General features: G+C 37.0%; 14 protein-coding genes, 1 long non-coding RNA gene and 2 pseudogenes across 16 annotated transcripts in view; 5 read left to right on the top strand and 12 right to left on the bottom strand.

Moving 5' to 3' along the window:
• Window positions 1–9,096: 9,096 nt before the first annotated feature.
• Window positions 9,097–13,922, top strand: LOC103954128 (protein phosphatase 2C 70). The gene is made up of 13 exons (XM_009365930.3): window positions 9,097–9,317; window positions 10,286–10,475; window positions 10,588–10,761; window positions 10,865–11,040; window positions 11,136–11,294; window positions 12,222–12,365; window positions 12,458–12,519; window positions 12,603–12,738; window positions 12,916–13,010; window positions 13,119–13,234; window positions 13,313–13,442; window positions 13,564–13,618; window positions 13,731–13,922. Exons 1-13 carry the CDS (start codon window positions 9,186–9,188, stop codon window positions 13,884–13,886), a joined length of 1,725 nt encoding a protein of 574 aa, XP_009364205.2. The 5' UTR covers window positions 9,097–9,185; the 3' UTR covers window positions 13,887–13,922.
• Window positions 13,923–21,955: 8,033 nt separating this feature from the next.
• LOC103954184 (protein FANTASTIC FOUR 1-like) lies at window positions 21,956–23,525 on the top strand. The gene has a single exon (XM_009365989.3). The coding sequence runs from the start codon at window positions 22,341–22,343 to the stop codon at window positions 23,394–23,396; it is 1,056 nt and encodes a 351-aa protein (XP_009364264.2). The 5' UTR covers window positions 21,956–22,340; the 3' UTR covers window positions 23,397–23,525.
• A 22,122-nt stretch (window positions 23,526–45,647) lies between these two features.
• LOC103954127 (mitogen-activated protein kinase kinase kinase NPK1) lies at window positions 45,648–50,624 on the bottom strand. Its single transcript, XM_009365929.3, has 17 exons — window positions 50,047–50,624; window positions 49,922–49,963; window positions 49,546–49,611; window positions 49,350–49,460; window positions 49,187–49,267; window positions 48,989–49,066; window positions 48,819–48,901; window positions 48,246–48,327; window positions 48,017–48,117; window positions 47,824–47,863; window positions 47,505–47,564; window positions 47,376–47,422; window positions 47,076–47,307; window positions 46,756–46,992; window positions 46,317–46,630; window positions 46,166–46,233; window positions 45,648–46,054 (listed from the first exon to the last, which is right to left on the bottom strand). The coding sequence occupies exons 1-17, from the start codon at window positions 50,392–50,394 to the stop codon at window positions 45,954–45,956; spliced, it is 2,091 nt and encodes a 696-aa protein (XP_009364204.2). The 5' UTR covers window positions 50,395–50,624; the 3' UTR covers window positions 45,648–45,953.
• A 12,766-nt stretch (window positions 50,625–63,390) lies between these two features.
• LOC103954125 (peroxisomal adenine nucleotide carrier 1-like) lies at window positions 63,391–66,384 on the top strand. Its single transcript, XM_009365927.3, has 5 exons — window positions 63,391–63,666; window positions 64,823–65,054; window positions 65,239–65,385; window positions 65,491–65,651; window positions 65,793–66,384. The coding sequence occupies exons 1-5, from the start codon at window positions 63,524–63,526 to the stop codon at window positions 66,079–66,081; spliced, it is 972 nt and encodes a 323-aa protein (XP_009364202.2). The 5' UTR covers window positions 63,391–63,523; the 3' UTR covers window positions 66,082–66,384.
• A 414-nt stretch (window positions 66,385–66,798) lies between these two features.
• LOC103954126 (uncharacterized GPI-anchored protein At3g06035-like) lies at window positions 66,799–68,759 on the bottom strand. The gene is made up of 2 exons (XM_009365928.3): window positions 68,491–68,759; window positions 66,799–67,640 (listed from the first exon to the last, which is right to left on the bottom strand). The coding sequence occupies exons 1-2, from the start codon at window positions 68,573–68,575 to the stop codon at window positions 67,114–67,116; spliced, it is 612 nt and encodes a 203-aa protein (XP_009364203.2). The 5' UTR covers window positions 68,576–68,759; the 3' UTR covers window positions 66,799–67,113.
• On the bottom strand, window positions 66,799–84,938 carry LOC125471463. Its single transcript, XR_007253638.1, has 3 exons — window positions 84,625–84,938; window positions 83,796–83,798; window positions 66,799–66,895 (listed from the first exon to the last, which is right to left on the bottom strand). It is a non-coding gene; the product is annotated as an uncharacterized LOC125471463 (long non-coding RNA).
• On the top strand, window positions 71,114–76,721 carry LOC103936905 (glucose-1-phosphate adenylyltransferase large subunit 3, chloroplastic/amyloplastic). The gene is made up of 15 exons (XM_048571857.1): window positions 71,114–71,446; window positions 72,232–72,345; window positions 72,777–72,950; window positions 73,117–73,209; window positions 74,612–74,695; window positions 74,788–74,843; window positions 74,938–75,031; window positions 75,123–75,235; window positions 75,338–75,410; window positions 75,527–75,607; window positions 75,714–75,800; window positions 75,898–76,002; window positions 76,083–76,189; window positions 76,281–76,341; window positions 76,452–76,721. Exons 1-15 carry the CDS (start codon window positions 71,219–71,221, stop codon window positions 76,551–76,553), a joined length of 1,572 nt encoding a protein of 523 aa, XP_048427814.1. The 5' UTR covers window positions 71,114–71,218; the 3' UTR covers window positions 76,554–76,721.
• On the bottom strand, window positions 79,653–81,366 carry LOC103940544 (protein ANTAGONIST OF LIKE HETEROCHROMATIN PROTEIN 1-like). Its single transcript, XM_048571858.1, has 3 exons — window positions 80,683–81,366; window positions 80,381–80,606; window positions 79,653–80,304 (listed from the first exon to the last, which is right to left on the bottom strand). The coding sequence occupies exons 1-3, from the start codon at window positions 81,241–81,243 to the stop codon at window positions 79,838–79,840; spliced, it is 1,254 nt and encodes a 417-aa protein (XP_048427815.1). The 5' UTR covers window positions 81,244–81,366; the 3' UTR covers window positions 79,653–79,837.
• Window positions 84,939–85,100: 162 nt separating the features above from the next.
• On the bottom strand, window positions 85,101–118,458 carry LOC103936897 (annotated as a pseudogene).
• LOC125471659 (geraniol 8-hydroxylase-like) lies at window positions 94,931–97,188 on the bottom strand. The gene is made up of 2 exons (XM_048572344.1): window positions 96,226–97,188; window positions 94,931–95,750 (listed from the first exon to the last, which is right to left on the bottom strand). The coding sequence occupies exons 1-2, from the start codon at window positions 97,171–97,173 to the stop codon at window positions 95,145–95,147; spliced, it is 1,554 nt and encodes a 517-aa protein (XP_048428301.1). The 5' UTR covers window positions 97,174–97,188; the 3' UTR covers window positions 94,931–95,144.
• LOC125471660 (U-box domain-containing protein 6-like) lies at window positions 101,472–102,978 on the bottom strand. The gene is made up of 2 exons (XM_048572345.1): window positions 102,850–102,978; window positions 101,472–102,685 (listed from the first exon to the last, which is right to left on the bottom strand). Exon 2 carries the CDS (start codon window positions 102,358–102,360, stop codon window positions 101,638–101,640), a length of 723 nt encoding a protein of 240 aa, XP_048428302.1. The 5' UTR covers window positions 102,361–102,685; window positions 102,850–102,978; the 3' UTR covers window positions 101,472–101,637.
• Window positions 104,957–106,785, bottom strand: LOC125471658 (annotated as a pseudogene).
• A 2,527-nt stretch (window positions 118,459–120,985) lies between the features above and the next one.
• Window positions 120,986–124,185, top strand: LOC103954123 (E3 ubiquitin-protein ligase RHF1A). 2 transcript variants are annotated; one of them, XM_018649133.2, is made up of 8 exons: window positions 121,077–121,342; window positions 121,959–122,005; window positions 122,142–122,204; window positions 122,290–122,398; window positions 122,484–122,770; window positions 123,080–123,187; window positions 123,267–123,624; window positions 123,844–124,185. In XM_018649133.2, exons 1-8 carry the CDS (start codon window positions 121,199–121,201, stop codon window positions 123,853–123,855), a joined length of 1,128 nt encoding a protein of 375 aa, XP_018504649.2. In that variant the 5' UTR covers window positions 121,077–121,198; the 3' UTR covers window positions 123,856–124,185. The 2 variants fall into 2 exon arrangements, with proteins under 2 accessions (XP_048427948.1, XP_018504649.2); XM_048571991.1 differs by lacking the exon at window positions 121,959–122,005 and having other exon boundaries at window positions 120,986–121,342.
• A 321-nt stretch (window positions 124,186–124,506) lies between these two features.
• On the bottom strand, window positions 124,507–126,211 carry LOC103954122 (peroxiredoxin-2F, mitochondrial). Its single transcript, XM_048571992.1, has 5 exons — window positions 125,906–126,211; window positions 125,771–125,800; window positions 125,423–125,581; window positions 124,938–125,032; window positions 124,507–124,871 (listed from the first exon to the last, which is right to left on the bottom strand). Exons 1-5 carry the CDS (start codon window positions 126,119–126,121, stop codon window positions 124,766–124,768), a joined length of 606 nt encoding a protein of 201 aa, XP_048427949.1. The 5' UTR covers window positions 126,122–126,211; the 3' UTR covers window positions 124,507–124,765.
• Window positions 126,212–128,298: 2,087 nt separating this feature from the next.
• Window positions 128,299–130,515, bottom strand: LOC103954121 (3-dehydrosphinganine reductase TSC10A-like). Its single transcript, XM_048572088.1, has 3 exons — window positions 129,779–130,515; window positions 129,236–129,526; window positions 128,299–128,565 (listed from the first exon to the last, which is right to left on the bottom strand). The coding sequence occupies exons 1-3, from the start codon at window positions 130,461–130,463 to the stop codon at window positions 128,558–128,560; spliced, it is 984 nt and encodes a 327-aa protein (XP_048428045.1). The 5' UTR covers window positions 130,464–130,515; the 3' UTR covers window positions 128,299–128,557.
• Window positions 130,516–135,141: 4,626 nt separating this feature from the next.
• LOC103954119 lies at window positions 135,142–136,650 on the bottom strand. The gene is made up of 2 exons (XM_009365923.3): window positions 136,108–136,650; window positions 135,142–135,726 (listed from the first exon to the last, which is right to left on the bottom strand). Exons 1-2 carry the CDS (start codon window positions 136,231–136,233, stop codon window positions 135,484–135,486), a joined length of 369 nt encoding a protein of 122 aa, XP_009364198.2. The 5' UTR covers window positions 136,234–136,650; the 3' UTR covers window positions 135,142–135,483.
• Window positions 136,651–139,328: 2,678 nt separating this feature from the next.
• LOC103954118 (NEDD8-activating enzyme E1 catalytic subunit) overlaps window positions 139,329–141,804 on the bottom strand; it is a 4,006-nt gene continuing 1,530 nt past the window's right edge. The window contains exons 4-9 of the mRNA XM_009365922.3: window positions 141,340–141,572; window positions 141,163–141,225; window positions 141,018–141,074; window positions 140,779–140,900; window positions 140,267–140,384; window positions 139,329–139,898 (exon numbers count right to left, since the gene is read on the bottom strand). Of these exons, the coding sequence (XP_009364197.2) occupies window positions 139,611–139,898; window positions 140,267–140,384; window positions 140,779–140,900; window positions 141,018–141,074; window positions 141,163–141,225; window positions 141,340–141,572 (881 nt within the window). The 3' untranslated portion in view covers window positions 139,329–139,610. The remainder of the gene's footprint in view (window positions 139,899–140,266; window positions 140,385–140,778; window positions 140,901–141,017; window positions 141,075–141,162; window positions 141,226–141,339; window positions 141,573–141,804) is intronic.

Below are 141,804 nucleotides of genomic sequence, written 5' to 3'. Positions count from 1 at the left end.
CGATTCGTGGACGAGTTTTGCGACAAATACAAGTTCAAGCAGCACAAGTCTTCCATGTATCATGCTCCGGCCAACAGCTTCGCGGAAGCATTCAACAAGACACTGTGCAACCTTTTGAAAAAGGTAATCGGCCGAACAAAGATAGACTGGCATGAAAGAATAAGTGAAGCACTTTGGGCATATAGGACTACACATAGGACTCCTACCCAAGCTACACCTTATTCTCTCATATATGGCGTAGAAGCTGTTCTACCGCTCGAAAGTCAAATCCCCTCACTAAGGATGACTATACAAGAAGGCTTGACTGATGAAGAAAATGCAAAGTTGCGCCTTCAAGAGTTGGAAGCGCTGGATGAAAGAAGGCTCGAAGCTCAACAACACTTGGAATGTTACCAAGCACGGTTATCCAAGGCATTCAACAAGAAAGTCCGCCCAAGGTCTTTCCAAGCCGGAGATCTCGTGCTGGCATTGCGTAGGCCTATCATTACAACTCACAAGACAAAAAGCAAGTTCACATCAAAGTGGGATGGACCCTACGTATTACAAGAGGTCTACACCAATGGCGCCTACTTAATCATGGCAGAAGACGGGTTGAAGATCAGCCCCATCAACGGCAGATTTTTGAAGCGCTACTACCCCTAAAGCAAACGCACCACGCTCCTGGCCCGCAAGAGCATAAACTGTGTACGGAAAAATCATCATCAAAACCATCACTCATTTGAACTACGTCATGACTTGATCCCTCCTCAACCAAGGGTACGTAGGCAACTTGAAACTTCAAAACTTCAAGTACAGTCACATCATTAAAAAAAAAAAAAAAAACACAAACACTTTGAAGAATAAAGAGCAAATTTAAGAATGCAAACATTTTATTTCTTTAAAGGAAAAAGTCTGATTACAAAAGAAAAAGGGCAGAAGACACTACTCGAAAACTATGTCCCTAAAACTACAGAGGCGGTCTTCAAGCAAGCCTTCCAAAGCCTTCAAAGTCTCTACCTCGGTGAGAGACAGGATGGGCAACTCCATAGCCATGTCTTTCTCTTGTTCTAGGCGTGAAATCTCTTCTTGGCATTGAGAAAGTGTAGCTCCCTGCTCCCCGAGAACACTTTCAAGTTTTGATGCCTCAATGCCCAGCTGTTCTTGCTCTCGCATCAACGTATCTAGACGTACCCGAACAGAAGCTAAAGAAGTCTCTGTAGATTGATAATCTCCCGAAGCAACTTGCTGAGAAGACCGGGCTTGGGTTAGTGACAAGTCTATTGTAGCAAGTTGGTGAGCTCTAACATCTGGACTCAACTTCTTCGAGGAAATAACACGCAAGGAAGAATATTCAGTTGAGGCGACCATAAGTTCGGCAATCTTGATCTTCAAGGATGAAGAATCAATGTTAAGATTGTCAATTGCATAAACAAGTTTCGACAAGTCCTCCTTAAGCAACGCAAGGTCCTCCGACGGGCATTTTGAAATCCTCCCATCAATATGGCTCTTGATATCCATTGCCGCACGAAGATTGATGCGATGAATTAGCTGCTCAGTACCACTAAGGTTTGGCCCTCTTAGAGAGATCTCAGAGCTAGCTGGCAAAGGTATAGAACGCATGACAGGATCTTGCATGCCTCCACCTACACACGGCAAACTCGGGAAACTTGACGAACTTGGGACAAGCTTTGTACCGGGTGGATCCCCAATCTCCTCGCCTGTAGGTAGGTCGCCTCCAAATAGCATCTCCGTATAAGAATAAATACCTGTGGTCGCCAAGTCAAAAGAACAAGAAGGCCCAACCTAAAGAAAACAAATAAAGCTGTTAGAAACAAAAGCTATAACAATGAAAGTAGAAGAAGTCATAAGAGAGAAGAAGAGGCATACGTCTTTCTCAAACGACACACTGCCATCGAGTTGAGGGAGCCTAAACACTTATTTCTTCTTATGACGAAAATTGACATCACTATCGGCCTGAGCGCCTTCAAGACGTCGCTTGTTTAAAACTTGTTGACGATGCCGCAAAACAAGTCCATCTTCGTGCGAATCAACTTCATCACCAACCTCTTCAGATACATCCAGATGTTGAGAAAACAAGCGTGGGCATTGAGGGACTAAAACCACTGGTCTATCTTGCAAAGTAGCAGCACCCGCCCAATCAAAAGATATCAGTTGTGTAGGAACCACAGAACACCCCCTTCAATACATTAAGGTGTGAATGAGAAGAATTGGTACCACTTGCCAACCCCAAATTCTCATAATGTACCTTTGACCACCAACTTACGTAAGCACGGGTCATTGGACTACTCTTGAACTCGTCTTTGGCCGGCAGGGTGATAGAAGCATTTGTACATGCACGGGTACAAGACTCCCAATGCATATACACGGCTTGCAATGAGTCTAATTGGTTTTTTTCCTTCAGCTTGCCTGGCACATTTTGGACAAAACGAAATTGCCTGCTGAAACGGTGGGGACTATACGGCTGAACAATGCATCGATCTTCTTGCCGCAAAGAAACATACCCCGAGCGAAGACTTATAAGGTAAGATAAGTCTGAGAAGCGAAGATGCGAATCATCCATGATGCCTCGCCGCACCGAGCCAACTCTCGCCAGATAGTCCATCTTCAAGCCTTCGCAGCTTCTAAACAGTGTTTGCGCCTGGGAATCATCGAGGCTCTTCGAAGCAAGCATGCCAGAATACTTCGTCATCAAAGGCCCTGACTTGTTTAGAGTTGAAGAAAAAAAATGAGTGCCGAAGTACTCACCCAACCAACCATACACATAGTGGTAGGGAAGAACCGCAGCACAATCTTCAGTGTTTGCCGAGTTCGAAACAACACTCAAGCCGTTATAAATATTGGCCAAAACTGGGATAGCAAGACTGAAAGATTCACCTGCAGCCATCTTGCTAGCAACTTTGAATACCCCTGGACGAACAAAGTTGACGTCGCCGATTGGAAAAACAAACTTACAAAGCCAACAAGCTAAGAAAGCAGCTAGGTAAGATTCTTCCACATGCTCTGATGTTATGCCAAGGTCCTCAAACGCTCTCAACTCGGCAGGGGAATGACGCCTAGCTGAACCAATGGCACCAGACGGATATGGGTCTCCCTTTGGCTTAGTGGTTTTGTTGCAACTTCTTCTCTTCAAGGACTTCTTGTACCTTGTGTCCTCCCAATACCATAAGCGGATCCATGAAGAAATCTTCACGCCTGATTTACCTCGAGCATCTTGGGAAAGCTTGTGATATGCCCAAAATAAACAGCGACAACTCGCAGGCAATCCTCGGTTATTGCAGAGAGAAAGTTCCTCCGCACTAGGTTGAAGAAGTGGAGAGCAACTCGCCTTGGCAGTTCAAACCTATGCTCGCGACCACCTTTTATGGTTTAGCACCCAGTTCAACGAGCAGCAGACGTGGAAAACGCAGTGTAGCAAGGAAGCAGTGCATGCGGTTACCGACAACGTAGGGTTGCAGGACAGAGCAGTCGGGATGCAAGAAGGCAGACAATGCAGTAGTTGTGCAATGGTTGTGCGGTGACGATTCGATCCCATATAAATACATATATATATATATGTGCACATGAACCCAAAGAAGTGAATGAAGTGCAACGACTGTGCAAATAATGTTGCAGTGACTGTGCAGCCAGGGACCCAGCGGTGCCAAACTGTCATACTCATCATCAGAACAATGTACACGCACACAAAAAGAAATTGCAAGCTACTGTTAGCAAGTCAAAAAGGAAGAGGAAAAAGAGGTGGTGGTGACAGAATTATTGCAAAGAAGAAAATAAGGAAAGGATGGTGCACGGCACCACTTGCAAAAGTGTGACTATAAAAAAAAAAAAAAAAAAAAAAAACAACAGAATTATTGCAAAGAAGAAAATAAGGAAATGATGGTGCATGGTACCACTTGCAAAAGTGTGATTGAAAAAAAAAAAAAGAAAAAAAAGGAGGGCGACATAATTATTGCAAAGAAGAAAATAAGGAAAGGTTGGTGCACGGCACCACTTGCAAAAGTGTGATTGAAAAAAAAAAAGAAAAAAAAAAAAAGGAGGGCGACATAATTATTGCAAAGAAGAAAATAAGGAGAGGGTGGTGCACGACACTACTTGCAAAAGTGTGATTGAAAAAAAAAAAAGAAAAAAAAAAAAGGAGGGCGACATAATTATTGCAAAGAATAAAATAAGGAAAGGGTGGTGCACGGCACCACTTGCAAAAGTGTGATTAAAAAAAAAAAAAAATTTTAAGGTGACAGAATTGTTGCAAAGAAGAAAATAAGGGAAGGATGGTGGCCACTTGCAAAAGTGTGTTTATAAAAAAAAAAAAAAAATAAAAAAAAATAAAAAGGAAATAACACATCTTGGTGATATATATGTTTTATATGTATTTAGCACAATACACTGAATAAAATAAAGCATGTCCATTGATCTTCGAGAAATTACAAATGCGTACAAACAAAAAAAAAAAAAAAAAAAAAGATGGAGCTTTCACAAAGTTTGCTCACGTGAAGCCCCACTACTTGGCAAAACTCCAGGAGCGGGAGACATCGAAGATAGAACATTCGAGGCCTCCATACTTGGTTGAACGCTAGATGACGAAGGAAAAAGGTGCCTCTGGAAGAAAGCCGCAAGCCTTTGACGGTCACTTTGAATTCGATCTTCAGATTCTTGCAGCTGATCAAGCTTTCTCTTCATACTCGTCGAATAATTATTTGCAAGCACGTGCAAATCTCTATTCTCGCGCTTAAGATGTTTGATCTCTTGTTTAAGATTTTCCACCTCCGTCATCAATGATTCAACTTGACGGGATCGAGCGAGTAGGCGTTGGCCCATGTTGGACACAGAGCCCACACATTGAACACTGAGAGCTAGGGACTCTTGAACGGCCAACTCATCGGACCGTCTTGAAAGCAGCCTATTATCTCTAGGAGTGAGGAGGTTCCTAGCTACTACCGTAGCCGTTGTTGCATCCTGCATCACGGAGTCTTCACCTGTAAGAGGACCATTAGAAGATAAGAAAGACAGGCACCATATATTACCCTGACGCGGCGCACCTGTATCACCGGTGAGACTCAAATCTAAGCAAATGTTAGATAAGTTAGCCATTTTCAAAGATGTTAAAAGAAAAGGGTGGGACGAAGTAAAATCTAAAAAAAAATACACCGGAGATGATTTTCACAAGCAGGTAATCTTCAAAGTGTGCACGTTGGATGTAATCGATACCTCTATAAAAGGAGAGGCGACACAGCCACCGATTCAAAAAAAAATTGAAGAGACACCACTCTTCAAATCTTAAAAGCCAGATTTCCTGCGTAAAGTTCGTCAATGCTTTTCAGACGCAACCTCAGCTTTTCAGATAACACGTGCAACTTTGTCAAAAATCTCTAACAAAGTTGAAAACGCGTGAAGGTCATTATCCCAACCACCACACTTTTGCCGACAAGCGTGGGTGACAAAGCCGCACCCGCACTACTACTTGCCATTAAAATCCCTATATATGTCAACATTCATGGTAAGACATACATCCAAAAACGCATGACTCTTTTTCTCGGCCGAGAATGTAGTTGCAACCAAATCTCTCAATATGCTTAGTTTTCTTCTTCCTTGAGAACACCTATTCAACCAAGTCTTCGAGAGTAAACGTATCTCATATCATTAGGGTTGAAAGCAAGAGTATCTCATAGTATGCCTTTCCCCCGTCCTTTCCTTTGTTCTTGTTCTTCCCTGAAAGACAAAGAGAGAGAGAGATCAGTCGGCACTTGGAATCAAGCTTCCTGTTTGGAGCCGACTGCCTGGAATCCCTTCCCTGATTGCTTATCCAGCCCTGCTCTTAAGTACTCATCTTCAACCATTGATGTACCCCTAAAGAAGATACCAGATGCCTGGAGTACAGATGAGGCAGGAAGAAACGGTAGATCGAAGCATGTGGAGGCAAGCGCAACAAATATATGTGCTGATTCATTCGCTGCTTCTTCAAAAGCAAAAGTATCTCATATCATCAAGGGCGAAAACAAAGGTATCTCATATCATGCTTTTTCCCTATCTTTTCCTTTGCCCTTGCTCTTGCTTCCAAGACAAGGAGAAAAAAAACAATCAGTCGGAACCCGAAATCAAACTTCCGATCTAGAACTGATTGCCCAGAACCTTTGCCTGGTTGCTTACCTAGCGTTGCTCTCGAGTACTCATCTTTAATTGTTGGTGAGTCTCGAATTCCCTCAGCGCATACTTCAGGACAGGTGACGGAGTGTCGGCTCCTTACACTGAAGCTGCCAAGCATAGATGAATTACTGAGAAATGATGCCCTGAAAGACCATTTAAAGGCAAAGGGTTGCGTACCACCTCGGGCTATGTAAAAGAAACAAGCAGAAAAGAATGCGGTACAAGGAGCTGGAACAAATTGCTGGAGCGCGACACTTTCCCCTGCAGAACCATCCAGACAGATGAGTTTAAGTCAAATCCAAGCTCGACGTCATTGTTCTAATCAAAGAGCTCGAGAAGCCTCAACAACCCTCCGCTGGCGCCATCGCCAAAGAGCAAAGCCTCGCCCGCGCGACGCTGTTAAATCGTCAACACTTCTTCAAAAAGCAAAAGTATCTCAGATCATGTTTTCTCCATGTCCTTTCCTTTGTCCTTGTTCTTACTCGCAGGGCAAAGAGAAAGAGAGCAATCAGCCGGCACTCGGAATTAGTCTTCCGATCTGGAACCGACTGCCTGGAATCTATTCCCTGGTTGCTTACCTAGCGTTGCTCTCGAGTAGTCATCTTCAACGGTTGATACACTTCTAGAGAAGGGACCATATCTGCCTGGAGAACAGCTAAGACTAGTGACAATGAAACATCAATTTTGTGGATCGTCAGCAAACGCAACAACTGCATATGCTGAGTCATCCTCTAACCCTCTTCAATATGAATTGGAAAGATTGAACAAAGAAAAAAGTCATCACCTTCACCTCGTGCTTGCCTGCCCTGTGTCTGAATCCTGAAACCGCTCATGGTCCTATTTTCACTCAAGATCAAGCCTCAATGGCCCTTGAAGAAATCACAAGTCCGATTCAAAATCAAGTGTTCGCCACTCTTGAATCAAATTCAAACTCCAGATAAGAAGAGTAAGTTCAGACCTTCGGAGGAGACAAAAAAAAAAAAAAAAAAAAAAAAAACCTCCAGCCCAGTTCAAGATTAAGCTTGTGGAAAATCAACGATTGGAGGAAACCAGAAAATCTTCCAGTCGAATTCAAGTTCAAACCCCGACGGCCCTTGAAGAAATGTCTAGCCCAATTCAAGATCAAGCCTCGACGACCCTTGGGTTGACATCTACATTAAGGGACTTCAAAACGCATCTTCTACACATGATAAGCATGTGTTTACGACGCGCCTTGAAGTGGGGGCATTTGTAGACACCGAAATTTCAGTGAAATAAATGTTAACCAATGTATTAAAATTACAACATTTATTCATTTCACTTACATCACACATTCATTTCACTTACATCACACATTCATTTCACCTACATTACACATTTACTTCACCTACCAACTCCACTCATTTCACCAAAAAAAATGGATGGTGGTGATTCACTCTCTTGGCCTATAAATAGCCATTTCCATCAAGAGAAAAAAAAAGAAGGAATTTTAGAAACCTACACCAAAACCTTGAAGCCTTGAAACTCTAAAGCTCTCAAGAAAATCCCGAAGGATCAAGAAAACACTCTTCGTTCTTCGTCAAATCCTCCTTCAAGGTCAAGCCCCAACGGCCCTTGAAGAACTTTCACCGACTCAAGATCAAGCCCCGACGGCCCCTTGAAGAAAGTGTTCATCATTCATCATCCGTTCATCCTAAGATCAAGCCTCAACGGCCCTTTGGATCAATAATCTCAACAAACCTATACACCCATTCTTCAAGTTCAAGCCCAACGCCCCTTGAAGATCCATTCATCAACTGTTCATCCCTAGATCAAGCCCCGACGGCCCTTTGGATCAACAGCTCATCCACAAACCTACACCCTACGAAGATAGAATCAGAGGATCCAATTACAAAGAGATTGTAACCCTAAAAATCATTAATACAAAAATATTATTTTTGTACACGTACTCTTGTTTCTTGTTTCAGGAATTTTTCGTGTTTACAGTGTCATTTTATAATACTCCTCACTATGATTCTATGACATATATGCTTAATGTGTTTTTAAATTTTGGACTTGTTGGATACTCTTTTTGCATTTTATTATTCTTTTATTATCTTATCAATGAATTTCATACAAGTTTAATTTTTTGTAAGTGTCAATATACACTTATTTACAAGATATACAAGAAATTTACATAAATCCGATTAGACCCCCACCTAGACCCAGTCTAGCCGCCTAGCCGCTAGGCGCTATCCTGCAACCCGATTAATGCTTAGCGTTTTTTAGAACATTGCTCAATATTATGATATATTGGTATTTTTCTTTATTTGTAATTGAGAGGTTTTAAGTTCGAATCTCATAGATAATGAATTCAACATTAAATTAGATTACCCATTGTGTGGTATAGCCAAAATTCTTATTCCTTTAGTGTAAAACATATTGTTATCCTACAAATAAATAAATAAATAAAAACTATTATTTATTTATTTGTTAATTTGTTTTTGGATTGGATCGGTTTTCTGCACTTAGCTTTTGACTTTTTATTTTGTTAGCTTTTTTTTTATCATTAATTATATTCTAACAATAGTTTTTTTCAATTCAAAGCAATGCCTCCCGACATTTGAAGTAGGAGGGTAGAAGTGTGGAATTATAATGTTTGTTTAATAATCATCGATAATCGTTTAATTTACGCTTAATGATTGTTTAACTTATGATCATTTTGTCTAATGAAAACAAATCTAATTTAATAAATAAATAAAAAAACTACACTTATTATTATAAAGACTATTTTTTATAGTTAACGGTAACGTTAGTAAATTAGTAAGTTATATTGTTAATTGATAAAAAAAGGAAAGACATCAATAAAGATTAAACCAGCAAAAAAATTTAGAGAAATATAAATATTTTTCACTTATACGGTAAAGCGTCCTTTTGAAAAACCGAATACCTTTTTTATATGAACAAGTAAATAATAAAAAGAAAATGGAAAAGTGAAAAAAAAAAAAGTAAAAAATGTGCGACCATTTCAAAGCGAGCTTCTCGCAAACTCGAAGACAATCTCTATCTGGTGGAGAGGAGAGAGATCGATGACGATGACGATGCTAGTGAGCATTGTCGGTCTTCTTCTCCTTATGCTTCTTCTGATCCTCCTCCTCATCTTCCTCGCCTGCAAACCATGGCGCTTCTTTTCCTCCTCCTCTCGTTCTCGCACTATCAAGGTATTCTCGTCCTCCCCTCTTTTCTTTCAACTATTTCCCCCAATTTTTTTTTTTTTTTTCGATTGCGAAATTCTCAGAGGTTCGATTTCGATCCTCCTTTCCGTTCGAGAGAACGCCTACAGTGCAATGTTCTGTTTGGTTGCCGAGAAAACGTAGGAAAGACGGAAGGAAAATTTGAATGTTTTGACGCATCGGGTTTGACCTTGTTTGATCACTGGATTTTTAATGGGAATTTCTGGTGTGTTTCGGATTGCTAGTTAGCTTACAGCCTAAGACTTGTAGCTTTGTTCCACTTTGATCAGTTTAGCTCGGAATGTGCAAGTAGCATTTGTGGTGATTCGAGTGTGATCAATGATTTGATGCGCATAATTAGTTTCGTTTCGTGTTTCAATCGGTTCCCTCGAGTTTTTTCGGTTTTGATATTGTGTTTCGGGGTAAAGTTGAAGACTTTGAAGCTGGGAGTTCGAGCTTTTGTGGGTTAATGTTACAGCTTAGTTGTTGTTTTGTGTTTATGCTGATGTATGTATGTGACTCTGTTAAGCTGTTTCTTCATTTCACATTCGAGCGGGGGCTGATTTCTATTGTTGAAGATTCTATCATTATATGTTTTCTATTGTTTAGTTTTCTGCGTTGCGTTTGTTATCTCCGAGAAAGCAATGAAATCAGAAGCCTACATTGATAAAAGAGTAATTGAAACAGTGCCAAGGTGTGGTGCCCGAGTGCACGAGCTTTATACAAGAGACTACAAAGTAACAAAACTACACACTCTGACAAAGTGTGAAAAGGGCAGGCGTTATGTGACCATTCAAAAAGTCAAGCCATCTCACTAGATGATTGTTGTCTTGCATCTCTATTAATATTCTCAATGATTACGTGAATACCAAGTGCTTCCCTTTGGATATATGATTTATCATTTGGTTTACCCAGTAATTATTAAGCTGTTTCACACCTTGTGATTCTTCGTTTAGGTTGGTGAGCTTGAGAGACCCCTTGTTTCGGATGATGCTGATTTGGTCCGGAACCAGGGCAATGAGCTTCCAAGAGGTTATGATCTAGAGGGAGCATGCTTTCCAAGTGAAGGGAATTTTCGCTCACCCCGACCACAAGGACTTGTGCATAAGCCGAGGCTTCCCACTGCACCTCCCATTTTGACTCAAAGTAATTAAGTTCATCAAGTGGAATAACTTTTAAATAATTCTTGTACTAGTTGCATTTAAGTGCAATTTCAATCCTTAGCAAGATCAGACATTTATGCTTCACTTTATTTCAGGTGATAGCTTTGTCCTAGATGTGATTTCTGATGCTCCAGAGGATATTTTGGTTGGTCAGACCCTGAAGCGTCCATTGGCAATCCAGCAGTTACTGGAAGAGCAGAAGAACAGTAGACAGAGTTTAGAACAAGAGAGATTTCAAGAGTTTCTGCCCAAGGATACCTTGAATCAAAGTAATTTCTTATCCCTTTCACATGTTTGAAGTGTTTTTTCTTCTAATGGTTTTATACAGTTGACTGTAAAACACGTGATCATATTCTTCTTTTAGAAGTGCAGGAACCTGCCTCAACCTGGAGGTCATATCCGGTCCTTCCCATGGACTTCGTTGTTCAGTACAGTCAACAAATTCCTCCAGGCTTCCTATGACCCTGGGAAGGGTTCCTCCAAGTGATTTATTATTGAAGGACTCGGAGGTATCAGGAAAGCATGCATTGATAAACTGGAATTCAAACGTAAGCATAACAACTACTACCTCTTTGAATTTCTTGGCATTGCATCTGTGTGTTTGTGGTATAATAATAATGTTAATCCTGATCATTGGCTGCAGAAAATGAAATGGGAGCTGGTCGACATGGGCAGCCTGAATGGAACACTTCTGAACTCTCAACCAATCAATAATCCTGATTCTGGAGGTAGACATTGGGGTAACCCCGTGGAGCTTGCAAGTGGAGACGTAATAACACTCGGAACGACCTCAAAAGTGTTCGTAAGTCAATGTGCCTTTATATCCGAGTGAAGAAAAAAAAATGTACATATGCATTCAGTTGTAATATAACATTACTGTTTTTGCGTAATAGTAATCGTTTTCATGCTAGTTAAATTATATTTATGCAGAACATACACAAAATAGAGAAACGCTGGCATTCTGGCTGGGCGACATAGATACACTTTTAGGACTCTGAATTTCTCACATTAATCTGATTTTACTTTGGCTGTCTGTCGCTTCTGCTACTGAGAAGAATTTATATTAGACAATATACGTTTCAATGAATACAAGTACTTGGATTCATATGGTATACAAAATAGTTGCAAGACCCAAGTACTTGGATTCATATGGTATACAAAATAGTTGCAAGACCCAAGACTGATGTTCTAACCTGCCTGTGTAAATATAATAGGACAAACCTACCATTATACCATAATGTTCTATGATAAAGAGACTTAAATTATATGCTTCTTAGATGCCCCCTTTAATGATTCTATGTATATAGTACCCTTTTCCATGGTTGACTAAGCAAAGAGAAAAGGTGAAAAGAATAAACATATATGGTTCCAAAATAATTTGGGGTAGCATTGTAGTATTTATGACTAAGTACCTTTAATTTTTTGACAAAAAAAAAAAAGAAGGACCAAGTACCTTTAATTTTGTTGGTCTGCAGTTCCTTTTGTCTGTACAAGCGCCTCTCTTATTGAACATAACAAACAGATTTCTAATAGAAAACCGATCTAAAGTCTTGATGTTATACATTATGTTATGTTGTGGTAAGGCTTTGATTGATCATGGTAGTTGTTTATTCTATATTTATTATCCTGATTCACTTAGTTGTTGGCTTTATAGTGAGGATATCTAGTGTTCACAAATTGTATTGTATAGGTGACATAACATTTGCTAATTTCCTATCCTTTGTGGCAGGTTCATGTTGCATCTGAAACTGGGAGTCAGATCCCCTTTGGAGTTGGCATGGCTTCAGATCCCATGGCTCTGCGTCGTGGAGGGAAGAAGCTTCCAATGGAAGATGTGTGCTACTATCAATGGCCTCTTCCCGGGGTTGATCAGGTTTCAGAGCTTATGTCGTTGTGTTTGCTTCCATTGAAATACCTTTGCTAGTTTCTGAAAGAGCTAATATCACTTAAGTTCTTGCCTTTCAGTTTGGACTTTTTGGTATCTGTGATGGACATGGTGGAGCAGAGGCTGCCAGATCTGCTAGCAAGTTAGTATTTCTTTTACTATTTAAGTGTCCTATGTTTCTAATGGATGCTTTTGTAGTTATCTAATAGTCCTTTTATTTTACAGGCTTCTTCCTCAGATCGTTGCTAACATTTTATCGGATTCGCTGAAAAGGGAGAGGGTCTTGTCACTATGTGATGCTTCAGATGTTCTCAGGGATGCATTTTTTAAGACAGAAACATGCATGAATCACTACTACGAGGTTTTTCCTTTCACTCTATTTACCTTGGTCCATTAGTTGCACTTTTTGTGTTATTAGAAACTGAAGCAGTTGACTCGCACATCTAAAATTGATTCCTTTTCATATGCATTTCAGATGCTTCTGTTACTAGCAGTTAAAGTTTGTGGTTTGCATAATATGATGGACCATCTTTTGCAGGGCTGTACTGCCACTCTGCTTCTGGTTTGGACTGACGGTGGTGACAATTTCTTTGTGCAATGTGCAAATCTTGGAGATTCAGCTTGTGTTATGAAGTATGTTTTCATCAATTCGTCTTTCCATTAGGATAAAAGTAAACCTGCCTTTCCCTGTTTTAAACTGCCTATCCCTGTTTTAAACCAAGTATGATTTAATTGTGGAAGTGTTGATGGGAAGCTGATTAAGATGACCGAGGACCATAGAATTAGTAGTTATGGTGAAAGACTCCGAATCCAGGAAACAGGAGCCCCGTTGAAAGAGGGGGAAACACGCCTATGTGGTAATGATCACTTCCATTTGTTTGTGAATTACATGATTAGATGTTGGTAATCCCTCACGCTTTGCTCCAATTATTCAGGTTTGAACCTTGCTCGGATGCTTGGAGACAAATTTCTTAAACAGCAGGATTCCCGCTTCAGTTGTGAACCATACATTAGCCAAGTAGTTCATATCAATCGAACGAGCAATGCCTTTGCGATAATGGCCAGGTTATTGTGCCTTTTGATTTGACTTTGTTAAAATTTTACGTTCTGAACTTCAATACTGCACAAGAGAATAATTCAATGCTTATGCTTAATGGAAGATTAACTCTGGAATTTGGGTTTGCAGTGATGGCTTATGGGATGTAATTAGTGCGAAGAAGGCGATTCAGCTAGTTCTTCAGGTAGTATCTTTATTTCTTTTCCTTTACTTAATTTTCTGTGAGAAGGATCGATATTGTATAATTACTCGCTTAACGTTATTCTTTCTGGCTCTTTTGACTTGGTGTTGTATAGACGAAAGAGAGATACTCGATGGACGGGGAGACTTTGGCAGAGAAGATTGCTAATATTTTGTTGAGTGAGGCTAGAACAGTGCGAACAAAGGATAATACCTCTATAATTTTCTTAGATTTTGATGCTTCTAGGATCTCGTGTAAAGCTGAATCTTGATATGAATTTAGATATATAAGTTATAGTTTCAACACAGAAATAGGTTTCTCTTTTCTTTTTTTTTTTTTTTTTATTTTTTATTTTTAGTTCACTTCAGCAAACTCTCTCTCTCTCTCTCTCTCTCTCTCTCTCTCAGGTTTGAAAGCAAGTATGCTCCTTTGTCTCCTATATGCTGAGATTTTTAGCCACTATATCTCGATCATTGGATCCTAGGATGAGGATTTGATGTAAAAAATCTTGGTATATAGGAATGGGATACACCGGGACATATTAATCAGTACTAAATGTCGCATTAAGGGCTAGTTTGATACGTAGGATTGGATTGGAGTTGATAACTCTTTAAACTCAATGCATGTTGAGGAGAGTGATGACAGAATTATCAACTACAAGGTAGAAGATGGATTACTCATAAATGGAGCTTACCCGTTCCAATCCTTCCCAAAATGAAGGTTTCGATGGGATTAGTTTTCTCGATGTTTAATCCTCTTCTAATCACCTCTAAATAAAAAATCGTTCACTTCTACTTTCAATTTGACCAGAAAATGGATACCTATCCATTCCGATCCAGTTTTGCTTATCAAACTAGTCTAATGCAAGGCCTACATATTCTTCAAGTAAGACATGTTTATCAACAAGCAAAAATGAAGGATGATGATCTAACAACAATTGGCATGATAAATATCATACTTGTATTGGTTTTACTAATTTTGTAATTTTCCAGTGTCGATCTGTTTCCTTAAAGTTAATGTTTTATTTTTGTTTTTCGTTACGAAAATTATTTTCCATCCCTTGATACAGTTTTTTATGGACGGATAATTTTTTTTTTATAAAATTGTTCTCTTATTGACTCTTCAAAAATATCACACATTTCTTATACAAATTTTTTCTTATATTTTTATAAATTTACAATGCATGATAACATTTTTGAATCGTTCTAAATAACGTTTTCACCCTTTTGTGTACATGGCGAGACCAAGTCTCTTCAAGGGATTCTCAAGGATCTGTAGACAAGAAGTAGCACATCATACTATTTTGATTCTTTATGCAAGAGCCTATATTTGGCTAGATTCATTTTATCTGTTTTTTTTTGTTTTTTTTTTTTTTTTGGAAGAAAGAAAGAAACAGGGTTCGGAGTTTAGACCGCTCACTGTAGTTCTACCCATAAAAAATAGGGTTCTCATGGCGGGGACTTATTTGCTTTCTTATCATTGGCTTCGTTGTTCTTGAACTGAAAGTGAAATATATGCATCAGCAAACATGCAAAAGAAAAGAAAAATTGGAAAGTGAAATATTATTAATAATCAATTCTGCTGCATATAGTATTATGGTGTGTCGCATGCATGTTAACTGACTCATATTTGTTCTTTATAAAATTTAATTAATCACAGGTTTAATGGGACAACGATCTTTCTTTATCTTTATTAGGTTTAACCATAAAATCGACCAAAACAAAAGAACATGATGCAGCTACCATTTACATGTGTATGTGTGTGTGTGTGTGTGTATTATATGTTTGACTTTCTTAATGCTAGCTACGTGCAATCTTTACAATGATTTAATATGTTTAATTATGATCGATCATGATTGAATAACATATGTTTAACTAATCCTCCAAGTATAATTTTTGGATAACTCGATGAGGGAAATTTTCAAATATAGTGGACTGTGATTCCTCATTATCACTGTCAGCTAGGCATGTGATTACGAACCTTACTTTTGTTCTGCTATTTTTAAGGCCAAATGCAGAAACTCTAGCTCAACTTTGCTCATCGAGAAATACGTATTATATACGGATAATGATTTAGTTCAACGATTACTACTAAAATATGGTAGTGGAAGAGTAAGTGACAAATCACGCATGCAATCGACTTCTTTTTTTCTTTGATATTCATAATCGATCTAAAAGGGTGCATAAATTTAAATTGAATTCTCTAAATTTTTATCATAACCTCACATCAAACTTTCGTAAATTTCAAAATCATAATTCATGGACAATAATGAATTTCGATGCGATTCAAGTCATACAAAAAATGGAACAACATCAGATTGTGCTTATGCTCATTGGAGTTCGGATTTGGAAACATCAACTTATAATCTGCATTAAGTTTTTCGCTTGTGATATTTTTATCATTGTAACTTGGAATAACGATTTGTAAAATCCTTTAGAGATCTAACATCCGTAGCTTTTCAACATTACCATAAAGAATATAAGGTTTTCCTCCAACCACCAGCAACAGGGGCATTCAAATTGGCCCTTAAAGTTAGTAGCACGGTTAAACCTAAACTAAATAAGCTCTGTGAACACAAAACAAAGTTAAAAGCTAAATACTACAAGCTCTCACAAAGAGAGAAAGGCATACGAGTTGAGATTAAAAGTTAAAAGCTTATTTAGTCACCATCAATAAAGACAAACCTTCGACTGCGGTGCTTACATATGTGTATTGCGTGCTTCTAAGAGCTTTTTTCATGGAGCTCGATGGTGGTTTACTGTTAACTTTGTAATTAGACTAGCAATAAAATAAACTAATGGCCATTACTTGCATGACATGTTTGCATGGATTACCTAGGCTTTCATTGCTTAGTCCGGCTGTTATTTAATTACAATTAAGTTGAAGAAAGGAGATTAATTTAAACTAATAATTCAAAATGGAAGGGAAAGGTAAGGCACTAACATCACAACATGGGTCAAAATTCTAAAGGTAGGTGTGAGTGCTTTATTTATTTAGTTGCTTGTGTAAGCCATGAACTGGATCCTCTTGTCTTTCTCAGTAAAGTCTTAATTAAGAAACAAATGATGTTTATTGGAAAATAATTAAAGGCTTAACTTTAGGCTTTCATTTAAAGCTAAGGGGACATGACGTTTACTTTGTTAAAGATTCTCTCCAATACAAAATCTGTGATGGAATCTGATGCAGTCTCTCTCTCTCTCTCTCTCTCTCTCTGTGTCTCTGTTTTTCTCTCAACCAAAATGATTAGGAGGAAAAATACAGATTCTGATGCATGCTTGATGCTCCCCTTGTTATTCAATTAGTTTGCTGATGTAGAAGATTTTTGTACTAATAGAGAGTAATAAAAAAGTATGATCAATTAGAGGTGCCAAAAGGTTATTAATTAAATTTTCAGGTTTTTGCTTTGGCAGTGTTTACTTTGAGATCGAATTACTATGCCTACGCCCCCAAGCTAGAAATCTATGAAGTGCCATAAGATTCTTGTGAAATGTTGCACCACGATTGGAATTGTAGTATTCGACAATAAATTTTGTTGCTAATGAAATTAGTCAATTTGAGCCTATCTTTTACAAGACGGTCTCCGTCTATTTTGAGCAACTTTTTGTTATAAATAATCTTTAATGGTTAATTCTGTTGATATCTCTTGACCTTGAGTAATGTTATTCATACCATATTTTTATACTACATTTCTATATTAGTTTAGGTGTCATCTGATTGAACAGCCACATCATTTGAAAAATTTGCAAAATCCAAGGAAATGAAAGAGAAAAACTTCTCGTATACTACAATTATTATTTAATTAACTAGTTTTTCTTGATTATTAGTTTATTAAATAATGAACTAAATTTAAAAATCTGATTAATTCAAATGATATGGCTGTACACATCAAATGACACCTAAGATGGTATGAAAATGTGATACAAAAATATAATATGAATAACATTGCTCCTTGACCTTATGATATTGATTTGTAATTCTCTCTTTTTATGAGCTGTTAGTCCTATTGCGTAACAAAACAAGTAAGATAAAATTGAACGGACAGATGATAATAGACGGTCAAATTTTCCTTCTTGGATTAACAGCGTTCGAGGACCATAGTACATGGTATTTGACCTTAAATTGCCCTTTAGACGAAAATCCTGCACAAATGGCTCCGAGTTTTGTTCCAAAATATCTCAAAGATGATGAAAGCATCCATGAGTTCAATTTTTCTTTCTAAATTCTACTTGAACAGTAAATGCATGTTGTTATCGACAATTCGTTTAGTTGATTTTTTAGGGTGAGAATCTGCAACATATATGGTCACTTTTAGTCTGTATCATAATCATAGATTCATATGCTCATTTTCTTATCACTTTTAGTCTGTATCATAATCATAGATTCATATGCTCATTTTCTTATAAAATACGAGAAGAGATTGCTTTCATTACATCATGGACAATAGAGAAGAAGATATAAGTTTTTTTTTTTTTTCTTCTCATCTTTTGTATTTTTATTTATATTTTGCAGGCAATGAAGTGATTCTACACTGCGCTGTCACCAACGCAAATTGGAAATTAACATAAATTAGATGAGCAAAAATTAATTGGATAATGTGAAAAAAGAAAGATGATTGAAATTAACTTCATATAGAAAATGGAAATTATTAAAGACAAAAGCAAAACTAATGACGTTATAGAACATTTTCTTAGCAAAGAAACAAGACATTAAACAGATTGCATCATTGCATCTCTAGTGATTTAATTAATCCTCCCATTAGTAAATAAGGTTTATAAGCTTTACTTTAGTTTGGCGGAGTTCTCCATTTATCTGTCAACTGATAAGCCAGAAGAAAGTCACCCCGGCAACTCAGCATGCACTCTCATGCAAATTCTTGGCCTTTTCAGCCTCTTAAACCTCTATTAGTATTAACTTAAATGTAAAATAAAATTACGAGAATGCGTGTTTTAACAGCATGCACTCGATCGACCAAAAGAGGTCGGTGATATATTAATATGAAACAAAATATTGTTTAAAAACAGTACACTTTTGACGTCAATACGAATTAATTCTGCTAATATTATACATATTTTCATTGGTCAGCATAAATTATAAAAACACAAGGCAACGTGCAAATGATACAATATTGTCAGCAGGTACACATAAAAAGAATTTGATTGCCGGATGCTCCTGCAGGTCTCCTTTTTACTTTTTCCTCCAATTGCTCAACTTTCTGCTCTAAAATTTCTATACTGGGAAACCCACATCACTCACCACCACAAAACGCCCTCCAGTAGGAGCAACCAATACTCCTAAAAGCAACATTTGTAGGAGAGTGGTCCTAACTATTCTGGGCGTATGCTTTAGCATTTAGGGTACGTCACTTGTTGTCTTCGCACATGCTTTAGTATTTAGGGTGGGCATATGCTTTTAGCATTTAGCTTAAGCTGGTTTAATTTCCATTTTTATCAATAAGCAAGCCTTTGATAAAAATGATCTTTTAGCTAAAGAGAGATCAAAGAACTTTCTTGGGGAACTTTGATATAAAGAAATTTCATGATGTCAAGTGGATGCAATATTTCCTTTGTGTCAAAATATCTGCAGTGTTTAGTTTGAATATATATGCTATGGAATGTGAATTATAACAAAAAATTTGAAACATGTGTATGTTATGTTTTAACTATAGGCAGCACTGATCGCTCTTGCAGTCTTGCTGATATTTTCTTTTGATATAGTATTTGATAAATATGAATGATGAGATTTTAGAGAAAGAAAGAGAAAAGAATCAGCATGAGGACTTTCCTGTCACACGAAAAGATGAGTCACATGCATGCAATGTTCCGCTAAAATATATTTTGTTAAGAAGTTTGAATAAAAAAATAAAACTTAAAACATGCACATTATGTTTTAATTAGGTAGTACCAATCACTCTTGCTTAATTAGTGGCAAAGCTAGACTTCATGCTTAGGAGGGATGCTAGCTTGTGGCCTGTAAATAGCTCTGTCTCTCCTTATTTTTCCACTTGGCACAGAAGTCTTCACATGAATTTTTCTTTTGAGAGAGATAGATTGAGATTATGTTTGGGTGAGGAATTTCCCAAGTCTCAAAAAATTGAGTCCAATTTAGTACAAAATGGAACGTAGAATGTAGATATAGTGAATTAGCAACGCCCTCTATAAACATACACAGGCAGGCAAGAGATATTTACAAATTTCTATTTAGAATACGTCATTTATAATTCTCTCTCGCATGTCTTTATAATGCTCGGCATAGCCAATCTCCTCTAACTACATTTTTGGTCCATTATACCAATTTAGACTCAATACCTTAAAATTTAAAACTTTCTTAATCAAAGATATGGCCTTAATTAGGTTTGAATTAGTAAGGCACATAGCCGGCCGACATACAAAAGGGTAACCTAGTGGAGGATCACTTAGCTTTTAACATGTCTACCTAAGTGTCCGTACAATTAGTGCCGTGGCTCTACAGAGAATTAACAGTCATAAAAAAGTTTGCATGGCCTTATGGGATTGGTGCAAAGTGACGGCAGGAACATAAATAATAATTGTTACCACAAACCAAACGTACAACCCACCAAGCTGGAGGGAACCACATCCATCGCCTTTCCAACGCACAAAATTGAAGAGGAAAAAAAAAATAAATAAATAAAGGTCCTGCTATTTATATGCCAATTTTTATCTTTTAAACATTCTTATTAATTTTTGTATATTGATCTTCTTTATTCAACGTTTGAGAAAATTGAGAGAATAATGTATAAAAAGTAAAAATATGTGTGTAAATAACATCACCCAAACAAATTAAAGGCGTTACACGATTGAGAGATTCTTTCCAAGTTTCAAGTTTGTAATCAAAATTGAAAAATAATTTCCATGATTTCGAGTACTTGTGTTGAGAAATATTCCGAGCAGGCAGGCATGAGGCATTATTATGACTATATTTGAACAAGATAGGCTAGTTTTTGCTGGATCATTTATTGGGGTGGGACTCAGCACTCCATCACCCTTCCCTTGTTTCAAAGATCCATAGGAAAATATACCCATGGGATTCTGTCTCCCTGCTGAAGCTAACTAAGTTTTATTTCGCCGAACATAATTATTGATGCATGCTGCACGGACAGTCTCCCCCCCTATCCCCCTTCGATGCATGCAGCATGAATCTTCCCATCTTGGTCTGGTATATATAGAATAATACCTAGATTTCAATCTAGGTAATGTTTTTTTCGTTAGACTGATTGTTTAGAATTTTTTATATTTATCAAACGATAAATTTTGTTAAATTAGATGTTAGATTAATTATCAGCGATGTCTTAACCTACGTCATCATGCAAGGGTAACACATTTTATTACTGTGGTAAATGGCCACTTGCAATTGTTTAAAATTAACCAAACCAATAATCGAGCTTTACTTGTAGACATTGATAATAGTAATGTTCTGCGGTTAGATCATCTTTTCAAGAAGAATAAATGTAGTAGACTACCATCTCACAATAAGGGGAATGACTTACATATCTTCACCCCTTTTAAAATATTACAACGACATTTTAAGTCAATATTACAGTGACATGTAGTTTAACTATCCTGCACAACATTATATTATTGCTTTAGAACATGATGATGGCATCCCAGAGGTGTCTACAAGTGACCACTCTCCACCACAAGAGCATCCAAGAAGTCTGGTATTTTATGTCATTCAATTTGGACTACACATTCAAATAGAACATAAGGTGGTAATATATTCCCCTCTATTCCTATGTTTACTATATGGAGGCTAATTAGTCGATTGTGTGTATAAAGTCTGTGGTCAGCATAATATATAAATAAATATGTGCAAAATCAAGTAATTCCACTTAGAAATTTCAAAGGATGTGTGCTGATGTATTTGTTTTTCCTCTTTATATTATATAATGGATTGCCAGACTCGTGTGGCATATGGATCATACGCAAAAACACTGGTCTCTAGCTACACAGTGTTGTAGTATTTAATTGATAAATCTTATATTTCAGAAACAGAAAAAGCAATATCACTGTCAAGAAATATTTGGCGGAATCCTTTTCTTCCTTGCCCCTTGTCGGCTTTCATTTGGAAAGGAATAGGAAGGCTGGTAATTTTAAAGAAATGATAAATGCCATGTGTCTCTCTGTTTAACTACATTCATGCATGCCCATATAATGACATTTGGGACACAGAGAAAAAAAAAGAAATTATTTTGCTTAAAATTTCGAATTCCTTATATTAACACGACATTTAATGCTCTTTGAAGAGCTTACTGGTGAAGAGTATTCTTTATAACTCTTTTTCTTGTGTAGTTGTAGTGTGTAGCATACTAAGAATTGTATAATTCAAGTGGTGTAAAAAAGGCCTCCTGCCCGCCTGGGCCACCTCTCCTTCTATGATCTATACCTTCCAGGCTTCCACCTTGGAGGACTACAAATACCCTCCCCGCACCCTCTCTTTTCACCCATGCTCAATCCCCTCCTCCCTCTCTCCTCTCCTCCCTCTCTCCCCCTCTCTCTCTCTCTCCAAACAACACAAATACCTCCCTTCATTCTAATTTCCTAACACCAGAAAAACAGAGTCCTCTGCTTTTACCCTGTTTCTCAGACACCACAAAACAACAAAACCCCTCTATCTGAATCCTTTATTTTCCCTACACCCACCTTTTCATTTCGTTTTCCACCTCAAAATTTGATTGCCATTTTAAATTTCCTGGAAATTTCCAGCGTATATGGCGACAATCGTGTGCCAAGGTCTGCAGTCATGCCTGGAGTCTCCTCACCTTGTGGAGCCAAGAACCCTAAGGCTAAAGCTTTCTGCACCGGTAGCTCATCACTTTTCTCCAATTACCCCCCAAGAATTAGGAATCCAAGCTTGTTTCTCTGAAGAGAAATGCAATAATTATGAGGAAATCAACAGCAATAAGGCCACCTCCTGGAGTTTCCTCCAAGCTATCTCCAAACCCTCACTAGAAAACCCTACTGCTGAGGTGGACAAAGAAAATACTTACACCCCTCCTAGGGTTTATAGGAGCTCATCAGTTACTAAGCTAAATGAGAAGAGCTTGGAGTTGTGCACTGAAGACCTGGGCTGCGAGACCGGCGCCATTATCACAGAAAGCTTCAGCATTTTCTCACCAATGTCTGAATCAGAATCGAATGCAGCGCCAAGGGAGCATCAAAATAAGCATAAATTTTCGGGTGCAAAGAAGGTGAATAATGTTCACAATTTTCCACCTCCATTGACAACAATAGGCGGCGAGGATTCTCTACACTTTAGGCCTCACAGGGAAGATGGGAGGCTGATCATCAAAGCTGTCAAGGCCCCCTTAAGTCATTCATGCTTCCAAGCTGAAAGAAGCAATGGCCGCCTTCGATTGTGCTTTTCAAACACCTTTACTCCCAGTTTTAACTCAGAAGAAGAAGCAGCAGCCATTCAAGAATACAATGAAGGGTGTGAAAATGACATAATTGAGGAGGAAGCAGAAGAGCAAGATCAAGAAGTGGTGGGAGAAAATACAGAAGAAGAATTGGTAGAACAATTAGGAGGCGATAAGGAGGATGAGGAGGAGGAGGAGGAGGAAGAAGAAGAAGAAGAAGGAGGCGGAGGGAAGAGATCAAATGTGTGTTTGATGGAGGGTGAGGAGGTCGATGGGAATAGTTTGAATGCTAGGGGTGAAGAGGGAATAGAAAAGTTTGAAAGGCCAAGCAGGTGCAAAGAAGGTGGCGGTGAGTGTGAGAAGAAAGGATTGTTAAAGTATTGGGAGCCCTTTTGGGTGGCTACTTAAGTTGGATTATTAATAATTAAAAGTTTATTAAGTGTAATATTGGATCTCTCAGCCGTGTAATCAAATTTTCACAATTTTGTGTTTGTCTTTTCTCTCGTTCTATCTATAAATTTCCTTTTTTAGTGTCTATAATGTATCTTTGTGGTAGTTGGTAGTCTCTCTCTCTCTCTCTCTCAGAGACAACAGAAATGATCAGATTTTCTTCAAATGAATTTCAATGACATTTGAGTATTTTCAATTGAATAAAGAGGTAAAACACTCATAAATGGGAGGTGGTTCTTATATTATTGCAGTAATTAACTTACGATTTCATTAAAACGAAAAACAAAAGTTTATAGTTGCTCTCCACCAAGACAACTAAATGGAATGACATAACTCATCCATACATGCATGCAAAATAATTCTGGCTCGCTGCGTATCTCCTGCAGAAGGCATTTTGGCAATAATCAGGTGAGATCTAGGTGGACCCATTGGAAACTCTAATTAAGACACTATTTTTCTTATATGTAAGGAGTTTTTCATTCTTGACAAATACATGATGTTGTATCATTCTATCTCCGTACACACATTATACTACGAAGAATTATTCTCTTTAGGGTTTTTATCACTAATAGTTTCTGAAATTGACTAACACCATCAAGATGGTCCCTAAAATTAAAAATTGATCAATGTAATCCTGAAAATAGGTGTCACAAATCAATGTGGTCCTTCCATCATAATTTTTTCAAAAGTTCTATTATATACTGATGCGATACATACATGGGTCCAATAAGATTTAAGGGTTTATATCACAATAGTCCTTGAAAGTGGCCCATATTATCAAGATGGTTCATAAAATTGAAAATAAATTTATTCGTCTGAGAAATACGTGTCTTAAATTAATGTGGTTGTTCGGTCACAATTCCATAAAAAAGTTTGTTATGTGCTGATCTAACACATAAATTGGTCTCACAAGTCTAATTAAATTAGAAATAGGTTTGATAATTTAATAATTAATTAAAAAAGATGTCAACCCAGAAACCTAGTCTCGTAATCACCTCCGATCTCGACCCACAGTCCTCTAGCTCCATCTATGGTAGCCTTCACCGTCTTTTCTTTGAATAAAAAAAAAAAAAAAAAAAATCTTAAGACACTCATCTTTACAACCTTCAATACCCTTCACCAAATTGGATCAGGATTGATAGCACCTTTGGTGACGGATTGGATTGATGGCGACTTCTGTGACATCATTGTCAACATTTAGGCTCTCCCTCGATGATCTTAGTGACACGGAGAACGACGAGCTCTGACTTGAGATAATCTCACTATAGAAAAAGGTATTTTGACAAATTTTTTTAATTAGTTATTAAATCATTTAATCCACATCAGCACATAACATAATATTTGATAGAATTGTGATTGAATAACCATATTAATTTGCGACACCTATTTTCAGGGACTGCATTGATTGATTTTCAATTTCAGGGACTATTTTGATGGTGTAGATCAATTTCAGGGACTATTTGTGATAAAAACCTTCTCTTTATAATTACCTAAAGATCATATCTAAAAAATTATTCGATTTGAAGACCATTTAATCATTCATATGTATCAAACAAATTGACAATTTATCACGAGGAGTCACTTGTTACCATAACCGTCAATTTGTGCAGCACATATGGATGACTAAAAGGTATTTGAGTTGACAAAATTATTCTAGAAAGGTTCTTTAAATGATGATGATAAAGATAATGAACGATTCTGATTGGGAGGCTTGCAAAATAAAATGTTGTCATTTCAACCATTGGAAATGAGTCAAATCCATGACAATCTATGGTAACTAATTAATGATGTTAATATATTATTATGACAAACTCTCCAATCCACAAGACTTATTATATGACAAATAAACTACATTACTATCGCATGCAGTTTCAATGTTTTTTTATCTCTCTCGTCACATGGCCTATTGAATCCAAGATAGGGGAGTTATTCTCAAGCTGTCACAACTACATATATAGTGCAATACTGTTGGAAATGTGCCCTAAAACCAATCATATGATGATACTTTATGGACATTTCACATGTTAAACTAATCTAGTTTAATGTAAAGGGCAAAGATTATTGTTTGAGCCGTCTCATATAAATGTTATATGCTTAAACGATAAGTCCAAGGAATATGTGATTGGAAGAATGCGATCTAAAAGAAGTTAGATTCATGAGACCATTCTTTCGTTGACACATCCTAAACGTTCCTGATCATAGGATTGTCAATTGGGCATTGACAGTCCGTTAAGATCAGTACGTGCTATGTCTTCTCTCAGGGAGAGTGACTAGTCTCGAGTCATTGGTGTGTGTGACATCAAGACAAGTATGTAGGTGCTCAATAGAGAATGAGTTCACTGAACACGATCAACGAAGAGTTCTCATATTCATGTCACATGAGAACTCATGGTTGGGATAATGCAAATTAGTCTTTTGACCTGAGGCATCACAGTTGTCTTGTGGTTAGGTCCTTAATCTTTGATTATGTCAAAGTCACTCCATCAGGAGGGTGTCCATGGCATCGTTGGGGTTAAGCCACTTAGCCATGGAGGCAAGTGAATGCGCAACAAGGGATCTCTAACCTTCAAACTGTTTGAGGGAGAATACTCTATGATATGATTAAGAATCTTTGGCCAAAGTATGAATGAGATTTAGGAATGTGTTCCAAATCACATTCAAGGTAATCATATAAGCACAAGACTCACATTGGATAGTAGACATGAATAAACTATCAAACCAAACAATGTGGTCAAGAGTATTGTATTAGAGAAAGACCGTATTGCATTTGTAATCCTAAAACTGAATAGGTTCTCCACTTCTTCTGATTAGCTTGGGTAACCATGACATGCTGCTAGGCGTCAACCATGGTTTGTGGAAGCCCTAAAAGTGTATTATCACTAACGGGAGAATTGAAAGTAAGTTTCAATTCACAATCGATTAGAAAGAGTTTTAATCGCCCACTGCCTCGCTAAAAGGAACCTAATGGATCGTTCACCGAGTAAGGTAGAGTTTGAAGAAACAACGGAGATGAGTAAGAATAATTAAATGGTTTAATTATTTATTTAAGGCTATGATTAATTAATATGTTAATTAATCAAACGAATAAGTTCGTTAAAGACCTCGGGTTAGTTTTGGGCCGCAAGGCCCAATGAGATTTGAATGTCAAGCCCATTAACTCAAGTTGTATGACAACTTGAATAAACAAAGGGCTTGAAAGCCCAATAAACCCTATAGGCTTGCCATGTTAGAAGAATAGGGTTTTTTGGTCCATTAGGTCACTTATTTGAAGGGACTATATAAAGGACTTTATAGCCTAAAATTTAAGAATGGTAATTTTTGGGGAAAGGATGAGAACACAAGCTCTCCTTTCTCTCTAAAATTTAGGCCACCTTGGAGGGATCATCTAGCAATCAAACTCCTCCAAGGTCACTCATTTCTTCTTCATTATGCCTTGGTGATGAATCATTAGAGGTTCTCAATTTTGGGAACTTGGAGAAACCTTTTCATCCATCCAAATCCATGGATCTAAGATGCAAGGAATGAAGGCCCTCTCTTTGGGTGATTAGCCTTTGCTTATGCAAAGAGGAATCTACAAAGGTATTGATTTCTCAACTCACTTTGTTTTGAGTTGAGTCTTGGTTCACCTATCTACTAGGCTTTGAATTTCATGGGTAAATGTTTTGTTTTAAGTGCATACAAGCATGATTCCGCCTTTAATTGTTAATTGCATGCTATTGATGTTGCTTAAATGAACATGTTTTTCACAAATCTTCCTTCAAGTGGTATCAAGAGCCTAAGTCTAGTAGTTGGTGAATCCTTTTGGGTTTTGTAGTTCATAGTTTGTGATTTGAATGTTGTAATTGTTACAAGCTTTATTCTTGCTTCTTTGAATGTAAATTTTGTTAGAAAATTTGCCATCTCAAATGTTGTAGATGTAGTTCATATGAGCATGAATTTTGGAGCTAAAATTTGGTGCCATGTTTTTGGGGAAATTCGGCCAAATCCAAAGGGTGGATTTTTGGGTTCTTGTTTGACTTGTTAAAAGTGTTTTAAAGTGACTTTTGGAACCCCTATGTACCCTAGTATGGTTGTATGTTATTTCCCTTAAGTTTGAGTGGTTTTGGTATGTTTTTGGGTGAAGAATGTTCATGGAGTTCTTATGGGTTTTCATGGATGTTCTTCATTGTTCTTGATATGTTCTTGCCAAGAACAAAAGGTTTGGTGTTTTGATTCAAAGTTTTGATTTATTTCATAAAGTTTTTGTTTTGAAATATTTCTTATGTTTAAATATATTAGATATTTATTTTGAAAAATTAAAGAAATTTTAGTGGGTTGGTGTGTAATGATTTATTCCATTACACACACCCACTTACAAAAAACTTTGAAATTTTTATACACTTTGTTTCAAAGTGGCCACCATACTCAATTAGGGTCCTTGTGGGGCTTTTATGCAATTATATAAAGTTTTGATACTTTTGTGTATTTGCATTTTGACCCAAAAGTTTACGTTTTTACGTAAAGGTCCAAAATCACTAAAAGGACAAATTGTTTTGCTCCTTTAATGAAGTTTTATTTTTTGTGGAAATTTTTGGGTTCTAGTTGTAATTACATGAAGTAGTGGACTTTTGTGTTTTTACAAAGTGACCCCAAAAGTTTAAGTTTTTGCAAAATAGCCCAAAAGTTGAGGTTAATTGCACTATGGCCCAAACAAGTTGAGGTCATAGCATTTTGGCCCAAATTAGGTAGAGAACAAAAATTGTTTTGTCTCTTTAAATGAGAATTGGATTTTCATTTCATTTAGCTCCATCTAAATCAATTCTATGGATACAAAAACCAAATGAAAATGTTGCATTCAAGTTTAATTAGTTAAAGCGTTAATTAATTAAAGAAAGGGTGATTATGAACCTAAGCCTACGATAATTGAGCTATGTGAAAGGCCGTTTCAAATTTGTTTGAACCATGGGAATGTGTAGATTAAATTTTGGTTGTAATTTGATATGATCAATTGTTGTAAAAGAGCATAAGCTCTTCTTTACTTTAAAGTAATTTGATTTGATCAATTGTTGTAAAAGAGCATAAGCTCTTATTTACTTTGAAGTACTCCTTTCTTGTTTTATTTGATATACATGAAATTGGAGTAGTTGGGTCCAACGCCCAATAAGACAACACGCCTTAATGTGATTAAACGTGTAACTAAAATCAATCACCATCCCTAGACCGAGATTCAACACTAGGCTCGTGTTGAATCGAATCAAAGGTTCATAGTCATCCTAAGGCCCTAAGGCAACTATATAGTCCATCAATGAATGCAAATCTTATGTTAGTAGTACCATATAGTCTTGCTTTAAAAGCCGTTTTAAAAGCATAGTGAGAGTATTATATACTACTAAATCAATCATATGGACCAATAGTTGTAATAGGACCAAAATGTTTTAATTGGATTAAAATGTATGTTTATATGTGATGAGACCTAAAAACCCTTAACCAAATGATTATTAAGTTGATAAGCGAGAGATGCTTTGAATATCTCTTCGTAGGCCTTCCACCGTGGTGGGCTCCAATCGTTTGTGATTCATGCACCGGCTTCACCCTATAATGGGGAAGTACAAAGTATGTGCTTACATCCAGGAGGAGTCCATAAACATATGATGAGGTGAGTGTAGACAACGAGTATGACCAACATGATATAATTCTGAGGTTGTGCTTGAACCTCTACATAAACTAAGCATGGTGGGAATAACTTAACTAAGTGCAATGGTGCCAACATGATATAATTCTGAGGCATTCATTCTCTAGAGGCCAAACTAGATGGGTAATTACAAGAGTTGTAAATGACTAAAGTGTTATTCTCTCATCATTATTTTTGCTAACCAACATGATATAATTCTGAGGTGGGCTTGGTAATGGTGAGTCTCCCATACCCCGCTAAGAGTTCAACAAAACTCTCGAATTCCGATGAGGGATATGGAATTTGCTAAAAATAGTGGGTGGTGCTATTTTGATTTAAAGACCCGAATCAATTAGCTTAAAATCAATCAATTTATATTCGTTATGTATTTGTTTACCAATATATTTGCAAACGCTATCCAAAACTTGACAAAGAAAAACCGAACGCTTTAGTTTCCGAACTTGGTACCACAATCCCATAGATTGTCTTGAATGGATTGTAAAAGAACCTAAGTAGTCTCATCCTCACAATCTTCCTATTGATAATGTATCAATGGAACAACATGTTAGATAAGTCTACCATGAAGAGGACAATGCAAACTCTAGTGCTTGTTTCTTTGTTACACGAACAAGGAACTTGAGAAGTAAGCACAAGGGCATGGACACTTTATGTGCCATGATTTTTCACTTACAAATTGTTGTATGAAGAAATGAGAGTTGCCTTGAACAACTCTTAAAAGTTTGTTATTATGTTTAGAACATAATGGTTGGTTGACAAAAATAGTCCATCAACATGGACTTATGATGATTTTGAATCATTGACTGTTGAAGTGTCAAAACACTTAACGAGACGGAAACTAGGCAAGGACTTCACCTTTGTGTCCCTATCCTAATGGTTCACTAAGTTTATTGTAAACTATATAGTGAACAATAACCGCACGCTCTCCAAATCGTTTGATGTGTATAACACATTTAAAATAAGTTTCAAGAGAGATAGTGGGAGTTTAGGGACCATGACTATTGTAGTCAAAAGGGAAGTCAAATGAAGAAGGCAAAATAACTCCAAGGGAACAAACTTTCTTTATGAAAGGATGGACATTGAAAGGGGTATTTGCAAGAAATGTCTTGCAAGTGTCAAGAACACACCTTTCGAAGGTGTTGTAAAATGTTCTTGAATAATTCAAAACAGTTGGTTCTTCTACTTGAATACATGATTCTGTATTAGCAACTATGTTTTACAATTGTTGTAAAAGTGTGCTAATAAAAAGTAGAAGATTAATGAGAGAAGAGAAAGTACTTCACATTCGGAAAGTGAAGATCTCTGCGAAAGCGGATTGTACTTACTTCCTCATATGAACTACCAAAGAAATTGGAAAATACTAAAGATTGTCCTTACATTCCAATTTTAAGGAACTTAAATCCGTCACTATAGTAGAGATGGATAAATGTTTTGTTTGACAAAACATTGTTCTTTATTAATCAATAATTAGATTATTGTAATTTAATTGGTTGTCTCTATAGTAGAGATGATGTGGTAGTTTAACTGTTTAGAATACGATGATGCTTAAAACCCAAAAGGTTGCAAGGTAGTGACTAATCCCAACTGAGTTGTGATACCTCTAAAACATAAGTTACGAGTTGGTCATAGATGGATGCTTTGGATCGTTAGATCCGGATCCAATACCTTCTTGTTAAAATTGTATAGAGGCAAAATGTTCAAATCTTTATTCTTTTGGAAAGAAGAAAGAATCACAAAGTTGTTGAGGTTAATTCACTTAGATATTAGTGGCACTTGTCCACAACATAATACTACTCATGTTGTATGACATTCACCGAAGATCACTCTCGGTTGGACTATAGTTTATTTTGAATAAACACAAGTCCGAATACTTTGCAAAAGGTTTCAAAGAATTCAAGAAATGTAAGTAGATGAGTAAGACGTCTAAAGTATTTACCTCCTTAGATTTGATCCAAGGAAAAAGTAACACATTAGATTAATTTCCTTGAAAGATATCAAGGAAGGTAGCATCGTTAGATAATGAATTTCTCCATTAGGAGAAGAACGAACATGAATAAGATTTAGTTCGTTGGACATTATCAATTACCCATATATATATGATATATACTTCTAAGACAACCTAGTTCCTATACCACAAGTTCCAAGGTAGTCCAGAAGGATTTATAAACCGTCTCAGATGAATGGTTTGAACTTTATGACTATGTCATAGAGTTACACCTCTTAATTCGAAAGAAATAAGAATGAAAATCCTTATGACTACACTTAGTGGGAGCTATAAGCATTTTATGAGAAAAATGATCAAATCGTTTGATTTCTCATAAAGATGTAAATGAATCTTTTGTTTACTAGGTTTACAAAAGATTAGTGGGAGTTAATATATACATGATATATATTAATTTTGGAAATGAAAGGAATTCTTCATCGTTAAAGTTATAACTTTAAACATTCTATAATGATAGAATGTATATGGGAGATATAGTCTATGGGATGGAAATCTATAATGATATATTTCAAGATATAATTGGATTATATCAATCCCTAAAATAGACAAGAGATGCTAGGAAGTTTCTCATATGATGATAAACTTCAATTAGAATGACAATTCTAGTGAGACTAGGAAGTTGTTCTTCTCAAAGGGAATGTATCCTTTGACTCCCAAAGAAATAAATATAATCCTTTATTTATGTATTTCATATTGTATGAAAACATTGATATAAGTTGTACCTAGAACGGTACAAGATGATATCAGTGCAAGCCCAGGATCAGAACCATGGCAACTGTCAAGTGAATCCTTAGGTATTTAAGAAATACTAAGGATGGATTCCTCAAGAATGAGGAAGAATTAGAGTAACGTAATGGAAGCGTAAATGTATTAGATTATGAATCTAATCCATCATAGAATATCTCTTCATTATGAATGAAGTGATAATGAGATATCTCTTTATTATGACTAAAGAGATATTTGGGTGGAAACGTTAAAAGTAAATGACTTTAATGTGTTCCATCATGTATGCAAAATATATTGCCATATAGAAGCTTACAACATTGTTGTTTGGATGGGAAAGTTCATTTATGAACTCTCCATTCGATTCCAACCAGAAAGTGTATGACACTAATGGGGCGATAGCTCAAGCCAGGGAATCAAGGTCTCATCAAGGTCCGAACTCAAATGAGAGACTGAACCACATGATTGAGAATCATGTATAATGGTGACGTCGTTATTCTCAAGGTTGCTTCTATGGATAACATATAGATATCCATTGTCTAGGCCTACTACTCAGCCATTTATGAAATGACTACAGAAGAGGTATCATCACTGATGACTAAGCTGATTGGCTCTAGTGCAAGTGGGAGATTGTTGGAAATGTGCCCTAAAACCAATCATATGATGATACTTTATGGACATTTCACATGTTAAACTAATCTAGTTTAATGTAAAGGGCAAAGATTATTGTTTGAGCCGTCTCATATAAATGTTATATGCTTAAACGATAAGTCCAAGGAATATGTGATTGGAAGAATGCGATCTAAAAGAAGTTAGATTCATGAGACCATTCTTTCGTTGACACATCCTAAACGTTCCTGATCATAGGATTGTCAATTGGGCATTGACAGTCCGTTAAGATCAGTACGTGCTATGTCTTCTCTCAGGGAGAGTGACTAGTCTCGAGTCATTGGTGTGTGTGACATCAAGACAAGTATGTAGGTGCTCAATAGAGAGTTCACTGAACACGATCAACGAAGAGTTCTCATATTCATGTCACATGAGAACTCATGGTTGGGATAATGCAAATTAGTCTTTTGACCTGAGGCATCACAGTTGTCTTGTGGTTAGGTCCTTAATCTTTGATTATGTCAAAGTCACTCCATCAGGAGGGTGTCCATGGCATCGTTGGGGTTAAGCCACTTAGCCATGGAGGCAAGTGAATGCGCAACAAGGGATCTCTAACCTTCAAACTGTTTGAGGGAGAATACTCTATGATATGATTAAGAATCTTTGGCCAAAGTATGAATGAGATTTAGGAATGTGTTCCAAATCACATTCAAGGTAATCATATAAGCACAAGACTCACATTGGATAGTAGACATGAATAAACTATCAAACCAAACAATGTGGTCAAGAGTATTGTATTAGAGAAAGACCGTATTGCATTTGTAATCCTAAAACTGAATAGGTTCTCCACTTCTTCTGATTAGCTTGGGTAACCATGACATGCTGCTAGGCGTCAACCATGGTTTGTGGAAGCCCTAAAAGTGTATTATCACTAACGGGAGAATTGAAAGTAAGTTTCAATTCACAATCGATTAGAAAGAGTTTTAATCGCCCACTGCCTCGCTAAAAGGAACCTAATGGATCGTTCACCGAGTAAGGTAGAGTTTGAAGAAACAACGGAGATGAGTAAGAATAATTAAATGGTTTAATTATTTATTTAAGGCTATGATTAATTAATATGTTAATTAATCAAACGAATAAGTTCGTTAAAGACCTCGGGTTAGTTTTGGGCCGCAAGGCCCAATGAGATTTGAATGTCAAGCCCATTAACTCAAGTTGTATGACAACTTGAATAAACAAAGGGCTTGAAAGCCCAATAAACCCTATAGGCTTGCCATGTTAGAAGAATAGGGTTTTTTGGTCCATTAGGTCACTTATTTGAAGGGACTATATAAAGGACTTTATAGCCTAAAATTTAAGAATGGTAATTTTTGGGGAAAGGATGAGAACACAAGCTCTCCTTTCTCTCTAAAATTTAGGCCACCTTGGAGGGATCATCTAGCAATCAAACTCCTCCAAGGTCACTCATTTCTTCTTCATTATGCCTTGGTGATGAATCATTAGAGGTTCTCAATTTTGGGAACTTGGAGAAACCTTTTCATCCATCCAAATCCATGGATCTAAGATGCAAGGAATGAAGGCCCTCTCTTTGGGTGATTAGCCTTTGCTTATGCAAAGAGGAATCTACAAAGGTATTGATTTCTCAACTCACTTTGTTTTGAGTTGAGTCTTGGTTCACCTATCTACTAGGCTTTGAATTTCATGGGTAAATATTTTGTTTTAAGTGCATACAAGCATGATTCCGCCTTTAATTGTTAATTGCATGCTATTGATGTTGCTTAAATGAACATGTTTTTCACAAATCTTCCTTCAAATACAAGTATGTATGATTTAGCATACCGAACATATGTGCAATGGCAGAGCTAATATGAGGTCATTGGTTGCCTTTGACCCCAACAACTTAAAAAACTCCATGTATATTTGTTTGTGTATTATTTTTTATCCTTATAAACAGTTAAGGCAAACTAAATTACAATCTCCTTCTCCTACTTCTTCTATTTTCTTCTAACATCTTTGTCTTCCTTTTCTCTCTTCTTGTGTGAGATGAAATACCTTAGTTGACAAATCTTGACAGTCTTCAACATTACTCCATAGTATCCCTCCAACCATCCTCGACAAGCCCCTACAAGTAATAGTAGTTGTGGACATATGTTGGTATAAACTTTGGACATACGTTTACAGAAATTAGTAGGTGCCTACTAGGCGCTCAACGAAATAGTCGAATGAAACTTTTTGATCGATATCATGAACAATTATTTAAAATCTTGACTCTGCCTACTGCAGATGTGTGGGACACATATTATTATCTCTAAAATAAGATGGATTCTGCACGATCTTATGTACCGTTCAAGCTTTTGGGACCAAACATATCTGTGACTCAGAACCAAAATCTTCCCATAAGGGCATCAGAAACGTGATGTATAGCAGCTAAAAGCACAAAAGGGTAAAAGGTTCCCTCGTATAACTGCCAGCCTAATAGTTGCAAGTGGGCACTGCAGTGTAGGGCTGGTATAGGTACCTTACAGAGAACCCCTATTTATGGGGGGTCTCATGCTAACTATCCCTATATGCGTATCCACCTTACATTGCTTCATCTTGTTTGATCTTTATTTACGTACGGTGTGCTCTCACCACCATTAAAACATGTTATCAACTTATCATCAACTACCCTATAGCCATGCACACACAGAAGGACTAATCGTATCAGTTACCTCATCCTTTTGGAAACATTCTTCAGTGTTTGATGGTTCAAGTTGCACTACAAGAAAAATAAGGTGGGAAACTTTATCTACTCGGAACACTTTCATGTGGTGTACAACTTTACATATTATAATATAGTGGGTTGGAAACATGGTTTTTATGTCCTACTTTTACAGTATATTAATTAAAAATAAAAATAAATAAACACATTATAATTATAATAGAAGTTTCTAATACTAGAAACACATTATTGTCCACACATGTTATAACACATGTTTTGTTTATTTTGTTTATTAATACTAGAAAACTATGTGATGACAGTTACAAATAGTTAATAGCATAAAGAGAAATATAAGGTCGTGGGAGATGAAAAAAAAAAGAGTGCATTTTAAGTGATATTGTCCTTAAAAGTTAATTCTATTATTCAACTTCTAAACTTAGAAATGCCATGAAAGTAACTTAATCTTAGTTGATAAGGATGGTTCTCTTAATATGTAGTGCATAGTTTAAATTAAACCTAAAATATAAGCACATCACCCACCCATGTCATACAAGATGTGGGTTAGTAACATAGGCCGAGATGAATTAGGGCTGGTTTGGTATTGTTGTGCTTTGAAAAAAAACTGCTTCTGCTATGCTGTGAGAATAAACAGCTGTGAAATAAAGCAGCAAGAGTGTTTGGTAAACTTTTTTTGTAAAAGTGCTTTTGAAAAGAAAAAAAGCAGTATTATAGTGTTTGGTAAACTTTTATGTAAAATAGATGTGAAAAAAAACTAGTTTTTCAAAGCTAGGTTTTGCAGTTTCTTGTTTTTGGCTTTTTTTCATCCAAAACTGTGAAAAAAAGCTGAAGTTGAATGTTTACCAAACACAAAAACAGCTCCCAGCTTTTTTTTATACCAGCTTTTTTCAGAATCACCTCAGTACCAAACCAGGCCTTAATACCTGTTAATTTGCATGTTTTTCATAATAGCTAGTATTCATTGACGAGTTGCTTTCTATTTTCTTTTACAACAAGCGATTAACCAAACAAGAAAAATTTCAAGGGTTGTCACATGAATACATCTTTTACTAACTAATCCAATGATTTGGAGATAATTCAAACAAAAAAACATAAAAGTAATAGGACAGCACATCTAGTGGCATCTTTTGTGTTTAAGGAAGGTGGCCTTCATAGTTGGAATGAGTTTGAACCAGAGTGGTTGTACAACACTCTGGCATCTGATGTAAACGTTTCGATTCGAATTTAATCAAAGTTTCTACCATTTTGGAAAAAAAAAAAAAAAAAAAACAAAGCACTACCGGTACTAGTAAGCTTAAGCACCCCTCGGTTTAGGTCCATTACAAATAGCTTTCTCTACCATTTGCTATGGTCCTAATCAGTTAAGTCTTTCAACAAGAGTGCCGACCGTACCTATTAACAAGAGCTAGGGTTAGAGCTGTTTTAGGGTAATGTGCATGCATGAATCCTTAACCCTTATCATTTAAAAAAGCAACTGGAAATTGATTTGTATGCAAGTGTGTTATGTGTGGAGAATAACCCTCTAACTAGCCGATCACCCATCAATTAACCCAAATTCGTATCCCTTTACTGAGTTTTTGCAATTTGTTTGTTTAAGTTTTAAATTTGTCAAAAAACCCAATCCCCTTTACTTTGTTGTGTCAAATTAGTTAGAATCTATCCAAACTTGTGTTTTTAAGTGTTTTGAGTCAAGTTAAAATCAATTTTCGTCCAAATCAACATTTAGTGTCTAGTTTGAGTCTATTTGAATATTTTGTGATGTTTTAAGTCTTTTTAGTTTGTTTTGAGTTCTTTGTGTCTAATTAAGTGTTTTTAAGCCTAATTTTGTGTTTCTAATGATCAATCTGTTTGAATTAGAGTAACGCCGACAGTATCTTTTATCCTTTTGTTAGTCTAAAAGTATCACATGCAACAATGACAGTACATTCTATATGCATATACAAACCAGAGGAAGGCAGTGCCTCATCGTGGAGTTAGGGTATCCATTCATTGGGAATTTTCGATAGGATAGCTCATCGATTGTCTGCATGTATCATATATCTCTTGAATTTTCAAACTTTCACTTTGGTTGATGTATTCTTAACCATATTAACACTGATAATTAATTTACTTAACGCTTTCATAAGTTGAGGAATGAGCTAATTAAGCACAGAAATAGTTTAAAAAGCAATAAATCAATTGAAAAAAAAAAAAAAGTAATCAGTGAAGTGTTTGCTTATGGTGTCGACGAATTACTCTGAAAACAGTGTACATATAATGCTTCCAAATGGGAACCACGTGCGAGAAACAGAATTGTAGCGCAAAATCTTTCATATCCACATGAACTGGGGTCGTTGTGAAAAGGAAACCTAGTCCCCACTAAAAGGGACAGTGGAATTTGGAAGTTGGCCACATTACATTTTTGGTCTACGTAGATGTACGTTGTTAGGGGTTCCAATAGTTCTATAGTTCTTTTTTTGGTTGAACTCCCTCCCCATTTATAGTTAAGAATTCGAACTTATGCATCATTAGGTTTCAATAAGTCTCAATCCCTAACTGTCAATTGGTATGCACCAAAAATGGCATCTAAATTCTGAGTCACATTTTCTAGATAAAAACCTTTCGACCATTCTTGTTTTTTTGCAAGGGTAATATCAGGGAGACTAAATTTGTAGACAAAATTTTGAAAACTAAAGAACATGAAGGTTGATGATTGATTTATTACTTAAAAGTTGATAAACGTGTTCATCCGCTCCAGAAAGTTTTTCTCTCTTAAACTTGGGGCAATTTTCTTTTTCTTTTTAAAAGACATAGATGCTTACATTTCTTTTGTCGGTAAATCAGCTAGTATATATCACTTTACGCTCATGGAAGTAGGAGTATAGTTAGAACTAGAAGTTGGTAAAAATGGTTGACAAAGTGATCGTTTTCTTAAATAGTACCATGAGATGATAAAAATAAACTTATTGTATTACCTAATATCAAAATTTATCTAGGTAAAAAAGATGATCATTACCTAATGTAACGATTAGTAGTTACCAATCTGCACCATTTGTTTAGAGTAATTTTCTCTTGTTTAATGGTGAGCTAAGTTCATGTTATATGAAATTTTCCTTTTGAAAGTCGTTTGGGATTAGGAGTAGCCCTCCTTGTATGGTACAGTAGTGGATTAATTATTTTGCAAGTTTGATTTGATCTGATCAATAGATGACCAATAATACTGCTCCACGTGTAAAATTTAATGAGTGGACATTTGGTGAAACGCCAAAGGGGCATTTCGATTGGTTCTTAATTTGTTGGTACTCTTTAAGAAAGGGAGCTTTACTTAATTTATTGGTAGTTAAGGACTAGAAAGTCGTTTGTATCATTCATGCAAAGCCACGATATTATACAAGTTCCACTATCTTCTTTTGGTAGAGAGCAGATCGAGCTTCGAAAAGCCAATTGTGATAGTACACCTTCGATCGTAACAACTTTTAAAACTTTTTCATACATTACTTAGGTGGGTTGGTTTCATGCATAAGCACTCTTCGCAATTCAAATATTGCCATTTTTACATTTAGAAAGTTCACTCATGCATCTGCTTTTCAAATTAATTTGCGCAATCTTTTTAACTTTATATCAAGACTGTCCTTTTGTTATCCATGTGATGAGATCTAAAGCTCTAGAAATATATCATCGGTCTCATTTTCTTAGATTAGATGTCAAAGTGAATCGAAAATCAGATTGAAATGTGCATATTCAATAGTGAAGTTTTACATTACAAATTTTGGTTCGTGGTCCGTTATTTTGAAAAGAAAAAAAAATCGCCATCAATACTCAATGCTTGGTTGACATATACGCATTTTTAGCCGAATTCTAATGTTTATTAGCCCAAAGCATCATTCTAAGTTTAGAGGACATGTTTTGGTAGTTTGTTATTTTTTGTACTTTCTATTAGGATTCCTAGCAAGTTTAGGATTGTGATAGACTATAAATCTTTTTGTGGTGTTAGGGTTTCTTCTTTCATATTACTCAATAAACAACTTTAAAGTTTTCTCATATTCTCTTGTGAATTTTAATGTTATCGTTTAATTTCCTTCTCTTAATTTGTCACATTGTGCCATCCAGACAAGAGTTTGCCCTTTCTCTTCTGAATGAGTAACAAATGGTGGCGGATCAAGGATTGCAAGATTGGGGGTCCCAACATAAAAGTTATTAAAAAAAAATATTAGACTAATTTGATTCCATATCACTATTTTCTATTGAATTTGGTTCATTGAATAAATCAAGATTAATCTCAAAGGTAATAAAACTAACAAATTCTCATCAGCAACATAACGCAATTAGTGACTCTACAAAGTTAAAATTTGTTAATGTAACATATATATACATTATTAATTGGGAGTTGGGACTAGAGTCTAGGATTAAAAAATTTATATGAATTTGGAGAAAATAAAATTAGGCAGCTAAAGGTGGTAGAACGGCAAATGGTGGCGGGGAATAGGGTAACTTGGGTTTCAAGTTGGAAGGTTACGACGATTGGGGCTGAGAGTTCTTAAATATAATTTGGGGATACTGGAAAAGATCGAAGTTCTTAGGCTCTATAGAGAAATTAGAGATATTTTAGTTTTTAAAATTTTTATAATGACTTGGCTAAAAAACGTTGTCATTTGGGCTAGGTCTTTTAAAACAAAACTTAAAAACCTCTCATTCTTCTTTGTTATAAGCACTGCTGCCTGCACATCCATGAAGGCAACAAACCTCTCCACTACACTTGCCCAAATTGTTGGAGGGTCCCAAAGGCTGATCACAATTGTTTCTTCGGACTTTCGAAGGGTCCTTATGTGGATCCGCCAGTGGTAACAAATAACATTTATGCATCAAGGTTGAGATGAAATTCTATGTATTTGCCAGTGGATTTAATAAAGGGAACTTAAACGAAAAGTTTCGGTACTGTTCACTTTAACGAAAAACCACATTTTTACACTAAAAGTCAATTCTGTTACTATTCACTTTACCCTTAATTTTATCCTTATCGTTAAAACTCAAAGTTTTCAAGCCTTTTTCATTAGTTTTCCTTTTATTAAATCTTTGTTGGATAAGCATCAATATCCAAAACCCAAAACTCTATTTATAAGATTTTTTGTTCTTATAGATGAAATTTTTTTTATAACTAAATATTATATATTCAATAGTGCACTGTGTTAAGGATAGTATACCATTCCAACGTCCCATTTTCCTTAATTTCTCCTTTTCTTCTGAAAATATTCAATTTTAATCCTTGACACATCAATTCTCTTTCACTTTCATCATGTTTCACACCATCAACATATAATTTATAAGAGCAATATTCTAATATGAGTAAAATATTTATATGTAAAAGAAAGTCTCACTATTCATTGGTCCAAAGCCACCAGCCATGGCGTCACCAACAAAAGGAACCACCACTGGTTCGAAAAAGCTTCCCATCATCCTTCACACCCCCACCACCATATCCACCCTAGCTACATTGGACCCCAAATGTATGCCAAGGCAAATAAAGCATCCCAAAAGGAGAAGACCGCGCGAAAATTGACCACAATATATAGTCTTAATCTGCCTATGATAAAACCGTGTGTCCCCCCTCATCATAATAAACAATTCTAATGCAAATATATACAAGTTAAAGTATGCAGACTGATTTTTTACTAATAAAAAACGAATATAAAAAAGTGTCAGAGACCAATAGTCTACGTACATTCACAAACTAGGGATATAAACATCTTAATCCATTGCAAGATTTGACAATTGACTTGAAATATAGACTCGGAGACATCTTTTCCTCTCATACTCTTTAACTTTCCACGCATATACGGATAAGCATGAACTCGCAGCTGCAATTGCCACACAGAAAGGAGCACGTTATTCGCGCTAAAAAAAGAAAAAGAAAAAAAAGAGGGAATATGACATATATTCATAGTTTATTTACATTATAAATGCAGACGAAGTATGACCCTCTCACACATGATATCAGACCTGACAATTTCCGACACGACACAATACGAAATTAACAGGTGTTCGAGTCGATACGATAACGAATCTGGTCATTATCGAGTAACCCGATAAACACCTATTAAGATAACGGGTTGGTTCAGGTATACACGTGGGTAACACGATATACAATAAGCAAAATATTAATTTTATAATTTTATAATCCTAAAAAAATACTATAATAATTATATATATTAATTTAACAAATTTATACCCCCAAAAACTATAATAATTATATATATATTAAATTAAATATTAAAAATTGGTGACCATTGGATCGGCTTAAATATACATACCATTCAATTTCTTAAATGTTATACGTACAAAATAAATAAATTTAAATCTACTAAAAAAAAAAAAATATATATATATATATATCATTGAATTTGATGAGATACGAATTCTACGAAACTAATTTCAACAATCCAACCGTCAAAGTTGTTTGTATATGCTTCCAGATCGCATCAGCAAAAAATCGCAATAAAAAAAAAAAACATTCAGAGATCAAGTAAGGGGACAAAACGGTTCGACGGTTATCAAGTAACGGGACAAAACTGTTCGACGGTTATCAACGAAAAATCACGATTTAACCGTTATTTTAACTTTGATTTTGATGATTTTTTTATAGCTACACTCCTTGATCCTATATGAATACAATGAATGAACTCGATCTTTAATTTAAAATATTTACACTAATGGATACCACAAAATCTTATGTTATACTTAATAAAAGTATGAATAAACTCTTAAGTGTTAGTGAATCTATTGTTTTGATACGATAAGCATTCTACGAAACTAGTTTCAACGATCCAACCGCCAAAAAATTGCAAAAACAAACATTCAGAAATCAAGTAACGGAACAAAACTTTTCAATGGTTATCAACGGAAAATCACGATTTAACGGTTATTTTAACTCCAATTTTGATGGTTTTTTACAGCTACACTCCTTGACCCTATATGAATACAATGAATGAATTCGATCTTCAATTTAAAATACTTACACTAGTAGATACCATAAAATCTTATGTCATGATAATCGATGAAAATTGAGGATTTTGTAAAAGGAATAACATGCAAGCTTTGAGTTCCTTTGGTAAAGTTTAAACTTTTGAGAAAAGCTTCACAACCTTGAAAACAAAAACTTTTTCATTTTGCATATCCTTGCACATTTAATATTTTGTAATAGACTAATAGTGTATGGATGTTTGTTTATTAGACTCTTATTTTCGAATGTAGATGTAGTACTTAAATGACAAATGTGTTTTAATGTTTTGAAGTAATATTTTATGTGGCAATGTGTGGTATGTGCAAATTTAAGAAAAAAAAAAAAAAAAAATTCTTAACGGATCATAACGGGTCGGGTCACTTTACCCAATGTGTGGTATGTGCAAATTTAAGGAAAAAAAATATTTTTTTCTTAATAAGTCATAACAGGGGTAAAGTGATCCGACCTGTTAAGATAACAGGTGTGACACGACACGACCTGTTAAGATAACATATATTACACGAAAACGACACAAATACGATATACATGATCCGTTTGCCAGGCCTACGTGACACGACATAAATTTACTCACAAATTATGATAGAGCATATATGCCTTTGTATTTATAGTACTGATCAAACAAACAACAAACTCACACACACACACACACACACACACACACACACACATATATTCTCCACCTCATTAATTAGAGAAACTTGAAGATCATCAAGTTGTCATAATTCTTATTGTTTACAAAACATAATGCCAAATCTCTTACTTGGGTATGTGAGTTGCTAAGTTCCACAAATAACAATTTGAACCACTTCATACCCTTGGACAAAGCTTGGTGCAAGCCCCATTGTCTATTTCCCTTGTCCTTACAACTATTCCCACAACTATTCCCATGATAACAAGTGAGGGAGCTATCGTTTGGAGGTTGACGGGGACACCCACCCACCCACCTCACCTATAATCTTTAGACTTGCAGTATATTCCTGAGAATCATACGATATTCTCATAAAATATAAAATAGAGGCTGGTTGGTCCACCATTGTTCTTGTTAATAAAAACTATATGGTCCAAGTTCATCCATCGTAATTTGGGGGTACTTGGGGACATGACAAGTTTATTTTCCAATGGGTTTTTGACAATAAAAAAAGCAATTAACACCATTGTTTTCAATATAAAAGTTGATTGAATGTAACAAGTACCAAACTCTTTTTGGTTGGTTTCAGTCACTTAAAACTACAATTTGTTGGTGTTTTTCTTCATTAGTAAATAGTAGTTTTTAATTTCGACTCTCATGAATAATGAGTTCGACGTCAAATTATTATGACTGACTCGTGTTTTTTAGCCCAAATCTTTCACTTCTTGACGTAAATATATCTTTGTATTCGAAAGAATTTTGTTTTCTTTGCCGGCAAGAATATATGAGGTTATTTTCACATGATCTATGTAATCATCTTGTTGAGATCTCCAACAATCTTGGCCTTTCACAACCAAGAAGTCATCATTTTATTTACCAACAAAAGAAAGAAGAAAGAATGCCCACCTGACAACAATCTTTTTCATGCCTTCGTAATCATTCAAAAATTCAGCCACTTATTCAAGAATTTTGCTTTTCCGCCATACGCTCTTTCCGTGATCCATAAACTTTCTGCCATGCAATATTCAAAAGGTCGAAGAAAATGGAGACTTTCAAAAGCTTTCGTTTTTTGACTCACCTACTAAATTGCTCCATTTGCTGGATCACAGACTAAATTACTTGTCTGGGGAACAAAGGGAACTTTCAGAGATTTTTTTTATGATTTTTTGGGAGGGAAAATCATGGTGGGGGAGGGGTCCAATGGTCAATTTCATGCATAACTTGGGAAGCAATGGGGGACAATGCAGGGGATTAATTTTTTATGTTTCTATATTACCCACATTTATAATTTCTCATCAACCCATGCTTCTTTGTCATTTTCAATAACAGTAGTGCTGCTTTCTACCCACTTATATTTATTTTTCACACACTTCTCTTAATGTTTAGTCGTCGGCTTGAATGAATTGGATATCAATGATAAAAAATTAACAACGGTGTGTGAAAGATAAAAATGAATGTGTGAATATCACTATCCCTTCAATAAATAGGATGCAACGATTTTCATCTAAAATTGAAGTTAACATTTTTAAAACGAGGTAAAAATTTTTCCACTTGGAACACTTTTCATCATTTGAAGATATTTGAACAAATATAGGTAAAAGATCGTTCTCGTGTACTACTTTTGAGTGGCAACATGTTTTTCATTTTCGAAAGCTTACAAACATATTTATTCTTTCTCTAAGAAAAAAAATCAAGAAGGCTCCTTGGGACTAATAAAGCTCTTATATGTCGGTAGGGAGCATGGGGAAATTGCAATTCGGACACTTGCTATTATAGTCGGAAAGGGATTCTCTCTGGATCTTTTCCTCTTAATCCATCAAATTCGGGGATTCAGGACTTTGAAATTTGATCAAACAGCTAAAATGATTATAACTTTTAAAGTGGGTCCCTGTTTGTAGATGTTGGATTAAATTTTAACGGCTCGGATTCTCGAACTTGGTGGATTAGAAGAAAGGATCCCTTTCCATTATAGTCCCGCCATTACAAATTCTTCTTTTCCTACATTGAGATTTTTTGGGCATCTCACGTTGCAAGTTTGTCTCTCATTTTTGATATGTTGTTTTCTTTTATTTCCTAACCATTTGGATCCTTTGTTTTACATTTTAAGTTTTATTTTAGAGGAATTAGGTTCATACTTTGACGAGTGGAAAGACCGTCCGGCGTGCGCCTATATTTGTGAGTTATTGCATACGCGCACACACACATAGACAACCCTATGCATGATGAATTTATAACCAATCAAGTAATAGATTGTGAAAGTTTCTCTTGGGGCCGTACACTAACACACATTGACAACCCTCTGTATTTGGTCCCACCCATCCAAATGAGTACTTAAGTCTTAATGGGTACACAATAGGTTTAATGTGTTGGTGAGTGTATCAAAATTATAATGGTGGGTGAGATCAAATTAAATGTATCCCTTAAGAATCTAATGGGTTAATTTGACGGGTCTAGTGGACTTGGATCAAAAGGACATGTGCAATTAAATGACTAATTCATATTAAAAGAATGGACTTAAGCGTTGTTCTAAGCGAAATGATTTTCAATTTCATTTTCTCCGTCTGCACTCCTTTATTTGTTCTATTCACAGTTGGATCATAAACCAAAGCCAGTCAAACTTGGGCCAATGATTTGTTTTATAAAATGACCCAAGTTGAGGTTTGGGCTCAGTTTGTTATCTATACAAGCTGAGAACCTACATTCATTCCTTCTTTCTTCCCCTTTCATAATCAAGACACATGAAATTTGAAATGCTGTGGCTTCAGCGTCGCCGATTTGATCCAAGAAATTTGAATTTCGTAAACTGTTCTGAAAAAATCATCCCACAGAGAGAGAGAGAGAGAGAGAGAGAGAGAGAGACAGAGAGCAGAAAAGAATGCTGCATCAGCAGCATACAATATATTTCAAATTATATAATTCACACAAACTCAATACAAAGGCCACAAGAAATTAAATCAATACATATCACTGGTTACGTGACATTTTCTGGCTGAGCTGCTTGAGACATAATGCAGCAGGCAAGAGGCTGCACGGCCTGCTATGGGCAAGGTGACCAATGTAAAACTGGACAACACCCCTGCCAAGTGCATACTGAGCGCTCCCCGTCGAAAAGCATAACTTATTTCTATATCATGGTAAAATAGATACAAGTGAGGTACATACATACACTTCATTTTCCAGGAAAAACCATCCGTAGCGGCTCTCTTTGTCGACCTAGAATTTTGGTTGGGGATGGTATTTTCGTTCCTACACCAGCCTGCCACATCATCTCTGCATCCAGCCGGTTCCAGTAAGATAAGATCATACTAATCAAGACCAAAATTTCGTGCATAAATGCCATCCCCAAAATAAAACTTCTTGAAAATACAAAATAAAACTTGCCTCGCTTCCTCTTGAGCTCTTCATCAAGCTCCTGTTTCCACTTTCTTTGCATATCAGAAAAGCTTGCACTGAAATTAAACCCATCTCCATTGAGTTACAGCAGAAGAGTGGACATTAGCCAACAGAATGGCATCAAACATCAAAGACAAACCTTAGACTAAATGATTCTTTCTGATCATGAGGGAGCTCTTTCCATTCACCAAGCTGAGGTGGCTGAATTTCCTGCAAAACTCGGTCATATACACCACTGGCATTTGATACATCTCTTGTATGTTTCCCAGGGCCTGCAGCATCAAATGCAGTAGAGAATCTTCTACTAGATGCATGACTCGGTGACTTGCCTTTAGGAGGTAAGTTCAGATGCTTTGAAACATGTTCACAGTCTGCATTTCCAAAACCAGCTGCATTGAATGAGCTACGGAACTCTTCATATAGAGGTGTTTGCATCTTCTTCAGATCTAAGGCCTGATTAGGTTCAAGGTGCAAGTTTAAAACATTAGAATCCTGCCACACATTCTGACAAAACATAGCATCGTTGAATGATTTGACCACTACATCGCACAGGAAAGAACTTGGCAGACACATAGTACCTTTTCATCTAGGAAGGCTCTTATTTTTGACTCTGTAACTTCCTCATCATCCTCAACTGCTGATGGCCCGGAAGGAAATGTGAACTCTGTCTCCACCTTTTGAGATGCTCCAATGCTGCCCGAAGCCTCATGTATTGTTTGACAAGGGGAGAAGTTAATTCCATTTCTCTCCGGTTCCAGACTTTCATCAAACTTGCATGACCAGTCGTCAGTTGGTTCACACATGGGATTGAAACTCTATTTCAAACAAGCAAATCACTCATCATAATTAAAGTTTATTACTCTGAATGATCTAGAAGGACAAGAAAAAAGTTCATTACCTTGTTTAATTCGTCAGGTCCAACCACAGATCTCAATTTTGCAAATGAACCAAGGACAATGTCATTCGTATCATCAATCTGACACATGTCGTCATCATAGTTATTAGTAGCTCCCCAGCGGGAGCTCCCTCCTGAAAAATTCCCTGGATATACAGTTGAGCACCTTACAGTGCCCATATCACAAATATTCTTCAAGCCGGCACAGGTAGACCTTCTGATCGAAGGGTTCACACTGTAGTGGTGATAAAGTTAGAAAGGCAACCAGAAATAATTCCAAAACGATTAAATGAAAAGACTTACAAGTTCTTAAGATCTGTCCCAGGTGCTGCCTTCTCGTTTCCAGCTTCCTGATAAAACTAGTTATTAACTAATTGTATGGTTGTTATTAAGTAATAGTTGAGCCAGTAAATCTAAATCAATTATACCAACCATGAATGAAGAACGAACTACTGGACGAGGTTCCTGGTAATCCCCAGTGACAAATGGATGCTGCACATGACCAACAGATAGTATCTCATTAGTGAAAAAGAAGAAGGAAAAAAAAAAAAACAGGCATTCACATGCGACTGTACTTTTTGAAGAACAAGATTTCTTAATTTTACTGTCCAATTCTTGAGAAAACTAACTATGAAGTAAAATCTCTATTATTGAAAGCTATGACACGTCCGCATGTATGTAATGCAGCTAATGCCCCATGCCTAATTACACTCTGAAATAATATGCAACGTTATATAACATTAAAATTTACCTGCACCAACTCTGACGCAGAAGACCTTAGATAAGGTTCCCTGCCACCAAATTATGGAGTGTAAGAGTAAAGGAAAATATAAATAGATGACATTTGTAAAAATTTAATATCTGCTGTTCTATCTACAGACTTAAGTATGTTTAGCCCATAAATATGAAAAAAAATTAGGGAAAAGTAGAATTCATAGTTGTACTTCTCTAGGCATTTTAACAGAAAATCCTTTGCCTCAGCAGAGAGATGCTCAGGGATGGGTGGATGAGATTTTGTTGTTCCAATATGGAAAAGAGCAGCAACCTGAAAAGGGAAACTCGTAATCTCAGTCTGCTACCTCTTGGGTGAAACCACACTAAATTAGAAAAATTCTAGTCACGTTAGACACAATAATCAAACTATTTGTTGGCAAAAGCAGCTTGAAGTGTTACCTCTTGATACTGTTGGCTCCATGGAGGCTTTCCTGTAGCCATCTCAATCACAGTACATCCAACACTCCATATGTCAGCAGAGCTAAAAAAAACATATTCAAACCAATGAGGTCCAAGCATCAGAAATAGGGAGTAGCTAAATCCAACTGTTGTCCCTCACTAACAAAAAGGGGACAACTCATGCAATACATGAGAACATGCTTCTAATTGGAGATTAGGATGAAATGTTCCCAACAGGTTGTATTATTTTTTGTGTAAACGGACTGAATACAAAAAATCAACGCTAGTGAACCTCATCTAGTTAATATAACTGCTCAACTAGGAGAACTTCTAAGAGAGTATTCTTAAGGAGCATGTCCTGGAAGGAACACACAAGACTGCTAAAAAAAGTCTCAGAAAGACGTGAATTGTGATCCACCCTTGCCCCTTGACTGGTACTGGAAAAACCTTTGGCTAAAATTATAGGGTAATGCAGAGAGCATTAAAAGGTTGACAAACGATTACACAACCATTATAATAGCAATGAAATTATCAAAAATAGTCAACTCTCTAAAAGTGAGTAGTAGTTCTTACAAGCTATGGCCAGTCTGGAGAATAACTTCAGGAGCCATCCAATATGGAGTACCCTTCATTGACTTGGCACCATTTATAGTAGCCTGTATCAACAAATGAACTCACTATTGATGTGCATGAAAAAGATAATAAAGTCAGTTATCCATAGTACATAATAAAACTGTCATTACCAGTTCAACAACTTTCTTTGATGCACCAAAGTCAGCAAGTTTAATACACCCCTTATTATCCACGAGGATGTTTGCACCCTGTATGAAGCATGCCCGTTATTAAATGAGAGAGAGAGAGAGAGAGAGAGAGAGAGAGAGAGAGAGAGAGGTCAATTCATACTCTTAAGTGAACATTAAACAATTGAAATGGGGAGGTACCTTGATGTCCCTATGCATAATTTCATTCTTGTGAAGGTATTCAAGACCCAGTAACAGCTGCTTTGTGTACATTCTTATAACCTGCACATTCAACATTTTCAAGATGTAAAATTTATGTCCCCAAACACCCAAGGTCAATCACTTAGAAGTAACAAATACTTACAGACTCAGGAAAGGATCCAAATTTCCCCAAGAGGGACGATATGGATCCACCAGGCACAAACTCCAATAGAATATTCAAAGAATCCTCCTCTCTAGCGGTCCCTAAGTACCTCTAAAGAACAACATTGAAACAGTAAGAAAGTAAGTGATCACCTTCACCATCACTTCCATGAAATAACAAAGACAATCGTACTCACAACAATGTTTGGATGTGAAAGATTCTTAAGAAGCTTGACTTCCTCCTCCAACTCTCGAATGTGAGCCTGATTTAATTAAATTAGAAAAGGAAACTGCAGTCACTTAGTCTCAAACTGAAAATTAGTGTTCACAACTTAGTCTCAAACTGAAAAATAGTGTTCACCAGTGAAAACGCATCTCTAAAATACTTTTAACATTAGAATGAAGGTATTAATATGCAGTCAAACCAAGAATAAAAATTTATCGCTGAAATGCTTAGTTAATTCAATGAATCGCAACTTTTTGTGCTCAGGAATGCAAACTAAGCAATCCCCAAGAAAAATTAAAACTTTGATTAAAAAAAATAATGAAATGTATGCAAAATCAGAATCATGCCTGTGTCTTCTCCTTCGAAGCACTATTTGCCGCAATCAACACCTGTAACAAACACAAAAATGTCAAACTGCCAAATCCATTACTAAGAAACCAAATTCAATCTCGAAATTAAGAAGCAGGCAAACCTGTTTCACAGCGAAAAGCTCTCCGGAATCGAGGTTCATTCCCATGTAGACCCGGCCAAAGGCACCGGAACCAATCAACTCGCCTTTGCGCCACCGAATCGGCGGTGCGTCATCTCTCGAAGCAACCGGAGGAAGGGCACGAACAGGAGACTTGGATAACAGTCCGATTCGCGAATTACGGAGGCTGGAGCGGACCTTCCCCACCAGGCCCCCAAACCCTCCTCCTCCACCTCCTCCGTCGTCCCGGCGCGGGGGCAGAAGCGGTAGGGACTCGCGGATCAAGCCGACGAGGCCTTGCATCGGTGTTGAGGTTTTCTTTTTAGGTCGGTCGTTGGGGCTCATCGCCATCGGCGGTGGAGCTGTACGGACAAGGCTAGGGTTTTGTGAGGTTCATTCGTTTCTTGAAATCTGGTGGTGGGGCCGCGGAGGGGTTGCTCTGCGAGCGAGGGGGAAGGAGAGAGGAGAGTTAAAAATTTTGAATGGAGGGAAAAGGTGTTAAGGGGATCTGTTTCTGTACAATTCAAAAAATGTAAAAATAGATAACCTAACGGTCACCTTGGAACTGAACTTTGGCGGCGCTTCCGGTCTTGAACTATATAATATGTGAGTATTTTTTTATTATTATTATTATTGATAACTCTGTTGAAACTTTCGTTTAGGATAAAAGATTTTGCAGGAAATATATAGGACGTGTTGTAGGCTTATTTGATTGAACGATCTAGAGTTTAGAGAGAGAGAGGGGACCGGCCATAATTAGGGAGAATAAGAGAGAGATGTGTAATTGTGAGGTGTGTTTGATTCACCCATTTGTGCCTTTATTTATAGTAGTAGGATAGGTAAAAACATTTCTCTTTATGATTACAACATTTAATAGGTAATAAATTCCTAATAAGAATATAAGATACATTCGCATATCTATTAGGATTTACACAATCACATTCCTATTCTAAATATGACTGCAACACTCTCCCTTGAGTATGTAAATACTCAACAAACCATCGCATCAGATCTTCAGCAGATAAAGTAGAATAGTTGATGAAGTCATCGGCACAACGAGTGATTGCGAGTCTCAAATTTAAGTGAAGTATGCATTTATAGTAAAACTCACAAAACCTCGGTATAGTAAAACCTAAGGTAAGGGGAAAACCCATAGACTAAGGAGAAAAATGAGAAGTATGTATAATGTCTAAAACAAACGTCAAACAGGACGAAAGTAGTGAACTCAACGGACTATGATTATCCCAGGATGGGTGCCTTGTTAAAACCTCGTTAGGTAGCAAAAACCTAGTGGGAAAAATGCTCCTAATCGTAGGAAAAATAGTACATTAAGATCATGTGAGTATGCTTCTAGATACTCCCCCTAAGTTAGATATAACTTCTAAATAAGAGAACTATAAGCAATTCAATTCAGACTCGATTCCTTGGACGAGCTTCTGAAAAGTAGACTTGGGCAATGACTTGGTGCAGTGATCGGCCAGGTTGTCTTGGGAACAGATTTGCTTGACTGCAATGTTTTGATGTTGCTGCTGCTGGTGTGAGTAAAAGAACTTTGGTAATATGTGCTTGGTGTTGTCTCCCTTGATGTATCCCTTCTTTAACTGCTCGATACATGCTGCATTGTCTTCAAAAATTGTTGTAGGAAGGTCAACGACTGATTTAAGACCATTAGTGCTTTGAATATGTGCCATAACTTCTCTCAGCCAAAAGCACTCGCTCGATGCTTCATGCAGGGCGAGAATCTCAGCATGGTTCGACGAAGTCGCAACTAGTGTTTGCTTGGTAGATCTCCAAGATATAACAGTGTCTTCAACGATAAAGACATAGCTCGTTTGAGAACATGCCTTATATGGGTTAGACAGATATCTAGCATCTACGTAACCAATAAGGCAAGAATCAATCCGAGGACCATAGGGGGCTGCAACACTAGGAGATTCGCCGATATAGAACAAGCCTAAATTCATTGAGGTAGTAGAAAATGTCTTTAACACCATTCTAGTGCCTGCGTATGGGTGCATTGCTATATCTTGCCAAAAAATTAACAGCGAAAGAGATGTCGGGTCTAGTGTACTGAGCCAAGTATAATAAAGCCCCAATTGCAATTAGGTAAGGAACTTCGGGTTCCAAAATCTCTTCCTCATCCTCTTTTGGACGAAAGGGATCTCGTTTAGAATCTAGAGTCCGAACGACCATGGATGTACTCGAAGGCTTGCGCTTTATCCTCATTAAAATGATGAACACCTTTTGGGTGTAGTTCGATTGATGTACTAGGATTCCATCCGAATAATGCTCGATCTCCAGGCCAAGACAGTATCGAGTTTTCTCAAGATCCTTCATCTCAAATTCCGATTTCAAGCGTACATCAATTTCCTCAAGCTCTGCGAGAGTCCCAATGAGGTTCATATCATTAACATAAATTGCAACGATTGCAAATCCGAAATGTGACTTCTTTATGAACACGCATGGTCATAATTCGTTGTTCATATAACCCTGACTTGTCAAATATTCACTCAGACGGTTATACCACATCTGCCCGGATTGTTTTCAATCCGTAGAGTGACCTCCTTAACCTAATTAAGAGAGTGTTCTATGGTCTAGAACTATTTGATTCAGTCAATGGAAGTCCTTCTGGAACTTTCATGTAAATTTTCATATCTAGATCCTCATAGAGATACGTGGTTACACGTCCATAAGCCGCATATTCAGTTTTTTGAAAACTACCAAACTGATTAAGTAGCAGAACGTTATAACGTCCATTACGGGGGAATACGTTTCCTCATAATCAATTACAGGGCGCTGAGAAAAGCCTTGCACTACGAGGCGTGCTTTGTATCGCACTATTTCATTATTCTCATTACGTTTCAACACGAAAATCCACTTGTAGCCAAAGGGCTTCACGCGTGGTGGTGTAGGAACGATAAGTCCAAACACTTTACGTTTCGCGAGAAAAATGAGTTTAACCTGGATTGCTTGTTTCTAGTTTGACCAATCAGTTCTGCGTCGGCATTCATTGACGGAACGTGGTTCAATGTCATCGCTAAACATGATGTCAGTAGCTATTGAGTACGCAAATGCATCGTCAACGACCACCTTATTCATATTCCAAACCTCATTTAATACTGCGTAATGAACCAAAATCTCACGATTCTCGAGAGAGTCCCAATGAGGTTCATATCATTAACATAAACTACAACGATTGCAAATCCGAAATGTGACTTCTTTATGAACATGCATGGTCATAATTCGTTGTTCATATAACCCTGACTTGTCAAATATTCAATCAGACGGTTATACCATATCCGCCCGGATTGTTTTCAATCCGTAGAGATACGTGGTTACCACGTCTATAAGCCGCATATTCAGTTTTTTGAAAACTACCAAACTGATTAAGTAGCAGAATGTTATAGCGTCTATTACGGGGGAATACGTTTCCTCATAATCAATCACAGGGCGCTGAGAAAAGCCTTACACTATGAGGCGTGCTTTATATTGCACTATTTCATTATTCTCATTACGTTTCAACACGAAAACCCACTTGTAGCCAAAGGGCTTCACGCGTGGTGGTGTAGGAATGATAGGTTCAAACACTTTACATTTTGCGAGCAAATTGAGTTCGACTTGGATTGCTTGTTTCTAGTTTGACCAATCAGTTCTACGTCGACATTCATTGATAGAACGTGGTTTAATGTCATCGCTAAACATGATGTCAGTAGCTATTGAGTACACAAATGCATCGTCGACGATCACCTCATTCATATTCCAAACCTCATTTAATACTGCGTAATGAACCAAAATCTCGCGATTCTCGGGAGGCCGACATGTTTCATCTGAAGCAACACCGTAATCTAGAATAACTTCATGCGTTGGAATGGATAAGTGAGTGATGGTCAGATTCAAACACTAGTTGGTGCCATTTTCCTCTTCCGGGGTTGTGAATCCTTTGAATTAATGGGTATGCCATGCTTCAGGGTTGAAGCAGATGATTGGCTAACCGCCAATGTACCTTGCCGCATGGAGGGTGCGGCTTCCCCACCTTTGAGGACGGTCCAACTTTCCCATGCAGGTTGTTGATGTACGTTGGGTACATCAATCCTTGCAGGTGTGTTTGCAATGAGTATATGTGATTTTGTCACATTTGCTAGATCATTAAAAGTATCCGGCATACTTTAAACAATGCTTTAAAGATCTATAATTTGCCGCACCTTAGTTTCAGACTGGGCAGTGCGGGGATCTAAATGAGACATAGTCGGAGCATACCACGACAATTCGCGACGTTATATAGGAACGTTACCAAGTTTATCTCCCCCTAACGACAGGAAGACTGTCTCATCAAAGTGACAATCTGCAAAACGTGTTGTAAAGAGATATCATGTCAAGGGTTCTAGGTAACAAACAATTGATGGCGAATCATAATCGACATAGATTCCCATTTTTCTCTGAGGACCCATTTTGGTACGTAGCGGCATATAAATGATGCACCCAAACACCCGTAAATGCGAGATATCAGGCTCGTATCTAGTGACCAATTGTAATGGTAAATGTGGTTGAGTAGTGGTGGGCCTCAGGCGGACCACCATAGCTACATGCAATATTGCATAGTCCCAGGCAGATACTAGCAGTTTGTTTCGCATAACCATAGTCCGAGCGATCAATTGAAGTCACTTTATGAAAGATTCTGCCAGGCCGTTTTGGGTGTGAACATGGGGTACATGATGTTCCACATCAATCCCTACTGACATGCAATAATCGTCAAAAGTTTGTGACGTAAACTCTCCAACGTCATCTAGTCGAATCGACTTAATTGGATAATTAAGGTGGTGAGCCCTTAGCTTAATGATTTGAGCTAGGAGTTTAGCAAACATGACATTGCGTGTGGACAACAAACAAACATGTGACCAACGTGTCGATGCGTCAACCAACACCATAAAATATCAAAATGGTCCACATATTGGTTGGATAGGTCCACAAATGTCCCCTTGTATCCCCTGAAGAAATTTAGGGTAATAATCTTTGTATATGAGGGTTGAGTATTCAACTTCTCTAAAGAACATGTTTTGTATGGCGGGAGTCCAACAAAGGGATGTAACTTATGCCGTGTGAAGATTTGAGGATACGGCGCATCATGTCACATCTAGGATGTCCTAAACGGCCATGCCAAAGCAACAAAGTGTCCTGGAACTTAGGCCTAGGGCCAGCCACACTGTGGGCTTCTATGCCGTGAATGGTTGTGATGTACAACCCATTCGGCAAACGTTCCAACTTCTCATGAATACGCTTCTGGCCATATTCATATGAAGTGATACAAAGAAATTCAGAACCATTATCTTCAATGGTTTCAATATGATATTGATTATGTCGAATATCTTTAAACTCAACAACGTTCTTCCGGGACGTGGAGAATAGAGTGCCTCCTTAATGGTCAAAATTGTACCATTTGACAACATGATACGTACCTTTCCGTATCCTTCAATCAGGTTGGATGGGCCTAAGAGAGTTGTTAAAGGAGTTTTCTTGGGTATTAAGTTAGTAAAATAGTATCGTTCACGTAATATAGTGTGCGTGGTTGCACTATCTGCCAGACAACTAACTTTCCCACTAGACATACCTAGAAGTAAATTGATTGAATTTGTCACATGCATAAATATAAGTCCATTCATTCAATTAAGCAATTCGGGAAAATAATATCCATTCAAATAACAATCTATCACATCTCGACTCGAGGTCCACCACATCCCGGACCCGCTCCACCACCGTAGCACGATATTGTTGGCCTTGGGCCCCAACCACGCCCTTACGGTTTTGTTTTTGGGAACTCACACAAGAACTTCCGAGTGGGTCACCCATAATGGGAGTGCTCTCGCACGCTACTCGCTTAACTTCGGAGTTCCCATGGAACCCAAAACCAGTGAGCTCTCAAAAAGCCTCGTGCTAGGTAGGAATGGGAATATACATATAAGGATCACTTACCTGGGCGGCACTAAGGGTAAACACCCTAAAAACATGTCTAATTTATTCATCCATAGGCGCTGACGCCTCTTGAAAATCCAATATCTCCATTGATGTAGTTGCATCTTCCGGATGATCCACATATGCAAAGTTAGACTCATGACAAGAATGATACTTGGCAATAGCCTCAGGGGAAGCTCGACACCAAGATCATCCAAAACGGAGCTCGGATGAGAAAGATACAAGCGGGTCAAGTTTGGTGGGTTTATGGGTCAAATTTCCCCCTAAAACGGGTTAGTACAGTTTCCATCCCCCATTTTCTGAAAACCCCTCCTCCTTTTCTGGAGGTTTCCCTCCCATTTATAGCATTTTGGTAATATTACCAAAATGCCACCAACTTTAAACGACTCTAACTTCTCCGTTCGGACTCGGAAATCAGATCTGTTTATGCCTACGCGCTCATGGAATCGAACTCTACCTAACCAATTCAAGAGTTGACCAAAAAGGTCAAGAAAATTGGAAATGACTAAAGTAACCCTCACTTCGTTTTTCTCAAATTTGGAGAAATAAAGAACTAGTCCCAATCAAATCTTCGAAATACGTCAAGAATAAAATAAAACCATAATTTTAGGGACGGGATATCACATCCTCCCCACCTTATAAAAATTTCACCCCCGAAATTTCCATAAGCCAAAGTACAAGGAACTACCACACCACTATTCGAACTCGTATTAACAACCACGTCATCAACATCGGATAAGGATCTCGCCTTTCTCTTCGACACCAAGAATTTAACCAACTTCACTTTCGATACTTCAAGAATTCAAAAATACAAATCCAAGAAGTATCCCCCCACTAACGCTTTTGTCAAACAATTCCAACACGGGGAATTCAAGTCAACCACTTCACAACGAAATTAAACTTCTACCTCAACGACTAACTCACTAAGGAAACTTTAGCCACCAGATTCAAAAGAACACAACGTTCTCGGACAGAACACTTGGAATAAGAAGACAACGAAACTGATACGAATTGAATCACCACAACCAATGCAAATGATTCGAACGAACTATCAACATAGCTACCCAATCCATATCCCATAGGCTAGACGTACTCGTCTCTCCCTCCAAGGTTCACAAGTTTAAGGAAACTCTAAATTTGACACCACTGATAATATAGGGCAAGCATCAGCGTCCGCTGAAAATTCAAAGGTCCAGGGACCAATGCTTTGATACCATAAAAGTTGTCACGCCCCAATCCCGACATACGTCCAAAATTGACACGTGACGTCACCAAAAAATCCGTATCTATCATATCCCACCTCCGGGATATGGGCAAGCACAACTCAAAAATCGAATCGCATAGTTATTTTTCGTATGTTTTATGGCTGCATCTAACCTCCCCGTTAGATTGCCTACGTACCCTTAACAGGGATCAAGCCATTCGTAGTTCGTCATGCACAATAATTGACATATAACACAGTCCGATTAAGTCGAAAGGTATAACATTTCTCAATCAATCAATAGAACTTGACAAGCATGAAAATACTAGACTCAGGGTTACATAACAAACCCATCTAAAAAACATGATTTCCCCTCCAACTATATATAAATCATTATGTCGCAACATGATACCGCAATTCACAACATATATCACTTCAAAGAACCAACGAAGCATAATACCATTCTCTAGCCACATTTATCAACAAGTCTAATCATAACAATAACCATGTTATCCAACATAACAATCCCACATGACAACTAACCTTTCCACTTCATCCATCACGTAATTCATCACGTTTTCCACATAAAATCGCATTTCATAGTGTGTAACATAGTTAAGAATTAACAAAGTACACATGATTCTCTAGAAATATTAATCAACTAAAATCCTCATGATAACCACACTCATATCCAAAGCCATTCCACAATCCCGTCAATTAATAATGCCAACCATCACATCATCAATAACACATACAACACGTCGAAACACGTGGGCTAGAGTGACACAGTTCGACCGAAGACTACATCTTTGAAAAAGGGAAATTTTGGACCACCCAACGAAATCAAGGCATCAAAGGGGATTCCGGACCATCACTCAACAAGATCCAAATCAAGATATGATTCCGGACCATCACTCAACGGAATCCAAGCCGAACTCAGTTCCGGACCACACAACAGAACTGAACAGAAGTCCAAGAAACATAACAACGGCTCGAAGGAACAAAACATGATTCAAGTTACTCAATTCCCAAAAAATCAATGAAACAATCTCGAGCAACAAATCCATATCACAATGGCTTATCGGTCCATTACTAGACCTCACATCTCGCAAGCAATTCAATATGCATTACAATCATGTGTCATAACCATTTCCAATACCCAAGTTAAATCACATTTCACTTCATCATACCAATCACTATGCTTCCAACATTATATTCCGATCCATAGCTTGTAACATATCAAGGAATCACGAAGTACAATATTAATATTTAATTACGTTAATCAATCAGTGAGATAACACATCATTTCACGAATTTAATTAAAGAACTCTACATAATTCCCAAATTGGGTTAAGAATAATAACATGATAATTCTAATTTATTTTCACAATATCTATTGTGGTTAATTCCCATCTACTCGAATTTAGGATTCTAAGATCACCTTACGGAATGAACAAGAGTAAGGATTCCGGACCACTCAACGGAATCCAACAACATTGGGTTCCGGACCACTCAACGGAACCAAAATATCAAGCGGTTTCTCATATCTACCTAGACCTGTCATATGTAAAGTCAATGCCAATATTATGGAATTGGTGCACAGGCAAATCAGGCACCCAGACAAGCTGAGAGGCTCGGGTGAGGGACAATAAAATAAGCATGTGATACAATAATAAATCTAGCCATCAATCATAATTTATAAACCTTGAATATAAATCTTTCATAAGAAATAAATACCCTACTTTTGAAAACTCCGAGGGAGTCACCCAGACATCCAAAAGTTCATTTCAAACAACCATAACATCTCACACCCATATTCACATACACACAATGAAAGTAGAATTAGGGCGACACTGTTCATCCAAAGCCTACACCTTTGCAACCATCTCAAACTAAACTCAATGAACTAATGTGGATACAATCCCGGACCATCACTCAACAGGATCGTGGAGTAAGAGGGATTTCGGACCATCACTCAACGGAACCCAAACCAAGATACGATTCCTTACCATCACCCAATGGAATCGCAAAGTAGAGTAGGAAGAATTCCGGACCATCACTCAACGGAATCCAAACCAGGATACGATTCCGAACCATCACTCAACGGAATCGCGGAGTACATTGCATAACCGCCAATCAATGAAACAACACATGAATCAAGTTGCTCAAGTTATAAAGGCTTAACGAAACAAGAAATGAAATAATGAAACGAGCATTGACACATGTTTCAAAGAAACAAACCCCATGACAATGGGTTAACGGTCCACCACTAGCCCTCACCTTCATCAAATCAAGCCAATCAAACAAAACAAACCATATTTCCAATATGCACGTCAAATCCCACTTCATATAACAATATCATTGGTTAAATATGAAAATTAACAATTTATAGGAAAAATGATTATAAAACCATTTCATATTCACATATATTAAAGTCACTCACATTTCATCATAACATACCATCTATGTACATCAAACACCTTTCGAATATGCACGTCAATTCACATACCACGATCATCATCAGTACACAAGCCAAATCATGTTTGATAAACATAGGTCTATGGCTAAATATATACAAATATATATATATATATATATATATATATATAATCACATTTCAATAGAATCACATTATAAGACCAAGTCAAATTCACCGATGATACCAATATAAGAAATCAAGGTAATAACCATATCACATATGTTCAAGTCACTCTCTAACCAATGTAGGCCTACTAGACTTCACTTAAGTCTCCCATAGTACTAATTTTATTATTTAAAACATTCGAAGACATGTTGACCATAAATCAATTCTCGGTCAACGATGGGGTCCACAACAATCCGCAAATCAAATTTACGATCTATAACTTCCCAAAGTCCACATTATGCTTCGAGGATAACATACTAAAGTTTCATTTTGGTCCAATGGTCGAATTGTCGACAATCACACAAACAAGTGGCGGTCCAAATTGATCACCACACCAAACAATTGAATCCTTGGAAACCAAGCTAGACATAGGTTCACATGGTCACTAGAAGGTATTTGAAACCTAGATAACACTCGTGAATGATCCCACGCACCGCCACACGCGGTGGAAGTCAAGATGGAGGGTTTACAAACCCCGAATTTCAACATTAACTAGATGAGCTCAAATTTACGTGGTAGCTAGAGCTCAACAAGGGAAACACTTTTTACAACTAGGCCGATGATAAATTCTAACCGGAAATCGTCCAATTTCACCGGAGAAAACCAGATTTCTAGGGTTCTAAACACTCAACTCTAAAATGAATACGAAAGCACAAACTAAGCATACCCACTTGAAGATTATGAAGAGTAGATGAAGTTTCATACCTCACTCGAAGGTAATCGTTGCCGGAATTGCTGGAAAAATGATAAAACCGCCGGAAAAGTCGTGGACTTTGCGACCTCGAACTGCACAAAGGGAAAAGAAATGGGAAACTCTAACATCACAGAGATGTAGGGCTCGTTAAGAGCTTTCCATGGACACAAGATCATCCAAAACGGAGCTCGGATGAGAAAGATACAAGCGGGTCGAGTTTGGTGGGTTTATGGGTCAAATTTCCCCCTAAAACGGGTTAGTGCAGTTTCCATCCCCCATTTTCTGAAAACCCCTCCTCCATTTCTGGAGGTTTCCCTCCCATTCATAGCATTTTGGTAATATTACCAAAATGCCACCAACTTTAAACGACTCTAACTTCTCCGTTCGGACTCGGAAATCAGATCTGTTTACGCCTACGCGCTCATGGAATCGAACTCTACCTAACCAATTCAAGAGTTGACCGAAAAGGTTGAGAAAATTGGAAATGACTAAAGTAACCCTCACTTCGTTTTTCTCAAATTTGGAGAAATAAAGAACTAGTCCCAATCAAATCTTCGAAATACGTCAAGAATAGAATAAAACCATAATTTTAGGGACGGGATATCACAAGTTGGCCTGTGGGTTTGGGTGTGCAAGGGCTAAGCCCATCCTTGTGGGCTGTGGGAAAAACTTCAGCCCACTGGGCTGGATTGGATGGCTGTAGCTCGGGGCAACATAAGGCCCAGCAAGCACATGAGCTTGTTGGCAGGCGGGCCAAGTCATCATGATTAGGCTCGGGGCTTCAGGCCCTGTCAAGGTTGATTCCAGGCCGAGGCCTGGTTGCTGTTTGCACAGTGATGGTGTGGTGGTGTGCCGCACCATGTCCAATCCCCCCTTTGTTTTTGAAATCCCTTAGGGTTTCCTAAACCCTAAATTTGCTTCTAATTTAATCTTATACATTGACTCACATATTCCACATAACAATTTAATTGTGTGAGGAAAATATAAACATAGAGGGGTTCATGCATCATGGGGAATGTTTTCATGCTTCATGGACGTTTCAAGTATCTTTTTTTATTTTAAGCGTACCTGATTAGCAGAAAACGAATATAAGCCTTTGAATTTGGTGGATGATAGCCTCCTCCTATGATGCGTCAATTCCTCAGCTTCTGGCAAGAGCATGCAGATAACATGTTGTAGGCCTATTTAATTAAACGATTTAGGGTTTAGAGAGAGAGGGGGCCGACCACAATTAGAGAGAAGAAGAGAGAGATGTGTAATTGTGAGATGTGTTTGATTCACATTATTGTGCCTTTATTTATAGTAGTAGGATAGGTAAAAACCTTTCCCTTTAGGTTACAACATTTAATAGGTAATCAACTCCTAATAGGAATATAAGATACATTCTCATATCTACTAGGATTTACATAATCACATTCTTATTCTAAATATGACTGCAATAGGACAGAAGTTTTAATAAAATTATCCAAAATAATTATTGCTCCACATTTTAACAAGTTCATTAATTAATACTTTCAATTTTTTTTATTTATAAATAAAAAATCTAATTGAGTCAAAATTAATGAACCAATACTTTAATTTTTTTTTTCTTTTAAACATTTGCCCCCAATATTTATCAAAGATGTTAGATATAGCCTCAACAACTTTTAAGGTCAGTGTGAAATATTTAAAAAATTAGTTATCGAAAAACTAAAATTCATTACCTATCAATTGTTAAAGTCAAGTTGCAATAATAGATATGTAAATGAGTCTGTAATCATTGATAAACGACGTAAATAGATGATTGTGTGTTGTTTGACTTGTGTGGTACTTTTTTTTTTTGTTACTGGAGTTTTTCTTCTGTGATTTTATCCAGATAAAATTTTAACGGGACCAGTCATTTACATGTGATTTTTTTTAAAGATGTATTTTTTGGTCAAACTGTACGTTATACAAAAGCGATACTCAAGTATTTTGACTACAGAGCCGAGTTTTAAGACTTACTCATTTGCAAATAGCTCATAAAAGAATGAGTAAGAAACTTGGTAGCTTTAGGTTTTAAGTAATACCTTCACTTGCCCAAATTTGGGTTGATTTTGGTAAATATAACAAAGCTAAATCCAACGAACTAATGTAATGCATCAACAATCCTATGATTTGAAGCAAGTGTGACACTAAAAATTGTTCTACATCTCCCAAAAGTGGTTTTAGGAAGTTAATGAACATAAAAAGTTCTTAGTAGTAGAAGAGATCGGTTTTCTGCTTTTCATCAACAAGTTTGGAATTACATCTGAAACGAGTAAAATCGCTTTCTGGTAGTAAAAAACGCTTTTATATGCATTTGACATATACTTTTTCAAGAACCACCTAACAAATACTTTTTCAAGTAATTTTTCATTTAGTACTTGAATATTGTAAATTTCAACTCTACCATAGTTGAAAGTTGAAAACACTCTTAACAAAAGCGCTTACAAAAGAAAGGGTTGGAAACCATGCAATAGACAATGAGAGAGAATACTGGTCACGTTTCCGTTTCCCAAGAAGATACACAAACCATGACCCAAACCCAACCCAATTGGCGGATTTAGATCCTTGTCGGATCCCCTCCTTGAGGATCCTAGGGATCAACGCACAAAGATCGTTAATAAAAAATCGTACAACCCCAATTAAATGTTTTTTATATTTTTAAAAAATAAAGCAATCTCGTTTTACATGAAAATTATAAAAAAAGAAAAAATTGTAACCGCATAATTTTTTATTAACGGTCCGTGCGTTTTGATCTTTAGGATCCCTAGGCAGGGGATCCAATTCCCCAATTGGCTACTACCCTCTCTACGTCACTTTCAGTTTCTCACTAGCCTCCAGCAGCCGTACAATACCTCCATATTTACGGACCTACCCTTCCCAGCTCACTATGAAGTGCATTCCTTTACCATTCCCTTAAAGTCCCAATTCTTTTCCCAACCCAGGATTCCGATTCCCCAAGGAGAAGAGGATGGGAATTGATCTGGAATCAGTTGCAGAGGCAACGTCCGGCGCCATTGGAGCTCTGGTCAGCACCACCATCCTGTACCCTCTTGACACCTGCAAGACCAAGTACCAAGCTGAAGTCCGAGCCCACCATCAGCAGAAATACAGGTTGCTATTTCAGCAACTTTTCTTTTCTGTGTTTTTTTATTTATTGAGTTGGGTCTAATTGTTTGTATTATTTGAGCTTTATTGTTACCTATGTTGCACATTTTTATTGGGAATGTAATTGCAGTTTATGCTGTATGCTAGCATGCTCAAAGCTTTTGGCTTTTGGTGTTCGGCTTTTGATTTTTGGCTTTTGGCTTTTGGCTTACTTGTTTACTAGAATTGTACCATTGGGTCCTAAGATATGTAATTGTTTGTATGATTTGCGCTTTATTGTTACCCATATTGAATTTTGTTGGAAATGTAGTTGCAGTTTATCTCATAGGCTGGCATGTTCAAAATTTGAACTTTTGGCTTAGTCATTTGCTAGAATAGGATTACAGATTAAGTTTAAGTTCTACATTTGTGCCAAAGAAATTGTTACTCATGCTGACTTAAGATGAAAGTCGAACTAGAGTTGTATTTGATTACTCTGTGTGTGTCTGATATCCGAAAAGATTGTTCATAGACGAGCCTGCAGTTGTGTATTATGCTTAAACAATGTTTTTTTATATGATATGCCTCCAAAATGTGATCTTTTTAGAACTCATTTGGATGTGCTTTTAAAAGGATTGAAAGTGCTTTTGGTGAAAATATTTTTGGAAACAATCCTTAGTAAAAATGTTAGTAAATCCTGGAAAAACACTTAAAATGCTTCTTGGGAGAAGCACTTAAACTGCTTTTGGAACCTAAAAACATTCTCTAAAAGTGCTTTCAATCATTTTAAAAGCACATCCAAAAGAGCCCTTAGTCTTTCCCATAAAAGCAATGAGGTAAATTCGATGAACTAACCATAGAGTAACAAACGCTAGCGACCAGTGATTTAGCTTGTTGTTTTGAACCAGCTCTATCACTGAAGTTGTTCTTTTCTGTCTCTTCTGTTAGTTAACGGAATTCGGTATGTATCTTTGTCTTCCTTTTCACTTTGAACTTGTTTCACCTGAGAAGTATAGGAAAGAAGGAAATTTAATTCACCCTAGGAAGTATTATTCGTAGGTTGAACGTTATCTGATCTCTTGTTTTGCAGCTAACTTACGACTGCCTTTTCTAATGATTCATAAAGCAACTATCATCTGAAACTTCTTTAGTTCCAAAAGTTAAATTTCTCTGGCATTTGCAGGAACATTTCTGATGTGTTATGGGAAGCAATTTCTACCCATCAGGTGCTTTCTTTGTACCAGGGCCTTGGGACAAAGAACTTTCAGTCCTTTATTTCACAGTTCATCTACTTCTATGGATACAGTTTTTTTAAGAGGTTATACTTGGAGAAAAGTGGAAATAAAAACATGGGAACAAGAGCAAACTTGATAGTTGCAGCCGCTGCCGGGGCTTGTACAGTCATAGTGACACAGGTGAGTTAAGAAAACAATATTTTCCTTTACCAAAGAAATGCCGGTTAGTCCTAATCCATTAAGAATCAATGACCAGTTCCAAATCGTATTCTGTCACAAAGCAAAGGCCTCGTATTTGTATCGTTTTAGTTACTAATTTTAGTCCTAGCTATAAGATGTTCAAGTTTCTGGTGTTTACTTGCAGCCCTTGGATACAGCGTCCTCAAAGATGCAGACAAGTGAGTTTGGGAAATCCAAAGGACTCTGGAAGACGCTTTCAGAGGGGACTTGGATTGAGGCATTTGACGGTCTCAGCATATCTCTTCTTTTGACATCTAACCCATCTATCCAGGTACTCAAGTGTACGCTCAGGTTACGATATACCATATACAGGCTATTATAATTGTAGATGCTAAAACGACAACTTAATTTGAATCTTGAGCTGCTTTTTGTACAGTACACAGTATTTGATCAGCTCAAACAAAGGCTTTTGAGAGGACAGCTGAGCAAAAGAACAGGTACAAAGTCATCTCCAGAAGCTCTTTCTGCCCTTTCTGCTTTCGTATTGGGTGCTGTCTCAAAGTGTATTGCATCCTGCTTGACATACCCAGCCATCAGGTGGATATTCAATTCTATCGATCCCCTATGCAGCACGCATATACTTTATTTTTAGTTTTTCACAGAAAAAGGCAACACAGGTTTTTAGAATTGATGCATATCGTACCTCCCTTCATATATGGCCTTTATGTAATGCGACAGGTGCAAGGTCATGATTCAAGCTGCAGAAGAAGATGAAGAAGGCAGCAACGGAGCTCAAAGCAAATCTCAAAAGTCCCAAAGGACAGTTTCAGGTGCATTTTATGCCATTTGGAAACGAGAGGGGCTGTTGGGTTTCTTCAAGGGATTACAGGCTCAGATACTGAAAACTGTGCTAAGCTCGGCATTGCTTTTGATGATAAAGGAAAAGATCACAAAGACAACATGGGTCATATTGCTTGCTGTGAGGAGGTACTTGTTTGTCAACAAGAGCAGATTAAAGAGCGCTTGAATTAGCGATGACAATGAGAATTGAATACATGAAGCGAGTCCTCGTATCAAAAGTGTATCATTGGATTTGTTCACATTTGGAGTTTTTCACATCGGATGCAACAATATTGTCGAAGCTGGAAAAGTCTAGTTTCATATCAGCAAGGAAAATATGGATTAGAGAGGAAATTTTTTACTTTGATGTATTTGGGCTTTTTTAGTTGTCCTGTTCAATCACATATATGCATGAACTCGTCACCCTTGAACTTCAGTCCGCTTGGGCCAGATACGTCGTGGAATGCATTTTCGGCTTGATTATGCACCACCATGCTTTGCCTTGTGGCTTATTTTTCCTATGAATCCTTTGTCATTCCTCGTACACAGCCAATATCATCACCATAGCTTGGCGTTCCTCTTCGGAGGATTAGCCATCATATCCTTCTTGTGCCATTTGAAGGATGTATTCATAAAAGAGGGTGAAAGCGAAAGAGATAAGAGACCTCACTTTTACAGTGAAGGGATCAAAAGATAACAATTTGACAAATGAGATTGAGATACGAAACTCTAATCCAAGGTTGTAAAGAGTTGAAATCTTATCTCGATCAGAAATAATTGATCATAACATAATCTATCGATTGGTCCTGTTTTGGTTCACACGAAATTATGGTCGGCCTTAACCGACTAAATTCTTGTTGGTTGAATGATTGAATCATACCGCATTGTTGTGACTCGATATATATAATATAACGGAGTGCAAATTTATTTAAATACTGATGACAACGAAGAAAATGAGCACGGTTCATGCATTCTACCACAAAACTACAGAAAATTGAAAGCTCAATAACAACGGTGATACTATCAGTTACAGGACACATCAAGTTATGCAAGAATGAAATAATCTTTCCACCAACAAAGCAGCTGTCATTGGAAATTTATGCATCTCTTGTGTCGAAAAAGCAGAAAACTTATCTTATAGCAACCTTTGCTTGAGATTTCTCCGTAAATGCAGCAATAGCCAAGAAAATATGAACTGTATGGAGATCCTCTTGGTTTACTAATGAAAGATAAAACCCATTAGCAGAAATAGCAAGTAGGGAACCAGACTGATCTTGGAAGCTGAACTGGCGGAATCTTGCGCATCTGGTGAACTTTGTGCTGTCACAAAGCTTCCTTCTGGTGTGCTCGTGGTCAGGACAGCAACAATCCAGTTCTCTTCAGAGCCAATTCCAATTCCGGTAAACTTAGTGTCGTTAAGATTATCAGAGTACTGAGACTGTGTGAAGTTGGTAAGGACCAGACTAGGAACGAGGCTGGGAACACAAGCAGGCATTACGACCCCATCTCTTGTGTTAGAGACATTCAAGTGGCATTTAGCTAAAAGTTTTGGATAGTCAGGAAAATTAGGTTCAGTGCCTGGTACTGTGTTGGACCCTGTTGTGTTTGTACAGGGTTGACTTTTGAATTGCTCAGCTATCTCTTTGGCAAGGCACTCTGCGTTGGCATTCTTTGTAAGGGCCGTTAAATTCAAGGTGGAAGCCCTATAGCTGTTGATGCCTTGAAGAAGACTATCTTCCTCATCTACTGCAGAAAAGAGAAAAGGAAGTTTCATTAGCAAGATCTACAAGTCCACAGGGAAATATTACTTCCAGTCTTCCACTAGACAATCATGCGGCAGCATATCAAGTTAACTTTCGGCTTTCAAACCAGAGTTTAGCTTCGAGATATTCTTTAGTTAGGCAAGCAATGTAGTGTCTTGTGGTTGGTCTATTCCGCTTTATCTTTTCGACAAGCAGTCTTGTATAGAATTAGCCCCAAGAATATGTTCCTATCTTTCCAGAGTTCATGGAACTAAAACTAGAAACAATATAGCACAACAATTTTTACTGACAATGCAACTCTCTGACCAACATTGACAACCTTGGATCCTACACAACTTAGGAACTACAAGTCCCGCGAACTACGCCTATTTTTTGAACGCGAACTGTGCCTATATTGTATCATTCCAATTTTATCAGATGTTTCCGAAAGGGAATGAAACTCAAGAAAAGAATGATACAAGTCTTTAGGATCTCTTCCTAGACAGATCATTGATTCCTCCAGTGAGATGCAGAGAGTTAAATTGTAGTTTTCCCACAACACTCCAACAACAATTGCAAAACACTAAATCCACAAGATCCAGTAAGCTAATACACATTCTATGTTGTTTTTTTCTTGATCCAAATTAATTAAACCCAGATTAATATCCTCTAATCAGATCTCATCTGAAGTGGGGGTTTGAACACAATATTGATAAATTAGAAACAAAACCAAAATGGAAATAAAATCATGAATGTATAAAAACAGAAACAGAATTCATAAACTCCACCATTGTCACAAAGCCTCAAGATTTGGAAGTCAACTAAAGCTGTTGAGCAAAGGGACAAAACTTTACCTCCATCGCATTTGACCTGGTGGCTCAACAAAACAATGCAGGAAAGAAATAGTGGGAGGAGGAGGAGACGCAGCGGAGACGCCATTGTCGGCGGAACTTCTGGTGGATTTCTTGCGAGATCAGATTAATGACGGTGGTGGTGCAGAGAATTTTTAGTTTGTGGGAGTGTGCTTTTCTCTCTGTTGCTTTAAGTAGAAGCAAACTCTGCTGCCGAAGAGATGTCCTAACTGAACGTGACGACGACTTTTTGGTGAGCCTTCGCGGTCTGAACCTACTGTGTTTATGGAGTCAAAAGTATACCATTTGAACTTGGGGTAATTTTTAAGAAAACTAATGAAAATTACTTGGAAACTTTGAGTTTTAACGATAAGAAAAAAATAAATGGTAAAATAAATAGTACCAGGATTGACTTTTTAATGTACAAATATGGTTTTTCATTGAAGTGAACAGTACTGAGAGTTTTTTGTTAAAATTTTCTAATTTTTAATGTTTTGGTGAGCCTTCACGGTTTGAACCCACTGTGCTTAAGGTCACATGTGATATTGGAAGAAACTATTAGTTTCATACTGGTTAAGGGTTGTGATGTTCGGACGAGGATTTCTTTCATCTTTGCGATCAGCTTTTATTAAGTATTGTTTGTGTTCAATTTTAAATAAAAAATTTTAAATAATTTTTAATCACAATATGACTGACAAGATGATCTCTAAAATCCTTACAAAAAAGATTTTAGAGATGCTACTTTTAAATCGACCCATGTGGTGAAAAAAATGTTAACCCTGTGGTGAAGTTCGTTATCAATCGTAGTCCAAATTGAAATTTCTGTCAAAATCTCATCCGCATGCAGGGGTAAAAAGGTCATTCCATTTTTTTTGGTAATTCAACTTTTTTATAATCAACAAAAATAGAAGGAAAAAAAAAAAGGGACCCCAATCCCTACCCTTGTCAGCCACAACGACCACCCACCACCTTCCCCCATCTTTCTTACATAACCCTAGCCATCCCGTCCACCACTGTTCTTCTTAAAATGAAATTGTATTCAATGTTTGCGTAATAACTTATATTCTAACCTAAAAGCGGCGAGATACTTTGTGATTTTTTAAATCTTGATTTGGACTTTTGGCTCTCTTAAAATGAGAAAGTCTGATAATATGAATCTTGTAATTTTATTGTTTATTTACTCTTTTATTGTAGTTCTAAAAGTTTAAAAATAAAAAAAAATTATGTCCATATGGCGCTTTATGATTGGTTGATAACATCAATAAAACGAAAATAACAATTTTGCCCCTACAAATGACTATTGAATGAGGCAAAAATCCAATTTGGACTATGATTGATAACAAATTTCACCACAAAATTACAATGGATAGTTTTTTCAGCACATAGGTTTATTTAAAAGTAGGGTATCATCACAAGGATCGCGAAAAAAAATTTGGCCAATAAAATTCTATTTTGTGACTTGCATATCTAGTGGAAGAGAGAAATTACATGTAGAGTCACTTTCTATTTTGTTGAGAGACAATATTTATAATATATTAGATAGAGAGAAAACGGAAAATGATCCGATCATTTTCCTAGGAATCCCGTGATTGTGACCATTTATCGTATTTTGTGCGGTTATAAATCATTTCCAAATTAAAATTTTAAAATTAACTATGAATAATACCTAACGAAAATTGACCGCAATATATACGATGAACAGTTACAATCACGGTATCCCTAGGATTCCTAGGAAAAAGAAAACAAGTATCCACGTGGAGGTAGTATAATCACAAAATTGCCCCCCACGGTTTTGAACAACGACTTCGATGGTTAAGCTCAGTTGCCGTTTGTTCAGTTTTTTGGTTAGATCTCTTTCGTCTGGCTATTAATTCTCTGTGTTTTTGTTTGGATCTCTATCGTTTTGGTTGCTTTATATGCAATTTGGATCAATTCATTCGGTCATCCCAGTTTAGTTTCGAGCTTGAGATAATTTTCGTTTCAATTTCATCTTCCTCATAAGATTTTTGGTTCCAGAAAAGTCTACTTGTGAATGAGAATTGAATTTGATGTCAGAAAGGAGGGAATTTCTTACGCTTTGACACATATCTTTCATCCTCTCGATCATTAAATTCCTTCCAAACCATAACGTTCTAATACTTTTTTCCATTTTTCTTTTCCCACTAGTACTATTTTGGTAGTTAAGTTCAAGCGATCTTGATTAAACAACCATGAACTGTTACGATTGAAAATAAAAAAATTTAGTAATTTTTGAAATCAAATTTAATGGTAAAACATCCAAATAATTGAAGCCAAGCCCAAATAACTTTTATAAATAACTCTTTTCGTTTCAGATTGACTTTAATTAGAAAATTATCATTAATACTTCAATAAGGTGAGAGAAATCAAATTTAAGACATCTTTTTCAATGACAGCGATTTGAACACACTTAATTTTTGTTTTGTTTTTCTATCAATATAGTGCATGCATGCACAAAAATCTCGTGTCGAGGGCTGCCCCTCATAAGCATATTCTTCTCGGATTCATAAATTCAAAGAAGTCACGAGGGACTAATCTGCAATTACGAGTTTTTCTTCGTGACTAGAAGACAAACACAATATGTAACTGGTGGATGCTATTGAGTCCGGATAACGTGGCCTAATCCTCCAACAGCTAACAAGCATACCATGTAGAAATATTCAAGCTCTATTGCTTCCTTCTCCTTCCTGGAATTTACATCCAAGGGCAAAAAATGGCTGTGTCAGCGGATCATTGCCGGATTTCGCTCTCCGCCACCAGCCAATGGCACAGTGCGGCGGGAGCGCCGAGGAGGAACAAGAGGCTTGTGAAGTTTTGTAGTGGAGAGATGATGGGGAAGAAACTGAACCTGCCTCAGCTTCAACTTGGAGGTGGTAAGACTAGTAGGGTTGGGAAGCATGTTTGCATGTCGATTGCTGCTGATATAGTTGGCGAGGCCAAAGTGAGCTCTTAAACTCGCCACGTAAATAAGCATTACTTACTGATTAATTTGCTACTTCCCAATCATAAATTTGATTTTATGCATGATTTGCTGTATCTTGATGAGATTTTCTCTCCACTAAATCATCACTTGAATTCTGAAGTTTACTTGGGCTTTAAATTGCTTGGCATTATTCAATGTTCACGTTTTTTCTTGGTTAGTGATTTTAACACTTGTTTTCTTTAGCCTCCTACTGCCTTCTGCAAGCATAGAAAAACTTACAAAAAAATCCGTTACGAGTACATATGGCTAAAAGATGAGTGCCAAAACTACTGTATTTTTTATTTTAGTAATAACGAAAGCAATAATGCAAGTCAAACCACATTTTTTTTATGACAAATAATACATACATGTCATGTCAATAAATCATTTATTTCAATAAATGTTAATTTAGTAATCACATTTCACATAATAAATGAAATTTTGTACAAATGAGTAATAATATTTTGTTTGGTACAACCATATATTTATACAATGGCTTGAGATTTTTTTTTTTTTTATATAGAATGGGGAAATAAATTGGTATCAAACTCATTATCCTTAATATTTAAAGATAACTCAATCACAAGTTAAGAATAATATCACTAGACTTTAATATTACATGACAATAAACTTAGCATTATTAAACGAAAATTTAAACATTGTCAAATTAGGCTTGATAAGAAGCCTATGATATGTTAATACTTGCCCAATTAACATTGCATATGATGTGGAGTTAATATACGGGCTTTGGGTGGATATAACAGTTGGGGGACATCGATATTGACAAGAGGAATCCACGGACGGTCGTTGCAATCATACTGGGAGGCGGAGCTGGTACTCGGCTTTTCCCACTCACCAAGAGGCGTGCAAAACCTGCTGTAAGTCTCTTCCTTGTTTCAAAACTTCAAGCTGTACTCCATCCGACTATGAAACATGCGTCCATTCTTTAAATAATACACAATTAACGTGTCATTTATAATGGTCGATATTATTGTAGTAACAAAATATACATATCCATATATTATCAATACATTGAGATAATATCGATACAATATTAATCCAAATAGCAGATGTGATGCACTCAGCTCTAGTTTGTGCGCATTGCGTTTTAAACAATATCTATTAAATGTGACTTTGTAAGTCCAACCAATGAACATATGTTTAACGCGTTACTACTAGCATAATAGTGTATGACAAATTTTATTTCTGAAAAAAAAGAAAAACAAAACACGAAATGGTTACTAAACCCGCGCTAAGGTGTTGAGGATGCTGCCTTTACTTGTTCTACATTTGTTCTTCTTCATTTTAGGTTCCAATAGGAGGAGCATACAGGCTGATTGATGTGCCAATGAGTAACTGCATCAACAGTGGAATCAATAAAGTTTATATCCTTACTCAGTTCAACTCGGCATCACTCAACAGACACATTTCCAGAGCTTACAACTTTGGCAGCAGCACCTCCTTCGGCGACGGATATGTGGAGGTACATTTCGATTAACATAATTAATCCTGACTTAATCAGCACCAAGTATATCAAGTACAAAATGTTACGCAAACCCTGTAAAGATTAGCCTGCCTGCATTTAGAATTTATATTTATGACAATGTATGTTCTGCAAGATCACCTATCGTTCTTTCGCTCTATGCCAGGTTCTAGCAGCTACTCAAACTCCCGGCGAGGCAGGGCAGAGGTGGTTCCAGGGTACTGCAGATGCCGTCAGACAGTTCCATTGGCTTTTCGAGGTACTCACAAACAACAATTTAGTAAACAGAAAAAAAAAAAAAATTCAAAATGGTTCTTTGTTTCTTGAGCTTCAAGAAAAAGCTAATACACATCAAAGACAGAAAATTCCATGTAAAACTAAGCTGTGGAGAAGTAGTAAACTTGAACAGCATTGTAAGGCTTTCCCATTTGGTCACAATTTGTGAAGGGAAATTTCTATGATTTACCGCGGTAGGGAAGCCTAGAGTCTCCAAACATAGTCCTGTGTGTAGGTTATAAACGCATCCACATTTTCCCTTCACACCCTTCAAGTTGTTACCGGTGTAGAACTGCATGCTTGGAGCATCTGTCCCCAGCTCCAACACTCTTCCGGATTTCTTTTTGTCACCCTTAAAACCATCCAGCACATAGTTGATATCATAACCGTTAGGCAGTTTCTTGATCCTGCTTCTGATGCTGTGAGGTGAGGTGAAATCAAGGGTGTTTCGTTCACCGACACAATTTTACCAGTATGTATAAACTGGCTATCCACCGGTGTAAAATGGGATCTGAAAATCTGTACATAATGGTGAAAATGTTGCTGCTGTGACCACCTAGGTTCCAGAAAGCATGTTGGGCTAGATTCACTGGAGTAGGCTTGTTTAGAGCTGTGGCTTTCATTGTTACAATCATTTGGTTGTTTCGAATGAGTTTGTTCATCACACTAACAAGGAGATCACCCAGAAATCCGCCTTCACCATCAGAGCAGTGATACGAGAATTGGATGCTAGGGTTAGCGCTCTCTGGTTCATATCTTTTTGCCTTCCAAATCACAAGACTGAATCCTCTTGGACCACCACCATGAATCCTGTTGTTGTTACCGTCGTTAGGAACTAGATTGTAATGAGTTCCATTCAGAGGGGAAATGCAGCGCCGCGTATCCTGCTAGCAACCCGTCCAACAATGTCACCAAAGGGAGAGGAACTGTTCATGTAATCCTTAACCGAATCGAACCCTAAGACAGTGTCAGCCAGCTTTCCGTTTTTGTCGAGGACCGTGAGGGAGACAATAGCTGTACCCTACTTAATACGTTTCCCAGAGAATTTCCTTTCATTAACTTCGTCTTTGCCAGGGAACCGTTGACAAACCCGAAAGCTTGTAGGATTAGGAAACAATGCTAGATGGCCATTTTTCTTTAGAAAACGGAATCAGTTAAGATCAAGATCTTCAATCGTTCCTGAGGGAACATATGGAGAGCTATGGGTTATATTAAAGAGCAAGAGCCATTAAGGACTAAGCATTAAATTAAGAATTAAAGAGTGGAAGTTACTGTCTTTCTCCCTTTCCTGTCGATGTTATGTTTCATATCTTGTATAAAATTCGAGTCAGATGACCTAAATTTGGGAGGCGTTATAAACTTCACCATGGGTTTTCATGCTGCAGGATGCAAGAAGCAGGGACATTGAGGATGTGCTGATTCTATCCGGAGATCATTTATATCGAATGGACTACTTGGACTACGTTCAAGTAAGGCGGAACAGTTAGTTTTGTTTCAACTGAAAACATTCAAAAGGTCAATTCTCAAATACGTCAAACTTTACCTCTCAATTAAACTGCAGAATCACAGGCAGAGCGGTGCAGATATTACCATTTCTTGTGTACCAATGGATGACAGGTATCGCTTGCTCAACACAATTCTTTTCAACTCCAGTTTCTGTTATAGCAATTGATCATCAACCTTTTGAGACTTTCCTCTCTTTCACTGATAGCCGAGCCTCAGATTTCGGTCTGATGAAGATAGACAAGAAGGGAAGGGTCCTATCATTCAGGGAAAAGCCTAAGGGAGACGACCTGAAGGCAATGGTAATACTCATGCGTAAGCTACAATAATCTGAATTGACATTTGGAATATGAATACCTGTATGCTGGATTTGGTACAAACATCAATCTGCAGGCAATAGATACGACCGTTTTGGGACTTTCGGTGGAGGAAGCTCTGAAGAAACCATACATTGCTTCCATGGGAGTGTATGTCTTCAAGAAGGAGATACTTCTGAATATCTTAAGGTGCCAGTCGCATGATGAATTAAAATTTATAAATCACAAACGCACAAACAAGTACACTGTGTAAAAGAAATTTGAGAAAACTACACTAACTATTTGAGTCAGATGGCGTTTTCCAACTGCAAATGACTTTGGATCAGAGATAATCCCTGCCTCAGCTAAAGAATTCTTCGTAAAGGTCGATATCAAATCTCTGTCTGGGAGTATTATATGTTAACTTGAACTCAATTACCTTTGCTTATCACTTAGTATTTTGGCTCTGCCTGGAGGGTTCATTGTAAAAACGCTGTGCAGGCTTATCTCTTCAATGATTACTGGGAAGACATTGGAACCATCCGATCCTTCTTCGAGGCCAACCTTGCCCTCACTGAGCATGTAAGCAAAGCTGATCCTCCGAATGGTGGTTGTTTCTATGGTAGCAGAAGCAGCTTCTGCTGTAACAGATAGAATCTGACGCACCCTTCTTTTCCATACCTTTCAGCCAAATAAGTTTAGCTTCTACAATGCAGCAAAGCCAATGTATACTTCAAGAAGAAACTTGCCTCCATCGAAGATCGACAACAGCAAGGTTGTCAGCTCTGTCTTTGATATGCACTTGAAGCTCCCAGCAAAATTAGTGAAACGCCAACATATATAAAACATTAATCTGCCTCCTTTTTGTGCAGATTGTTGACTCCATCATATCGCATGGAAGTTTCTTAACTGACAGCTTCATAGAGCACAGCGTTGTCGGTATCAGATCGCGAATAAACTCGAACGTTCACTTAAAGGTTAGTCCCATAAAATTCCACAGAATGTTAATCTCAATCTGTTAAAATTCCACGCGAAAGAATTGTCAAAATGCACGCAGGATACAGTAATGCTCGGTGCTGATTACTACGAAACCGATTCTGAGAGAGTGACACTGTTAGCTGAAGGAAGAGTTCCCGTCGGAATTGGAGAGAATACGAAAATCAAGTACAACCTGCTTAAACCTCCCTATCTTTTATGAATTTTACAGTTTTCAACAAAATTATTTGCTTATCATGGCTCTTGATGTCATGTGCAGAGACTGCATCATCGACAAGAACGCGAGGATCGGGAAGAACGTTGTTATTGCAAACTCAGAGGTACGACGTGCCCTCTGTCTCTGTGAATAGTAACCTCTAACAATTAACGGCTGTAAATCGTCCACGCGCGTTAGTCTAATTGTTCTCAACGTTTATGCATGGATTTGCAGGGCGTGCAGGAAGCTGACAGATCGTCGGAAGGGTTCTACATCCGCTCTGGTATAACCATCGTATTGAAAAATTCGACCATCGTCGACGGACTTGTGATCTAAAACACCCCTCCATCCTTCTAGTTTTTGGGTATACCAGGATGGAAGTAAAAGAGAAAATGCAATAGGAATCACCATATATACTCATGTCAGTAGAGCAAGACACTCTCATGATCCGGATGTGTACAAACCTTTGTTATTTTGCAAACATCAAGTAGCTATAAGCAACCATGCCATTTCATTTTCCCTAAAATAACCAAATCAAGTAACGACTACCTTGCAGACAAATTCTGTGAATCCATTTCTGAGAACGATTTATGATTCACTCGAATTTTATACATGTACAGCAAACGACATGCAATTAGCCACATCGTTGTTTTAGAGGACAATCTTGTCCATCAAAAAGTTAAGACAATGTGTATTGAAAATCGAGGGTGCAAAGATTTATATACTCATGAAACCTGAAGGTTTAGAGAAAGGAGTGATCGAGCATCTGCATATGCGCTTATGCTATGAAGCATTTGTGATTGCTTTGTGGTTAATCTACCGAAATTGTTCTATGAGGTAGCGTTTGGTACGCAGACGGACGGAATGGAACCAAAAGATTAAAATGACTAAAATACCCATGTTCCGGTGTTGTTTGGTACAATTTTATGGGCGGAACGGGACATGACTCTTTTTTTTTTTTTTTTTTTTTTTTTTTTTAAGTTGTTCAAATTTGAACACTATTATCCATTATTTGTTTTTCTTGGTCCAAATTTTAATAGGTATATGTTGTGTTTCACATGCAAACCCCTTTAAAATTTGTAATTTTTCCCGTTTTCTACACCTCCATTCGAATTTTCACCACAAACCCATCAAATTTTATTGTGCAAATTGCAAAACCCACACCCCAATTCAATTTTTAGTCCCTAATTTTGGTCCTTTCAATTGTGGGTTGTTGTTGTTAAGGATGGATTTATAAGATGTTACAATCCTATCACTAAGGAAATAAATAAAATAAATAATTTACAAAGCCAATTAGCAATGACGAGATCAAGGATGATTTGTTCCCAATAGGGTGTTTAAAGGCTCTAGGCCTTGACGGTTTTGAAAGAGATTTTTCCCATTCCTTTTTGGATATTATCTCGGAAGAGATCAATGGCCTAGTTCAGGATTTCTCGAGTGGGGGAACAAGCCCCAAGCACCTTAATAGGTTCTACAAACATTAGAATTGGCCTTGTTTAGAAGGACACCCCTCTAAATATTCCTCATTGTAGGAACAAGGCAAACCACATAAGAGCACATGACAAATGTTGAAAAATATATAAGTTTAATGATCATGCATTTCGTAAACATTTTAGGGTTTAAACATTTAGAACTTAAACAAAGAAAATGAAATATGCATAACTTAAACATGAAATATCCGAAATCAAACATTTGTCCTGACTTAAAAAACAAATAATGTCTTGCTAAAGTAATAATGAAAACACTTAGAAGTTGATAAAGTTCCCCATACTAAAACCACAAATACTAAAACCTCAAAGGCTCTCCATAAACACTTTAATGAAATCTGGCTTCTGTGAGTCATCCAAGGTGCTCCAAATACCCATCAGATCGGTATCTTTCACTAACTTCATTGAAATTCTTAACACCTGATCGTATGGGAGACCCATGGCCTGAAGCTCAGAAGGTAGTCTAGCTTTTGCTTCTCTAAAAGTAAAACTTTCACCTAATTTCTTCATTTCAGTAACAGCTTTATTCCAACCTTCACTGATAACAGATACAATATTTGCATCACCATCATTCCTGCTCCTCTTCCTCTTCCTAACAGGTTGAGAAGCACTAGATGTAGCAACAGAAGGAGATGGGGTAGGTGAAAGCGGAGGTATCTCAGAAGTCTCACAATCCTCACTTTCCAAACCCATATTTTCAATTGCATCTGCCGCTGATTCAGCAATGCTACCCGTGGCTCGGTCTCTCCCAAACACCGTACATAGACGTGGATACAACGGGAATGGCTTATTTGGTTTGCAAGATGCATTGGGATGTTTCTACAATAAGAACCCAAAGAAATCAAGGTTAAGACTTTCAAAACAACTAATTGATAAAGAATAAGAAAAAAAAAAATTTACCTTCACCCATTCCTGTAGTATTTCGTCACTATCCACAACAACACATTTTTTCTCATCATCCCAACCAAATCCAGATGTATTCATCATGTCATATGCAGACGAATACTTTTCTTTCAGACGCTTCAATTTGTTTTGTATATGCTTCAGCTCTATATTAATGCCAGGAATTTGTTCCCTCATCTTGGAGGCAACCGTTACAAAAGTACCAGCCTTAAAATTGCCGGTCTCACACCTAACACCATCAGCAACCATCTCCTCGAGGATGGTAAGTAGTACATCCTCCTCATGATCAATCCAATTACGTGAGGTGGCCATATAATCTATCAAATAAGCCATATATTACACAAGTAACACAAATAAATTTATATTAGTTGTACTAATCAATTACCAAATCAAATAAGCCAAATCAAATGACAATGACTAGTGGATTGAAATATTAAAGAGGGACAAATAAATGGGTGATCTAAGCATGAAATTGCAGGGTTGCTGATGCTATATATACCAGTGGTGATGGTGAACTTAATGAACAGATCGTATTTTGGCAATGCTAACTTGGTATTTGTAGGGTTTACAGTGATGGTGAGATGTGGTTTGCCAGCTAGTAGATTGTGTTTTACTGGTAAGTGGATTGACAGTGGTTTCATATTGCATTGAGATTGTATCTTAAGTCTAACTTGTTCTTGCAGTTTCTTTCTCACAGAGGATGAAATAGATCCTCTATATTTTGTTTTATACTGAACTTTCGACTAGCACGTGATGCTGATCTCTAATAGCAGATTGAATTCATATATTTATGACTTGTTTTTACTTGATGTATGTGTTGTTTCCCTTTAAAATTTATATTTTGTAGCCTTTCATGGTTAATAGTTTAATTTCCTTCAATATCAAGTAATCCAACAACAAAACTATCCATTACAATGTCGTAGATTCCTAATGCACTTGAAACAATAGACAACCTAATTTTAAAATAAGCCAAATCAATAGTTTAATTACCAAATCAAATAAGCCAAATCAAATGACAATGACTACACCCTAATTTTAAAATTTATTAAAATTTAGTAACACAAATAAACATATCAAATAAGCCATAACATCTAGATAACTCCCAATTACCATATTACAATAACAAACATCTCAATGGTCTTGATGTTACGAATTTTCAAGCCAATTACAACAACTAAATTGAGTCCCCATCTAAAAGACAATTACAACAACTACCATGTTAACCAATTTTCAAGCCCTTCTTCCTCTCCACTCATCATATATTTCTCTTGCAAGATCATCCCTCCATTGAGTCCATATTTGGCTTGACTCAACGGTTTCAATGTAGGCTAATACTTCTGGTAAATCTTCCCCTATAGGTAATTCATCAAATGCAAGCCTTGCATTTTCTTCAGGATCAACTGCCATATACATTCTGATAAAATTATGAAGTAAACTACATGCGGTGATCATTCGTCCCTGAATCTTGATTGGATAGTGGGAAGGACTTCGTAAGATAGCCCAACGTCGTTTGAGGAGGCCAAAACATCTCTCAATGACATTCCTAGCACGTGAGTGTTTCATATTAAAATATTCTTCATGATTCCTAGGTGCCCGTGAATTGTTTTCCCACTCTTGCAAATGGTATCTAGTGCCTCTATACGGTGCCAGAAAACCCTCACCATTCGTATATCCGGAATCAACCAAATAATATGAACCTATATTAGTTGATAATAAATTTTAGTTGTTGGCCAACAAAGGTAAGGAAAAATACTAGGTGCTTGTTTATATTACCAGTTGGGACCTTGAGGCCATTAGCTCTAGTAACAGCGTCACCAAGAACTCTCGAATCAATAGCTGATCCCTCCCAACCGGATAACACATATACGAATTTGAGGTCGTGTGTGCATACGCCTAACACATTAGTTGCTATATGACCCTTCCTTGTTCTATATCTTGGTCTATCGGCATCAGGCACAGTGACCCCTATGTATGTTCCATCGAGCGCTCCTAAGCAACCCTAGACAAAAGAAAAACTTATATTAATTAGCAATTACAAATAATTATGTTATTAATGATTTTACCATGATTATTACCTTAAAGCATTTCCATCTCGATTCCGTGCAATCCTCTGGGATAGGGGTTGGTTTTGCAAACAACACATCTTGCAAACTGAGTAATGCATGCAATACTCTACGGACATATCGACTAATAGTTTCACCAGACCTAAAAAATCTAACTTGCATTGACCTATTTTTATTGTGGTGGGCTAATATGTTAACAAAAGTAGCTACTTGCTCCTCTATTGTAACATGACCATCATCTACCAATCCACCACGAGTTTGTAGTAAATCACATAAAACTGCAAATGCATTCCTATCCATTCGTAGCTCCCACAAACAGTTAGTATCACTCAATCGCGTGATACGATTTATTTCCTCTCTCCTAACATGAAGTCTAACAAATGTCCTCTGCTCTAAACTAGCTATTTCCCGTTGTCTCCTTTGTTGTTGTCTATACCTCAACAATTGTGCATTCATAGTAAAGACTTGTGCCATTATAATCCAAACGTTCAAAAGAACAAAGAATTGAGTCTCATATTCATCCATACCTTCACATGCAAAAAAACAACACATGAATGAGTGGAGTATCAACATACGCTAAATTCATTTTAGATACTTGGACTTGGTAATAATGATAATATAATGTATAATATTCGTTCGATGGTAGTGACGAATTGTCCACAAGAGGCTATCTCAGTAGCCGAATGCAAAAAGAAGGTGCCACCTTTTTTCATTGTTGCATTTCTATATTGTCTGTCACATAACAACTTTGTATATCCAAGTTAACAATAAGAGGATGTCGAATTCATAAAATAGACTGCAAATTACTTTGCTTATAATAATACTTTGGTTTAGTACACTATATATGTATATATGGGAGAAATTGCTTAGAAGGTAACCAGTCTATCATATTATTGCCTAGAATAAGGATACTTAGCTGTTCTAATTTTATCACGACTACCTCAAATCTTATGAAGCAAGCATAACCATCACAGCAAGTCAAATGAAAAAAAGCAGCTGTGGATTTAAATAAAATTGCTAGCACAAAAATCAGCAAGAAAACATGCATTACCAATTAACAGCCCAAACATGCACAAAAAAGGTCCCAAATCACCAAAACAAAACAAAAAAAAAAGTAAAATTTAGCTGCAAATAAAACAAATAATACATTTATATACCTTTAGCACAGAGAGTTCCAAGAATCAGAATCGAAAATCCAAAAATCTGAAAGGGACGGTTTCCTGAATCTGGAAAACAAAATGCATCAGACACGCACAATAACGATCCAACAAAAAAAAAAGATCCAAACCATATAAGCTGATAAACATGCAAAACTCACAGATAAATAACGATCTTGGGCTGATTTAGAATCACGATTCGTAATATTAGTCTTCAGACCTGTAAGCGACCAACAATCTGTCAGAGCAATACCATTTTGTTTTTCCAATAATCCACATGAGATCAAACCCAAACATGTCAAAAAAGTTTGTGCCTTTCAACACAGTCAACACATGGATTAGTCCATTGACATTTAGAATGAACCATTGTTCTTTACCACATGGCTGCAATTTTTATATACAAACAATAGTCTTCTAACATAAATTTTCAAGATTGTCTGCGCGTTCACCAAAAACACAAAGGCTTCCAAAATTCCAACAACCCTTTTAATTTCTTCTCAAAAATTCAAAATCCATTTTAATCCAAACTGCACTCACACAGTTTATAGCACCAAGAACTGCACTCACACAGTTTAATCAAAATCCATTTTAATCCAAAATGCACTCACACAGTTTATATCACCAAGAACTGCACTCACACAGTTTAATCAAAATCCATTTTAATCCAAACTGCACTCACACAGTTTATATCCAAACTGCAAAACTATAAAAAACCACATGCAAATAATTTTAAAACAACTGCACTCACACAGTTTATATCACCAAGAACATATATAAAAAAAAAAAAATTAAAATCACAATCTAAACTAATGTTTCCTTTCCTCCTGTCCGTGTTTGTAACCCCCTGTAGTGTAAATCACAAAAAAATTTCTCTCTTGTTTCTTGCCACAACCGAACTCAGCCCTCTTTCTTTTTAAATCGAATCATGAGCACTCATCACATCTTTTCCAAAAGCAACAAACACCTTTCCCTTTTTTCTTACAACCATCATCATTCTGTCTCTACTCATAATGATGTCCACCAAACTTTCCTTTTGTTTATTTTATGCACCGAAAGTTTTCTTGGACATTTGGGGCCAATTATTCAACAATAAACCACAAGTATTCTCATTAATAAATTTTTGAGAGAAAATGTCCAGCATGCAGCAACCATTCAATGCAGGCCAATCCCAAGGCCAAGGCCAGGTATGAGATTGATGTTTTCAATTCAAGCAGGGTGCTATTATTTCCACTCACCTGTCATATTCTCTCACCCGTTGACTATTGAAAATGTTCATGACAAATGGATATAAAGTGAGTGTGGAAATAAGACAAGTGCATGGGTGCAAGAGCACCTTTAAGCTGCAGAACGTAATTTATTAGATGATCATCGTACTCATGCTGTATATGTGATACAATGCCATATGTTTTATGTTGTTGGTGCAGGCTAAGGCAGAAGAGTGGATGCAGTCCACATAGGAAACAGCACATGAAGCTAGGAACGCAACAGCTGATGCAGCTCAGTCAGCCAACAAACTATACAACGCAAAATAGTTCACTTGGAGGGTTTGGTTTAGACTAATGAAGTAAGTCATTAGACTAATGAAGTAAAGCATGCCCTATAAAATACAAAAATCCATCACCCCTCTCACATTATCATTCTAACATATATCTTTTTTTTTCTTTTCACTTTTCGAACATTTTTCACTTGAGCACAGTTTTCTAAAATTCTTAATGCTGATGTTAAGCACATGCAAGGCTCTATAACAGAGCAGTGTTGATTTAACAGCCACCATGGAGATCAATGTCTCAAGGTGCCAGAAATTCAAAAGAAGCCAGCCTCATGTCTTATGTTTATCTTGTGTATGTAAATGTGCACCCTACACATGCTAGACACACAAAACCACCAGAGGAATCTAAAAAAACGCACCCTACACATGCTAGACACATCCAATACCAAAAGCACCAGAGGAATCTAAAAAAACGCTACTTCCTAGTTCATTCAATAGGAAGAGAGTAATCTTACTAAACAGGCTGCACAAAGCAGCCTCTGTATTTTTCCAATATAAACAGGCTGCACTCTGCCATCTCACTTTTGGTAATTATATGTTCAAACACTACTATAAACATCATGCTTGAAAATAAGTCTTGCATAACCGACATCAACCTTTTAATGCTTATAACCGACATCAACTTGAACAGCTAAATCCTGAAATCCACTAAGACCTAAAGGCATTAACAAAACCAGCTCACTCACTTCAAATCAATATCCATACAAATATGATAAAGTCAACAAAACCCAAATTGCTTACCTTTCCTATGAGATAGAAAGGAGAAAGATTTATCTTTCAAGCGAACACCCACAGGAACAACAACCTTGTTGCCCAGAAAGCAAGAAAAGCACCTCAAAGGAGAAAACCTAAATCAGATCAAAGTACCAAAACCCTGATGCCCAAAGATCCCCTTTTTTTTTTTCCCATTTCACAAAATACAAATTATAGATTGATATGTATTTACTCAAGAAACAAAATCAGAACCATACAACTCAACAATCAAGAACACAAAGGCATCCAAGAAACACCAAATTGACCAAACTGACCGTCCAGAAAGACAGATTGAAAGCGGAAACAGAAACCAAAGAAAAAAATGTACCAGACCCAGATGAGAAATCGCCAAAAAAAACTAGTATTTTGCTGCACTCTAGTTGATACAAAATATCAAACACAAACAGAGAACAAATACATAAACAGAGAACAAATAAAAAAAATTTGAACAATCGAAGAAAGAGAGACCGAGAGCTACACGAAAACAGATCGAACCTGGAACCGAGATGCAGAGCTGAAGATGCTACGGAAGAGGATGAGGAGGAAGGTTCGCAGAGCTGCTACACGGAAGATGCAGAGGTGAAGAGGCTACAAGGAAGAAGATGAGGAGGAAAGGGAAGATGCAGAGGGAGGAACACGACGGCTGAGAAGAAGAGGGATAGTTTTTAGGGTTTGTTATATGATTTTTGATGTAAATTTTGAAAAAGACAAGGGGCATTTTTGTCTTAAAATTTTGGAACTTTCTGTCCCACAGACATGGAATAACCCGTTCCAGGGTGGGGGTGTGGAACAAAAAATCATCCAAAATCTGTTCCATGGAACAGCCCGTTCCACTCATTTTAGGCGCACCAAACGCGGGACGGAACGCCTCGTCCCACTCTGTTCCGTCCCGTCCCGCGTACCAAACGCTACCTGAGGAAAGGGATACATAATCTACTCCCTAGAGCTACAGATTGAGACTTCCACTGACTCTATACAATTAGCTCTTCACAGTTCATCATCAACTCGTTTTCATATTTTTGCAAAGCAAACCGCTCCTCGGACATTATAATGTTGGTAACAGAGCATTTCTTGTCTGAAAACGGTTTCCTACCTGTTCTTCCAGCTCGATGAAGATGATCAACGACAGTTCTTGGCAGATCGAAGTTGTATATATGAGTAGTGTCTGGCAGGTCAACCCTTCTGGCTGCTATATCCGTTGATACAAGGAGATAACTTCCACCTTGTCTGACTTCCTAAAAGTAAGTAAATAGAATATAGATACATCAGAAGATATCAACTCGAAAATGGCATACCAAAGACCAAGCATATTTTGTCGTAGAATTGGAAAATTTGGACGTTTTCAAGAGGTACTTCGGAATATTGAAAACAGAAAATTCATTCCTGCTGAGCATTTCCGTTAGAACTAACTAGCCGATGAGCACACACTGTGTGTGTGAACAATTTCATTTTGTTTTTTTTTTATTAAGGAGTGTGATTAGTTTTTAAAATTTTAAAAAGAGTGAAAAAATGATGGTGGGACAATTTCTATTAATAAGTGCATATTTTATCTTAATATTACATAATTATTGTTTTGTCGTCCTTGTGTAAATATTATGTATCAAAAGTAGGAAAAATAGGGATATGATTGTCATTTTTTCAAAAGATACAAAATTACTATTTTGCCCTCATTATGTAAGTTATGTAAGTATTGTGTATCAAAAGTAAGGGCAAAATAGGAAAAAATTGGGCAAAAAGTTGACAAGGAGGGTTCTCTTCATAATAGTATAGATATTACTTTCGAGGAAGTGAACATGATTTACTAAGTCAAACCAGAAGGGAAAAACATATAACTTACAGATAGAGAAGCAGCTCGTTAATTGAAATTCATGTCTTCTTCCAAAAGGAGGATGTCTGAATATCCCTCATACGAAGCCTTCAAGAAATTAATTAATAGTGTTGTTGATGGAGCATTTCCAGCCTTCTATGACTAACCAAATAGATAAGAAATATATAGTAGGTCATCTCCAACCGAAAGAAATATGTTTAGCCCCAGTCCAGATTATAGCCCTACAAGAAATTTTTTTTTTTTTTTAATGAACAGTGTCAGGCCCCTCAATAATGTATTATTTTAAGTTTGTTCTTTAATTTATTGGTTAATTGAATTAAATTACCATATTAAAATGAGGTTTCTGGATATATTTTGAGTGCCACTTGTCCATAAATGAATAAGCCTCTAAATTTCTTATCTTTATATAATCTCAATAATTTATCGGATATGATTTCGAATAACACGTGTCGCTAAAGTGAGTAACTCTTCATATTTCTTATCTTTATGTAATCTTAATAATTTTTCAGATAGGATTTCGACTACCACGTGTCGAGATGTAATTGGTTATGCAAATTTTAGGTATGATTCTTATCTACGTAACGCTTCTCATCTTCAGTTTCTAATGTTAATAAATTGGCTAGATATTGGGGTAGAATTCGTACCTTCATCTTTACCCTCTCCAATATCTCTTGTTTGACTAAAATTTGTTATTTCAATTCAAGTTTGCAACAAATTCCAATTGGGGGTCCTCATCCAATTCTGAATTGAAAGATAAATGGACGAAGCGAAGGTGAGAAGATGAAGAGTCCAATGAAGAAGACAAAGCATGGCACAATTCAACATTTATGGCAGCTCTGGCTGGGGCCATGGCGTGTGAGGAAACTCAAGAACAATCTCAATTGGGTGGCTCTGTTGTTGGTTGCTCTTAAAAGCCACGAAAAAGAGAGATCCATATAAGACTCTTATGAACAACTACTTCAACTCTAACATGGTGTACCCAGAAGAGGATTTCAGACGTCGCTTCCGAATGAGGTGTCATGTCTTCGAGTGTTTGTTTCATGATGTCCAACATGTCAATCCATACTTTTGGCAGAAGATTGATAGAGCAAGCTGCTCTGGTTTCTCACCTCACAAAAAGGTTACTGTTGCACTTCGAATATTGACCTATGCCTCTCCAGCTGATGCGATGGATGATACATATGGTATGTCTGAGTCTATATGCCTTGATAATCTTGCTCAATTTTGTCACATAATTTGTCCAAATTTAAAAAGATAAGTACCTTTGTGAACCAAATCAAGCAGATCTTGCTTCGCTCCTTTTTAAAGCTGAAAAATGTGACTTTCCGGACATGATAGGGTCATTAGATTGCATGCAGTAGTAGTGGAAGAACTGTCATATCGGATGGCAATGAGGATTTAGCGGAAGATCGAGAAAGCTAACTATTATGTTAGAGGCAGTTACCTCGTTTGACATATGAATCTAGCATGATTTCTTTGGAGTCCCAGGATCCCAAACATTACAGTACTCAGGCGTTAACCCATCTTTAATAACCTAACGGAGGGTAAATCATCTCAACGGGCGTCAGTACAATATAGAGTATTACCTAGCACATGACATCTACCCAAAGTGGGCGACACTTGTCCAAGCAATTGCAAACCTTGTGGATGACGCCTAAAGGTGGTTTACCTTACACCAAGAGGCATACTAGAAAGATGTTGGGAGAGTTTTCGGTATTCTACAAGCATGGTAAAAAAATCATTAAGAAACTGGCAAGAGGGTGGAGTCAAGATAAATTGAACTCCATAATGATGTTGTGCATCATTTTATACAACATGGTTGTGAAGGATGAGCGAGATGACTATATTAATGGAGAGTCTGATAACGACCAAGATGATCCAAATAGGTCAAGGAGGGCTCATGCGATAATATATGATGGGCCTAATTTGCCTCTGGATGCAAGAACTAGTAACATATCTTTAAATGAATACATGAGGCATTATAGGATGATACGTTCGTGTACCACAAACAAGTACCTACAACAGGATCTTGTTGCACATCTTTGGATTAAAAAAAAAAAAAAAAAACCAATGGTGTAGGCATAATAAACCAAACGTTGTTTAAGTTTTAATAACTCCCCCAAGTATTCTGCCACAAAATTTCTTTCCCTTCTCTTTCTCTCATCTCCCTCTCTCTCGTACATATTCTACTTCTCTCAGTCATCAGGTAGTCAGGTGCTCTCTCTCTATCTCTACTTGCAGATTCCCATGGTAAAGTTTTATTCTTTATTTTTCAATATTTCCATTGAAAATAATTAACTTTACTCTTGCTGCTCGTTCTCGTTGGCTGATATATAATTTTGTGACGTCTACCTCTAGATAACCAGAACCTGAAACGCAAATCCAAAGCCATTTAATTCCCATAATTCGCAATCTCACATAGTTTTCGGGTAAGTCTGCACTGCACTGCATCCTCGCTCTTATTTTGCTTCTGTGTCTGTTTTTAAAATAATTATTAGTATGAATTTGTGAGCATATTGATAAAGTTTGTTTGTTTAGGTGTTTTGGTTGAACTTGACAGAGAATGGAGAGGACTTTTGGAGTGTGTTTTACGGCTTCAAGGCTGTGCAAAATGCATCATCATTGATTTCATTAAGTAGATGAATGTTTGTTGGGTATGGTTCATTGCCGTAACCCATACTTGTTTAAAGAGTGATTGACAAGAGGCTTAACAACCATTTCAGCCTTACTACTCTAGATTGAATCCTAGCCCTTCATTTGGGTTTTAAGTGATCTAATCTGGAGTGTACACTTGTCACTCACACACTCACACATACATTTAAACAAAAAACTAGCCATTTGAGGCTTTAACCCTTCATTTCTTCTTTCTCCTTCGATGCAGACAACATCCATGCTCGGGAGCTTATTGTTGCCTTCGATCCCTCGACTCCAGGAGCTGTTTAGCTTCCAACACTCCCTTCTAAACTGCTTCTGGGAGTCATTCCAAGCAATCCATTTAGGTAATTGAATCTCTCATTCGATAATGCTTTTGTGAAAATGTCTGCGATCTAATTTTCTGTGCTGCAATAGATTAGCTTGATTGTGTTGTCCTGCAATGCCTCTTTGATGAAATGATATCTTCTTTTGATGTGCTTTGTTCTCTGATGAAATACTGGGTTTTTTGTCATGGCGATTGCAGAGGTGTTGTCACACAGAAGCAGTGTGGCATCAACTTGCAATTCCTCAAAGTCTTTAAGTATGAACCTTAGCCAAATAGCTTGAGTTGTAGCTTTTGATGCACTCACATAATTTGCCTCACCTGTGGACAGTGCAACACTTTGTTGCTTTACAGAGGCCCACGAGAAAACCCCTAAACCAAAAGTGAAAGCATAGCCCAATGTGCTTTTGCTATCATCTTCACTGCCACCCCAGTCACTGTCACAAAATCCAGTTAGGATAGTTGACGTCCCCATTTCATACTTGATCCCATAATCAAGTGTTCCTTGCATATATCTTAGAACTCTCTTTGCTGTCCCCATGTGTATCTTGCTAGGATTCTGCATAAACCTAGAAAGTAGGCTTGTTGAGAACATTAGATCTGGCCTTGTTGCAGTTAGGTACGATAGACTACCAATAATGCTTTTGTAGAGACTAACATCTACAGGTTCACTTCCATTATCTTTCTTAAGCTTCTTATTTGCAATTAGGGTGTAGAGACAGGTTTGCATCCCAAACTTTTCAAGCAAAGTTTTAGCATACTTCCTTTGATGAATAAATATGTTATTTGCTTCTTGAATTATCCCAATGCCAAGAAAATGATGCAAGATGCCTAGATCAGTCATCTCATACCTCTTCATCATCTCTTCTTTGAACTTTTCAATCATTGCATCATCATTTCCAGTGTAAACAACATCATCCACATAGATTAAGACAAATAATGTCTTGTTGTTGCTTCATGTCTTGGTGTAGAGTGTAGCTTCACTAAAACTTTTCTAAAATCGTTTCTTAGTGAAATAGGAATCAATCTCACTGTACCAAGCTCTTGGAGCTTGCTTTAGGCCATAGAGTGCCTTCCTTAGCTTGTACACCTTCTCTGGAAACTCTTAACTTGTGAGCCCTTGAGGTTGTTCGACAAACACCTCTTCTTCTAGCACTCCATTTAGAAATTTAGATTTGACATCCAATTGATGCAACTTCCAACCCTTCTTAGCTGTTAGGGCAATCAAGGTCCTTATAGTGTCTAACCTTGCTACTGGAGCAAATGTTTCATTGAAGTCTACACCAGGCTTCTGTGAGTAGCCTTTAGCTACCAATTTGGCCTTGTTATTTTGCATAGAACCATCTAGGTTGAGCTTCACTTTGTACACTCATTTCACACCAATCACAGTCTTCTCACTTTGTCGATTTAGAAGTTCCTAAGTGTCATTTTTCTCAATCATTTCAAGTTCTTCCTTCATCAAGTTCTTCCTTCATTGCTTTCTTCCAAGCTTTGTCTTTCTTAGCTTCTTCATATGATTCTGGTTCCACTACACAGTAGTTACATGTAGCATAAATCTCATCCAAGCTTCTCAACCTCACTGGAGTTGAACTTAGAGTTGTTATTTGTGATTAACTTGGTTGCGGACTCATGCTTGCTTGTTGTGGAGTCCCTTGTATGTCACCATTCTCTGTGACTTTTTCTTGAGCTGAGGTCTTCATAGGCTCCCTTGTTTGCCTTTTGTTGATGTCAAGTTGTAGAGAGACACTGTCATTCTCTTCTACCCTTGTTTCCTAGTTCCATGTTGAGTCTTCATCAAAGATAACATCCCTTGATAGGATTATCTTTTGAGTTGACAAATTGTAAACTCTGTACCCTTTCTCGCTGGTTTCATAACCCATAAAAACACCCTTGTTGCTTGATTACTCCAACTTGTGCCTTAATTGTTGAGGAATGTGAGTATAGCACACTGAGCCAAACACCCTCAGATGCTTCACATAAGGCTTCCTTCCACTGAACACTTCAAATGGTGCCTTCTTATCCAATGTTTTAGTAGGGCACCTATTTAATAGGTACACTGAGGTGTTCAAGGCTTCACCCCAAAATATATAGGGCATGTTCTTCTCATGCATCATAGACTTAGCCATTTCAACTATAGTCCTATTCTTCATTTCTGCAATCTCATTATGTTATGGTGAATATGCCACAGTGAGTTACTTATCCAACCCCACATCTTCACATAATACATTGAACTCATGTGAGGTGTACTCACCTCCCCTATCACTTCTCAGTCTTTTGATTTGATATCCATTTTGCAATTCCACCATTGCCTTGAACTTCTTGAATATTGTGAATACCTCATACTTGAACCTCATGAAATACACCCAACACATCCGTGAGTAGTCATCAATGAAGGTTAGGAAATACCTGTTTCCACTGATTGTTGTTGTTTGCATTGGTCTACACATATTTGTGTGAATCAATTCGAGTGGCTTTATTGCCCTCCAAGCCTTTCCAGCTTCAAATGGATCTCTGTGATGCTTGCCAAACACACCCTTCACAAGTTTCATTGCATTGATCCATTCTTGGTATACTTTACACCATTTCATGCTTTTGCAGATTTTGTAAGCTTGTCATGTTTAAATGACCAAACCTCTTGTGTCATAGCTTCATAGAACCTGTCACGCTTGCTTTCCTTGCCACTTCCTCTAGGTACTTCAGCATAAGTGGAAAGCTTCTGTTTTTCACTTCCACTCTAGTCACTAGGTTTGATAGGGATCTGTCATCATAGATCTCGACCACAGTTCCCCCAAAGAGTAATAAATAGCCATGTTCCATCATTTGACGCACACTAAGTAGATTCTCATCAAATCCAGGCACTAGCATCACCTCCCTTATGCATCTTCTTTTTTTCTTGGTGTTAATGACCAGAGTTTATCTTCCAATGGCTTTGACAATGTTACCATCTCCTATTTTCACTTTTTTCTGTGAAGTTTGTGTCAATATCAATAAGTAATGACTCATGTGTAGTCATATGGTTGTTGCAGTCACTGTCAATGTACCACACTTTATTGTTTTTCTCTACTTTTGCACTGAAAGCACAAAACACATTTTCTTCTTCTTCCACTTGATTTGCACAGTTCACTTGCTGCACATTCTTTGATTTACAATCCTTCATGATGTGCCTGAACCTGTTACATCTGTGGCACCTAGGCTTGTCCTTGAACCAACACTCTCCAAGATGGAATTTGTCACACTGCTTGCATTGCCGCTTAATTCTTGGACCTTCATTTGAGTAGCTGCCTTGGTTAGGTCTAGGGTTTTGATACCCTTTTCCTTCCCATTTCTTGTTCTTGCCCTTCCACTGTGGTTTGTTTTTGCTTGCACTAGCTTGACTACTAGATCCAACATTGAGTGGTTGAAAAGCTTTCTCATGTGCAAAATCAACATGCCTCTCGAGCCTTTGGTCAAAAGCTCTTAAAGATGCCATCACATCTTGCACACTAAGAGTTTCAGTGTCTTTGGTTTCTTCAATGACACTCACTATTGAATCATAGGGTTTAGTCAAACTAATCAACAGTTTCTGGACAATTCTTTCATTAAGCAGTTCCTCACCATATGTTTTCATTTTGTTTACAGCATCAAATAGCCTAGTAAAGTAGTCTTTTAACAGCTCATTCTCCCTCATTCTTGTATACTCAAAATCTCTTCTAAGGGATTAAAGTTTTACCTTTCTGATTTTGGTGTCTCCTCTGTACTCTTGTTGTAAAACTTCCTAAGCTCCCTTTGTACTCTCTTCATTTGCTATCCTCGGGAAAATGGAGTCTGAGACAACACCTTGGATGATTCCAAGTGCTCTAGTAGTTCATACCCGTATCGAACCATATCCCATAGATCATATGACTTGAAAATGGTTGTCATTCTTATTCTCCAAAAGTCATAGTTCTCCCTATCAAAGATTGGAGCTTTTAGCTCACTGCTACTGCTGGATCCCTTTATTTGCAGGGTTGTTTGTTGTTGAGGACACTACACAAGTGCTCCCAAAGATCTCAACTTGCACAGATTACGCCCAGAAAGTTGTAAGATCAGAAACTAAGCTCTGATACCATGATAAAGTTTGTTTGTTTAGGTGTTTTGGTTGGACTTGATAGAGAATGGAGATGCCTTTTGGAGTGTGTTTTACGGCTTCAAGGCTGTGCAAAATGCATCAACACTGATTTCATTAAGTAGGTGAATGTTTGTAGGGTATGGTGCATTACCATAACCCATACTTGTTTAAAGAGTGAGTGACAAGAGGCTTAACAACCATTTCAGCCTTACTACTCTAGATTGAATCCTAGCCCTTCATTTGGGTTTTAAGTGATGTAATATGGAGTGTACACTTGTCACTCACACACTCACACATACATTATAAGAAAAACCTAGCCGTTGGAGGCTCTAACCCTTCATTTCTTCTTTCTTCTTCGATATAGACAACAGCCATGCTTGGGAGCTCCTTGCTGCCTTCGATCCCTCGATTCCAGGAGCTGTTTAGCTTCCAACACATATCTGGTGAGTTTCGATACACGAAACGCAATTGGTGGTTGATGTGAGGAGTTTCTTTTGTTAAATTCCTGCAGTGGCAGTGCCAAGTAATTGATTTTGTTGCTCACATTGCATTCAGAATTTCTTATCTTATTGTTTTCTTTGTTTCAATCTTTATATATTTACCGGATACCGCAGTTGCTCATTTAGCTTTGTGTCCTTACATATTGGTTTACGAAAGTTATTAGTTGAAGTTGTTGTATCATTGATGTTAGTTGGACTGAATTTCGTATCTCAAGTCTTCTATTGTTTCCAACTTTATACTTAATTGGAATTGGAACCACAGTTGCGATTGCTAAGCTTTGAAGAATCTTACAAATTGTTTTTGGACATTTCAGAGTAATAAACTAGTACTGTGAATAGAGACCAATGATGTCCGAAGTGATTAATTGCCTCTCACTTGAGGGTCAACTTGCAAAATTAGAATTAGTGGGATCAAAGGCATTTCAACTTCTTCAAGGGACATTAATCCCTACTACCAGGTGAGTTACGGAGAGGATTTCATTGACTTAACCAAGTAATGAGGTTAAAGATGGCTAATTTTGTTGTCTGGCTGAATAGGACTAGAGATAATTCTTGGAAATTTGATGAATGCATCTAATTAGACTAAAATATTTCAATTGAAGTAGTTTGTCATACTGATTAATATTTAAGATAAAGTTTATAAATATTTTTCTTTTGAAAATAAAGTATATTCAGTAATTCACCTTTATTTGTTAAGAAAATTAAATTAATGACACATCTAGTATTATACCATTTTTGGTCATTTCACACGGTCATAGTTGTTTTACATAAAAGTTTACCAAACACTATAATACTGTTTTTTTCTTTCCAAAAGCACTTTTACAAAAAAGTTTACCAAACACTTTGCTACTTTATTTCACAGCTGTTTATTCTCACAGCACAACAAAAACAGTTTTTTTCAAAGCACAGCAATACCAAACCAGACCTTTGCATGGTCACAGGCTTGGATGGCATCGGGATGGTTTGGTTGCAGAAGAATTGATCATGGGTTTGGAGGACATCTTTAGCTACGATTGATGAAGAAACTACAACAGTCGTTGTTTGTCCAAGTTGCAAAGGGATAATGCTACTCTTACTTGTACAAAAACGAGACACGTTTGTTGACAAAGAACAGTTCATTACTTGTACAAAAATGCTGTTTTTATTACAATTTTCATATCAAATTTGTACAATATATCCCATAAAGATAGAATCTACATGTATTGATAGACCTTATCTCTATTAGATATACAAATATGATAAAAAAAAAATGTAACAAGTGTTGCATCACTTGTAAAAATCGCTTTTGTAGACTAGGTTTTAAACTCCAGTTGGAGTTCTTGGGCTAGATTCGTGAATATGGTGCCTACTCCTATACAAGAAGGGCATTCGGGCACACTTACAGAAAGTTACAAAATATCAATGGGGAGTACTCACAAGCAAACGTGAAATTTTTATTTTTTTATATAAGCAAATATTCTACACTTAATATTTCTAAGTTATAGAGACCAGATTCGAACTCGGATGCAAATCATTTCTCAAACTAATTTGGCTAAATTTAGGTATAATCTACAAGCATGATTCTTATTTAGATTCTAAAAATTATATGGTACGGACTTGAAATAGATATCAAGCTGGGTTCTTCTATAACATGGGCACAGCTTTGAGAGGCTGAGCTTTTTGTAAGGTAAGGCCAAACTTCTGATCCATGTTCATAGTCTCTAGTGTAACTCCATCTTCAAGCTTCCAATTACTGAAACAGTTAATAAGCGAACCCAACATCAAGTTCACCATTCTCACTGCCAATGGCATACCAGGACACATTCTCCTCCCACCACCAAACGGAATAAGCTCAAAATTCTTGCCGGTAAAATCAATTTCCGATCCCAAAAACCTCTCTGGCACGAACGAGTCTGGGTTGTCCCAAATGCCAGGGTCTCTTCCTATGGCCCATGCATTGACAAACACTTGTGCACCTTTTGGTACAACGTACCCGCAGATCTCAACATCTATTTCGGCTTTTCGGGGAATTAGTAAGGGTGCTGCTGGGTATAGACGGAAGGTCTCCTTGATTATTGCTTGTAAGTAAGGGAGTTGACCAATGTCGGATTCCTCAACCAGTTTTCCTTTTCCGATGGTCTGCTTCAGCTCCGCTTGGGCTTTGAACAATTTTTCTGGGTTGCGGAGTAGCTCAGCCATTGCCCATTCCAATGTGGATGACGTTGTATCTGTTGCCGCAGCAAATAGATCCTGTAATGAACGAACAAAAGTGGAAGTCACTTGTCCCACTTATACATATTGAAGAAGCACTATAAGAAAAATGCGTATGCAACAACCCTAAAAGATCACGTAATTTGTATGTAACAAAATCAAAACCGTGGCAATGTACGCACTATGATCAGCACTTAGAGATGTTCACAAGATCTCCCCTGAGCTTGATGCTATAATAAATAATAGTGTTGATGATGGACAAGTAAAAAATCAAAAACTACTTATATCAGCTCAACCTATCATATTTCTAGATGAAATTTGTGTGTTTACTAGAAAAATAATACACTAGATGATCAATTTTAGACGATACACAACGCTAATAATTACCTAGTGACAACTCGCACATAATTCTTATTTACCTCGGAGCAATTTTCAGTATGAACATATTATCAATTCAAAGAATAAGTTCACCAAGATCAAGAACAACGAAGCTAGCAGAGAGTAGACAACTAACCAGGAACAGATGTTGAGTTTCATCCATGTCCATATCCTCATTTTTCTTTTCACTAAGGTTTATCAGGGTATCTAACATGTCATTAGTCATGGCATAATCAAGCTCTTTTCTTGATTCAAACCGTTGCATCATCAAGCGATCAAAGATGTCAAACATCTTCCGGTAGTAACCGGTCTGACGGCGTCGTATCCCCTGGGGATCAATCCTTTTCAGCACAGGAAAATAGTCAGCCAAGTTAGGTTTCAAAGACTCTTCAAGAATACTCCATACCAGCTCCTTGAACTCTCTCGCCCTAGCACTGTGTGGGTCCACTAAATCCACAGAGAAGATGGTACGCGATAGCAAATTGAGCGAAGTTTTGAAAGCAGCCCGTCCGATATCAACCACCTCACCTTTTACAGCGCTTTCATTGACGTCGGATATGAGCTCTTGCACTTTCAGGTGACGGTTGGCTTGGTTGGCGTCGAGAATTTTGGTGGTGAACAATTGCGAGTTACATGTTTTGCGGAGGTTTTTCCATGTAGCTGAAACCGGTATCCACGCCATGCTGTACGTGGAATGTTGACAGGCTTGGAGCGCATCTGGGACGGTTCGGTTGCAGAAGAGTTGGTCATGGGTTCGGAGGACTTCTTTGGCGACGGTTGATGAAGAAATTACCACGGTTGTTATTTGGCCGAGATGCAAAGTCATAATTGGGCCATAGCGTTGTGAAAGCTTAGTGAGAGAGAGATGGGGTTTGTTACCAAGCTCTAAGAGATTGCCAATGAAGGGAAGTGGGTTTGGTCCTGGTGGAAGCCTTGTGGTATCTAATGATCTTCTTCCAAGCGAATAATAGAGGGTGTGAATTGAGATCCATGCAACCATTAGACCTAGTAGTATGCAACTCAAGAAATCCATTTCTTCTCCCAAACTGTAAATGTTGCCACAATTGAGAGGACATAAATACATCTTTTCATTGGGGATATGTATCTATATATATGAATGGGACCAATTTACTTATCATATTTTACTTACATAATGACGTAGAATGTAAGGTTTAGATCTTAACAAGTACTACTATATCATTTGGTGAATAAATTAACTTACATAGTATTTTCAGTCAAAAATTTCACTTGCTATGTTGTTAATTTAAGGCTGGTTTGACAATACTGAAATTCTTTTATAAGTAGTTTTTAAAAAAATCGAGGCTAAAATTGTATTTGGCAAAACAACGTTTTTTTTTTCTTTTTCCATAGCATATCAACTCCAAACTAGTCCTTGAAGTGGGGTACCGTGGCTTGAAGAAAATGAAGCCAATGTGTCTGAATTCTTAACCAAAAGGACATGGAAAACACAGAGAACATGAATAATGTGTACAAAGTAAAAGGACACGAAGAACACGAAATCAAAGGTATTTTTTGCCACGAGTCCATCATGTTGAGGAGCCGGTGGCGGCTTTATATTACTAAGCCGAAAACCCACCAGGTAGCAATCAAATTCATAACGCAACAGTTCTCCATCATATTTCCTTTTTCGATTGACATTTGATTGCTGAAGCGTACAAGGGCAAAAGGAGATAAATACTGAGTTTGTAATGCTATGTTTTGATTTGTATTTAAAGTCAAATTATTGGAGTTAAATACTGAGTTTTATTTTTAAAGAACAAACTTATAAAGTGTACAATTACAAGGCACAAAGCATAAAAATTTATATTTGTAAATAGTAGTTGCCCTTGCCCTCGCACTGCCTGTGTCCGCTAAGTCCACAGAGAAGACAGTACGCGATAGAAGATTGAGCGAAGTTTTGAAAGCAGCCCTTCCGATATCAATCGCATCACCTTTTACAGCGCTTTTGTTGACGTCCCATATGAGCTCTTGCACTTTTAGGTGACGATTGGCTTGATTGGCGTCGAGAATTTTTCGGGTGAACAGTTGAGAGTTACATGTTTTGCGAAGGTTTCTCCATGCAGGTGAAACAGATATCCAAGGCATGCCATACTTGGAATGTTTACAAGCTTGGACCGCATCTGGGATGCTACGGTGGCAAAAGAGTTGGTCATGGGTTCGGAGGACTTCTTTGGCGACGGTTGACGAAGAAATTACCACGGTTGTTATTTGGCCGAGTTGTAAAGACATAATTGGGCCATAGCGTTGTGAAAGCTTGGTGAGAGAGAGATGGGGTTTATTGCCAAGCTCTAAGAGATTGCCTATGAAGGGAAGTGGGTTTGGTCCAGGTGGAAGCCTTGTGGTTTTTGATGATCTTCCAAATGAATAATAGAGGGGGCAAATTGAGATCGCTGCAACCAGTAACCCTAATAGTATGCAACTCAAAATGTCCATTTGATCGATCTCCCTCTTTGTTGAGAGAGACGATGAATCTTACGTTTAAACCGATATGAGAAGTGATAAGGCGCATGTTGGGTTCATTATTCTTGCCGTCCATTCTCAAAAGCGACACTTAGAACTACGGTCTCATGGTATTTTTCTTCACTTGTAAGTGAGAAGTTTTAGATTTGATTCTCGCCAAAGACAGATTTGAACCACATTATTACTAGTATATTGTGAGGCTAAACTCACCCCCCCTTCTTAGTGTGTAAATAATATCATTTGTTTAAATAAATAAATAAAAAGCTACTGCAACTACTCTAATTTACTTATAAAACAATTTGAAAATATATATACAGAAGTAGCCTAATTTACTTATAAAATCATGCAAAATTTCTCTTCTTATCAATATGAATTCATTCTCAACATGTCTCATCACATGTACCAACTTTTCAAACCTAACACATAGAAATAACATATGTCATGGATGGCCATTACACTTGACATTAAGTGCACCTATGAAAAAAGTTAAAATGTCACTGCAAAATCCATCGAAAGACACATAGATAATACAAACGAAATAATGTGATGTTTCCATCAATCGTTGTGGACACATGATAAAAGACATAGAAATCACGTGGATGAAAGAAACAAAAAGTCTTATCAATATAAATTTATTCTCAACACGTCTCATCACATGTACCGACATTAAGTGCACCTTGAAAAAAAGTTAAAATCTCACTGCAAAATCCATCGAAAGACACATAGATAATACAAACGAAATAATGTGATGTTTCCATCAATCGTTGTGGACACATGATAAAAGACATAGAAATCACGTGGATGAAAGAAACAAAAAGTCTTATCAATATAAATTTATTCTCATCACATGTACCGACATTAAGTGCACCTTGAAAAAAAGTTAAAATCTCACTGCAAAATCCATCGAAAGACACATAGATAATACAAACAAAATAATGTGTTGTTTCCATCAATCGTTGTGGACACATGATAAAGGACATAGAGATCACGTGGACAAAAGAAACAAAAGGCAATGGTCTAATCGGATAAATAGTCCTCGTAATAATAAGGTAATTAGAAGATAGCCCTCGTGATAAAAAAAAAAAATTAGGATTTAAATCCTCATGGTAGAGTCCGTTAGCAAATTTGGTCCAAAAAAGTTATTTTTCTGTTAATTATTCGTTAAATACAAGTACAAAAATGTACATTTATGTGTACACCTTCTTCATCATCTCTCTGCATTTCATCTATTCATATCTCACCAAGATACTGAAGCTGATTAGAATTCTTCGGCTTGAATTAGTGTAGTACTGACAGAAACCAATCAATTTCTCACTATTTCCATTTCACTACAGTAAAAAAAAAAAAAAATAATGAAACTTCACCGAGACTATTGAACTTCAAACGGAGCTGAAAAATTGTGAGCCTCTAGAAAATGGGAAACAAAATTTCATGTCAATTTCCTTCCTAATCCACAACAGTAATCTAAACTAGCTTCTGAAACTAATTGTACTTCATCAAAAATCCTAACGGCAAAAAGAATAAAACCATCAAAAGGGTTTTTTTTTTTTTTTTTTTAACCCCGCCATAACTCATTTGAAGGCAAAACGTTTCAGTGGTTATGTTAGGTTGCCGCACATCCCTCGTCTATATGTGTTTTATTGAATTTCTTCCCAAAGGTGCAGTACTCATTTTTGGTAAACAGTAAGCAGTTCCATTCTTCTTTTCCGCCATTCCAGTTATTTGCAAAATTTCTTTTGTTTCTTAAAATGTCAAGATTTTGACTTTCGTTACAACTTACATGTCAATTTACCATTGGGATGGGATGATGAATTTCTACGATTTTGCTTTCGTTGAATACTTATTCCAAGCTAGTGGGTTGTTTTTATATATTTAATTTCAGGCTGAAGAGATTGGGTTGGACTATATGAATATTGAAGGGCTAAAGAAGGGGCGAAGAAATACCATGCCTTTTTGGTTTCAGAAGTCGTTATTAAGCAGATTCTCCATCTTTGTAAAATATAAACAGATGAAACACAGGGAGAGGAAGAAGAAGGCGTGCACGTTAAAATACATTTTTATCCCTGTATTTAACAGACAAGTAACGGAAAAATCAATTTTGGACTAAATTTGCTAACGAACTTTACCACAATGCTTTAAATCCTAATTTTTTTACCACGATGGCTATCTTCCGATTTCTTTATCACCATGGGAACTGTTTATCCAATTAAGCCAAAAGCAATTGCAGAGAAGGGAAATGGATTCTCTCCAAATTCCTTTTTCCTAATTCACTAAGTTCAGGGATTCAGATTGTTGAAATTTGATCTAACGGTTAAAGTTATTATAACTTTTAGAGTGAATTTTTGTTTGTAGTTGTTAGATCAAATTTTAACGGTCCAAATTTTTTAATTTAGTGAATTAGGAAGAAAGGATTCTGAGATAATCTCTTAAAAAGAAAGAGTTGTGGACAAATGGAAAAAGACATGGAGATGACGTTGACAAAAGTGAGACAGCAATTGCAGACAAGGAATTGTGTGGACGCTCGTGGCTAATCCAAGAACCCATCAAATCTCCAATTTTCAATTTCAATTTTTTGATTTCTGCCATGTCCGTGAAACTAGCAAGATACCTTTTTATGACAGAAAAAAAAATTAAATTCCAACTTTGACCTCTTTCACTTTATTTTCAGTGTCCGAGCAAAAAAAAAAAATATATATATATATATATATATTTTTTTATTGTGAAATTAGAGACTTCTATTTGCAAAAAAAAAAATAACAAAAATAGAGACTTCTATATTTTTTGTATAGGCCTGAAGAAGTTATATTTTTATGTCTTTAAAGAACAGAACAAAAAATTCTGACATGTTACTCAAAATGCTGCACAGCATAGATACAGACTATTCAATACATTCCAAGTCATAAAAAGAGAATCAACATCTAATAATTAAAAACAAATCATGAAAGCCAATGCATCATTCTCTACACACATGACCGAAGGAAATATCAACACATCGTAGACAATTATTTATACACTTCACCTTATCCCGGATGCTTTTTTTATTATTGAAGACACCGCATTTTCATGCTTAATAGACCTCTGAAGTTTTCAGTACAAAATGAATCAAATTATTGTCAAATAAACTAGTTATTGCATTCGATTCTTTTAAAATTATTAAACAACTATACCTGTTATTGTTGACAGCAAGATTGAAGAGAGCCATGGCTCCACTTTCCTGAGCCAAACAACCCGCTTCACGCAAAGCTGAGCTCAGAAAATGTAGAAGTGCTTCAACAAATCCATTAGCACCCATATACATCCTGGCCTCCTCATCCTCCTTCAGCAAGAGCCTTATTTGCTCCACTACCTCGCACCTCTTCCTGAAGTCTTCCTCTTCATTCAAGGTGGTTAAAAGATCCTGATAACTTTCGAAAACATCAAGCTCAGACTCTTCCTCTAATGGAGACACATCTTCTGTTTCATTTCCAACGTCCCCCTTTATAGTATGGCTCTCCTCTAAAGGAACCACCTTGACACCCTTCACCTTGCAAGAGCCAACACTACCCATAGATTTTGAATCAGTGGACTCCGACTCAAATGCAAGCCTCCAATAGTTGAGGTCAAGAGACTCTGGGGGACCATCAGGAACACAAATTCTATTCTGTTCACACCAACTAGCAATTAAAAGAACCCTGAATAGTGGGAGAACAAGGAGCAGAACCTTGTGAATCATTGCCACCGGGCCCAGCATCCTCAATGGAACCCTGAATAGTGGGAGAACAAGGAGCAGAGCCTTGTGAATCATTGTCATCTGAGATTTCACTTCTGAACAGCTTGGAGTATTTTCGCGTAAGATGTAATAAATAAGCCACAATTGATTCTTTCCGCTTATCTTCCTCAGCACGGGCTCGCTGGATGACTTTCTTTAAAGCTCTTCTCTCAGTAAGAGCTGCCCTGGAAGAGGTAATACCAAGTTTGATAGCAGCCTGATGAAACGATTCCAGCTCATTATTGTCATTACAATTGTCGAACTTTTTCCCTTGCTAGAGTAGTGCAATTATTTCATCGCCAACTTTCTTCTCTAAGGGATCAAGTGAGAGCACAGTACCCTCAAGTTCACTAACAATCTCTTCAATCTGAAACAAGATCAACAATATACTGTGTTTAGAACACATCTAAGTGATGTACACAAAGCATCATGACCACGGAATGCTAGCATCACAAGTTAATTCAAAAACTTCAAATGCAATTACCACCAACCAGGAAAAGAAACTGCAAAAGAGCCTTAAAGAATAATTACCTGACAACCAGTAGATTGTGGAACAATGTCTTCAACACGCCTAAGACTATCCATGAGAGCACATCTTGCCTTCTCAACAACATTTGTTATAAGGAAAACTAATGAAAAAGGGCTTGAAAACTTTGAGTTTTAACGAAAATGACAGTAAGTGAATAGTATCATAATTGACTTTTTATAGTAAAAATGTGGTTTTTCGTTAAAATGAACAGTACTGGGAAAACTAATGAAAAGGGCTTGAAAACTTTGAGTTTTAACGAAAATGACAAAAATGTGCTGTAAGTGAATAGTACAAGAATTGACTTTTTCGAATAAAAATGTGGTTTTTCGTTAAAGTGAACAGTACCAAGAGTTTTTCGTTAAAACTCATTTCTATATATCCTTCAAGATATAGCTTGGGAAGTTAACTTGTTATACTATTTCTTTCATAGCCACATCAAGTAAATAAACTGATGCGATCTCTTTAGTATTTTGAAGACATTGAATAGCCATTATTGTGAACAAATGAGTGTTGCTTTGTTTTGTTATGATAAAGAGGATATATTTTAAATTATCTTTGATTTAATGAATTTAGCGTGCAATATGCAAAACTCTACCCACTGATACATTTGTTGACGAAGAACAGTTCATTGCTTGTAAGAATCGCTTTTGTGGACTAGGCTTTAAACTCTAGTTGGTGTTCTAGGGCTAGATTCTTCAGAGCAACTCCACCTCTGACAATAATTGTACGGGCTATTAAGCAATTAGTAACTACTGTCTTAGTGAATAGTGAATGCTCGAGGACATTTCCACTCCGTTGTAGGGGTTTTTAGATCCAAGTCCAATAACATAGATTGTTTTTAGGAGTAAGTTCATTTATCAAATTACATGTTTTCATTGCTTTTATACTCATTTTATATTTTCTAAAAATATTAAAAAGAACTATTTCTGAAAATGAATAAAATAAACATTATTTTTGAAAGGAAACAAATCAAATAAACATTATTTTTAGAACTACAACAAAATAACATAATATTTCTGAAACTAAACCAAAATTACACTCATTATTTCGAGAACTACTGCAAAGTGACGCAAACATTTTTGGAATTACTACAAAATGACCTACATCATTTTTGGAACTACAGCAAAATAACTCACATTACTTCTGAAAGAGCACAAACTAAACTCTATTTCTGAAATTACAGCAAAACAACCAACAATATTTCTAAAACTGAACCAAAATAACCCACACTATTTACAGAACTACAATAATGATCGTACCAGCATTCAATTTAAGATATAAACACGGTTCAGTTTAAAAAATAGGCACGGTTCGATTCTAGAAATAATCATTTAGCATGTGTACTTTAAAGATGAATAATTATAGTGCCATAACGCATCATAATTTCGGGTTCTTTCAGAATTTGTATCACGATCATATAGGAAGAGCCAGTTATATTCTTTCTAATCTAAAATGGAAGTTTTATAAAACATACTTCCGCATCTTCTTGATTATCACCTGTAAAGAGAAAGTTGAATGGGGGCAAAATTGACTGGAGAAAATTGATGGGAATTGGATTTTGGAAAGTGCTAGGGCTACTTGGGAACTGGAACGTGGAATAGTTCTATTAGGTAAAAAATATATGTATTTTTTTTGCTTTGTATGTGGGTTTGTTTCCTATTCATGAGGTTTTAGTTTTTTTATGTACTATATTTTATCATTTTCATTAAATTTTAAGTTTTTTTTAATAAACAATATTATTTACATTAAGAAAAAAAAATGATACGTTTAGCATCATAATAGGCTAGCAATAATGTGGTTCAAATTCGCCTTTGGCGAGAATCGAACCTAAGGCCTCTCACTTGCAAGTGAAGAGGAATATCATTAAACCGTTGTACTATGTGGCTAAATTTCAAGTCTTTTACATTAAATAAAATTATTAAATGAATTTTGATTAAAATAAACTTAGTCCAAACTATTTCCATTAAAAATCTTCCATTAATATAATCACAACAATTTTACATAAAAGTTTACCAAACATTCCATACTGTTTTTGTTGTTAAAAACACTTTTACAAAAAAAAAATAATAATAATAATAATCAAATACTAAACTGCTTTATTTATAAGTGTTTATTCTCATAACACAACATAAGGTTTTTTTTTAAACTAAGTAATAACAAGCTAGCTCTTAAATTCTAGTCAGAGCTCTAGGCCTAGACTCGGCGCACCTAGTCCTATATACTCTAAATATTATATGCTAGAAACTTGAAGTAATTATATCGAGCATGGGTTCTTCTATAACATGGGCACAGCTCTGAGGGGCTGAGCTTTTTGTAAGGTGATGCCAAACTTCTCATGCATGTCCATGGTCTCCGGTGCAATTCCGTCTTCAAGCTTCCAGTTGTCAAAGTAGTTAATAAGTGAATCCAACATTAAGTTCACCATTCTCACTGCCAATGGCAAGCCAGGATATATTCTTCTCCCACCACCAAACGGAATAAGCTCAAAGTTCTTGCCAGTAACATCAATTTCCGATCCCAAAAACCTATCTGGGATGAATGAGTCAGGGTTGTCCCAAATGTCGGGGTCTCTGCCGATGGCCCATGCATTGACAAACACTTGTGCACCCTTTGGTACAGTGTACCCGCAGATTTCTACGTCTGCATCGGCTTCTCGGGGAAGTAGTAAGGGCACTGCTGGGTGCAACCGGAAGGTCTCTTTGAGTATTGCTTGTAAATAAGGGAGTTTAGCTGTGTCGGATTCCCCAACCGGTTTTCCTTTTCCGATGATCTGCTTCAGCTCCGCTTGAGCTTTGGACAATTTTTCCGGGTTGCGGAGTAGCTCAGCCATTGCCTATTCCAATGTGGATGACGTTGTATCTGTTCCCGCAGCAAATAGAACCTGTAATGAACCCACACAGGAGACCCTAGTCATCGATATAACCTCTAAGCAAGCAGTAAGTATATACGCAAGCTATTCGAGATTAATCGAGAGCAACAAAATTAGAGAGTAAATATATAGTAGCAACTAACCAGGAACAGAAGTTGAGTTTCATCCATGTCCATATTCTCATTTTTCTCTTCACTAATGTTTATTAAGGTATCTAACATATCATTACTCATGATATAATCAAGCTTTTTCCTTGATTCAAACCGCTGAATCATCAATCGGTCAAAGAGGTCAAACATCTTCCGCATTGCTATTGCTCATACGGCGTCGTATCCCTAGTGGATCAATCTTCTTAAGCACGGGAAAATAGTCAGCCGAGTTTGGTTTGCCAGCCTCTTCCATAATACTCCACACTAACTCCTTTAACTCCCTCGCCCTCGCACTGCCTGTGTCCGCTAAGTCCACAGAGAAGACAGTACGCGATAGAAGATTGAGCGAAGTTTTGAAAGCAGCCCTTCCGATATCAATCGCATCACCTTTTACAGCGCTTTTGTTGACGTCCCATATGAGCTCTTGCACTTTTAGGTGACGATTGGCTTGATTGGCGTCGAGAATTTTTCGGGTGAACAGTTGAGAGTTACATGTTTTGCGAAGGTTTCTCCATGCAGGTGAAACAGGTATCCAAGGCATACCGTACTTGGAATGTTTACAAGCTTGGACCGCATCTGGGATGCTACGGTGGCAAAAGAGTTGGTCATGGGTTCGGAGGACTTCTTTGGCGACGGTTGACGAAGAAATTACCACGGCTGTTATTTGGCCGAGTTGTAAAGACATAAATGGGCCATAGCGTTGTGAAAGCTTGGTGAGAAAGAGATGGGGTCTATTGCCAAGCTCTAAGAGATTGCCTATGAAGGGAAGTGGATTTGGTCCAGGTGGAAACCTTGTGGTATTTGATGATCTTCTTCCGAGTGAATAATAGAGGGGGCAAATTGAGATCGCTGCAACCAGTAACCCTAATAGTATGCAACTCAAAATGTCCATTTGATCTCTCTCTCTCTCTCTCTCTCTCTCTCTCTTTGTTGAGAGACGATGAATCCTACGTTTAAATCGATACGACAAGTGATAAGGCGCATGTGGCTGGCCTTCATTATTCTTGCCGTCCATTCTTAAAAATGTCACCTAGTACTACAGTTTTATGGTATTTCTCTTCACTTGTAAGTGATAAGTCTTAGGTTCGATTCTCGTAAAAGACAAATTTGAACCACATTATTGTTAGTTTATTGTGAGGTTAAACTCACTCCCTTCCTTAGTGTGTAAATAATATCATTTGTTTAAATAAAAAAAAGCTGCTGCAACTGCTCTAATTTACTTAAAAAACCATTTGAAAATATATATACAGAAGTAGCTTAATTTACTTATAAACTCATGCAAAATCTTTCTTCTTATCAATGTGAATTCATTCTTAACAAGTCTTATCACATGTGCCGAATTTTTAAATCCAACACACAGAAATAACATATGTCGCTGATGGCCATTATGCTTCACATTAGGTGCACCAACTTTGATGCTATGAATCTCACTACAAAATCCATCGAAAGACACATAGATAACACAAACAAAATAATATGTTGTTTCCATCAATCATTGTGGACACATGATAAAGGACAGAGATCACAGGGACGAAAATGACAAAAAACAATTGCAGAGAAGGGAAAAGAATTTTCTCCGGATCTCTTCCTTTTAATTCATCAAGTCCGAAGGTCCGAATCATTGAAATTTGATCCAACGATTAAAAGTATTATAACTTTTAGAGTGAGCCCTTGTTTGTAGTTGAATCAAATTTTAATAGTTCGAATCCTCAGATTTGATGAATTAGAAGGAAGAAATCCAAAAAAGATCTCTTTTAGCCATGTTGGTGAAACTAGCAAGATACTCTTTTATGACAGAAATAGAAAGTAAATTCCAACTTTGACCTCTTTCACTTTATTTTTAGTGTCCGAGGAAAAAAAAATTTATTTTTACTGTGAAATTAGAGACTTCTATTTGTAAAAAGAATAACAAAAATAGAGACTTCTATTTTGTACAGGCCCGAAGAAGTCATATTTTTATGTCTTTAAAGAACAAATGAAATGTCTTACTAAAAAAGAACAAGTGTTAAAAAGAAACTCAAATGAGACGAGAAGAAAGATATTTTAATTTTCTCACACTATAATTCAATATTTTCACATTATTACAGCATTCGATTAATTTACATCTTTTGTTGGGTTAAACATTCAGTGCATCACTCAATCTGTTTGACATGACATTCGATCAATTTACATCAATCGTTAGGGTTGATAACTATAATATGTACTATGTAAGATAGTTAAGTTGGTTAAGATTCTATGGTGTAAGATTGTGACAAGTGTCAATATCCTAAGAGTCTTATGTTAGCTTAATAACTAAGCTATGTAGCTAGATATATACACAATGTAATCAGTGTTAGATATGTAATGAAAAAAAGGTAATACAAAGATTGTATACATACATTTTTCCTCTCTGTTTACATGGTATCTTTCGCCTGAAAAGCTTCGGCTTGAAGGTTTCTCGATCTTGTTCTTCTGCTTCCACTCACTATTCTGCATCAACGATCTGTTTTCTTCTTCTTGGGATCTTGATTCTTCTCTGTGTCTTCGGCTGGGTGCATCTTTTTCTTTGCACACCAAGTGTTTATTAGAATTCCTCTGAGCAATTTTTCATCTGGATTTCTTTCTTCTTCGTCTGCGATGGTGACTTCTACTCAACTGCAGATTCTTCAATCTCCTATCACCTTTCTTATATCCACAATTTCTTCTTCTGTGACTGTCAAACTCGATGATTCCAATTATCTAACTTGGAATTTCCATATTGAATTGTTACTTGAAGGCCATGGCCTTATGGGTTTTGTGGATGGGTCTCATCCGTGTCCTGCTCGATTTAATGTGCTTATTTCTGAAGGTTCATTTCATCCTTCAAGTGATGTTTCCTCTTCGACTGAAAGTAACGAATTCAAGATCTGGAAAATGCATGATCGGGCATTGATGCAATTACTTACAGCTACTTTATCTCCTTCAGCAGTCTCTTGTGCAATTCGTAGTTTCAGCGCTCGTGACTTATGGCAGCGTCTTAAAGAACAATTTTCGATTGTCACTAGAGCTACGATCTTTCAGATGAAATCTGAATTACAGAACATCAAGAAAGGTACTGATTCGATTTCGATCTATTTGCAACGTATTAAAGAAGCTCGTGATTATCTGTTTGCTGCTGGGGTTCAGTTTGATGATGATGATATTGTGATTTTGACTTTGAATGGTCTATCATCTGAATATAATACTTTGAGATCTATTATTCGAGGTCGTGAGAATGTCATCTCCATGAAAGATCTCCGATCTCAGTTACTTGCTGAGGAAGCCATGGTTGAAAACATTCCCATCACACCTTTCTTGTCTGCCATGGTTGCTCGGAATAATGGCACTATCTCTAAAGCTAAGGATCATTCGAATAACACTTCTTATGGTGGTTCTTCTCAGTCCACATTATATTCTTCTGGTACTTCTGGGTTCAAGTCGACCTATAGTAAGAACAAACACAAAGGGAAATTTCAGTATAATCCTCATTCTCGTTTTGGGAATTCCAAGACCACTTATGGCAATTATAAGGTGAATTCATCTCCTGGCATTCTTGGTGCTTCTCCACCATGGCAACAGGGTTTTTCGAGTACCTCTTGTCAAATTTGTGGCAAGTTTGGACATCTCGCTCCTACTTGCAGATTTCGGAATTTTGATAGTACAGTTTCTGAGGGTTGTCAAATATGTGGGAAGAAGAATCACAATGCTAAATTTTGCCATTTCAGGAACTCTAATACTTTTCCTCCAGTTCCAACTGCAATGCATGTTTCTTCATCACAACATCCTTAGTCAAGTGATCATCTTCAACAAATTTGGCTCACTGATTCTGGAGCATCTTCCCATATGACAGCTGACTTGAGTAATCTGTCATTGGCGTCTCCATACCCTGCCAATGAAACAATTCAGACTGCGAGTGGGGCAGGTTTATCCATATCTCATATTGGTTCCTCCACTCTTCCTACTTTTTTAAAACCATTACAACTCAAGTCTGTTCTTTGTGTTCCTGGCATATCTCATAACCTTTTATATGTGCATAAACTGTGCTTAGATAATCATTGTTGGCTAATATACGATGCTTCCTGTTTTTGGATCCAGGACAAAGCCACAGGGAGGATTCTCTTTCAAGGCAAATGCAGTAATGGATTGTATCCCATACCACTTCCAGCAAGAGTTCGACCTATTTCTTCTAAACCTTAGGTTGCCTATCTTGGTCGTCAAGTATCTTCTAGTCTCTAGCATAGTAGATTAGGTCACCCTTCTAATTCTATGATCTCTCTCATGTTAAAGAAGTGTAATCTGTCTATCTTACTTGATTCATTGTCTGTGATGTGTCATACATGTCTGGAAGGCAAATTCTGTAAATTGCCCTTTGTTAATTCTGTGTCTAAGTCTCTGCACCCCTTTGAAGTCATTCACAGTGATGTATGGGGTCCTTCTCCTTATACTTCCATAGATGGTTTTCGGTACTATGTGACATTCATTGATGAATGCACTAGACATTGTTGGTTATTTCCCCTTATTAATAAAAGTGATGTTTTCTCCACTTTTGGTGGTTTTTCCAATTTTGTCTTAAATCATTTTTCCACCTCCATTAAATCATTACAGAGTGATGGTGGAGGAGAATATCTTAGTACATCATTTCAAAAGTTTTTGTTGGACAAAGGCATCAAACATCAATTATCCTGCCCTTACACACCCGAGCAAAATGGGTTAGCCGAAAGGAAGCACAGGCATATCATTGAAATAGCTATAACTCTATTGCAAACAGCTTCTTTACCTCCACCTTTCTGCTCTTTTGTAGTCCAAACTGCTGTCTACCTTATAAATCGCATGCCCTCACCTACTCTTTATAACAAATCTCCTTTTGAATTGTTGTTTCATGATATTCCCGATGTTCATCACCTTAGAATATTTGGTTGTTCAGTTTTTCCATTACTAAAACCATATAATAGTACCAAGTTACAACCCAAGACAACCAAATGCATTTTTCTAGGCTATGCTTCCAACTACAAAGGGTTCATTTGCTATGATCTTGTTCATACCAGGTTTTATATTTCCAGACATGTCATATTTGATGAGTTAGACTTTCCTTATCCCACCTTGTCTATTACATGTCCTGCCTCCATTAAATCCACCTCTACATCTGTGACCTCATCCTCATCTCTATTCATATTAGTTACTGGTGATAGTCATATTGTGTCCCTCCCCACTTCTAGGACAACTAAGGTGGAGATTGTTGTCACTTGTTAAATGTTGTTTAAGTTTCAATAACTCCCCCAAGTAGTACTTAAATATTAAAGACTACAACTGAAACTTAATGTTGTTTAAATTTTATGCAAGCATTTTCTTGCATTAAATAAAAGGCAAGACATCACATTTCATCCACTAGCTTCTTTAGATAAACGTTTCCAAAGTAAAAAAAGCGAGCCTACTCTTGCTTTTCTTTTGTAGCACTCCGCATGGTCTGCATCTCCAAACAACATGCTTGTTGATGTGAAAGGAAAACATTTTGTGAAAGTTTTCCTCTACTTGTTAAAATGGTGATAGAAATTACTAATACATCAAAATATTGTATTTTGTTTCATTTTGTTTAAATTTCATTACTTGTTTAAGTTTCAATTTAAAGACTATAACAACTTAAATATTAAAGAGAACAATTTAACTATTAAAACTACAACTTAAATTTAAAGACTACAACTTGAATATTAAAGACTACAACAACTAATTATAATAATGATCTTCATCCGCCATTGTAGGAGTATAGTCGGATGTTGTAAACAACTCCCGTCGGGCCATAATTTTCCTCTTTTTCCTATCAAAATATGCCTTACTCATTGGAGTATAATTCATACTATCCATTTTCATGTTCCTATCGTCTATTTCTTCTTATATTTGTTTTGCCCGTTCTTCGTGTCTACCCTTCATTTCTTCCGGTAATGGCATTTTGCTCTATTATTAATCACAATGAGGAGGCCACTTCCTCTTGAAAAGTTAACTCCTCATTTTCCTTGAACTTTTTTTTCAATTTTTTAGCCTTGTTTCGTCCCATAGCCTTAGGTATGGAAGATTGACTCGGATACGGATTTTCTAGCTTTGGTTTTTTTCAATGATAGGAGAAACTTCTTCATCCCCATCTGTATTTGAAGACACATTTCCGAACACCGGCGTAGGTCCAAATCTTTCTTGAGGTGGATCTTGAAATAATACCCACCCTTCACAAATTTCCTAACAACCTTGATGAGTAAAGGGTTTTTTCATGTCATCCATTTACAATTGCTCCGCTTGGCGTCCCTAGAAAATGTAATTACAAAAATTACGGACTGTTAATTTTTCATTCATTCCATCCAAATTTCTGTTAAATGGTGCACAACATGTAAGGGTAGTTCAAACGCTTCATTCTTTAAAATAATTGAAAACCTTAAATTTCGAAAATGTAAACATATGCAAATATGTGTGATTCTATAGTTTTTGTGTCTGAAGGGCTAGTGAAGTGACGATTTGGTCCTCAAGGGAAAGTCATGTGGTGTGCACGTGATAAGAGTTAACATTAATTTAGATGAAATATATGAAAAACTAACAGTAAGGGGGAACTCGGCCAAAAAAATTAGTTTAAGTCCTTAATTTTCAAATTAAAAAGTTAAGGAGGGAAATCGAAAGTTAAGTGATATTTCAGGGGCAAATCAGCAGTTTACTCTTAAAGGAAAGATTATTATAAGAGGTGAAAGAATATGATGTGAATAATTGAAATAAAATGAGGTAAGCTAGTATGAAATGGTGAAAATGATGTGAGAAATTGTGTAGAAATGGCTTAGGTATTTATAGAAAAAAAATATATATATATATTTTTTAATTTTGTCTAAAAAAATGTCTAAAAAAAAATTTCAAATTCTAATGGCTACATGACGTCAACTAGCTATTGCTACTTGGCGTTAGGATGACGTCATGTTACCGTTGGACACATTTGGCCCTTCAGAAATCGGGCTGGCTTTCTTTGGCCAGCCCACTAACCATTTTAGGCTGATTTATGGCCCAGTGGGTTCCAAAATTTTTTGGCCCAGCCTTCTATGGAGATGGGTTTTGTATCAAAACGGATTATATTTTGGTCTATAACCCTTTGGCCATCTCAATTGGAGATAGCCTAACATGATGGCATCTTAACGCCAGCTAGAAACGACTAGCTGACGTTATGTAGCTGTTGGAATTTGAATTTTTTAGACGAAATTTATAAAAAAAAAAATTATAATTCTAATTCTTTTTCCTATAAATACCTAAGCCATTTCTACACCATTTCTCTCATCCTTTTCACCGCTCCATACTATCTTACCTCATTTTATTTCAATTCTTCACATTCCATTCTCTTACCTCTCCAATAATCTTTCCTTTAATTTTTTCAAGAATTTTCAAATGACCACATCTTCAACCAAAAGAAAGGCTTGGATCTGGAAAAAAAGAAAGATGGAAGCTCTTTGTGGGTTTCGGAAGATAGTCTCAATGGTATTTCTCAAACAAGTGAAGGTATTTGGACTCGTACGTCCAAAAAGTACTATGAGTTCTACGAAGGCACCACTCCACTGAACCCCAGAAACCATGATAGTTGTTCTTCAAGATGGAAAAAACATCTTCATTCAAGGTTGAATAAAAGGCATCAAGACGTGATAACGGCCGAAATGAGACATTAAAGCAGAGTCAATCTATACGACAAAGTAAGTGTTGTCACAAGTTCTTTTAAATATTTAATTTCATAAATTAATTTTTATAATTATATTTTCTAAGAAGGCCAAGCTGAGTAATTGTATATGAATGACATGAAAGAACCCTTTACTCATCAAGGTTGTCGGAAAATTTGTAAAAAGTAGGTGTTATTTCAAAATCCACCTCAAGAAAGATTTGGTCATGTGCCAGTGTTCGGAAATGTTTCATCACATACAGTTGGGGACGAATAAGTATCTCCTATCATTGAAGAAACAAGGCTAGAAAATCTGTCTCCAGGTCAATCTTCCATACCTAAGGCTATGAGATGAAACAAGGCTAGAAAATTGAAGGAAAATGGCAAGGAAAAGGAAGAGTTAGCCTTTCGAGAGGAAATGGTCTCCTCAATGCGATTAATGGCGGAGAAAAACGCCTTTGGCAAATACAAGAAGAGATGGATGATAAGAACATGGAAATGGACTGTATGAATTATACTCCAATGAGTAAGGCATATTTTGATAGGAAAAAAAAAAAAATTATGGCCCGGCAGGAGTTGTTTACAACATCCGACTATACTCCTACAATGGCGGATGAAGATCATTATTATAACCATTTGTTGTAGTATTTAAATTTAAGTTGTTGTAGTCTTTACATTGAAAATTAAACAACATGAAACAAAGTACAAGATTTTTTTGTGTTAGTAATTTCTATCAGCATTTTAACAAGTAATGAAAAACTTTCACAAAATGTTTTCCTTTCACATCAACAAGCATGTTGTTTGAAGATGTAGACCATGTAGAGTGCTATAAAAGAAAAGCATGTGGAGAGATCACATTTCGGTGGGCTATATTGAAAGATGTAGACCATGTGGAGTGCTATAAAAGAAAAGCAAGAGTACGCTCGCTTTTTTACTTTGGGAGCATTTACCTAGAAAAGCTAGTGGATGAATTGACTTTTATTTAATGCAAGGAAATGCTTGCATTAAACTTAAACAATATTTAAGTTTCAATTGTAGTCTTTAATAGTTAAGTACTACTTGGGGAGTTATTGAAACTTAAACAACATTTGGTTTATTACGCCTACTCCATTGTTCTTTTTGCCCAAAGATGTGCAACAAGATCCTGTTGTAAGTACTTGTTTATGATACGCGAACGTATGATCCTATGATGCCTCATGTATTCATTTAAAAATATGTTAGCAGTTCTTGCATACAAAGGCAAATTAGGCCCATCATATATTCTTGCATGAGCCATCCTTGTCCTATTTGGATCATCTTGGTCGTTATCAGATTCTTCATCAATAGTCATCTCACTCATCCTCCACAATCATGTTGTGTAATATAATACGCGACATCATGATGAAGTTCAATTTATCTTGACTCCACCCTTTTGTTGATTCCTTAATGATTTTCAACCGTGCTTGTAGAATATCGAAAGATCTCTCAACATCTTTCCGGTATGCCCCTTGTTGTAAGGTAAACCATTTTTCGGTGTCATCCACAGGGTTTGCAATTGCTTGGACAAGTGTCACCCACTTTGGTTAGATGTCATTTGCTAGGTAATATCACATATTGTACTGATGCCCTTTGATGTGATTTACCCTTTGTCAGGTTATTAAAGAGAGGTGAACGCCTGAGTACTGTAATGTCATTTTGGGATCTTAGGACTCCAAAGAAAGCATGTCAGATTCATGTGTCAAACGAGGCAACCGTCGAGAAGCCACAATAAAGTAAGACACTTCTCTTTGTAAATCTGAATAATTGCATGACAAAATTGAGCAAGATTATCAAGACTTGTAGACTCAGACGTACCATATGTATCATCCCTCGCATCAGCTGGGGAGGCATAAGCCAGCATTCGGAGTGCAACAATAACCTTTTGGTGAGGTGAGAAACCAGAACGGTATGCTCTATCAATCTTCTGCCGAAAGTATAGATGACGTGTTGGACATCATGAAGCAAACACTCAAAGACATGACATCTCATCCGAAAGCGACGTTTGATATCCTCTTATGGGTACACCGTGTTTAAGTTGAAATAGTTATTCATCAGAGTCTCATGTGTGATCTCTCTTTTTTGTGTTTTGTAAGAGCAACCAACAACAGAGCACCCCATTGAGATTGTTCCTGAATTTCCTCACACGCCAAGGCCCCAGTTATTGCTGCCATAAATGTTGTATTGCGCAATGCTTCGTCTTCTTCATTGGACTCTTCATCTTTTCGTCTCCACTCCGCCTATTTATCTTCCAATTCGAAATTGGATGAGGACCCAGTTGGAATACGAAGAGGACCCAAAGTTGGAATTCATTGCAAACTTGAATTGAAATAACAAATTTTAGACAATGACAAGAGATATTGGAGAGGACAAAGATGAATGTGTATGAATTCTACCCTAATATCTAGTCAATTTATTAACATTGGAAATTAAAGATAAGCAGTGTCACGTAGATAAGAATCCTATCTAAAATTTGCATAACCAATGACTTCTCGACACGTGACATTGGAAATCCTATCCAAAAAATTATTAAGATTACATAAAGATAAGAAATATGAAGAGTTACTCACTTTAGCAACACGTGTTACTCAAAATCCTATCTGAAAAGTTATTGAGATTATATAAAGACAAGAAATTCGCATGCTTATTCATTTAGTGACAAGTGGCATTCAAAATATGTCCGGAAACCTTATTTTAATATGGTAGTTTAATTTAATTAACCAAAAATTAAAAAACAAACTTAAAATAATAAATTATTGCGAGGGCTAAAAAATAACCCCTTTCAATTGGAGATGATATATAAATATGGCTTGGCACTTCATTAAAAAATAATTTCTTGTAGAGCTATAATCTAGATAGAGGCTAAACATAGCCCTTTCGGTTGGAGATGACCTTACCATTAGACACATTTGGGCTTTCAAAAATTGGGCTGGCTTGCTGACTTTCTTATTCCAGCCCGTTAGCCATTTGGTTGATTTATGGCCTGGTGGATCCTAAATTTTTTGGCCCAGACCTTCATTGGAGATGAGTATGACCCTTTGGCCGGCTCGGTTAGAGATGATTTTAATAGAACGGATAGCCCACCTACATCATTCAAAATATAAACTTATAATTAAATCAACAATTACAGATTATAAGCTTTAAAATTTTAGATATCTAGCACTCGTATATGAACCATGCCTAAGTGGCATCTTTATTAGAGGTTTACCTTCTGGGTAAACCATTAGTAAAATTATGAGTAATACTTAAGTTCAAATCAGAGTTATGCCCAGCTGCAGGACAATACCATATGATTACTTCAGCATGAAAACAAAATCACAAAGAGGGATATGTGATGAAAGCCTGTTCGCCAACAAAAATAATTGCAGACTGCGGTGCCTTAGACTGTAGGAGTAGCCGAAACTGAAGGAAATATGAGAGAAAATTGGTTACAATGGTTTGGACTGTTGAGAGTTGTTCCACATTGGTGAGGGCCAATGTTTGCTATGTGCTTATATGGTATTGGGCTACTCTCCATATTGTCAATTGGTTTTATGGTGAAACCTCAATTTCATTATGGACATATGAAAAGAAGGCTTACTGACGCTCCGGTTAGAAGATGCGACTACGGGACAAAGATTCAGGGCCAAAGGGGTAGAGGAAGACCTAGGAAAACTTTGGAAGAGACTCTAAGAAAAGACTTAAGAGTACTTAGATCTAACGGAGGATATGACACAGAACCGAGCGCAATAGCGTTCTAGGATTCATATAGCCAACCCCACTTAGTGGCAAAAAAGCTTTGCTGTTTTTGTTGTTGTTGTTGGTGCATCAGACTGTAATAAGGACAGCAAGGTTTCGTTCCTTCTGTTTTTACGGCATATCTGCTGAGTATTAACAGAATTAGCATATTCGAAATCAGATCATTATGAACAAAGACATCTCTTATGTAATGTGACTGAAGACAATTGTTGAAAAAAAGTACCAAAAAAGCAGATGTATAACATGAATACATTATTCAATTACAGGTAAACCAGAGAGAATGATGGAGTCGGTTGCATAATTAAGAATTTTCGTATAACAAATGTATGCTGTAAAAACATGATGGCATAGGCTGAATTGGATTAACATGGACATGAATTGCATCATTCTGTAAAACACAAACATACTATTATGACACATGAAATTAGGGAGCATTGTATGAAACCCGTATAAAGGTGACATGGAACTAGAACTACATCAGCAAACCTTGGTTCATTTCTGCTGTATACAGTCATGTAAAAATCGTCTGTGCTGAGGGATAGAAGCCCTAGCAAAAACAGTCTGTCGAGTATTGATTGAAGAGTAGGATGTCAAAAGTTTTCGAAGAGAAGCAACTTGGTTGGAACTGAACATGAAATCAACCTAACCAAACAGTGAATATACGACGTTAGTTCATTATTCTCAGACAAACTTGATTAACCTTTTGGACAATATCTCACTCTACTCATAAAAGTTTCATCTGCCACACAAAACTAGCTAATGAGCAATTAAACACCAAATTGCATTCCAAATTACCTCATCAATTACCAGCACTAGCATCGATTCAAGCTTAATCATCTGCTTCTCAAGCATTTGGACAAACTCCCAATAGTTGCCACCACAATAGTAGGGGGCTCCGCCTGAAACAGCATTGATGCACCGATTAAACCACATCATTCAAATACAATATCTCTGTGTAACATCATACAACTACAGAAATCTAAATCATAGAACACATGTAAAACAAAATGAACAATATAAACTAAATTGCAGCACTTTTAACCAACTCTTGTGCTTGGTCAACATTCCTCCATCTAAAAGCACCATAACAGTACACAATTTCTGCTCGAATTCACCTTCCTTAGGCTTCGCGGCCAATCCAAGCAACCTTCGTAACCTTGCACATAAAATACGCATAAATTCATCATCTTGAACTCACTTACGCAAAATAAGCATAATTTACACCATACAAAGTGCAAATGCAATGCAGCCATTTTTAATCAGTGCAAGAGAATCGAACTTGCATCCCAAGTTCCCCAGTGGGGACCACAATGAGAGCTTGAACAACCAATCTCCGAGTGTTCACAACGGAAAATATCAAAAGCAGGTACGTCAGCGTCTTCCCAGAACTTGTCTAATTACCATAAATCACACAACAAGATTCAAACTTTGGCTACAAAACACACCTACGGCACCAAAGGGTTTACAAATTTTGACCTGCACGTGGAGTATGCAGTCGCAGCCAGAAAATATAGTCGACAGAGCCTGCCGCTATACGGGCGTCGGCGTGACGAACCCCAGTTCTTCCATTACGTAGAGCACGTGGTTAGGCACGTGGGATTGGCAGATTTAGCGTACAGTGAGGGGTTCATGTTTGGATTCGGCGTCGGTGGCGACAAGGGGAGTGTTGAGAATGGCCTGTAATGGACGACAACTGGATACGATGCCATTGAAGGAGAAAAGCCTAGAGTTAAGGCTTAGTGAGTGAAAGTGAAAATGGGCATGGCGGGGATTCTGAGTTGGGAGTGAGAGTGGAAGATGGAGGAGCTGAGAAACATTGAGCCGCATGAAAGGAGTCGCTGACTCGGTCCCCCGGGCCCCGCGCCGGGGGGGGGGGGGGTGGTGGTTGCTGTGATTGTAGAGGGAAGATAACGTATATTAAGCGGGAATAGTATTCGTGTCCGTTTTCTTTTAATTTTGTAATAGGAGTGAGAAACGAAATTGTCAGGGAGAGACACGTCAGCTTGAAGGAGTATGGTTGGAGCGAAAGAGATCCTCTCCGGATCTCTTCCACCAAGACTACCGAATCAAGTGATCCCAATCCTTAAAATTTGATTCAACATCTAAAATTATTATAACTTTTAAATGAAGCTCTTATTTTTAACCGTTGGATCAAATTTCAAAAGTTCGGATCACTTGATCCGATGGACTTGATAGAAGAGATCCGGAGGGTTGGAGTTGTTGGAAGGTCAATCCAACGACGAGTCATCCCTCATTAAGCTTTAATCAAATCTAACATCATTGGCCTATTCCCTTACACTTTACTATATGTTGTAATCGTTTTCACGCACCTTTTAGAAGGTGGAGATACACAAACTCGCTTACCTGTAAAACAACAAACAACTTAAGGACCAGTGAGGTGACGGTTAAAGGTTCTCCGACAATTAAGTAGTAAGTAATATTTAAGATTCAGGGACTAGACAAAATAATAAGGATCAGATAATTAAGTTACTAGAGATGAACTCTAAAAGAGTGTATTTATACCAGTCAAGAAAGAGTTTTTTTAGGATAATCCGTATTAAACTATGAGAATCCCCGAGATGTCTAGAGTAGATAGTGCATCCTCTTAGGACTATGATTACTTGCGGCGCACGCCAATCTTTAGATTGTAGGAATTTCAAGAATATAGGGAAATTAAATGATTCCATACCGGATCAGGTTTCCGTACCTTATCAAACAAACATGGTCAATCTCAACGAAATTGATGGACTTCGTCCACTACTTTGCAACAAAATGATGGCCGCATCGTTGATCCATATGTGCAACACTGTGATAGAAGTTGTTGAGTCAATGATCGGACTTCTAAAATAGTTGTATTCCGATTAGCCTGACTCCAGCCCTAGAATATCATGATCTCACACAATATTTCTTCCAAAGTCCTTTTTATTTGGGAAAATCTCATTTTTTATCACTTAAAACTACTATGTCGTTAAGAATCAAGATCAATACTACACTAATTAATGGATCATCTTAAAAAGAAAAACCAAAGTTAGGATAGTGGAGGGTTTTTTTTTCCCATCAAATGTTAGTTTTTTCTTCTCATTTTCACTAGTAATTACCTATATAAGAAAGTTGAAGTGTGAAATTGTCATATCCTCCGCCACACTACTTTTGGTCAAGTTAATTTTACTTATAAACACTTATTAGAAATATGAGCTGTAAACACTTTCAAATTATTATGCCGAACATCACTTTGTTGTAAGAACCACTTTTTAAGCACTTTTAAATAATTCTGCTGAACATCACTTTTAATTGGAAGAACGTGTTTTTAGCTATTTTCACTAGACAATGAGACTTGCTTAGTTTTTTGGTAAGAAAATTGCGAAGGTAGTGGGTTGCTAGAAAACTTGACTTGACTTTGCCATTGCCAACAATAAACCAAAACCAAATGACCAAATGAAAAAGAAAAAAATGTAAAAACTAGACAATATTGAGACTGGTTATATTTTTAGGAAAACTAATGAAAATGACTTGAAAACGTTGAGTTTAACGATAAGGATAAAATAAAGGATAAAGTGAATAATACCAAGATAAATTTTTTAGTGTAAAAATATGATTTTTCGTTAAAATAAACAATACCGAAAGTTTTTTTTTAAATTTCCTTGTATTTTTCTCATCAATCAAGCATTTGATTCCATCAAACCAAAGCGTGTGAATCGGTGTTTAGCTTTGCTGCTGCGTTTCATGATCCTCTCTATCTCTCTCTCCTCCCTAAAATTCCTTACTTTGACCCTTTACTCTTTCATTCCCCCCCTCCCCACCCAAAAAAACTTTTCTAGGGTTCCCTCTCTTCTTCCTCCCACACCATTCACCCCCACTTCCTCCATAAACCTCTCTCTCCCTCTGCACCTCTCTCTCCCCCTCCGCATTGCTCAAAAATGGCGTCTTTCGCTCCCTCTTCTTCTCTTAACCCAAAACCAGTCTCAGCTCCGCCTTCATCCTCCCCGGATCTTCTCGACGACTCCAACGAAGACTCCTGCAGCATCTGCCTCGAGCCCTTCAACTGCGACGACCCAGCAACTGTATGATCCTTGAAAACCTGAAAAGCCTGTGTATTGTTGTAGAACTCAGTGTTTTGTGCTTACCCACCTGACAGTCTTTACTGGGTCAGTCTTGTAATGCTGATTGGGATTTTGAATTTAAGATCGCTTTCGGTAGTCTGATTATAGTGCTTGCTTTTGCGATTTCTGATTGTGTGATTCTTTTTGGTAGCTGAAATAAACTGTGATCTGTTAGTCAATTAGGATAATTTGTTTTATTTTATCAGAATTTTTGGGGTTCTTTCGGTTGCTGAGAAACATGGTTGATGGAAAAACAATCTGTAATCTTGTGTTTGATTTGATGTATATTGTTATCATAAAGCATGATGATTCAGTGAAGTATATTCTTTATTAACACAATCTTTCGGATTGTTTGGGATTTGATAGAGATGAACGAGCGAGAATGCACAGTGATGATTGTGATCATGCTAAAGTTATTTCGCGAAAACTAGTTATCTTGTATTTGTTGTCGTACCAAATAACTGTAGCACAGAATGGATGCTAGATATCTTGTATATGTTCTTTGTTTGCGAGTATTGCACTCATAGATTTAGACGTTTATCTGAGTGTTTAACCCTAGAATTTCTTCTTGCTTCAGATAACCAGCTGCAAACATGAATATCATCTTCACTGTATATTAGAATGGTAACCCCACTTTATGTTATTATAGGTTAATGTCTTAATTATTATCCATCCTCCTTGGTCTACCCATGAAAATTTGTAATTTGCTGTTTCCTAATTGAGACTGGTTTTTTTCTTATTGATCTTGCCATTCTTTTAGGTCACAAAGAAGTAAAGAATGCCCAATTTGTTGGCAGTTATTTTCCCTGAAGGATCCTGCTTGGTATGTAACTTTCTCGAACTCATGCATGTGATACTTCTTGGTTTCTTTCTGTTATGTTTCAATGAAATTTTTATTTTTTGCATAGCCAAGGGCTTCTAGCTGCTATACAAAATGAGAGGAACTCAAGGTCAAGAAAAACATCTTCCATGGCACCCCAAACTTGTGATTCATCTGAGGACTTTGATGTTGAGCACGTGAGTTTTTATAAAAAATTTGGTAATACTTAATTTTTCTTGCTGAGAACGGGTCTTTCATTGACAGCCAACTTGAACTTTTCAGGAATCTTTCTCAGATGACTCCGATTTGGATGAGCGCATCATGCAGCATCTTGCTGCTGCTTCTAGCAGAGCTCGTTATGCTCGCAGAAGGGAAAGACAGAGATCATCTGGGCTAGGTCCTTCCCATGTTTTTGTTTTTTCCAATCATGAAAATGTGCCTGGTTTCCAGCAAACATACCCAATTTCTCCAGAAGATTTGCCAACTTCTCAAGGGCCATCGGTTATTCAATCTCCACCATCTTTTATCTGCAGCACTGCTGCCAATAGTGATATCCCGTACAAACCAAGGTATGCAACTAAGGCCAAAAGTTATTCCCTAATGTGGATGCACTTTAAATTTTATTTTATTCTAGTACATACACAAGAAATGGATATATGATCCAACTCACGGATGCAAAATGAATATTTTGCAAAAAGTTACTGCCTTGTGCTGGTCACCTGGAATGTAGTTTGCAATATAATATGAAGTGGATGGATAGAAGGTGTTATCTCGTGGCACATGAATATGATTTAAGCTTGTTTTGTCATCTTTGTTGTCTGTGGTATTCATCTCTTCTTTTTATCTTCCGGTGGCTTACCATTTCTTGGTCATTCCAGAATGCTTTATGGCCGGCCATCACCTGATGGTCCACACAGACCAAGCCCGTCCGAGACTGTCAATTTGCCTGATTCTATCAAATCCACGTTGTCTGCTGCCTCAGCCAGGTAGAAATTCTACTGCTGTACTTCACTTTGAAGTTGATGTTGACTCCTTTCTTATACTCATATTTGAAAATTGTGAAAGATACAAAGAGTCAATCTCAAGAAGCACTCGGGGCTTTAAGGAAAAGCTACTTGCTCGTAACAACTCAGTCAAGGAGCTGAGCAAAGGAGTTCAACGTGAGATGAATGCAGGAATTGCTGGTGTTGCAAGAATGTTTGAGCGCTTTGACCTTACTCCAAAGAAACCTGCAGCCCCTACTCCTGTTTCTTGCCCTAGCGGAGGAGGGACTTCAAACTTATCCTTCAAGGGAAAAGGTGTGCTAGAGACTGTTATTGTTCATTCTTGTAATAATAATGGGAGAGTTGGTGATGAAAGTTCAGATGCACCCTCTCGTGTCAAAGCTGCTACAGCAGACCGAGTTGAAGTTTCTTCTGCACAGGTTCTATAAATTTACATTTTGGACCATTTTTTTTTTATTGATTGATTGTTGCTAGATAATATTGAAATCTGAAACCATTTTTCAAAATATAGAACCAAGAACAACATTTTGATACACAGAAGCCTTCTCAAATGTGCATTATTATTTCATTTGCCCAACTTTATTTCCGTTTGTATTACATGCGAAGCAACACCTAACGTACACCTGCTTTTCTTGCAGAGCGGACACTGATGCCATACGGAGTTTGGATTTGGCTCAACTCCTAATAGGTTGTGTTTAACCTCTAGAGTGCACGGCATGTGTTTTACCTGTCAAGCATTAGACACCCCAGCAAGTGACGTTATGCGAAGAGCCAAACCGCTGGTTGGTTTTGCGTCCTGCTCGTTGCCTATTTATGCAACATAGAAACCGCAGTTGATGAGTTATTTCTCCTGCCCTGCACATTTTCCTTTCCTTTGCTTAGTATTAAGTGGATTCTGGTGGGAATTCCTAATATATAGCAGTCGTCGCAACTGCTTGAACTTATTTTATAACATACATGTCCTGCGTCTTTTGTTTTCATTAGTCCTGGAAGCTACCAATAAAATTACTTAATCAAAAACTAACGATTTCAAACCAAAAGTGATTACTGGTGTGACCTTGAATAAGTTTCTTCTGCTTGAGTTCAGTTAAGCAGGCATCTACACCCCAACCATCTTCGTATAAAGTATTTTCTACGGTAGCACCATGAATGTCGCATAACAGAGCAGCGCCCAAAATCGTGGCAATTCCCACCATACAAAATGAGTTCAATGATCAATTATGAAACCCTTTGAAGCTACACACCAACCAAACTAAACCTGACAGATAAATTAGGAATGCATAAACAAAAACAGGGGAATGTGATTGCAAAATATGGTCGGATTCTTGGGTAAAATATGAACTGGGAAACAAAGCCAATGGCGGGACATGCCCCAGTCGTAAAACCATAACGTGCGAAAACTTCAAACTAGCTGAGATATCTCATGCCGAAACTCAGGCTTCTTCATAACCTTATTCACAAACTAAACTCAACAGAGCTCGATTATTAAGGATGCAGATGGATGGCATGTCTCATCATATAGATCAAGCAGTGTGTAAATTGTCATAAAAACTAAGAGCTCTAGATCTGTCCCAAAATTACATCCCCGCCAGAAACCTTGAAGTCTGATGGGACTTCCTCCACATTTAGAGTTTTCACCTTCCCGTCAACCACATAAGCTGACCATCTGCATCAAGAGACCAAAAACACTCAATTTCAAAACACAAAAACAAATACAACTGATGGTTATTACCTTTGAGAGCGGTGTCCAAGCAAAGCACCACTGAGATCTTTATCCAATTCCAAGCTTTTGTGGAAGCTCCCATCGAAGTCCCCGTAGAACTCAATCTATTTAGCCAAATTTCAAATAAGTAAACTGATGATGTGATAGTTTACATTGAATCAATAAAGCACTGTTGCTAAACTTTGAAGGAATTGCCAAATGAGGTTTGTACTATGTACAAGCGAAAACAAAGAAATTAAAAATTCACAACTATAAAAACCTCGATTGTTCTCCAAGTAAGTTAGCCTCGAGACTGACTCATGAACTATTACAAGTTAGCCGCTTAGACAAGGAATGCAACTAGCTACAATTTGGAATTTGATTTTGGGATTGATGATTCAGACATCCATCTATCTACTTTTGATTCAATTCAAGTCACTAAGAGCAGCGCAACCTGAAAACCTACTTATTTCGAGATACAAGAAGGCAGTACTCAATATAAAGAGAAAACTTACAGCTTCCTTGGCTTCGAGGTTGTTTGCCCAGCCATTCATAACATATGGATCATTCACAGCTACACAAATCACAGAGTCAACCCCTTTGGCCTTAAACTTATCAATTTGGTTCTTGTAACTAGGCACGTGTTGCGCAGAACAAACACCGGTGAAGGCACCCTGACATATCGAAAACAAAATACCCACATAAATTCCTCTACTAGAAACTCACAAGATTCAAAAGTTCAGTGCTTTTGATTCATAATTTACTCAATTTTTCAGTGTTTTACTGACCCTAAATTTGGCATTTCTCACTAACATATATCTAATTACATAAAACGTATGATATAAACAGAGAGATTAACTTACAGGAAGCCCAAAGATGACGACTTTCTTGCCCTGAAACACAATTTTCACAAAATATTGAGCCACAAAAATCTTGAAATTTTACTGAAACCAGAAAACTAACAGAATAATTAAATAAATAACTGAAAAAAATCAAACCTTGAAAATGTCTTTGAGAGGAGTGGCGGCGAAGTCGGAGGAGACACCATCGTCCCAGGTGCGAGCTTTCTGGAGGGAAACATTGGGTGCGGCGGAGACTAAGTCGGTCCCGACTGCAGCCGCCGCGTAGGCTCTTGATTGAGCTCCGATTTGGAAGCCTCCGACCACTGATTTCATTGCGGAGAAGCTCGTTCGCTTCAGAAGTGTGGACGCCATTGCTGAGTGCTGAGCAGCAGAGTCGACAGCCTCGATTCGTTTCGCTTTGTTGGTAAGTTGCTCCCCAATTGGAGGAAGGTGGCGATTGTAACGACCTATCAGAGGAGAGGGCCTTAAGATAACGGTCTGAATGGTTCTACTCACTCGGGCTGGCAGTCACGTCTGGATCATTCATGGGCCGAAATGCGAAACAACGTCGTCTTGGAGTTCCCACAAAAAAAAAAAAAAAAAACCGTCGTTTTGGTCTTCGGAATGGGCATCTCATTTTCACGAATCGGTTTGTTTCTGTCCATCGATTTTGTTTTGATTTTTTTTTCTTTATAGTACATCAATAATTTTATATTAAGAAAAAAAAGAATTCGGTTAAGTCATACAATTGGTAGTTTAATTTGGTATTGAATTATCCGTTCACAAGATTCGAATCTAAGACCTCTCACTTCCAAGTGAGAAGGAATACCACCAAATGGTATTACTGAGTGGTTTGTTTTGATTTAATAAACTTAGAATTCGAACAAAAATCAGAATTTAAAATTCACATGCACCTGTTTTCTTATTTAGATTCATTAACGTAATAATTTAGAACTTTTGCATGATTTTTTTTTTTTTTTTGGAAATTTGGGACCTCTAATTTCCAAGTCTAATTCTATATAAATCTGTGTCATTTTCTAATTTATATGAGAGTTAGCTTAAAATTAAAATATACAAAAAAAACTTAATCATGAGTGACCACTGCCACATACCATTGTGACCCATGTCACCGTCACCACCATCACTATTAACACATTTTCTAACTACCATCTCTCATTTGCATATTCATGACTATGCACATTAAATTCTGCATTCAAAATTTCATTATTTTTTTAGGTTAATCAAACAAAAAAATTCACTCATTCTAGAAAAACAAATTCTGTCATTTCGATTTCCGTCATTTTGGAATTTTTTTAGTAATCTTAAATTTCTTCATCCAAACACAATGTAAAGTTTAAAAAATAAGAGGAAAAGTGCAGGAAAATAACTTTTCTTAGGTATTGGTTCAGTCGAAACGACTTTTTGATTAGAATAATTTATTTACAAGTTTGTATTTTAACACAGAAGATATTTGGATTCTTACAGGTAAAAAGTCGTTCATTCTTGTAAACAAATGATAATTTGCTATGTGTGCATAAAGTTTTTTCTAGACTAATAATGTATTGTCGCATATGTTTCAAATTCATGAATTGCAGATAAGGAGGAATGATTTCTTACACTAATGTCCAAGCCTAAATTTCGTATGCCACCTCATCTTTAGTATTTACGACAACAAAATTACGAGGCAAAAAAGGGAAGCGGATCCCCTCCAGACCCAAATATATTGAGCCTGCTGAGCAAGGGATCAGGGTTATTGAAATTTGATCCAACGGCTACAATTATTATAATTTTTAGAAGGGGACTGTTTGTAGCTGTTGGATCAAATTTTAACGGCCCAAATCCCTTACTCAACAAGCTTAGTTTTATTGGGTCCGGAGGGGATCTGGTTCCGCAAAAAACAATTTCATCTGAACATATTGAACTTTTTGGCGGGGAATGAAATACAACGCATTTAAAATAAAATTAAATTAAAAAAAACTCGTTGATCAACCGTCCTGACACCTGTCCTCAGGTAATCTATATAAACAACGAAATAAATCAACTAGAAACAAAATTCAAAGTGTATCAAAAGAAATCTCAAGAGTTGTCTCAATCTCCTGGCATCTATTGATGAGTCGATATTATGCTATATATTTTACCTTACTTTTAGTTACAATTTATTGGTTATTTTGGTGAAATTTTGATACCTTGATTGATATTCTTAATGTAAGATATTCGACTTCCTCTTGATCAAAAATTGATCAAATGGACGAGTTTTGAAGTAATTCTAATTGGAGGATGTTCGTGTCAAAGTTTTACATTTTTCTACTTGGTGGATAATTTATGACGATTAAATAATGAAAGCAACGCATAATGCTGTCAAAGTGACATTTTAGGGTTAATTGAGTTTTTTGGCATCTAAGAAGGTGTCTTGACAACGGTCTTATATGTTCAAGACATCTCAAGCTTTGAAAAAAGTCATTTTGGGTTTTTTATTAAATTCGTTATTATTATTTTAAATTTCAAAATCAAACCCTTTCCAAACTTTGTTTTAAATAGTCAATTAAGAATTAGTTTAAATACAAATTATTTATTTAATCCTTGTGGAAACACCTTGCATGACTATTCTTACTACAATTATCTTATTTCTTACTATAATTACCATATTCTCTTACACGTATTTAAAAATATTTTTATCCCTATTTTTGTAGTGATACTTCTTTTATTCTACAACTAGATTTGACCCTGGATGAGGTCAGAGACTCGACGGACCAAAGTAACGCACAACCGACAGCTGCAGTCTAAGTGCAATACAAAGCACCACGAATATCAGGTCCCTGAAATTAAAAATCATAGGAAAAACAAGAATTGGTCAAGTTTCATTCATAACTAAACATGCAAGGAAATCATCACAGAAAAAAGAAGGAGTGTGATATCCACACATCCCATTTTACTTCTCACACACCTTTTTAATTTTCAATCGTCGGATCGGATGAATGGAAGAAGATCAACGGACAGAAATTATCAAGAGGTATGTAAGAAGTAAAATACGGTGCGTGGATGGCACACTCCAAAAAGAAAAGAATCGGATTCCCAGACTGTTGCGTTAGATAGGAGGGAAAGTTGGTTCTTAAGAATCTAAGATGCCACTGTTGGGGCATATATTCTACGACGACAGATGAATAAGCAGGAGCAGCATTCACTTTCATGAGTTCATCTCCTACTAACTAGCAATGACAACCGTTCAAAGTCAGCTACAACGGTGCTAGTCCTGCATTCCCTCCCATCATGGACCATATTGCAAAGTTGGATACGCAATACGAGCAATTCAAATGCATTAAACATCTAAGCCCGGCAGCATCATTCGTTAAACTAGGCAGTTTGGATAACAACAGGAAATATACAAACAATTGGCAATGTGTCTGGGAAATACAATCTCTAATGCAGTAAGATCAAACCGAAAACTAAAACATAATCCGTTAAACCGCGATATGAAACAATACTTACTCTTGTTCTGTGCTTGCCACTTCTGTATGCTGGTATACCAACTCCACTGAAAACACAGAGCAACAAGGCGAAACAAACCACCTGCAACCACCTCAAAAAATGCCATAACGAACGACCTCCGAGGAGACAACCCAGCAGTGGCAATGGACAACAATAACCCTTCAAAGTTGCAACGCACAATAAAAGAAGCGGACTTAATGCCATCCAAAGCCCTCTTCGCAACATCTTCGGCTTTCATCGCCCCAGACGACTCCGCTATAATGCCAGTCAGCGGCGGCCGCCTCTTGTTCTCTACAACAATTGAATATCAAAATTAGAGCGAAATCACGCGAAGCCACATTGTCTAGAGCGGATGTGCTCCCCAATGCACCAAAGTTTGAATCTCCCTACCTGCATTTAACAATCCAATGCATCCAAGTTCGAATCCCCCTCCCCATGTTTAGCAGTTTGTATTAGTTTAAAGTAGAATATCGCTCGTATGAAAACTCAAGGCGAAACAATCAAATTCCACGTCCAACATTTACAACTCTTTTACAGTTTTACCTTCAGCCAAACCAGGGGTGTCTGTGTCTGGCGGGAATACAAGAGAAACGTGAATGTCGTGAGAAATCACCTCTTGCTGCAGAGCCTCGCCCAAGCCACGGAGCCCGACCTTGCTGGCGGAGTAGGCCGTGTAGCCGTAGATTCCGACCCGGCCGGCCTGGGATGACATCAGCGCGATCGAGCGGGGCCCACGGTCCTCTCCCTTCTTCATTTCGGGGTGAGCGGCTTTGATCATGTTGAAGCTCCCAATCAGATTCACCTCCACCATGAACTTCACCTCATCCAATCCCTGCTTCTCGAGCTCCTCGGCGACGAACACCCCCTGGTTCACGATCAACAAGTCGATGGGACCCGCCTCCTCCACTGCCTTCGATACGGCGTCGTAGTCGCGGACGTCGGCGGCGAAGAGTGACACGTCGATGCCGGTGGAGAGCTGGATGTAGTTCTTTGCTTCCTCGAGCTTGTCGAGGGAGCGCGCGAGGATGGAGACTCTTGCGCCCTCCGTGGCGGCCTGGTGGGCCAAGGCGAGACCGATTCCGCTGGAGCCTCCGGTGATGAACACGTGGCGGTTCTTGATTGGGATGTTGACGGGGTGGGGCCGGACTATGACGTAGAGAATGAGGAAGAGGAGGGCGAGCGGGAGGAGGAGGAGGAGGAGGAGGGCGAGGAAGGAGAGGTCCGCCATTGACGGAGATTCGAAAGCGTTGATAGTGTGAGTGTTTGCGTTGTGTACTTCAGTTCAGCGACTACTTTGTGGTCTCCGCCTAAAATATGGGCCGCACAGACCCGGACTGGAAATACATTTTCAGGCCTTGGCCCACCTGAACCGAAATATGGCCAGAGTTTGGGTCTTACGTTGTGCAACCAGGCCTAATGATATTAATAATTATATTGGAATAAGTCTCATAATGGATTAACCATAATAATTTTAATTCGATTTTGTCTTAGGGAGAATTGAATTCGAACCAAATACCTCTCATTTACAACTAAAAAATAATACGTATTACAAAGTGGTGAATCATGTGAGACCTTAATCACATACTTTCTACCCACCCTAAGTACTTTCCCAATTAAACTTAGGCTTACACCCCTAGAATTCGATTTCAATCCCACATTATTACCTAAACCTCATAGTTCGCTCCACTTTGCCCCTAGAACTCGATTTTGATCCCATTTTACCCCCTTAAACTTGAAATTCGTCTCTATAAAACTCAAAATTCGCTTCACATTATCTTAGATTTGTTCATTTCTTATGTGGGTTTGATTTGGGTATGCCAAACTAATCAATTTATTTATTTATTTTCATCTTTTCAATTTATTTTAAACTTAATATTCTCTTATTGTTGAATGTTAACGAATAATAGAGATTGATAATCAAGTTTATTACACATGTAGCATAGTCTTATTCGATGTTGAGTTCCACATATGTTTCAGAAGGCAACCTATAAGTTTTAGGGAGAATAGAGAATCCAAGAGTCAAAGTGGAACAAATCTTTAGTTTTAGAGAGTAAAGTGGTGACTTTTTGAGTTCCATGAGCAAAATGAGATCAAAATAGAGTTACAGAGTGCGTAGCTAAAATTAAGCTTTAAGTTTGTTATTAAATGACTATACCCCTAATATGAAATAACTATTTAGGCCCCAAACTTACTTTTCTCAAGCTCTCAAAAGTCAAAATCATTCACTTGAACATAATTGTAACTCCCACCCTCCATTATCTGAGATCAAATTTTCTGCATTCAAAATGAGTGTGGCTTCTTTGTGACCCATTGACACTTAATTATTATATTAACATTTCTTAATTTTATTGTCTTAAATTTAATATTTGTCAAATATTTTATTAGAACCATAGAGAAATCACACCTATTTTGGGTGCAAAAAAATTATTATCCCATAAGTTCTCGTTGACCACGGCCTACAGGAACCAGGCTATCTACCGCTTTTAACCCTGTTTGCATAGGCTCGTGCACAGATTTACGTTCAATAATCCCAGGAGCTTTCACTTCGGCACGTCTTCGCTCGTGACCGCTTAGAGCCCCTTATCTTCAATCTTTCTATATCGTAGAGAGATTGGTTTACAAATAAATAAACTAAATTTGGAGACAAAAGGAGGGAAGCATAAAATAAAATTATGAGGGAGACAATGATGGAGAAACAAAGTAGGCTATTTTGGCAGCCAATAGATCTTGTCACTTGTTTAAATGAAATTTCTTTGGCCGAAAAAAAGTGGAGAGTTCGCAGAAAGTATGGGGGTGTGTGTGAAAAGTTTGGAGTGTAAGTAGCGTCGGGTATGCGGGCAATACGAGAATATAATTATTAAGATAAATTTTAATGGAGAAAATAGGTGTAGGCTGTATTCAATAATATGTAGAGTGTTAATATATATATATATATATATATATATATTTTCCATCTATCGATATTCTACTTTACCATATAAACTGTCACTTAGTACTATATTCATCTTTATATGTAAGTGAGAGGTCTTATGTTCGATTTTCGCCAAAGATGAATATGAACAACATTATTATGATTAATCTATTGTAAGATTTAGCCTACTCCCTCACCGTCCTAGTGTAGATATCATCATTTGTTGCAAAAAATAAAAATAAAAGACACTAACATAAGACTCATCACATATGAGTTGAAAATTAAATTATATAATTCATCAAATCTCAAGGTATGTTAAAGTAAGAAACTACCGCGGACTTTTGCATGATTCTCCTTTTGTGATTACATAAAATGTAAATATATATATATATAACCGAAAATTTGCTAAGAATCTCCGTATTGTTATCTATCATTAGTTGTGAATCGTGACATTTTCTTGTGTTTTAAAAGCAAATGTTGAGCTTTCAATTCCATTCCAAGATATGGATGGACACAAACGTAAGTGCGGCACCACTGGATTCATTCTCGTTGAATAATTCACCGATTGTTTATTTTGAAATTTGGGAATTATAAATCCCTTATCTCAAATTTCAAATCTCAAATCTCATCCAAAAAAGAAGGAAAAATAAATAAAACTAATAGCTATCTAGATCTCAAAGCAAAATCAACGCAAATATTCCCTGACAAATATTCTTATTTGTTTTCAATAATTTGTCAGTCTCACTCTTTTTATTGTTCCACTACCAGTTTGGAAACGTTACTACATAAAAAGATTTTATTTTATTTTATTTATTTTTTTTTTTGTCAAACGATAGATTTTGTTAGATTAGCTAACGCCAGAGTTTGAATCCATAACGTCATACAAGGGCTCAACACCTTTCCACTACTATGATAAAGGGTCACTTGCACACAAAAGAATTATTTACTTACTGAAGTTTTTAAGGAAGTTAAAGTTTTATCGTAATATATTAATAATAGGGTGTTGATTCAACACGTTAGAAAAGTATTCTAATAACATAAAGGATTTTGATATTTTACCATAAAACGTGAAAGACTCAACTCAACTCCTAATAAACTCATACATAGTTTCTCAATTTTTCGATATATGATAATTATGATTTCACACCCTCAACAATTCTATGTAAGCCTCAGCCGACAGGGTCTGTATCAGAAGTGAGAGGTCATGTGGCTTGCTGGGCTGCCAGCATGGAAGGGACACAAAAGTTGAAAACTATATAAGAAAAAGAACCGAAAAGAATTCCTAAAAGAAATGGAAAATATGGTGTTTAGACTTTAAAGAGAGAACTCAAACATGGCATCGAAAATGAAAGGAATGCCTTCTGAAACAAATGCATGATCATGCATATAGTTGTACTATCGAAACGTGACATTCTGAGGGAAGAGTCTGCAGAGTTGTTTTCGAACCCTAGCGAAAACTGTTCATGTTAAAGTGAGAAATGAATTGATAGTAGTATAATAGAGCTACTTTTAAGTTTACTGAAATTGTTGAGTTGTTTAACGTAAGATATTTATGAAATCATAAGAACAACAAGACATTAGGATCACAGATTTAATACACCAATACTAATTAACTTATTTGTAGAATACGGAAGACACAACTCTTACAGATGATAAATGAGTATTCTACTCTCACCAAACAGAAGTGTTTCAGCAATGATATAGTTTGCTCATAATGAAACGTGTGTATTGTGAAAGCAGGGACATCCTTAATATAGTGATTAGGGTTCCTTTAAAACCGCCTATTATAGTTAATAGAGAGAGACACCTAATCACTATTAAACCAAAAATGTTGTCTCACCAAGGTATGTACAGTATATCTTACTTAGGGTTCCAAATAACCAACTGAAGTATCTCGATTCCATGATTCTTGTCAATCAATATAAATCACTATGAGAATCAAACAAATTGAAGATCAAATTACTTAGACTTTCAAGTTATTTGTTTTTCATAATAATTGACAACTCAAGATGAGTCTTACATGTAAAATTTCATGATGAAAATGTAACACTTCTTGCACCACATAATCCTCATTATTATGCCATGAAAGTCCGACCAAGAACCTATTAATTTGTTGCTAATTGATTTTAAATTAGATGCTTGATTACATCGCAAATGAAAAAGTTTAGTGAATAATGATGAGAGTAGGGTTTGGTGATTAAGCTTCAATCATACTACTCTAACGACTCTATAAAGTAGCAATCACAAAACATCATGCAAAGTTCAGAGAGGAAAAGAGAAGTGATTAATTATGTCATGATTAATTATGTATGATCATGATTAAAGAGAAAATTGAAAATCGATGCCCGCAATGATCTGCAATGATGCAGCTCCTTTGCCAACGGCCCTAATTGATTCCAATAATTTAAACAAGAACATATGTTTATACCCAAATGAATAGCTTTCCTTTATAGGTTGATTTGCAACCAACCAAATAGCTCACATGCTTGTAACTTCCACATCATCTGTTTTTTTTCCTTTCCATAATTCCAAGCATAAAACGATTCCAAGATGTTTTCTTCCAATTTGCAGATCCAGCAAGCTGCCAAGCTTTGTTGTCTGAATGTTGCACCTCAATCCGTGCCAAGATCTTTGTTTTCCCAATTGGGTTTATGCTCACCAACTAGGGTAACTTGGTTGAAGTACTTGTTTTTACTACAAATGTAACTCTCATTAGATCTGGCATACATTTATGTTGCCTTCAATCGAACTTTCATTTTTGGCTAGTATTTTAGCGGAATGGATTTCAACACACCATCTGTTTCCACATTTACACGTTATGCTTATATATTTCTAACCATTAGATCAAATAGAATAAAGAAAATCAACAAACAAGAACAAGCAGAGTATAAAAATGGAGAAAAAGGTGTGTAGAAATAATTTCCTTATTCTAAACTATTCCATACTACGGGGAGGAAAATTCGAACTTGGGTGCAAGCAAGGGAACAAATTGCCCTGATCAACTAACGTAACTCACATATCTTGACTTAATTCAAATTAAGCTAATGCCATACAACATTTTGGACAAATAATCAAATTGAAATCAAAATAAAACGATTTAATGAATTAGAGAAAAGCTCATCCTATATCCAACTTAAAAATCCCCCACACATGTACAATTCAAAGGGGGTACAAACCTATACGCTTTGGTAAGCTTCCCCTTGACAGAGTAATTAGGGAACAAAAGTAAATAGCCTTTCCTTGCCTTGCCTTAAAGCTTGCCATGTTTGGCAAAGGGACTCATCAGCAGAAATTTATTGCCTTGTACAATAATTCTTGATAATTTTGGTTCTAAATCTCATCCATTTTTCCGTCTAAAAGCGCAGTCCAAAGATACTTGGGAAACCATCCTTTTGTTGTGATCAGCTTGTGACGATCTGTGGGATTTTGGGTTGTATGAAGCAAACCTTCCCTGTCTGTGCTTTCTTCTTGAATGTGTTGATTGGGGGATGAAAACTCCAGTTCCTTTGGTTTCTCTTCTGCAGGATTGCTCATACCGAAAGACAGGATGTGCAGGTGGATGGATTGCACAAGAGAAAGCCTGTAAATTCAAAGCACAATTAATCAGTCCCTTCATCTCCCAGATAGAACAAGTATAAAACGATATAAACGCGATCAAGAGCTCAAAAGTAAACAATCACACACAACGACACTAATATTTAACATGGTTACCGCACACTCTTTTTCTTCTTGTGCACATCGCTTGGCTTATTCATTCCAAATGTGAGGAATAAACAAAGAGTATGCAAAGAGGGAAAAGAGGTTGCGGAAATCACTTTGCATGAATATGAGCTACGTCCACAAGTTGCTAGGGTATCCAGTATAGAAGAAGAAGAAGGAGAAGAAGGAGAAGAAGAAGAAGAAGAAGAAGAAGAAGAAGAAGAAGATAAACGATTACAATCACCGCAAATGAAGTGTATACCTGAAGAGAAACTGAAGGGTAAGTTGCCATAGGGTCCTCCTCATCATCCATAATTAGAAGGGAGATTTGCTTAGTTAAGTCTGCAAAGAACAAGTCATCCTCTAGTTTCTCCATGGCAACTTCCATGCCTGCAGCTCAATCTAGAACTTGAGTTTTTCTGTGTGTTAAGCAAGACTGATCAGTGAAGGGTTTTAAAAGTCTCCAAATCTGAAGCTCTCTTGATAAAATCTAAAGGGAATAAGTAGGGATTTTAAATAGGGGAAAAGCAAAGGGGGGAGGGAAGGGGATGGCTTTGCGCAGCCATGTGGAGTGGTGGGCTCTACGGTGACAGTTGGCCTATCTGTAATTTAAGTCCCACTGATCCCGCAAGAATCATGTTGTGTGTCATCATATTATCCAGTTGCCCTATAAGAGATGAGGAACAGCCGGCAACAACCCACACCCAGATATATCCCAATCCAAGATAGACGACTCAAAATCCCTAGCAAAACTTGCATACTTGGTTGTAAATGACTTCTCTGCCTCTCACATCCACTTCCCCAAAAAGACCTAGTTTATGGTTCAAGATTCACATACACGTCCACACAAAACAAACATGGTTCATTTACAGTATTATTTTAAGGGTGTAGGTAAATTAGGAGAAATTGTCATATCCACTCGTGTTGCTAGTAGCTTCTATTATATTAGTAAAGCGTTTAGCGGCCAACCTATGGAAGAGTTCGCCAACAATAAGAGCATAACTCTTTCTCGACTATTTCAGAATGCTGAATAAATCAAAACTATAAATATGAAAACGCGTACATTTAATGATAATATACCATAAAATATAAACTAAGTTATCCATCAATTAGACATCATATATATAACGAATCTCTTGTATAAGCAAAAATAAGAAGAAAAAAATCAATACCAAAATGATGTGTTGTTTTTTTAAAATTAAAGGAGAATGGTGTGTATGCATGAAAATCAATCACAAACAACAAGGGTGCATGTAGAACCATTTGGTTCACTATGGTTAACATGTTCTCGTTACTAATCCACTTGTGTTTATTTGCAGCTTCACTCAACGGAGAAGCCTTACTAATTTACTATTCTATTAGTAAAGCACTAATACTCAACTAATGAAAACTTTCGCTGATAGCTAACAACATCACTCGTTATTGACGTTCTTACACTAACCGAATCCAATCCATAAGTTCGGAAACACATAAATTTAGTAATACTTACCTTGAAGAGTAAACATATCATCCATCCATGTTCAATTAGCCCTCATATGCATATCTTGTATAAGCCATAAAATGAAGAAAAAATCAAAACCAAAATGATGGGTTAGTTTTTTTGAAAATGAAAGGAGCTAGTGTGATGTGCATGAAAATCTATCAACCAAGTGTGCAAATAGCACCAACTGGTTCACTAGGGTTGCGTAACATGTGGGCCGGAATTCATGCCTAGAGAAATAGACTTGTTGGCAGATAAATTTGATCTTTTGTGTGTGCTTGTTTATTCCCACTTCTTCAAGGAACAAACTGTATCAGTCAGTCAATTGCAAGAGCATTAACTGAGTAAGATGCATTATTGTTCTTTTTCTTTCCACTTGCGTGTTTCATTGTACGGTGTTGCTTGGTCCTCCTCCTTTTTCCACACGGTTTCATGGCTGGCGTTGGTTGAGCATTAGGGTTGCATGCAATATCATGACCCCTAAGACGACCATTGATTGAAGCATAACAAATAGTTATGAAAAGATCTTACCGTCGTGAATTTCGTGATACATCTCTTTGTGTTTACAATACTCATACGATCTAGAATATATTTCTTTGTGTTTGTAGCAATCATCACGTGATATGTAGCAGATGATGAATTTGTAAACATAAAAAATGTACTTGGATGACGCATTAGATTTCTTAACCAAAAAAAATCATAGTTTCATGGTTGGCTTTGGTTGAGCTTTAGTAACATGTGGGCCGGAATTCATGCCTAGAGAAATAGACTTGTTGGCAGATAAATTTGATCTTTTGTGTGTGCTTGTTTATTCCCACTTCTTCATTCATCTCCCTCCCCCTTCAAGGAACAAACTGTATCCGTCAGTCAATTAGGGTTGCATTATTGTCTCTTTTCTTTCCACTTGCATGTTTCATTGCATGGTCCACCTCCTTTTTCCACACGGTTTCATGGCTGGCGTTAGTTGAGCATTAGGGTTGCATGGAATATCATGACCCCTAAGAAGACCATTGATTGAAGCATAACAAATAGTTATGAAAAGATCTTATTTCGTGATACATCTCTTTCCTTTTGTGTTTACAATACTCATACGATCTAAAACATATTTCTTTTTGTTTGTAGCAATTATCATGTGATATGTAGCAGATGATGAAATTGTAAACATGAAAAATGCACTTGGATGACACATTAGATTTCTTAACAAATAAAAAATAAAAAAAAAATCATAGTTTCATGGTTGGCTTTGGTTGAGCTTTAGAGTGACACAGTAGATTTTCTCAATAATACGTGTTTAATTTGGTAATTTACTTCACATGTTATTTGATTATTATATTATATTAGTTGAACGAGGATTACTAAATATCCTCATTTCTCGGAGTAGAATGTTGGGTTGGATGTGGGATCCAACCTTGAAGCCGGTCATAGACTCATAGGCCTCAAATTAATTGGGGATTTTGAACTATCTAATTTGGAAAGACAGCCTCATCCTCAAGCTCCCATGATCTTACTTTTGTTGTGGTTAACTTGACAGCTGCGCATTCATACTCTGACTTTTCAATGGCAATCAAGTTTCGGATATTTGGATCTTCTTGGCTGCGAATCAATCATAAATAATCTTCAAACTTGTCTTGCAATGGCATCCTTCGTATTTTGGGAAATTACACTAGTATCTTCTACCAGAGCATGTTTTGGAATACTATCCTATATTTCACAGAAAAACTTAAAAAGTGATTCCAGATCTTGAAGCACTTTATGAAGAAACAACTGGTACGTGATTGCTCGATTTACACTTGTATTTTTTGATAAAATTTTCAACATGTTTGTAATAAAAGCACTCTAGCAAAAGCGCTTACAAGCAATAGAGCCCAAATAAATGAAGTTTTTCGGAAAAAGACCTGCTAGTGGAGGAAGACCTCCCAAGGATTTCTACCGAAGCGATTCCAAACGGACTAATTCAATCATTAGAACAGGAGGTAAAAAGACGGCATTTTGTAGCACCGGACTAAATAAGACGTGAATCCATTGGCCATAACCGGAAAACCGTTATCTTTTTCATCAAAACAATTGTTCAGGGCAACTTGAAACTGTAAAATCTCATTGCTCTCATGGTGATAGTAAAAGATCAATTATCTTTCGAGATATTAATATTCCAAGACAAAATTTACAACTTAGAATGGTTTTCAACCTTGCCTCACCAATCCCGCCTTTTGCTTCAATCGTATTTGGGAGAGAATCTTCAAAAGCTCTGTAACTCCTCTGGTCTTTGATTAGGTCCAGTGAAAAACTCATGCCTCTCCTGCGGTATCCATATCTGTGATCCCATCAACTCCTTCGAAAATAACACGCAACTTTCTCAGACACGAAGTCTTTTTGTCATTCGTGGTGGTTGTACCGCTCGCATGTACAACATCCTTAGCAACTTTACCCATTAGCTCAAAAAGTGGTACGCTTAGGTTTGATCTGGTCATCTCTTCCAGTACAGGTGGCGCCTGCATGTACAGATTCTTCCCTCTGTGTGAGATGCTTGCTTTCGATAATAGCAATTTCGGGTGTTCTTCAAGTAGATCGATGAACTGTTGCCATAAGTTGAATTAGAGACTAGAATCCCTTTTTGTTTATTAAGTTACACGAACCTTTTAAAATAGAAGACAAAACAAGCGGAACTGACATCAAAAGCAACGCCAAGGAACATAAATATCACTACTCAGAAGGTTTTAAAGCGAAGATCAAAAGGATCATAACTAAAACAAAGTATAGCATTTGCCTCCTAGACATGCAATAGCTTTCATCCGACAAGCAATAGATTCCGGTTATATCTTAGGAATATAACTAACATGCAGGACTTCGAAACTTAAACATGAATGTCACCGAAACTAAATTTTCTCCAAAGATATGTTCACAGAAACCAAATTCTAGCAAATCAAAGGAAATAGAAAATAACCTTTTGCAAAGTAATTGAGGTGTCCAGTTGAACAAGAACACCTGGTCCGCATTCAATACAGTCTTTGTCCCTGACGAATTCAGTCACTTTCGTGTGGAGACCTGCTGCACCATTATAACTACAAAGACTCCGAACACTCGGTAAATATTGAAATCTAACCTTTTGCTACAAGTTTGATTAGATGAAACATGTGCAGCCATTCACTTTAATTTTGAAAATAATGTTCAATAATGACCTAGCATCCAGAGCAAGCTAATTTGACAATGTAAGAAGACATTGGCACTTTTCACAACCTTAGCATTGCAATCTAACTTTTTAGAGATTTAAGTATAATGAAATGCAAACTTGGAGTAAATGCAATTAAGAGGATAGGGGGATTCACTAATCCTAAACTATTTTGCGGGTGGTCATTCACTAATCCTATACATAGATTTGCAACCATACTGGTTATGACTTAAGACATCTAGGACAAGATGATAAGTCGAGTAGTATAGAAGAGGAATGGAACGCACGTTAAATAGTTTGATAGTGTTTTGCTGCATCCAGATGCAATCTTCAATGTCTCTAGTGCACACGCAGCTGATATAATTGCATTTGTGGAAGCAATAGCTGGTATGATGTTCTTCACAACACCCTGTAAACATAATCTGCTTATTAATTAACACCCAAGCCAAACTATGCAGTTAAGTGGCATAAAATCTTAAAAGGAAAATAATCTTAGGAGAAACAGACATCTTTAGTACATATGCACCTGAGTAAGAGAATATGTGACTCCTGGAATACCGAAAAGCTCAGCTCTCTTGGTAGCCTATTGGATATTGAACAACAAAATCTAAGTTAAAATGAACATCAGTATAAACAAAATGTAAATCACTCCACAACTGTACTTCACTGACCTCATCATAGACCCACTTCATATGCTCTGGATCATCTGGATCAAAAGCCTTTCCGCTATGTACCTATTTGTAGAATGCATTTTTAGTTGCCATTCCATCAATTCTCTCATGCAACAGTTATAAAGTGTAACGAAAAGTAAAGGGGAAAGAACATTGAAATTTTGGGCAATGTATCACCTCATCCCATTTGATTAAATGAGCATATTCAATACAATGAGCAGCAGTTCTAGGGGTTTCTGCAAGGGTGCACAGAGGGAACTTCACTTGAGGGGGAAAAAGCCAGATGGTGCACTCAAAGCATGGAGTGACCCCTGGCATAATGACCCTAGCATGTCCTTGAAAACCTTCAGTCCCTCCATCTACCATAGGCTTGATGGTTTCTTCTTGTGGGCTATCATCAGAATTATACTCTTCCAAAAGAATAACAAATAAAATGCGAAGGGCCACGTTAGCTCAAATATAGTAAAGTAAAAGCAATTCATCATTTCAAGAATGACGTACAAAGGGTAGAAAGGGATAAGGCCAGCCACGACATAAGGACTTTACCAGGGACCAAAAAAAAAAAAAAGAAAAAAAAAGCCCCAAATACTGTTATACATATATCCGACACTAGAGACGAAAGTTCAAACCAAAAACTAGACC

This window comes from the organism of the source record quoted next, unplaced genomic scaffold (assembly GCF_019419815.1).
Source record: "Pyrus x bretschneideri cultivar Hongxiangsu unplaced genomic scaffold, Pyrus_bretschneideri_v1 Contig6, whole genome shotgun sequence".
NCBI lineage: Eukaryota > Viridiplantae > Streptophyta > Magnoliopsida > Rosales > Rosaceae > Pyrus > Pyrus x bretschneideri.
Note: the sequence above shows the minus strand (reverse complement) of the source record. Positions and strands in the feature narration are given on the sequence as shown.

Excerpts from the sequence above, each read along its gene's own strand:
- LOC125471659 (XM_048572344.1), bottom strand. The coding sequence starts at position 97,173 with ATGTATTTATGTCCTCTCAATTGTGGCAACATTTACAGTTTGGGAGAA. Across the intron at positions 95,751-96,225 it reads AAACTCAACATCTGTTCCTG|GATCTATTTGCTGCGGCAAC; the intron begins GTTAGTTGTCTA and ends CGTTCATTACAG.
- LOC103940544 (XM_048571858.1), bottom strand. The coding sequence starts at position 81,243 with ATGTTGATACTCCACTCATTCATGTGTTGTTTTTTTGCATGTGAAGGT. Across the intron at positions 80,607-80,682 it reads CGAGATGGAAATGCTTTAAG|GGTTGCTTAGGAGCGCTCGA; the intron begins GTAATAATCATG and ends TCTTTTGTCTAG. Across the intron at positions 80,305-80,380 it reads TGGCCTCAAGGTCCCAACTG|GTTCATATTATTTGGTTGAT; the intron begins GTAATATAAACA and ends CAACTAATATAG.
- LOC103954123 (XM_048571991.1), top strand. The coding sequence starts at position 121,005 with ATGATCCTCTCTATCTCTCTCTCCTCCCTAAAATTCCTTACTTTGACC. Across the intron at positions 121,343-122,141 it reads ACTGCGACGACCCAGCAACT|GTCACAAAGAAGTAAAGAAT; the intron begins GTATGATCCTTG and ends CCATTCTTTTAG. Across the intron at positions 123,188-123,266 it reads TTGTCTGCTGCCTCAGCCAG|ATACAAAGAGTCAATCTCAA; the intron begins GTAGAAATTCTA and ends AAATTGTGAAAG.
- LOC103954184 (XM_009365989.3), top strand. The coding sequence starts at position 22,341 with ATGGCGACAATCGTGTGCCAAGGTCTGCAGTCATGCCTGGAGTCTCCT.
- LOC103954125 (XM_009365927.3), top strand. The coding sequence starts at position 63,524 with ATGGGAATTGATCTGGAATCAGTTGCAGAGGCAACGTCCGGCGCCATT. Across the intron at positions 65,055-65,238 it reads GTACAGTCATAGTGACACAG|CCCTTGGATACAGCGTCCTC; the intron begins GTGAGTTAAGAA and ends GTTTACTTGCAG. Across the intron at positions 65,652-65,792 it reads TTGACATACCCAGCCATCAG|GTGCAAGGTCATGATTCAAG; the intron begins GTGGATATTCAA and ends GTAATGCGACAG.
- LOC103954128 (XM_009365930.3), top strand. The coding sequence starts at position 9,186 with ATGACGATGACGATGCTAGTGAGCATTGTCGGTCTTCTTCTCCTTATG. Across the intron at positions 11,295-12,221 it reads GAACGACCTCAAAAGTGTTC|GTTCATGTTGCATCTGAAAC; the intron begins GTAAGTCAATGT and ends CCTTTGTGGCAG. Across the intron at positions 12,366-12,457 it reads CTCTTCCCGGGGTTGATCAG|TTTGGACTTTTTGGTATCTG; the intron begins GTTTCAGAGCTT and ends CTTGCCTTTCAG.
- LOC103954127 (XM_009365929.3), bottom strand. The coding sequence starts at position 50,394 with ATGGCGATGAGCCCCAACGACCGACCTAAAAAGAAAACCTCAACACCG. Across the intron at positions 48,902-48,988 it reads CAAAGAAAGTTGTTGAACTG|GCTACTATAAATGGTGCCAA; the intron begins GTAATGACAGTT and ends TTGTTGATACAG. Across the intron at positions 47,308-47,375 it reads GGGACAGATCTTAAGAACTT|TGTGAACCCTTCGATCAGAA; the intron begins GTAAGTCTTTTC and ends TCACCACTACAG.
- LOC103954122 (XM_048571992.1), bottom strand. The coding sequence starts at position 126,121 with ATGGCGTCCACACTTCTGAAGCGAACGAGCTTCTCCGCAATGAAATCA. Across the intron at positions 125,801-125,905 it reads CTCTCAAAGACATTTTCAAG|GGCAAGAAAGTCGTCATCTT; the intron begins GTTTGATTTTTT and ends ATTGTGTTTCAG. Across the intron at positions 125,033-125,422 it reads ACCTCGAAGCCAAGGAAGCT|ATTGAGTTCTACGGGGACTT; the intron begins GTAAGTTTTCTC and ends TTGGCTAAATAG.
- LOC125471660 (XM_048572345.1), bottom strand. The coding sequence starts at position 102,360 with ATGACAATGATTCACAAGGCTCTGCTCCTTGTTCTCCCACTATTCAGG.
- LOC103954126 (XM_009365928.3), bottom strand. The coding sequence starts at position 68,575 with ATGGCGTCTCCGCTGCGTCTCCTCCTCCTCCCACTATTTCTTTCCTGC. Across the intron at positions 67,641-68,490 it reads CCAGGTCAAATGCGATGGAG|TAGATGAGGAAGATAGTCTT; the intron begins GTAAAGTTTTGT and ends TCTTTTCTGCAG.
- LOC103954119 (XM_009365923.3), bottom strand. The coding sequence starts at position 136,233 with ATGGAAGTTGCCATGGAGAAACTAGAGGATGACTTGTTCTTTGCAGAC. Across the intron at positions 135,727-136,107 it reads ACCCTTCAGTTTCTCTTCAG|GCTTTCTCTTGTGCAATCCA; the intron begins GTATACACTTCA and ends TTGAATTTACAG.
- LOC103954121 (XM_048572088.1), bottom strand. The coding sequence starts at position 130,463 with ATGGCGGACCTCTCCTTCCTCGCCCTCCTCCTCCTCCTCCTCCTCCCG. Across the intron at positions 129,527-129,778 it reads CACCCCTGGTTTGGCTGAAG|AGAACAAGAGGCGGCCGCCG; the intron begins GTAAAACTGTAA and ends CAATTGTTGTAG.
- LOC103936905 (XM_048571857.1), top strand. The coding sequence starts at position 71,219 with ATGGCTGTGTCAGCGGATCATTGCCGGATTTCGCTCTCCGCCACCAGC. Across the intron at positions 72,346-72,776 it reads AGAGGCGTGCAAAACCTGCT|GTTCCAATAGGAGGAGCATA; the intron begins GTAAGTCTCTTC and ends TCTTCATTTTAG. Across the intron at positions 74,696-74,787 it reads ACTACTTGGACTACGTTCAA|AATCACAGGCAGAGCGGTGC; the intron begins GTAAGGCGGAAC and ends ATTAAACTGCAG.